This window comes from Ictidomys tridecemlineatus, chromosome 2 (genome assembly GCF_052094955.1).
Source record: "Ictidomys tridecemlineatus isolate mIctTri1 chromosome 2, mIctTri1.hap1, whole genome shotgun sequence".
In the NCBI taxonomy this organism is placed as follows: Eukaryota; Metazoa; Chordata; class Mammalia; order Rodentia; family Sciuridae; genus Ictidomys; species Ictidomys tridecemlineatus.
Window position 1 is genome coordinate 205,083,359 of NC_135478.1, and position 136,881 is coordinate 205,220,239.

Sequence of the window (136,881 nt, forward strand, 5' to 3'; positions counted from 1 at the left end):
CAAGCATAAAGACCCAAAGAAAATGGTCTATTTTTATGTTAATTTCAATGAAGAATGAGTAGCCATGTAGAAAAGTGATGGTAATGGAGGAGGAGACCCAGCAAGACCTGCCTGCTCAGAGTCTTTTGGTTTCTGTGTAGCATTTCTTCTTCCCCAGCATGGCAAAAAACACTTTGTACAAGGAAGGTCCTCCCACCCACTATCAGACAAGCAGAAAATTTATGGCCAGCTCCCACAGAAAGTCAGGGGAAAAATAGTTTAATTTCTGTGACCCATCTTAAAGAGAGAGATTCTGGTTTCTAAGCATCACTTCAGAAAGATAAAAGGGAGTGGGAGACAGGAAGGTAGGAGAAGGTCCTAGAAGATCTTCTGGGGCCTTTCAATGTCCTTCAGTTGAAATGGCTCAGCATATCTAGACACCATACTTTGGGGTATCTTTTTCCAACTCCTCACACTAAGATAATGGTTTTGATTTAATAAAAAATCTTTGTCTAAAATATATGTCCCTTCATTCTACACTTATAAACATGTATTAATAATTACTTAAGAGCTATGTTTTCATTTGTAGACGAATACAGAGAAAAAGAATATAGTATCTTTATTAAAAATAAATGAAAACAGCTAGGTACAGAGGTACACGCCTATAATCCCAGCAATTTAGGAGGATGAAACAGGAGGATCCCAAGTTCAAAGCCAGCCTCAGCAACTTAGCAAAGCCCTAAGCAACTTAGGGAGACCCTGTCTCTAAATAAAGAAATAAAATAAAATAGAAAGGGCTGGGGATGCAAGATGTGGTTTAGTGATTAAGTGTCCCTAAATTCAATACTCAGTACCAAAAAAACAAAACCAAACAAACAAACAACAACAAAAAAAAACAATGAATGAAAACACACATACATAAAGAGGAAGCATAATTACTGATTAAATTTATTGTTTAAAAATATAATTCATAGTTCTGGTTAAGGAGCAAATTGAACATATTTCTACCTACTCTTAAAACTCCACCAAATGGATTTTTTAAATATGTAAAACCATAACTATAAAAAAAGGAAGCAGGATGCTACCATAGTCAAATATGGAAGCTCAAAAACTGATAGAGAAGTAACTACAGATATAGCAAAACAGAAAATTCAATCCTAAACTTACAGTGGAACAAATCCATTTACACAGCAAAATACTAAAATACCCTTGATGTTAGAGGTAAAGATGACCAAAAATGATTGCAGATAGCAAATATAGAATCACTTTATAGGTAACTCCATAATTGCCACACCCCATCTACATGAACAGATACAAATATATTTATTGTCTCATTATTAAATATGAAATGGTAGCCAAATATTATCTGTTATTAATGAAAGGTTCTAAAATGAAATTAAAGGATCAAAACAATCTGTAGAAATAAGCAATATGAAGATAACAAAGAGACAAACAAGATCAATGGATCAAAAGAGACCAAAGCATTTGAGAGCACTGTAAACAAAGGGGAAATACTACAAGCTTGCTAAGAAAGGAGTAAAGGGAATATAAAAAGTCTCAAAACTTATGTCGTAAGACTTTTCAACTGCAATGCTAGATACTTGAATTTAAAGGATAAGAACTTTCAAAAATATGAGGAAAAATCTTGTCCAACCTAGAAATCTATATCCAGTCAATTTATCAATCAAAGATGAGAATACATTAATGTCATTTTCAGGCATGAAACATTGCGAAAATTCAGCTGTGCCTGTAGAGGAAAACCAGTGTAGGTAGCAACAGGGTCATAAGGCTCCGTTAAAAACTTCTTTAGCAGGTGATGCTCATACGGTATCTGAAGGGAATGAACCTCTTGAAAAGAGATTGACATTTCTAGCAAGTGATTTCAGATTGAATTATTGACAACCATATTTTTAAAGTCAAGTAAATACAATGTAATCATTAACACTATTGAATAAGTGACCTTTTATTAGCAATAAAAATATTTTAAACTGAGCAAAACCAATATGGGTAACTTAAATTGAGAAAAAAAAATACCCGTACTTTACTACATGGCTTCTCTCTAAATGTGCATAGTCTTAGGAAGATAAATATGAATATTACTGTAATCAAAATGATAGAAATATATTAGAATGCTGATGGAAGAGGAGGGGTATATATCATAGTGGTTGAAGTGGAAAAATAGAGCTAAATCCTATTAGAAAGTAAATAGATAATACCTAAAATTTTGAAAACAATAAAATAGCACTAAATGCATGTTATTTAGAAATATAGATGTTCAGATGAAAATAATAAAGTAAATAAATTATTACAATTTTAAAGCTGACTCATTATCTACAGTTTGAAGTTCTGAAATGGTTCTGTTTTTTCATGTCTTTAGCCTTCTCAAACACCTTTTCAACCTTCTGAGCAAGCAGTGGTGAGTTTTCCAACCCAATTCTAATGAACATAAAACCTTAATGAGATCTATTCAATAAAAATTGAATTTGCTCACTCATTAATGTATTTTAATTATGAAAATATATTTATTCAACCTAATTTACTCTGAATTGTAGGCAAATGTGAAGAATCTGGCTGCTATTTCCTGTGCTTTCCCAAGCAATCTTCCATCTGCCTTTTCAGCTAGCATAATATTATTTGGGAGTTGTCCTTGTCAATATAGTTTTTTAAAGCTCTCTAAGTCATGAGACACATTTAAATCAGCCTTTCCTTCAAATGCAAAAGACTGGGTTTTCTTGTGAAAACTTTTTTGATGTTTGATACTGAAGATTCTATCACCTTTCATCATATCAGTTTTCATGTCAGAACAAGAAAAGGATTGTTCCTAATTCCCATACTAAGTGGACTATTATGTCATCTATGAAGAGTTGTAACCAATAGTCAAAAGATGAAAGGTTTCTTAAGAGGACAAATGTTTCAGCCACATACAAGTTATTGGGCTCCTGTCATCCACTACAAGTGTTACATTGCCAGATTTCATGAGCACAAGATGAACAGCCTAGAATCAGCAATGCATAAGAACTTTCCCAGATGGATAGTCAACCCACTTTCTGCCAGCCCACAATTTTACACATCTTTCAGTAACTCTGAATCCTGGATGTAAAATGCAGTAGTCAGGGATATTGTGTCGATTTATGGTCTTTTCTGGAGTCCTGGGAGACTTGTGCCCCGGATAAGGATAATAATCATTCATATATGTAGAGTTCCTTTTTTCTTCTGTGGCAGAAGCAACATTGATGTCTTACTTCAGGAAGTTACTCAAACATAATTCAAGTCAAAGATACAGGTGAGAAAGCTTTTTAACTATTTCCTAGCCAAGTACAAAAAAAAATAATTTGAATGAAATGAGAGACATTAGATCACTTTTGTAGCTGTGGCTAAAATGAAGGTGTTTTCATGGAAGCTATGCTGTGGCTATCACTAGTGGATCCTTTATACCAGGTGATTGCTTCAACCAGATGACAACACAAAGTTGGTCTAGGCAGCAGGACATTGGTTACATTATTTGCATGGTAATATAGTAATCCTTTCCAGTTTCAGTTACCTGTACTTAAATACCTTCTGAAAACTTTAAATGGAAAGTGCCATAATTTTTCTAGTTTGTTATTATTCATCTCTCACAGTGCCTTATTTACAAGGTAAACATTATCGTAAGTATGTATGCATAAAATAATACATAGTATAGATAAATTTCAGTACTATCTGCAGTTCCAGATATCTATGGAGGTCTTGGAATGTATCTCCCATTGATAAGTTGAGGGACTAAAATATCCCTAGAATCCCTGGGCCATGATTATTCAAGGTTCTCTAGAGGAACAGAATGAACAGGATATATATGTATGATCATAAAAAGGGGGATTTGTAAGATTGGCTGACACAAGTCCAAACTGAATAGTTCCAAAATGGCCATATGCAGACTGGAGAAATGGAGGAACCAGTAGCTTTTCAGTTCAAGAAGCTAGAGTCTCAGAACGAGAGGGATCAATACTTCCACCCCATTCTGGGACACAAGGCCTGGAAACTCCTTGGAAAGTTGCTGGGCAGAGTCTACTTTGGAAGAGTAAAGGAGCTGGAGTCTAATAGCCTCAGCAATCACAGCAGCAATCAAGAACCTGCTCAAGAAGAATTGGGCCTGTGTCTGTTGCAGCTTTCTCGTTCCTTCTACTTTTGTTCTGTCCAGGCCTCCAACCTGTAAGACTGTGCTGCCCACACTTGGGGTAGGTCTATGCCTCAGTTTTTTGCCCCACATGCCAATCATTCCTAGAAAACCCTCACTGACACACCCAGAAAGCTCTTAATCTTAGGGATCTCTTAATCTAGTCAAGTTGGCAATCCAGACTAACTATGACAGCCATATTTATAGCACTTATACTTCATAATGCAGTGTTCCTATAATAAAGGAACAATACTGTATCATATAGTCAATTACGATCTATGCCACTTCCTCAACTGACATGTTAAGAACATTAAGGGGTATAATACATTCATTGACTATCAACTAGAGTACAGGCTCTAACCTGGTCATGTACATTAATTCTAGTCATCTTTACAAAAAAAAATTTTGAGGTAGGTACTGATTATTTATTATATTTTATTTATTATATATATATACACATATGTGTGTGTCTATATGTTTGCACACACACACACACACACACACACATATTTATTTATTTATAAAGGAAGAAATCAAAGCTCAAAAATAAGAAAGAAATTTGGTCAAGTTCTCATAGCAAGTGCCAGACCTGGGATTCAAGTCCTCATCTGAATGACTCCAAAGCAGATACACTTTCCTAGGAGTTCTGTAATGATCCATCTTGGGAGCAATTTACATGCTTCTGATAGGTTCTGTCTTTTAAAAGGACATGGAATAGTTCAAGCATGCTGGACTCCTTAAAGCATGGTTGGGAGTTCTTTATTATTACTGTAGAAAACTTTTTCTTTGGATTTAAATTGAGCCCATTTACGACTTCATCAACTTCTATGTTTGAGATGGGGGATGCAAAGAATTTATGCATTTGGACTCAGATCTTTGTTTTTCTAACACAGTAACCAGGTCAACACATTTGCTTCAAATCAGTTTTGCTTCCATACCGAAGTAGTGTGTATTAAGGAAATAAATAAGCAGCAAACTTGGAACGCCCTGCCTCAGTTCCAGCTCTGGAACTATCAGCTGCATATAAATAATAAGTGAGAAAGTGAAAACTAAGATCTCTGAATCAGGAGGAATAATAGTGATGAAATCTTGTGTAGTCTTAACTTTAACAGGTGCCTGCTGAGGTTACCATCCACTTTCGCACACCCTGACACTCTCCACGATTCTTAGCACAAAGGGAGTAGGTGAGAAATATGCTTGAGAATTAGAAATATAGTTGATAAACCCTATCTCTCACAAATAGAACCCATAAATTTCTGGGTTTAAGCCAAAAATTTCCACTTACATTTCAAGTCCTGGTCCATTCCAGGGGTTTTTTATTATGGCAGCTTATAATCAGTGCAGGAAGTTTCTCTAGAATTAGAGACCAAGGAAGATGAACAAAACCAAAACAAAATCAATGTCATTGTAACTACTCTATCAATGGGCAAGACACATTAAGGGATAAGGTTTCTAAAGGGTCAAAAGAGAGCCAAGTGAGTTAAATTCCAAATCTGTGTTTGATACATGCCATTGCTCCAGATGGGTCATATCAACCAAGTCCAAAATCTTGAGATTTGCACTTGCAACAGTCAGTAACAATTTTTAAATCCAAAATGTAAAAGTATCCACAAAAGGTATCCTTTAAAAATCCAAAACTCTTTGAAAGTTGTTCCTTGACATTGCACTGTCATACATATCTTGGCCTATAATCACGTATATTGTTTAAGGAGCTATGACCCTTAATCAACCTGGTTCAGACTAAATTTTACATAAAGAAGCAGTATACATCCTGTACCTTAGTCATTCACCTTGCAGATAGAAATTTTTAGGAAACTTATGTATGGGTGAGTTGCTACAAATATGTATTTGTTTACTGTCATTCTGGGTGAGAATCATCAGGTAGAAGCACACAAAATATTAAAAGAGCATAGAATTGGTCTGGCACAAGGTTATAAGATCTGAACATTTCCAGCACAATGTTAGTAAAGTGCACAAATCACTGCAGAAAAAATAAAGAACTATGCAAATGCTAAGCCATTCTTTTCTCTCATCTGGTGTAGAAATGATAAACAGACTGAAAACCAACCTCGGGTTGATTCCTGGCTTTAATGCACTGACTTGTTAATCTAATAGCTTAGTTTTATGGGCCAGCTATTTCAAATCAAGGGTCTCACTCCACAAACCCATATTTTACAATACCAACTGTGCACTGGATATAAACAAGGACAGTAAGCACATGAATCAATGAGAACCATGAATAAACATGTCCATGTGTCAGTAATGTTAAAAGAAAAGGAAACCATAGTTGAAGAAAAAAATAACTCTGCTTAGAGGAATTTATATTCAATCTTTCCCCTTTTAATGGCTTTGAAAGTTGAAAGCAGAAAAAGATGATATATTATTAAAATAGTAAATATTCCTGCACGATATTTTTGCATAAAGTGTGCATGTTCATTTTGGTTGTTTTGGTTTCTCTCAATCTGTTATTCTTATGAAAACTACTGAAATAAAAAGAAATACTCATGCTATTAAGGTGCTCTGTGAAGTTTATTTTAATCATTTAGCTTTGAATTAATAAGTAATTTTTATAGCCTGTTTCAAACCAGTTCACTGTACTGTTGTGCATACACATCCATGAATATATGTTTCAAAGGCTGAAAATAAAAAAGATTTGATGTGCTAGTGCCTTAGAATTTGAATGCAGGTTAAAATTCAGTAACTTAACACTCATACTTCTCAGACATAGTTCATATACATAATCAAAGGATACTTTACAGAATGTTCACTCCATATTAATTTCCCATATTTGGCCCATTTAAAGAAGCCTAGTGGTACTGCCAAGAGGGTCTGGGAAACCATTAATACAGTTCAGAAATATGGATGGCCTTGCCTGTTGCCTGTCTGGTTTAATCTCAAACTACCCAATTCAAGAGTAAAAGGAAAATCAGACTCATTGATTTTATTATCATATTTCATCATTCTAAGACATTTTTGCATATTTAACCCCCTGAAATTGTAATGTGTCTTTAATCTATAGCATCTTAGAATTAATTAGAAGCATTTTTCTTTCTTAATGGCACATAAAATAAATGTGTATATTACTATTGATGGCATTTTAGATTAGATGAAATATGGTATAGTTAAACCTCACTATTTCTTAGTATAATAAATATCACTCCAAATTAGTCAAAGCAAAAGATCTGAAATGTAGAGTTTAAAAATGCAGTTTCATTACTTTTAACTACTCTAATAGCAATTTGCAATTTAAATACCTTAGAGGAATTTTAAAGTATAAGTTTGCTAGAGGAATTATATTGAAATAATAACTGTAAATATAAGTGTGTAATATTTACCAAGTCTATATTGTAACCTTTTTATATGCATGTTTCTTACTTAGCCCTCTTAGCAACTCTATTTGTCAGGAATTTGAAGGAGGAAAAAACTTTTGCATGCATAAATTATGAACCAGTTGAGAAACAATAAGATAGATGAAATATTTTTAATATTTTTATGGCCAGTTGGACTGATAAGTGAAAATATGGCTTATCTTTGGATAAAGGCTGATAAAGAAAGACATATTAAGGTTGTACACTAGTTCCTCACCACTAACACATAATGTAGGAATACTACAATTCCCATTATAGAGAAGAAAATGAGAAGTATAACTGTTAGGTCTGAAGAATAACTGTTCTGTAAGCTACATTGGCATGAGGATTATTCTGAGTTGAAGGTAATTTAGAAGCAGATACAAGAGAAGTTCTCTACCCTCTCCCTATTTGTCCAAAGGCACAATGGAAGTTTACAGAGGTGTCCCTCTTCTGTACAGTTGAAGGACAACTTGATCACCAAAGATAGCATTAGTCGATTCTCAGCCTGGATTCCACTCACTAGCCTTTATCTGTCACTGGTTTCCCACAGATAAATCTGTCACAATTTTCCACCTCTAGAGACTCAAGTTTCTTTTCCTTTGTTATGTCTGTTCTCTAAAACTGTTATTTTTTTTTCTTTTTTGAAGATGCTGTATAAAGTTCTAAGTCACATCTTTAAGACTTACTCATTCCCTGGGTTTTTCATATATATTTTCATATATATATATTATACACATACACACACATACACACACATACAAATTATATATATATGTATATATATATATATATATAATTTAAATGTTAACAAACTTCTATTGGTTTTTATTTTGTTAATATATCTTTTTCACACAGACATTCCAGTTAAAAACTCAAAGGAGTGAAAGGAAAAATACTTTTTTTATTCCCTACAGGTACTGGGATATAAAATAAAACTGAATTTTCTAAAATCATATTATACTCTCAAGAAATTAATCTTTCAAAAGATACAAATTATTCTATGCCTTCCCTTCTAAATGCAATGATTATTGGGAAAATTGCTTACATTCTCTGTGCCTCAGTTTTCTCGTCTGTAAAATGGAGATTAGTAATAGTACCCATCTTAAAGGAATGTTAAGAAGATTACTGATACGTATAGAATACTTAGAAAATAACCTAGTATTAGTTAATACTCAATAATGTTGCCTACTAATATTGTTGAATCATTGTTCTTACCATTGTTAAGCCAAAATTAGTCAAACATGAGCAATTTCTTTGGGCTCAATTCACTATGATTTGAAAAAATCATGTCTGGATATCATTTCAAAGTTCAACGCTGATTCACTTCAGTTGTCCTAACAAAAGAATGTGGTGGTCATGAAAACGCTTCAGTTAAACAAAAAAAGACAGGGTTCAAATGTAACAAAAGTGCCATTTCTCTGATGTAATACAATCCCATTCAAAAACCTCACTAGACAATGGCACAGCTCTGATTAGTTGGTTTTTACTTCATTATTTCTTCAGATAAAATGGGCAGGCATGAAAATTAAGTAAAGATAATAAATCATCCTTTTAAAACCTTTAAGCATTCTGAACAACCTCTTGGGCTCCTTTTTACTTTAATGTACTTGTCAGCAAGATTGGTGAACTTGTGTTGAAGTCACTGGCCATATTGTAGTGTGAACCCTAATAATGTAATTAAACCCTAGAGATTAAGCACACCCTTTCTATTGGAAATTGTTTATGCTTTGCGTTTAGGAAATAATTAAATTGTTATTTATTTTCCCTATATCAAATCTGTTGAAATAAAGTAGAAGAAATAAACAACATTTTTAAAAATTGTAGGAATATAAGATCAATTCACCCCAATAACCCTTTTTTTAAAAAAGAGTGCTTTTCTTTAATTTACTGATAAATTCCTATTCCAGTTGTTCAAATTTCATGGCTTTTTTGAGTTTTTGAAGTTGGAAGCAACCACCTCATGACTTTGGTGATCATGTGCATTGAAAGTTCAAGAACAGTTTGTTTCCCATTTTTTAGTCAATATTTCTATATTTGGTTTTGTTATTTTCATTAATTCCTTCTTGCATTTTATTCATTTGTTGGTATGAGGTAATGTGCATTATAAATTTAAATTCTGAGATACAAAACCAAAATTTTAAGAATTCCCCCATTCCTTTGTGAACACTAAGTTTGGCATCATTTACACAATGGAAAGGGACTTCATTTTATGCCCTATTCCTGGTAATTCTAAGTATATCACTAGACATACTTGGGCTTTTGAGAGTAAGCTCCTCTTACGGTTTGGATATGAAGTGTTCCCCCAAACTTTCTGTTATTGCAGGAATATTCACAGGTGAAATGAATAGATTACGAGAGCTCTAACTTAATCAGCTTAATCAGTACATTCTAGCTTGAGTGGACTGTACAAATGGAAAGTGTAGGCAAGTAGATCATGGGTGGAGGAGTTGGGTCACTGGGGGTATGCCCAGGGAAGGGTCCATCTTCCCAGTGGCCCACTTTCTGTTTCTTGACCCCGCCATGAGCTAAACACCTCTCCTACACCTTCCTCCATGGTATGCTGCCTCATCTTGGACCTAGTTCATGGACTGAGGCATCTGAAACTATGAGCCCAAAGTAAACTTTTCCTCCTGTAAGTTGCTCTTGTCATGCATTTGGTCACAGCAGGGCAAAAGCTGATTAAAACTGCTCCTAATGAAACTATTACAGTAATATTCCTCCTTTTCATTCTTCTAGATAAATACACATTCCTTGCATTTTTTTCCAAATATTTGTCACAACTCATTAAGCAATGTTTAAAAAGTAGAGATCTTTTAATATTTATTTTCCTATAGACATGAGCATAGCTGCAGTGTATTTTACAGGTTTAATGCATAGCTAGAAAGTGAATTGCTATCTGAAGAGGCTTCACACAGCTGAATCTCTTGAAGAATTTCATGCTGAGTTCTCACTTTGCAAGATGACTTGGGATTTGGTTTCCTGCAGGAAGTGATCTTTCAATGGTACTTTGAATATATGGAAAGGAAACAGAAAACCAGACATATGAGAAAAAAGATAATAAACCCTTTAAATAAAATGACAAGAATGACTGTATTGCCATGAAAAAGTCCAAAATCCTTGAAATGAGGTAACTGGTTAAAAGTGTTAAAAATCTGAGGAAGTGACATCATTTAATAGAGTGAATAAGAAACTGTAAAAGATAACATGATGTGGTCAAATTTGCCAAGCAGCCAGAGTATTAATACTTAGCATGTCCTATACTCTTTCAGCAGCAGCATCGCTACACTGAATGGACATTAGGACATTGGAATAAACACTCATTCCATTTTACATGGCACTGATGACATTGTATAATTTATGAGTGTGGCCATTTGGATTTTACCACTATTCTCTTGCCATATATTTCTTTTTTTTATTAGCTACACATGATATTACAATGATCTTGGCAGTTCATACATTTGAATCAATTGGGGTATAATTTCTCATTTTTATGATTGTACAGATTGCAGAATCACATTGATCATACAGTCACCTATATACATATATTTCCATTAATAGAAATAGTTCTCTGCTGAGCTCATTCACAAATTTACTAATATGGAACCAGTGTTCGGTGAAAAATTCAAGTGACCCTTGTCAGTTTAGATATTTAAGTAATAAATTAGTTTTGTACCTGAGACTTTTTCTTAATGCAAAAGCGTAAACCAAGTTCTTTGGAACAATTTAAAAATCTCAAAATTTAGTTGAAGATTATGATTGCAGCATGAAACTTAAAGCTCTAGCTTGGAGTCCAGCTAGAGTACAGACACAGCCACACAGCCAAAGATCAACTACCCAGAGGAACATATTCTCAAAGAAGTTACACATAAAGACACATTTAATAAGTATATATAAATTATATATTTTTACAAGTTTGAGAGATGTTTGATATTTGACAAAGATATTTTTACACTAAGAATAAAACTTGAAGTATTCTAGGGAAAAAATGATTTTTTTTTTTTTTTTGCTGGTTGTACAAGTCAAAGTAACACATGCAAAGTTGTGAGAATCACTGCTTACATAATGAATTGAACCAAAAATCTTCAGAAGCTGTCTGAGCTTTGAACTTCCTCACATGTTAATGCTTTTGGCTTTGAGAATTGCTCATGTTTATACACCAACTGTGTTATCTGAATTTCATTAGAAAATTCACATCTCAAAATACAAACACTAACTAAACATGACAAAAGAGTCCTTTTGTTATTTTTAAAATGATTTAAATGCAGCAATCCAATATGTTATAAAAACAAACTAGAATTTTTGAATATCACTGAGATGACAGCATCATAGGCCAAAACCTTAGAACTACTTTTTTTTTTGTCAAATACAATAGCAAAGGCAAAGTTACTCAGGGCCTAAAGGATGCTTGAGAGTGGAAAAGAAAATGCAAATTTGTTGAAGCAGCATCTATTGTTCAACATCGATTCCTATCTTTATTCTTAGATTACTATACAAGCCCAGCCAAATTAAGTTCATTTTACTATGGTACTTTCTCTACCAAGTACAGAACTGGCAATTACCCTGTCAAGCAGTTCTATGTGGTCAGAAAATCAGAGAATTTGGGTTAATAAGTGGAATTTTAAATCCTAGATAATCCAATGACTATCTCTGTGTATGGATAATTTTGCTTTAGAATAGCAAAGAGCAATTAACTCTCACAGGACAGATGGCATTAGATTCCAAATAACACCAGATTCCTCTAAGTAATTCATGGAAAGTAAATCAAAGTACAGCACTTTTTAACCTTAACATCTTCAAAAGTCCCTGAAAATTCAGTGACCAGAAAGAAAAGAAGAAAAAAAAATTCCTGCCACTTGCTTAAAAGTTATATATTTTATGAAATGTCTAAATAATCAAAGGAGAATTTAGAGTTACTCCGTATGGTATTATTTTTTTTCAGAGAGACCATACAGATTGTCCTTCTGACTGACCCTGATTCTACTGCCTCCAAGTGCCATGCAGTGGTAGGAATGAGTTCAGCCATGGGATGCAAGCTGCAAATGAGCCAGTCATGAGCCTCACGAGAAGACACAGATCTCATGGCTCCTCCACAACCACATATGGATAATTTATCCATAGTCATTTGTCAGGCTCTAAGGATACCGGTGTGAATAAAGAACTCACATTTCAATGTTTTCACATATATATTATTTAAGACAAAGCACTTGTCCTCATTGAAGTGAGAAGACTTTAGATCAAAAGAGCTGAGTGCAAGAAGAAAGAGAGTTATCTGATATAGCTAAATCAAAGAGGCTTACAGATCACTTCACTGGTTAAAGGGTCTCTCTGTATGGCCTGGGACTTTCTATAGTCCCAGAGGTTCTCTGTGGTTACCTTACTGTGAGTATTCCTTTTACATTTTAGGATTCTTATACTCCAGTGCAATGTTCCCAGCATTTTAGAAAAGTGTCTTCTGAGCCACGTAAAGTACTATGGACACTAGATGGGATGCCCCACATATTACAATATCTATGGAACAGAGGCTATGTGCAAAATATAGTGCATATGCTAGATTGGAGAACAGGAGTAAAAATGGGTCCCTGACACAAGGAAATTACATTTAAAGGAGGAGAGATAAAACACTTATGTAATGCAAACTATTCATTACCGGATTACAGAGAAGAAAGTAATCGTATTTATTTGTGAGGATTTATTTGTGGGCAGATTTACAAAAACACTGGCATTAAACTGAACATGGGGAAAAGGACATGTTTTTGTTAAGTAAATGAAGAGGAAAAACATTTCAGGCAGAGAGAATGGAATAATTATATTCATGGAGGTGGGATAACACCAGATATTTTCAGATAGTATCAAATGCTGTGTTTCATTCTGGCTGCTTGCCAGCAAAGAGAGGAGGAATGGGAACGAAGGAAAGTGATGTGGGGAGAGGGAAAGGGTAGGAAGAGAAGGAGAAGAAGAACACTGGGAATGCAGATTGGAAGGAAAATCTTTCAGTGGCATACTTAGATATGTTTGGCATTGAACAAGCATTAAGAAATCAAAGGTACAGAATCAATCATTTGGGGCAAGGGAGCATTCAGCCCTGCCTCCCACTATAGAAATGAGGAAAACAAAGCCGAAGAGGTTTAGTGATTTGATTGGCATCACACAAATAAGTAATACTGGGATCACTGAATATTTTTCCAGAAGGGGATATAATGATTCAGGTTTAGCTTTCAAATATTAAGTCAGAATCACACTCTAGAGTGAATAGAATACGGTAAAATTGAGAATGAGATAAGCCAATTACAGAGACCTATGAGAGACCAAAGAAGACATATGAGAATCTAAAACAGCATAATCATGAAAATGCAAAGGAGAATACAGGCGATGATGATGATGAGCAAATGCAGTGTGATTACTGTACTCGGCATTGTTTGAAACACTACACACATAGCAATGTATTTTGTCACATTACAACCCTAGGGTCAGTGCTTTATTATCATTTTTTAAGAAATACAATCTTAGAAAGTGCCAACTAGGACCCACAGAATTCATTAGAGAAGCCAGAATTCAAACTTTGGTCTGCTGATTCTTAGGTCTAATTTATAATGGATGTGGGAAAAAATAATGGAGTAGAGTCTACAGGTAGAACTAGTTATCTGATGGGAAGAGAAAGATTCACAGGGAAACTAGAAAAGTGATAACTAAAAAAAAAAATGGAAAATAGGAATGTCCTCAAAAGAGCATCGGAGACATGTTTCATTTTAGATGGTATTGTAATATCAGGACAGAAAGTGGTGAATTAAGAGACAAAAAGTAAAGTTTGAGAGATTTTAAACTTAACAAGAGTAGAGGACAGAGATAACTGTTAGACAACCTTAGGGAAGTGAGAGTCCATCTTATGTTATGGTTTACATATGAAGTGTCCCCCAACAGCTCATCTGTGAGAGAATCAAGAAAGTTTAGAGATAAAATGATTGTGTTAAGAAAAGATTGCAATAAATCACCAACTCAATCTTAAAGCAGGAGACAGAACTTTTATCCACCAGTCAGCGGTCCGGGTCCACCAGCTGGTGGGCCAAGGGGTAGGCTGCAAGTCTACACCCTTCATTCCCCTCCCAGGGTTTAAGTACACCTTCCATAGTCCCAAACCATATTAATCGTAAGAGACTGTTTCTATGATTCAAAACCATTTACAAATGTCATGAGATCTAAAATCATAAGCAGAAAAGGGAGTGGGCCAAAACATCCCTAGTTGAGTACAGGTTAAAGAATGGTCACTAACATATAGACAATCAATCTCTGACAGAGTGCATTGTCCAAGAAAAATGGAAAGCAAAGAGAGAACCATTTTACATTGTGTAAGACTTGCCATTTTGTTGCCAAACATGCTACGCTAAGCAAATATTGATGGGTACAGTGGCATGGATTTCCCATGGGAGAAGCTTTTCTTACATGATGTGGAGTCTCAGGGCAAAATGGAGTCTGTTTGGTCATTGCCCATATAGCCTGGACCATAACAAGTGGGTTATGAAAGTGTTAACCTAATCCATGCATTAATCCACTTGAATGGATTAAGTGGTGGGTAACCATAGGCAAGCAGGTTGTTACTGGAGAGGTAGGTCACTGGGGTTTTACCTTTGGAGTATATATTTTGTCCCTGGTGAGTAGAGCTCTCTCTGCTTTCTAATTGCCATATCATAAGTTGCCTTCCTCCTCCACACCTTTCTCCATGATTGTCTGCCTCACCTCAGGTCCTGAGCAAAGGAGTCAGCCATCTATGAACTCAGACCTCTGAAACCATGAGCACCAAATAAACTTTTCCTCCTATAAAATTATTATTTTTCATGTATTTTGGTCACAGTGGCAAAAAATAAAATAAAATAAAACTGACTATAACATCTTCTAAGGATGAGTGACGTCCTTAAGGAAAAAGAATTGAAAAGAACTTGTTATAAAGAATCTATGGATGTGGAATTCCTTAAAGAGTCAGAGCCTTGCAGAGAAACAACAAAGCTCAAAATTGTTGAAACTAGGAGCAAAGCCTTTAGAAAAAGTAAGTGTGTTGTGCACAGACCAACCAAAAATAAGAGGAGAATGAACAAAGGTGATGTCATCAGTAGCTGAGTCACTGGTGACCTCTAATGAAGTTGGTGCAGGGCAGCTGTAGGGGTAGAAGTCAGATTAGATACTATTAAGAAATAAGGAAGAGGCTGGGAATGCAACTCAGTGATGGAGTGCTCAACTAGCATGCATGAGGCACCAGGTTTGATTCCCAGCACCACATTTAAAAAAAAAATGAATGAATGAATAAGAAAGCATAGTGTTGGATACATTTGTGATAAAAAGGAGGAGAGTAGGCTGATAACTCAAGAATAACAGGATTTTTAAACTGCTATAATCCAATCATACACAAAAGATGTTTTATCAATCGGTTAATTATTTTACATCAACATTATTATCATCTCTTAAAAAGGACTACAAATTACTGAATACATTCAGAGAGGAAATAACATATCTAGGAAACAAAATAATTGTTCAACAAAATAACTAATAACTATGATATTAATGCGTTACTTAAATATACATTCTCTAAAGCAATATTAATTCTGAATTTATTAGTATTGTTTCTGCATATAAAGATGATATCAAGGATAAAGTATGGTTTTAAGAAATGTAACGGAGCATGAAAATATTTAAGAAGCAAAACTAAAATGGTGAATCATTCTATCATTAACACAATCACCACCAACCAGAGAAGTTTTGACATTCTTTCCTATCTTTAACATTCTTGTATTGCTACACCTACCATCAAGATTTTATTATCAAATTCTCCTTCGAGAAGAAAAGTGTTTTCTTCAGTAACCAGATACTTAAGTATTTATGGGATTGGCTTCTCACAAATATGGTAGACTTAAAAACACCAGCTTGATGCTTGAGATGGGAAATGTGATAACAATTCCACTTTGCTGAGGGTTTTGATACCATGGTGAGAGAATATAGTGAAGAGAGTTTAGGAGAATGAGCCATTGACTCCAGAAGTCCTGGGTTCGAATTCCACTTCTCTTTGGCTCTTAAATGTCACCTTAGAAAAATATTTTAATAAGCCCCCATTTATTCATCTATAAAATAAAATTAATAAGGCTGTTTACATGTTTTCATGTGGTTTCCGTAAGGATTACATGAGTTTATATATGGTGGTTAGCGTAAGTCCTGATGTGTATTTAAACACTTTACTGCTGTTATCATTCCCCTTTTGGTCCTGAGAGTAGTGCTGTGTCACATCTCTAGCCACCATCACACTGTTTTCTTCCTCTGAACTCCTCTTTTTGCTCCCTCTCTCCCTCCTTGTTCCTCCTCCTCCTCTTCTTCCTTATCCTCTTGCCCTATCCCCTGAGAATATAATCAGATTTCATTAAGGGAATTAAAAAAATGACTTCTTTCCCTAGCACTGCCCTGATGAAATACCACAGATTAGGTGGCTTGCACAGCAAAAGTTTGCTCAGGGAAATGTGGCCTTTTCATTCCTGGTGTCTCCTCCTCTTCTTATGGAACATCAGTCATAGTCAGTTAGGTCCCACCCATGACTTGACTTTATCCAAATTACTCCTTGAACGACTATTTCTGAATACAGACACATTCCGAGGTACTAAGTATTAGGGTTTCAACACAAGAATTAAAGGGAATACAATTTATTCCATAACAAGGAGAAAAAAAATATTTTTCATTCTTCATGCCTATATGTTACTTTAACTTAAAGAAAATTGCCACTTCTTAAAAAAATTATTTTGAATAGTTAAACAGATCATATATTTCCCTTAGACCAAAGTCACTGTTGATAAGAAAATATGTAGAGATCAAAGGTAACCTCTATGTCATGAAGAAGAGTCCATTTTATATAATGTGCTTTAATTTAATATGGAATACACTTGGGAAAAGCATAATGGCATTAGCAAATTTGGAACCACTTGTTTCAAAAATATTGAGATGAATTTTAAGTTTATAGATAGTAGTATTTCAGTTACACTTTGTGGATAACTGAAAAGTAAAAGCCAAAATGAGCACTACTTAACTAGAGAACATAAAAAGGGGATTTTTTTTCCAATGTGCAACAATCAGCAAAATGCAAACACAGAATGTTGATGTTTTTCATGTTTCTCTTAAAATGCTGAATCAACTTCAGTGCCAGAGGCAGAGAGCCAGGCTACCAGCTTTGACAACTCAGTCAAGTGAAGCAGCTTACAAAATGGGCATAGCAGCATCCAGGAATATAATTCATCCCTGAACACAGGAACACATTTAAGCACTTCACTTTCTCATAATATACAAAAGCTTAGCTGCAAACCTGGAGATGTTATTTTAAAATATTAATTTGTTTCAGTCATTCCTTTAGGTTCTTTCATAATTTAAGGGAAATTAAGATTTTAATGCATTGTACATTTTAAAATTATTCTTCTATTTAGTACCTGTACTGAAGAATATCTGGAAATGAATACCAATATTCCCTAATGGATAAAGAGAAATCACAGAATATGTAACTCTTGATGGCTGCATAATAGAGTCAGAAGAGAATTTGGCACAAAAGCAATGTAAGAAAGCAAATGTACAGATCAATTTTGATGGTAGGTGTTTTAAATATTGTATGTCCACTAAGAATATGTTTTAAAAGTAAGAAGGTTTCAATTTGTTCGGTTTCCTGTGTACTTGAAATCACTTCATTTTAAATTTTAAAAATTTAAGAATAATATAAAACACTTCATACAATAAAACCTACTTCTGTTAAATTAACTGTATAGAGCTAGCAAACTCAATCAAGTTACTCGAATTCCAAATAATAATTGAATATTGTGAGCTTAATTAGCAAATAGATAAGTTGTTTAGAAGAGTCCTCCCCTCATAACTACATTATCTCATTTCTCCACTTTCTTTCACTAAGGCACTGAAGCTTTTCAAAGTAATTGGACACTTCAGATGAGTAGCAGGAGAAACCACCCCTACTGACAGGTAGTAATCAGTAGAAATGGAATTTTCAGGGTAAACGGTTTATTTGCCTTAATCACATACTTGATTTAGGCATGAAGATTTGCAGTTTGTCTTGACACTGAGGCTATTGTATTAATTTTTTTTAATGGAGGAGAGGTGAAGAGAGAAAAAATAGAAGGAAGAGGAATTGATGAATGAGAAGAAGAAAAATAAGTCTAATAAGTCCAAGTACTTACTGAGATGAAATGCTGAAGGGGACTGAAAGACACCCATGTGTCATGCCTTACACATTCTCTAGCCTTGCTTGAGGACTAATATTTTTAAATTGGCATAAGGTGAACATGTTGAACAAGGCAAACATCCATTCTTTAACCAGATATTATGCTCAGGAATGTAAAGAAGATGGCCTGTTAAAGCAACTTAGCTAATAATATGCCGACAATAATTTGTAATAGACCAGTACCAAACAAGACCAATTCAATTTTTCACTTTCTTGTACCTCCTTGAGGAAGGAATTTGCAAACTTTGGTAGGCTGATAAATGATCTTCACCTACTTGGAAGACTGTGCAAAATTGTGAATGTGGTTATTTCCCCATCTATTCCAATAGGAGCAATCTCAGCAATTGAACTTCTTGGACTGTTCTTCCTACCTTCTACAACTGAATTCAGGCTAATCAGTACTTTACCAAGGATGGTAAATAAGACTATACTATATGGAAATTACCCTAACAGTGACTCTAATATACTAAATTTAAATTATAAGTAACTCTTGGTTTTAAATAATTTTTCCTGAAATCTGGATATGCACATGCACACATAATTTATATTAAATATTTAAATGAATACTTTACTCATTTAACAAGCATCTATTAAACCTCTCCTAGGTGCTGGGGAATATGCTAGATGCCACAAATATGTAAAACATGGTTCCTGTCTTCAGAAAAGATGAAAGAGAAATACAGTTTATTGAGTAACTATTATGTACCTGTTGTGGTTTGAATATAAGATGTCCCCACAGAGCTTTTGTGTTAATGAAATAATGTTTGGAGGTCAAACTGAATGGATTATGAGAGTTGTAACTGAATCAGTATATACAAGTTGTAATGGACTAACTGAACACAGGTAGGGCATGGCTGGAGGAGATAGGTCACTTGGGACATACCCTGGAAGGATATACCTTCCCTCAAGCCCCTTTCCTTCACTTTTCTGCTTCCTGGAGGCCTTGAGGTGAGTAGCTTTTCTCCACTACATACTTCCACTAGGAGGTTCCACCTCACCTTACACCCAGAGCAATGGAGTTGGTTGACCATAGTCTGAAACAGTAAGCCAAGATAAACTTTAGTTGCTCTTGTCAGGTATTTTGATCAGTAACAAAACTAACACAGTGACTAATAAATATGATCAAAACACTGTGAGGTTGGTACTATTGTCACCATTTTACTCATAAAGAAACTAACATTCAAGGAAACGAAGTAGCTGTTTATTGCCAGTTGTCCATTCACAAATAGCAAAGTTGTCACTGAAACCAAGACCTACTATATTGCAAATTTCAATCTCTTTTCTGTATACTTAATGCCAATAGTTTAAGCAGGAAAGGTGGGAAAGTAAGCGCTTGTTGATTATTTCACTTTAAATTTTTAAATGTTTTAAATATTTAAAGTAATATAATCAAAATATATACAATGTGCAATAGTGACAAAAATGAAAAGTAAATAAAAGTTATATTTTAGGAAAAGGAAAGGAGAAGAGGTTTATGAAGTCTTCTTCAAAGAGATATTTGAGTAATATGTTCAAGAATAAAGAAGAGTTCTTTAGTAGATATGAGAACACATAGTGCGGTGCCCCTATTAAACCCCTTACAGTCCCTAAAATTTTCCATATTTTACCTTGGTTCTCTTAGTTCATGCTGTGTGCTTTGACATAAATATTTTTTTCCTCTTTGGTGAATTCCTAGAATTAAGTCTAATAAGCTTAGAGATGGGAGAATTCATAGACAGTTGCCCAATGATTTATTCATTGAGTAAATATTTATGATCCCCTACTTATATACCAGATACTGAATATTTAGAGATAAAGACCAATAAAGCTTGACCTGTTTAAAATCTATTTGGGGATATGGAAAATTAAAAGCATGATTGCAATACAATATGTGCTACAAAAGAGGAAGCACAAGAGATCTGAGAAAATAGCAGAGGGCATGACAGAAGCCTCCCAGAGACTGTGGCCTGTGTCTCAAAGACTGAGCAATTGGTGATATGTAGAGAAAAGAATTAAAATAAAAAATCTAACCTCTTAGTGTGTTTTGTAATATTAGGAAAATATCATTAAGATCTTGGCAGCTCTGCAGTGAATAGTTAATTGTGTAATAAACAAAAGAGCTAATTAAATGCATGAAACCAGCAGAGGGACACACAAATATCAGTTCCATAGTGTATTTCATGTCTTTGATGTGCACCACCAGGAGAAACTTGACAATTGTGTGCTCACTGGAAGAAAGATAATTCTCAACCTAAGACCCTATCAGACTCTCATTTGCTAAAACTATTGATCTCTTGATATGATCTGCAAATGAAAGGAAATGTAGTTGATTGGCATCAAATAACCATGACTACATTGACAACCAGAATGATAATTCTATTTCAGCCTGAAAGATATCTTTATGTGAAGAATGTTTCTAGAACAGCTTAGCTTATAATGATATTTACTCCAGGTCCTTTGATCTGTGATCCTCCCACTCCTTTCTTCTCCTCCCTCCTTCTCTCTCTCTCTCTCTCTCTCTCTCTCTCTCTCTCTCTCTCTCTCTCTCTCTCACACACACACACACACACACACACACACACACACCTTTCCTTCTTCATAGAATGAAGTGGCATGTTCTGTACTATTTCAAGCCTGGATCTGAGGTGACAGGAGCATCGATTTCTTCCCTTTTCAATTTACTAAATGACAGGTATCAGCATTCACCTTCCAGCTAAAGGTCCTCTTCTGTATGTAGTATATTTTTTTTAAGTACTAAAAGTACTTCAATAATAAAATTATAGTATGTAGCATTTAGGGATCACTCTTTGTTGCAGGACTTTTACTTGTACTCCTTTAATCCACATAACAACCCCTTTAGGTAGGTATTATCATTATTAGTATTCCCATTCTGCAAATAAGGACCTGAGATACAGAGCACTTAAGTAACTTAGCAAAGTCACACATTTCATAAAGGAAAGAAAATGGTCAGAAAAAAAAAATTGGCCATGATTCTCATTGCAGTTCAGAGCACTGAGTTTAATGAAGAGAAATAAAAGGACACTGTCTTTTTCAAGATGCTAAAAAATGATTTATATAAGACAATATATATAGTTAAATATTGAGAAAAGTGGCAAACAGTATTTTGGAAAGATAGACAATTCATATCCCAGTGATGATTTTCTTTGAATTTCTCCTATCATCACAATTTGACTTAAAGCATTTTTACTCTTTGATATTGTGGTCTCAAATATCTTTTTGGCTTTTATATCTAAATTATATGAACAAACCCATAATTCACCTACTTCAGAGCTAAGCATAACCTAGTTTTGAAACTTTTCCCCTTTGGACTTAGGTTTTCAAATACTATGATCTTAAATCCAATTTTTAGTTCTTGTTTTGGTTTTTCTGTTTTATATTCAACAAACACTATACTATTTTTCTGGTCAAGTGCTTTTCTATGTAAGCATGCAGATTTATTTTCCATGTTAATTGTGTCTTATGAGGGCTAATGGCAATGACATTTTAATGATGTTATATAATGATAATCCTATTTTATATAATATAATCCTATTATATAATGATATTATGTTATTTTCTTCATTTAATATTAAAACATCTAATATATTAGTGTCTATACTAACAAAGCAAGGTATAGATACAAATAAATTACTAAAATTCAAAGGGAAGGGGAGGAATAGCATAAAAAAGCAAAATAACCTTCAAGAAGTACTTGAATATAAACACACATTTTGTTTTCAATATCTGGATAAATCCTTCCAGCCTTTGTTTTCTTTGCTGGTATCTACATACCAATTTCTTTATAGGCATTTACCATGATTTTTACATCCCATTTATAATATCGTTAATATTTATGCTCATTTTTCAGATATTTACTACATAAAATGTAAAAATAAAAAGCCTCAATTTAGGGGCCGGGGTTGTGGCTCAGCAGTAGACTGCTTGCCTAGTACAAGTGAGGCCCTGGGTTCCCTGGGTTCGATCCTAAGCACCACATAAAAAAATAAATAAATGAAATAAAGATTTAAAAAAGCCTCAATTTAGGATTTTTAAGGAAAAAATTAGCTAAGTCTTCTAATTAAATACGATACTTATTTTACATTGCTGTATTTTAATAGCAAGACACCTGTTTGTGTATAAAAAAAATGTTCAATTATTAACCAGACATTGAGTAACCAGTACAGAATTTTAAATCAGAGAATTTCCATTAAAAAAAAATGAAGTTAAAAAATGCTGGTATAAAAAGAAAAAAATGCTGGTATGTCTTTACTTACAATTTTAGCACTAAAGTATGTTATATGCATCCCCTCTGCCAATATCTCCTACATAAATACAAAGGCCCACATTCTCACTGATGTTCTCTAGAAATGCAAACTAAGACATGCTGGTTGGCAGCTTCCTGGAAAGATGAAAGGGCTTTACAGCCCAAGCTGTGCACCTGGCTAGTTTCCAGGTGAGAGGCTTCTTCCCGAGATGAGCCGGAATCAGCCAGAAATAGCCTAAAGACAGCAAAAGTGAATGGCATTTAAGTAAAATGACAGAAGATTAAGGGACTACATATTATTTGATCTCTAATTTTATACCAAAGACTTGTTAATTATGAAAACCTGATCCTTTGTATTTGTTGTTTGTGTTCACAAGTTGTCCAAAGGAGTTAGACATGTGTGTTACACAGTAAAACTCAATGAGCAATACGTTTCAACATCCTCTCCTTTCAGAATGAAGTGATATTCATTCTGAGAAGCAAATACAAAGCTGCTTTACAAGAATAGGCTCACGGTGCCAGCAAAGAGTTTGTCTTCCTTTTCTAAAAAAGCACTTCAAAAATCATCAGCATTTATATTATTCAAGGTTCTCCAGAAAAATATAAGCAATGAATATTGTGTGTGTGTGTGTATGTGTGTGTGTGTGTGTGTGTGTGTGTGTGTGTGTGTGTGTGTGTGTGTACACTGAGACAGAGAGGAGGGAAAGGCAGATTTATTATAAAGAATTGGCTTACACCATTATGGAGGCTGACAAATGAGTCCCAAGATCCTCAATGGACAAGCTGGGACCCTGGGAAGTCTACAGCATACTTCCAGTCCTAGTCTGAACATGTGAGAATGGGGAGAGCTGAGGTGGAGTTCCAATATGCAGTCCTGAAAGCTTGATCCCCCATAAGAGCCAATGTTTCAGCTGGACTCTGAAGGCAAGAGTTTAAGGCAGGCAGGAGGAAATTCCCTCTCACTTGCAGAAGAGTCAGACTTTTTGTTGTATTCAGGGTTTCAGTGGTTACATGAGTTTCACACACATCAGGAAGGGCAATCTGCTTTACCCAGTCTACTGACTCAAATGTTAACCTTATCCAGGAACCACTTACAGACACAACCAGAATAAGGTCTTACCAAATATCAGGGCATAATGTATTCAGTCAAGTCGACACAAAACTAACCATCACAGAAGGGTAAGGCACAGAACAAAAAATTAGCATGTGTCTGTTCAAATGTTTCTTTTTATTTTTTTTTTCTTTTCAGGAAACAGAGCCACCAGCATATCAAGGGACTTGTCCAAGGCATAAAGCTCATTAGAATTGTCACTGGACTAGATCACAGATGCCCTGACTCACATAATTGTCTATATTACACCTTACTACTTTGGGGAAAGATACTTGAAACTTGGAATCATTTTTCTTTGTCTTTCTCTTTTTTTAATCTGCTTATTAAGTGCACTTAAGAGAACAGTTTCTCTAGCAATTTTGAACAGTTCTAATATGTTCTTTAAATTTATATTGACCACCCTTTAAAAACTGAGGAAATGAAGTCTATTGACAAATAATCTCATTAGACTGCTCCCCAAAATCTCCACACAAAAAAAAAAAAGAAAGAAAAAAAGGAAAAAAAAAAACCTGAAAATGGCAAGTGGTTGAATTCAGAGTAAGGTAGATACCTTTCTGAAGAATGCAAGTACCTCACAGGAAATAGAAAAGCAATTTCAATATTTGCCTTTTACACACAAAACCAAATGATGGAAACTGACCTGAGCAGATGGTTCTATCAAGCCTCGATTCTTTCTTTTTCCTCCACGTATCTGCAAGCTAATGACATGCAACATAGGCCCTAATCCTGCTGACTTGAAGGAAAGGTCCACAACTCAGACCACCTATGAGCTTTGAAATTGCACCCTCGTGTTTCTGGTCTTCTCCCTTCTGCTATCCAGAGAGACTGCAACCAGACTGCAACACTGCCTGAAAGACGTCTGATAGTCCTGTAAGATCCTTGTGCAATCTGGACCAAGGATTTGTTGCCTCTTTCTATTTGCCATAACTAGCATGAAAATAAGATTGCTGCAGCAGATCTGAATAGACAATGAGGAACTATGTCCAACCTGATCACCTCCACCATGTTCCTCCAAGGCTGATCATTCTTGAGTACTTGTGTGCGCACTTAGTCTGTACTTCCTGCATGGAAGCAGGGAAAGTGTCAGGTTTGGGACCTAAATAAAATATAATGAATCCTCAGAAAAAGAAAGTAATTTTTGTTGTTTTGTTGTTTGTATGTTTTGAGGAGTGAGAAGTCACAACTCCTTCAACTCTCTCCTTACCTTCACATACAAACGTGTTCAACAAAACCTTCTTCACATGACTGGAAGGTCCTCCATTACTTTGTCAGTATTTCCCCCAGCTGCCTCTCCCTAGGATACCTGCTTTACCTTCCTCCAATTCCACCTCACTGGTCTTGTCCATTGTCACTTCAGGAATGCTCTATCTACTGCTGCTGCTTCTGCCTCAAATATCTGCCACTCTACTCTGTAGCACAATAGTGTATTTTAAAATATTCCCAGATGGAATTTTTCCTTGCCTGTAACATAAATTCTCTCTAAAGTTCAACTGCTTTTAAAACAGAGAGTTTAGTATTTGTTTCTATAAGTAAGTGGAGAGCAAATACCATATGGGAAAGCAAAATAAACTGATTAAGGAAAATTCCTCCCTGATGGGGAGTGGGGGGGAGGGGACAAAACAAAACACAAAAATGGAAGTCTAACAGGAAGAGAAAAATCTTCTCTATACACAGCCCTCTGAGGCCCCAAAATCACATAGGGAGGATGGGGGAGAAGAAGGGGTGTAACTGTAAAAATAAGCCAATGATTGATAGAATCCTGCTGGAATACCCAGACATAATCTCCAAAGACTGCAAGCTCATCTGAGAAACCCAAGGCGGTTGTGATACCCTGTTAAGCATGCTGCCTGAATAAGAAGAATAAAAATGAGTGAGGGAATGAATAAGATGGATGGGCCTTAAATAGCTCCCTGTTTTCTCTCAACCTATATATGGAATTTAGAGTGTTATGGTTAGAATATGAAGTGTTCCCCCAAAATCTCCTGTGTTAAAGCAGGGTTATTGAAGGTAAAATGATGGGACTGTAAGGCTATAACCTAATCAGTTCATCCTAGTTTGAATAGACTAACTGTAGGCAGGTGTGGCATGGCTAGAGTTGGTGTGTCACTGGGAGCGTGCCCTGGAAGGGTTCATCTTCCCTGTAGCCCCTTCCCTGTCTCTGATTCCTCACCACCATGAGGTGAGGACACTACTCAATCATGTCCTTTTGCCATGGTGTTCTGCCTGATCTTGGGCCCACTGTCATGGTGTCAGTACCCTTACACTAAAATTCGGAAACTGAACTAAAATAAATTTTTCCTCCTCTAAGTTGCTCTTGTTGAGTATTTTAGTCATAGTGATAAGAAGATGACTAATATGGAGGGTTCAGAAATTCTTTTGTGTTCCTACTGGTGTTTCAGAAGATAACCAAAGCTACAAGTTCATTAGGAAGGTCATGATCCACTAGCAAAAGAATACAAGGTCAACTGCCCAAAACAAGAATCATAGGGAAGATCTTTGGAATCTTCATTACTAGTTGAGAGGTAACGATGGGAAAGGGTAGGAAGGATTTCATCTTTTGACCACTCTGTCTGGGAGTAGTTACCATGGACTCCCTTGTGCTAGGAATAGAGAAGGTAAGTGACTCCAGCCACATACAGCATGGCAACACAAGCAGCAAGGACAGACATCAACATCCAAAGAGCAGGCAAGAGGAGCTACACCATAAACAGAGCAAGGAGGCAGTGAGCTCTGCTTGTCATCACCATGATGTTGTACAAGATTCCTCCTAGTCCTAAATGCTGGAGGTATAGATAGCAGAGAAAAACTGCTCACCTCATGACCAAGAAGTGAAAAAGACAGAGGAAGAGAGCCAGGTTCCACAATCCCCTTCAAAGACACACCCCCAATAACCAAAGGACTTCCCATAGTTCTCATCTCTTAAAGGTTCCACCACCTCCCAGTGGAGCCAAGCTCAGAAACAAGCTTTAACACATGGACCTGTCAGGGACATTCCAGATCCAGTCTACAAAGCATCTGGGTCTTCCCTGTTCCAAACAACTCCTTAAAATAATTTTCAAAATGTTAAAATTTTTAAATTTTAATGAACATCAATTAAATATCTAAATTTATCTCCTCATTACTAGTCATTGGTGAATATGCCTTTTATACTCATTGGACATGATTTTTTTTTATCTCATGTTTATTGGAATGCTGACAGCAAATATATACTTACATATACAAATGACTTAAAACTTTACTATCCTTGACCTCCTCTGATCCTTAGAACTTTCCAGGATTAAAGTAATACAGGACATCATAAAGGAAATAATCGGTATAAATGAAAGTATGAATGTGCCTCTATTCATTAGCAATATACCAAAGACAAAAATGAATTATTATTTCAATATTTACATGGAACTTTGATACCATCTATAATCAATTAAAAACTCATAAATCAATTTTTTTTATACAACAGACCCTAAAGGATAAGTGGGCAAAAGAATGAACAGATGCCTTAGAAAACAGGACATCAGCTTGTGAAAAAAATATTTACTCAACATAGAAGGAACTTCTGGTTACTGCCCATATGGCAACTGAACATGGGGCTTCTTGCTTCCTCTGAAAAATTAACCCTGGAATAATTATAGAAGTGGGAGGGGAAATGTACTACAGAAACAAACCTTTCCATGGAGATACTAAAGCTGATTTAAAGGATGTGTTAAGGGAAGGAGGTTGCCTGAAGCTTTGGACAGAGAGCAGCTGCAGCAGCAGAGGATACTTTAGAGTAAAACTTTGTGAATACAGCTCCTCTGTGTGTTTGGGACAATCATTTCCTTTGCCTTTACCATAAAAATCAGTGACAACTGTTCATATTGCCAGTGCATATGTTCCAGGGTATTACCAGGAGGAGACTGAATAAACCCAGCTGGGGTGTAGTCTATATAAACAGGTGCCCAGTAAGCAGCTGTCCCCAAACATTCACTTTTACTCATTCTGCAACCCAATAATCCCGGACACAGGAGTTATAACCTAGTGGGTCTATCTCCTAATGCGGTTTCTTTCTAAAGCTTTGCAGAGGCAGAATGGAGATGATATGCAGAGCTATGGAGAGGTAACCCAGACTGTCCGAGGCTTTCCACACTGGGGATCATCACCTCTACCTTCCTTAACTTCACTGAATTCACTGAACTAGCAACCCCTGGTTAGCCTTCTATTTTCCCTCAATTCAAATTACTAACTAGAAGAGCCCACTCCTAAGAGATTGTGGGAAGCCACCCATGAGTGACATGAGGGGTCTTTACTTGGTACAAAGTCATGGAGACTTAGGTTGTTCCTTGGGAACTATCCTGGCTTCCCAGTGTATATCAGACCATCCAAGCCTTGAGATCTTTGTCATTGCTCTATTAGTGAGACAACGCTCCTAGTTCCAGAGTTGGGCCTAACCCATTGAGAACGGATAGTCGACCTCCTACCTTATTTGGCAAAGAACATTCCATGGAAACCTTTAATGTCTCCCCATATAAATAAAGCAAGTGTGGGCTCCTCTTTCCAGTGTGGAAGCTCAATCCCTAAAATCAAAGGGCCATCCCACCCTTCCTTTTCAAAGTTTCTACCTGTGTACTGTGTTTTTTTTCACCGTTTTCTCTTTATTAGTTTTATTATACAGCCAGCCTACTCCATGAGGAGGAACCTCAATTTCGTTGCTATGCAGGACATGGGCGAGAAGATGTGGTTCACAATTCAAAATGAGAAGGATTTGCCAGGCACAGTGGCACATGCCTATAATCCCAGTGGCTAGGGAGGCTGAGGCAGGAGGATTATGTGTTCAAAACCAGCCTCAGCAACTTAACAAAGCCTTACCCAACTTGGCAAGACCTTGTCTCTAAATAAAATTCAAAAAAGGACTGGGGAGGGGCTGGGGATGTGGCTCAAGCGGTAGCGCGCTCGTCTGGCATGCGTGCGGCCTAGGTTCGATCCTCAGCACCACATACCAACAAAGATGTTGTGTCTGCCAATAACTAACTAACTAACTAACTAAATAAATAAATAAATAAATAAATAAATAAATAAATAAATAAAGGACTGGGGATCTGGTTCAGTGGTTCAGTGCCCCTGGGTTCAATCCCCAGTACCGAAAAAATAAAAAAGTAATAAGAAATATCACAGTGAAATTTTTTTAAATGCAGAATATATCTTAATCCATGTGGGCTGCTATGACAAAATGTTCTCTATTAGGTATTTATAAACAGAAATTTCTTTCTCACTGTTCTGGAGATTGGAAAGGCCAAGACCAAGGCCTCAGCAGATTCCGTGTCTAATAAAAGCCTTTTTATTCTATCTTTCCATAGTGGAAAGGGCAAAGAATCTCTCTTGGGCCTCTTTCATAAGGGCTCTAATCCAATTCATGAACTTTACAGCCATGACCTATCACCTTCCAAAGGCTCCTCATTCCAGTACCACCAACTTGGCAACATGGATGGGGAGAGGGCATAAACTTTAGACCACAGAACATACTGACCAAATTGATTTTTAAAAAATAATATTTAAATTTTAAAAAGATGACAAAAGAGTCACCTAATTTTAAAGAGAAGACTTTGGATCAAAAGACTAATACAGTGAGAGATAAGGTAGGTTCTACAATGAGACATAATAAAATTAAGACTGTCCAAGACCATAAGATAGATAACTCTAAGTGCTTCCAGGTAACAAGAACAGACTTTTTATAAAAGAACATGACTCAGCTTGTAATCAGTTTTCTCAACACCATCTCTGGATGCCAAAAAACTCAGTTGAGTAATATATACTTTAGGTATTGAAAGAACATTAGACCTACAGTTTTTAATCCAGAAAATTAACATTTAAATATAAGATTAAAGTAAAAATAAGTTCAAGTATATTAGACTAAGAAGATTTACCATCAAAATCCCAAACTGAAAATATTTATGTAGTTAGTATTCAAATACTACAAGAAACAAATTCAAGAGAAGTGGTAAGAGATGTAGAAATTAAGGTTTTAACACACCTTGGCAAATTGATTGCTAAGCTTTTTAAATTAACAAAAGGAAAAGAGAATATATAAGTAATAAGCACAAAATTGAATGTGATCGAGTTGAAGATAATTGGGAAAAGTAATAATGATCTTTTTAAAAAAACCTCAACAGATACAATGCCAAACAGCTAAGAACAAGCACTTAACTCGTGCCTACGCGCACGCACACACACACACACGCACACACACAAAGCTAACAAATGATTACAAGATGCTAAAAAACACTGATATTTTAGAAAAATAAAAACTAAAGCAATGAGACACTACAAATTTTAGCTTGGCAGCATAGAACACTGTTAATAAGGACATAGGTATATGAAAATCCCACTGCATTGTTTATAGAAATCCTATAGCACTATTTAATCAAATTGCAGCATTCACAGACTCAGAATTTCAGGAAATTCTTCAGTTTTATTTGGGAATATAAACAAGGGTATCCTTCATACCATTTATAATTTGTGGAAAATTTGAAAGTTATTGAAAATAACAGAATACACTATATTATTAACATGAGTTAAAATATACGTGCATGCTCAAAACTATACATTTACATTTTACCAGAAAACGTGTGTGAAAAAGTATCAATGAAATCTAATTAAATGACCACTATAATTCTGGGAGAATGGGAGTGAAGTAGGGGGATAAATGGGTGTAGATACACAGATAGGTACAGATGGACAATGGGTTGGTAGAGCGATATAAGAGAGATGAGTAGATAGATAGCAGAGTCTTGCATGTCTACCTAATAAGTATGTTTTGTGATCCAAGAAATATAATTAACTGAAAATTTTTCTCCTAAATTCTAAGAAAAAAATAAAAGCTCATTCTCACTAAAAATTAAAGAAAGGCAAAGAAAAATAAGACACCCTTTATTTTTAATTTGTTAAAGATAATATCAGGTTGACAGAAGTCTAGAAGAACTTCATTTACAAAAACAACTGGTAGAAGTGTAAATTGGTATAACCTTTTGAGAGAAAATGTGGAAAGATGAAGCACCATCATTAGAGATTATTATGCTCTATGAAATGCTCTTAAAACCTATTCTTACATAATTATCAAAAATTGAGAATGCTTTATGGCACAGAGTTGTTGATTCTGAAATATTTATCAGACTGAAAGCTTTAAAGTAATCTAAATGTCTAATAAAATTTTAAAGTTTCAATTTTCACCTAACTGCTATGAGGGCAATAAAGAGCAATAGCACTTCTACCTCTAGATAAGAAATGCACAAGAACAGGAACATTTTTCTTTGTGCCAGAAAGCAAGAAAGACATCTAACACAAATGGGATCATGTCAGAGGGACATAAGAGGCACCCTAGAGGGACTCTCACTGGCCAAAGATGGGCAATTGTAGTATCTAAAAAACTTCAGTATGCAAATGTATTCATAGTAAAATCAGGAAATCAGAACACCTCTTTGGTTTGAGTACTAATTCATTATCATGAAAACTGACAAATAAAAGGAAAGAATTGAGCCTCATCTGCACAAACTATTTTGGAGTAACCATATTTTAATGTGAGAAAGTTCTTTGTGTATAATAAATGCATAAGGGAAGATAGAATTAGAAAAGCCACGTATTTCACCCCTAATGAACTTGTGGCTCAAAGTCAATATTCACCAATGAAGGTTAAAATGACTAAAAGAAAGGATGGGGGCAGCTATTCAGAGTTAACAACCCCTTATCTGACAACCCCTTACCTAAAATTATCTAATATAATTTTCTAATAGGAACAGCCAGGTAATACAGGACTTTGATTACTACAAGAAGAAGTAAAATAGCACCAACTAGGAAATATTTTTGACAAGAAGAAATGAAACCTGACTCTTTAGGTATAACTATTAGTTTTCATGAAATATAGGGGTGAGAGGCAGAAGTAAAACAAATCATGAAGAATCAATAAGTCAAATCAAGAATGTAGAAATGTTATGGAACAAATAACCAGATTTCTTTCCAAATAAATAACATAACAAGAGAAGAGTTGGGAGATTGTTGAAAATTAAATGGGATTTAGGAAACATAACAACCAAAAGCATTTTTTGGCTTCTACTTAAACAAGCCAACTATAAAATTTTTAAAAGATATTTATTTAGATAATTGAGGATGCCTGAAAATAAACTAAGTATTAGATAAAATAAGGAATAAATTATTTTAGGTGGTGTGGTAATACTATTTAGTTATTTAAAATAACATTTATCATGTGTACATACAGAAGCATTTACAGTGAAATAATATCTGGAATTTAACAGTTTCTTTAAAATGTTTTACTGTATGTGTATAGGTGTGTGTTTTGTGTGGGTCTGTGTATGTGTGTAATAAATGAGAAAAGATTGGCTAAAGATGACAAATTGATAAAATTTGTTGACAAGTAAATGGGAATTAAATCATTGTCTCTGTTTCTATGTGTGTTTGAAAATGTTCATTTAAAATAAAAAATTTATAATGTTTTGAACGACCAACAATTAAAAAATAAATAAATAAATAAATAAATAATAAATAAAATAAAATAAAAAATTTAAATAAAAAATGATACACTAATAAATAGCCATATATGCTGCTCAAAAATGACATTTCATTCACTAATATATCATGAAATGTGTTTTCTGCCCTTTTATTGGGCAGATTACAGAAAATAAAAATTTAGTCATTCTCATGTATATAACAAGTCAATTCACATAGGAAGAAAAAGACCTGGAAAGAGATCTGGTAAACATCTGTCTTGAATGATCAGGATAATGAGAATATTTTTGCTTTGCTACATATGCATGACAGTTCTCTAGGGATACTTAGATTGACTCAGTTTAGTTCTGAAAAATAACTGTAGAATGTGCTGGGAATGTAGAGACAGAAAAAAAAATGGAATAGCCTAGGCATTGTTCCTTCCCTCCTAGAGAATGCAACATCTTGACTTTGGGAAGAACTTCCTGGACACCTAGGGTTCTATCCTTGGATGCAGGATGCCCCTCAGAGGTTTTCCCAGTGAGTCACATGGTTCCCAAGGTACATAGCACAGGGCAGGCTGCTTTTCAGGGTCTTTTAGCTGTGGTACACATTGGACATGCATGGACATGGTTTCCAGTCCCATGCAGCTCTCTTGAGCATTGGTGAACCAGTTCACAATGGTTCCCAGACTTCTTTCATATCTTGCTACCCATCTGTTAAGTAATACACCATTTCATGTAACTTACTGCATACAAGTATGCTGTATCCCTAGATCAGACCTTTTGGCCATGAGGCACAGTGAACCTGTTTCACAATATAATTTTCTGTAATTTACTGACTTCAAACTTTTATCATTGGAAAATACTTTCAAAACCATATCCTCTTCTCATTTTTTTTCTTCTTCATTTTAAAGGATGAAGATTACCCAATCTGGATTTTATTTTAAGAACTTTATATCACTCAAGAGCCATATACTTTAAAAAAATTTTTTTTAAATGACACTATAGCAAAATACCTGTTCCTATGATCTTTTTGAAACAGGATTTTCTAAAGTCTCAGCCAAAAGTCAAAATATCTTTAAAATCCCTTACTCAGTGTATTAAACTTTAAAATTGCCAGCTTATTCTTCCCCAGATTTCTCTAGTCTCACATAACTATTTTCCATAGTAATTCACTGATGGAGCCACAGAATCACAATGTCTATACACTAATACCTCATACAGCAAAATTTCAATAATTTATTTGGGACAAAAATCATTAAATGAGTTACAGCTATGTAATTAATATACACTAATAACTTCAATGTATGTGAAAATAAGCATGATGATCTGATAGAAATCTATTCCTAACCTACTCTCCTTCATCAAGAAATTATGTATGAAACGGACATCATTACCCTAAGCGCATGTATGAAGACACAAATAGTGTGACTCTACTTTGTGAACCAGAGACATGAAAAATTGCGTTCTATATATGTACTATTGAAATGCATTCTGCTGTCATAGATAACAAATTAGAGTAAATAAAAAAGATTTTTTAAAGAAATTAGGTAAACCAGAACTTAAAGCATATTTTAGGAAGGAGTATATTTGAAGATCTTCTAGCAATGCTGGGACAGCTATGAAACCTATCCCAGAAATAAGTCCTTCTCAACTTATCTTCCCTCAATTCTTTGAAGAGTAGCAATGAAATCCATCACTTCTTTGTGAACTAAATACCCTTCGTGATATTTCAAGTTTGGTGCCATCAGTTATTCTCCTGAATAGGTGAGGTTAGGAAATATTATGAGAAAGACTCTCTCTTAGACTTAATGGCCCTGCTGTAAGGCCATCATCACTCTCACTTGGACAACTAGAATAGTTTCCTAATTTATCACTGCATTCATTCTTGTCTAATCCATTCTCCAAAGTAAAGATTACATAAAAAAGCAAAACTGGTCATATCACTGTCCTTGAAACTGTTAGCATGTCATTATATTTAGTATAAAAACCAATGTTCCAAATATGACCTTTATGACCCAGTTGGATCTGCCCCCAAATGCTTCTTTCCCAGACTGATTTCCTGCCACTTTTTAGCACTGTATGCTGCCTGACAGTTTTAGTTCTTCCAATGTATCCCAGATGCAGGATCCTGGCCTCTTACTCCTCCATCTATAACCCTTCTTCATTGGCTTAACTCAAAATTCAGCTTTAAGATTAAATACCATCAGAGACTTCAGGGAAGGCTCCCTAATACTGTTTCCTGCTTTATATTCTTATAGTTCTATGTTTCTCTTTCATAAGTGGTTTTGAAAACTATGTTCAGGTAATTGTGTGAGTAGTCTTTCCAGATATGTCTCCTTCCCCTTGCTTTACAAATTTCTGAACTTGTTCAATTCCATGTTCCCAGTATCTAGCACAGATCCTGATGATAGTAAATAGTGGAGATTCTCCTTCTCCTCTTATTTTTTCTACAAAGTGAATTGCTTTGTAGATGAAATATGCAATCTTTATGGTAAGAACAACTAGGAAGGCATTGAAAGAGATAGGTTTGAGACATGGTGTTTAGAAGGTAAATATCACATGAGGGAAAATATGATGTCCTGTACAGTTAGTTGCTGCTGGATGTGATTTTGCAGGCTCGCTTCTGCAAGTCCACACATACTGTTGCCTGTTTGTGTCCCCCTTCCCTCCCTACTCCCCAAAGGAAACCCTCAGCTTCCTGGGGAATTCTTCTCACCCATAGTTCTTTTAAGGACTTCATATCCAGTCCAGACATGTTTTAGAAACATTGCTGGAGGGCAAATTATAGTGTTGGTGTGAAATGTTATAGTAGGAAACTATTTTTATTAGTAAAAACGTACATATTATATCTGTGGCATAAATTCCCCTTTCTAAACTGCCCAAGGCTAGCAAGAAAGACATTAGCTAAAATACTAAATGTAAGTTGAAGACTATGATAAAAGTTTTATTTAATAATAAGAAAAAAATGAACTTAGAACACAGGGAGGGAGAAAAGTATCCAGAATACAAAGAAAGTAATAAAATGGCCCCTAAAGTCAGAAAAGGGAAGAAAAAAAATAGAATAATCTGAATCTGCTTGGAGCAACTATGTCTAAAAATCTAGGCCCCTGGCTTTCATTACATATGTCAAGTGATGCCCTTTTGGAGTTATAAAAAACCTAAGCAAACCAACATAAAGTGAAATCACTTTTACCTTGAAAATTGCCCGCTTACCTCTCAGAATCGTTCTATAAATTTTGTGGTTTCTGCATCCTTTGAGCCACTGACAAAGAAAAACACACATACATCTTACCCTTTCTCTTCCTCTCTATTTTTATTATCTTTCTCTATTAAAAGAAGGATGAGAGTAGGGGATATTGCATGGCTTACAAATATTTAAAAGAAGCCTTAATCTTAACTCCTAAGTAGTAGAAGGTATCATTTACCAAAGGGAATTTTATGTTCAGATTGGGATGATGGATTTGACATTCAAATTCAACTCAGAAAGACAGGTATCTTTTAGACAAAAAAGATGGGCAACACACCAAATTTATATAGCTTGTGGTATTTGGGTTTGTTATTGTCTGTGGTTTAGTTTAATTTGGTATGGTATTGAACAATATTACTTCATTCTTGTGGATTTTTTGATTTGTGTGTGTGTGTGTGTGTGTGTGTGTGTGTGTGTGTGTGTGTGTGTGTGGTGCTGGGTATTGAACCCAAAGAGCATACTAGGCAAGTGCTCCACAACTTAGTTACATCCCCAGCCCTGATGGACTATTTTTTTTTTGGGGGGGGGGGTGGTTCTAGGGATTGAACTCAGGAGCACTCAACTATTAAGTCATATCCCCAGCCATATTTTGTATTTTATTTAGAGACGGGGTTTCACTGAGTTTCACTGAGTTGCTTAACACCTCGTTTTTGCTGAGGCTGGCTTTGAACTCTCAATCCTCCTGCCTCAGCCTCTAGAGCAGCTGGGATTACGGAGGTGGGCCACTATGTCTGGCCCTGATGGACTATTTTTAAAGAGAGAAGTTTTCTTCTCTATCCTTGGGAGTGGGCACCTAAGGAATTCATTGTATTTATGCAAATTAAGGTAGCCTAATAGTAGAAAAGTCTACTTTGTAAGCTATGTAAGCACATGCTATATTGCTACATTTATTTCCTCACATCATTATGTTTTTGAAAACTGCTCACAATGCTCAATTAAGCCTTTGATGTATTTTAAAATAGAAAGACATGAAAACCTATCAATTGTGTGCTGCTTTACATATGCTGGTGAATATTTTTACCATTGATAGAAATAGAATTGAGTGCAATACATATTGTTCTGAATTAGAGGGTGGTTGAGGGATGCTACTACCCGTACTCAGAAACTATCCATAATGCAAAAATAAGGTCAATTTGTGGGACCCAACTACCTCTCAAAATAGAAAGTATTTATATCCTAATTCCTACTCTCAGAAATTTGAAACCAGGGGAATTTTGGCAGAGTCCCTTAGAGAACCTTGACTACAGTCTATGGTAGAGCATGGTTAAGAGGGCCCCAAACTAACTTAATACTGACTTAATACTGAGTTCAGAGAAGAACTGCTGAACAGTGTTATGTTCAATGCGGAAAGGCCATCAGAGCCCAGCCAGCCAGGGACAGTGACTAGAAACAATAAGGAGCAACCACTAGGCATGGAGGATAAACAAGAGAGCTGGGGTCCTAGGAGACGTCCTGGATGGAAGTTTTGCAAGCACTTTGTACTTGGTGATGTGAGAGATTTGGTTGGGGGGGTAGAATGCAGGTTTTCTCCCTGGAAGAAGGACCACAACTGCCTGCAGAGTTGGGTCCAGGGTATACTACTAGCATTATTAATGACATCATGAGTGAGTTCTCAGGTTCTAGCTCCCAGTTTTCTTGAACAGTATGGTAAGGGATAATGTACTCATGTTGGGAAATGCAAAACATCCTGCCAATATGAAAGGGAGGGTTCAAGAGTTATTTTTGACAATAGATGTGCATTTAACCATAGGTTTGAGGGCTGAGGTTGTAGTTCAGTGGTAAAGCACTTGCCTAGCAAGCGTGAGGCACTGGTTCAATCCTCAACACACATAAAAATAAATAAAATAAAGGTATTATGTCCATCTGCAACTAAAAAAAAATATTTAAAACCCCATAGGTTTGAGAAGCAAAGCATATAGTCATACTATAATTTAAACAACTCATGACTCTTAGGTATTATTCTTTTGACAAGACTCCTGTGCATTTCTGGTTTGGTTTGGTTTGGTTTGGTACTGGCAATTGAAACTAGGAGTACTCTATCACCGAGTTACATTTCCAGTTCTTTTTGAGATAGGACCTTGCTAAGTTGCCAAGGCTGGCCTTAAACTTGTGATCCTCCCGCATTAATCTCCTGAATTACTGGGATTACAGGCATGTGCCACCATACCCAGCCCTTGAGCATCTCTTGACTAATTTTGGGCTCTAACAATTACTTAGACATGAGTCCTGTATATGATAACAATTTATAAGATGACACACTGGTAGATTCAAATGAGCTAATATAGGTAAAGACTTGAAATGTGTCAGACACAAGGTAAATCCTTTGTGAGTTTTTGCTATTATTTCCTACATCTATTTTCTCATGCAATTATGGGTTTGAAAACCTTCACAATATTTAATTAAGTCTCTGATGTGTCTTAAAACAGATGTACAAAATAGAAAGCCATAGAAAACCATCAATTTCACTCTGATTTGCATATGTTTGTGAGTATTTTTACTATTGATATAACTGGAATTGAGTACAACATATATTCTGGTACATTGGTTCCACTTAATAAATTTTCAGTCCATTAATTAAATTATAATGGGCACTGAAAGAAGTAGAAAATATTTAAATGATTACCTAGACTACTTATGTTTTTTAAATGCACTAAAATGTGCATAAGGGGTGAGAAACTAGTTTTTTCTAAATTAACTTACATTAGAAAGAAAAAGTCATCTTTGGAGTACTGTCCATTATGAACCACCAACCTAGACATAATGGCTCTGGTACTAGATGAAAGGTTTTATAATTTGCTGAAGTCCTAAAAGGTCATGCATGGATTTAGTTTTTAAATATATTTTTATTCATAGAAGACAATCATTTCTAAATGTTTTCTGAATATTATATAATCTATAATTCTAAATAAGGTCTGATCAAGTTATTTTTAAATACAACTTCAGTCAAAGAAAAGAACAATAGTCCTGGGATATTAGTGATTACTGTAGTCATACACAAAACAAAATTAGGTAACTTTAAAAACATTACAATTTTTATTAAAGCTTTTTGTCATTATCACAGCTTGTCTTCTACATAACTTTGTAACCTAGTTCTCAAAACTTGACTCCATACTATAGTAAATGGAGGACACTAAAATAACACCTGATAAAATACAAGTGAAAGTAATTTTCCCAATAACATAAAATTAAATTTCTCTTCTTCTCCAGAAAATATGAATTTCCACCAAGAACGTCACCAGAATGCAATACCATTGTTAGTTTTCTGTAAATGGAGCTTCAGTGGGTGCTCCCGGTCCTTCATGACCTCTGTAGAACCCCTTAAAGGTTCTCTGCTTTTATTTCTGCCTTTTCAACCTCATGACAACACAGGTGAAATTTCTAAAATGATAATCTAATCATGTTTCTTTCTTGCTTCTAAGACTTCACCGGATTCCAATCCCCTAGAGATCCAATTCCAAATTCTTCAGCACTATATGCAAAGTCTATCATGATACAGATGGATGGACCAATTTTCAATCTTATCCCCTGCTACGCTTTTCTTACACTTTATGCTCCATCAATTCTGAACAGCTGACAGTATCTCAAGCACATCCTAATGCCCACATGTCAATGCCACTGGGCATCTCCTGTTATTTGCACCATGTTGCCTGGATGGGAATGTCCACTTTCCCATGCTCCTTCCTCAAACTTCACACACTCTTTGTTAGCAAAGCTTCTGTCTGATTTTCATTTATCCCAGGACCTAGCACAGGGTACAGTGAATTCTTACACTTTTATTTTTCCTCAGCATCCATTCTGAGTACAAGTTTAATTTTCTCATGCTAGAAGCAGAACTTGACACAGTTTTCAGTTCTATACTACTCCCAAATGGCTCAAGCTGGTGGCCAGAGATTAAAATTTAGAAGCATCTCTTCTACCCAGCAAACTAGGTATTCAGCTTTGCCCTCCTCTCGCTGCTTTTTTTTTAAAGGGACCTTATAAGGCATTTATCCAAGATCTTAAAGTGACCCCCACCTGACCCCCTCGTAGATACTGTTGGTTGTCACAGGCTTGCTCTTCCTACCTGGCTTTTCAGTTTTGCATCATGTGACCTAGAGAAGAAGAGTGATCACCCCAACTCATTACTGTTCTTATCCAGAAACAGCAAATAAAAATCCTTGAACTTGTTTTAGTTGTGGTGGTAGTTAAATTTGCATCTTCTACCTGAAAACCCAGGGACTATCCCAGTCAAGTTTTCTCCAGGGTGCTGGGAATAACAGCAGGTTAGGCTCTCAATACTCAATCAATAGTCAAGAAGGCATAAACTGGACATGGGTCAGACAAGAGCAAAAAGGCCATCTCTCAGCATAACAACTTTCCTGTGTGAGGAACTCACTGATCCCAAGTTGTGTGATTAGGCCTTAAGCTGTCCACCAAGAAAGAGCAGCACCCTATGAAAGGCATACCACAAACACCATGTCCAGCTTCCTTTCACTTCCCCTTAAGGCAGGTTTGATAACCACTCTGGCACTAAGCTCCAGTTTAACACTGGGACACACCAAAGTGACCTCATCAATATCTGCTCTACTGACTAATAATTTTTTTTGGGGGGGTGGGTACCGGGGAATGATTCCAGGGGCATGTAACCACTGAGCCACCTCCCCAGCCCTTTTAATATTTTATTTTGGGACAAGGTCTCCCTAAGTTGCTTATGGCTTCGCTAAGTTGCTGAAGCTGGCTTTGAACTCGTGATCCTCCTGCCTCAGCCTCCTGAACCACTGAAATTACAGCCACCAGGACCAGCTCAAGGGGACTTTTAAATAATATTTTCTTGCTTTCATTTCCTTCAAAGTTAAGAAAGAGACCGAGATCTCAGCAGATCCTCTTATTCAGCATGAAGAAGCCTTTATCAACACTGAACCATTTATGAAGCTTTCTCTGAAAATATTAAACCATTTTCATTTATTTAAATTTCCAGAAACCTGTAGTAACAAGCCTAACAGCAGCATTTGTGCAAATTGCAAAGCCTATTTCCATTTCTGATCTTTCATCATTTCTAAGGGCAGATGCAAAAAGAGAAAAATGCCTCTTCAGATGAAGGTTGGGAGCCTGCTTTAAATCACTTTAGAAGCTTTGCTCCATGGAGCAAAAGAATCATATTGAAACAAAATATTTTTACCAAATTTGGAAGTTCTAAGATGTTATAGCCTTCAAAATGACAACATAATGGTAAATTATGAACCACTGATCTCGGAGGAACAACATTACGTCTGAAGAAATACAGATCAAATCGATAGTAAGTAGTAAGACTTCTTCATAGAATGTTAACAAAGCAATCACCCAGGCTCTGGGGAGCTAAACTACTTTTACCTGCTGGTACACCAGTCCTACCTAAGGGCAATCATGGGTCAGTATACCATGATTAAAGAAGCAATGATAGGGGCATCGATAAGCAATAAATACACCACAGAAGACTTTGTGAATAATACCCAAATGACATGAAACCTAATCCCTGACTTCAATGAGTTTATAGTCCAGAAAGGGCTTAAATGAAGTATAAAGAACATGCCAAAAGTGAAATTTTCAAACAAAATGCAAGGCAATAAGAGATTAAATGTCTCATTCATTCATTAATATTGATTGTGACTGAATATCTCAGAAGGATACAGATAACAGGAACAATGAGAATTCAAGGGAAGGGGATCTCTGTAGGTTAAGCTGTTGTCAGAAAGCTAAGAGGAAATATTTGAACTGTGTACTCAAGAAGTAGATAATATTTATATTGGCAGACACAAGGGAAAATGACCCTGAGGTAATACGACAAATATGAATCAAAATAGATTACCAGGTTGCATTTTTCATTTTTATCCAAATCCCAAAATGACTTATGGAACAAATCTAGGTCCTGGATTTGTTCACATATACATGACGACATTCTTTCCTTCATGCTTACCGATGTTAATCATGTTAATCAGTATTCTTTGAGATGACTGTGTTCTCTCTATAGTTCCACCCACTTTCCTGCTTCTTGAATAACAGGGAAAGGATGTAAGAAAGTGCTCCTGAAAACACGGTCTATAAAATGCTTTGTACTTGGAGTAGGCAAAAAAGAGGATATATAATCTGGTTTGAAAGTTTACGGGCTGTGAAAAGGTTTTAAAATCTCCCATAGCTAATAGGCTCATCTCATAAACATATTTAGCATTTCAATAAATAGCATGTATTTCTACTTGCTTCTTAGTGATTGCTTTCATCCGACTCACTCAGAGATCTTCAGAGACCCTGAGCTGGATTTTCCACAGTTCTAAGTCATTCCCTGGAGGTAATTGGGGTAGTTAAAGAGGCATATTAATTATTTCAGACCACAAGGGGCCCATTTACTGAATATATAGTGAAAAACCAAGAGAAAAATAGAATTCCCCTGAGCCCCAATGATGGGTAAGAACTGGTTTCTGGATTTGGTGAAAGCAATCTCTCTATAGTATGTTAGTTACCACTGAGGAAGTAGAATTTTACATTCTGGTTTTACTGAACCCAAACTTAATGTCCACTAATGATGTCCTTATTCTGAAATGAGTTATTTCTTCACTCCTTAAAAATAGTGTAAAACAAATTTCCATCCACCACTATAACTGTAGCAACTAATCAAAAACTAACAAAAAAGGTAGAGGTATCATTTGATTTTATTTTCCTTTGCTCAGACATGAGGCAATTTGCAAAGAGGATGCCCTAATCCAGAGATCTCCTACATGTATTTCTAGGGTTTGAATCTTATGCAGTTCTGATCATGAAAGCACCCTGGATTATTATTTAACCTTGAGAAAACAAATCCAGGCAGGTATCCACTGAGAGAATAAAAAATTAAGAGCCTCTGCTCTGGCTGGATTTGTGCATAACTCCTGCTAAAGCATATTTTCATCACCAGGAAGAGCAGTTGTCCTTCAACCAGCTTCAAGGAATAGACGCAGCATGAAGATTGATGCTTCATTTTAGATACTCTTTCAATATTTATTTTATAATCCCAAACATTTAGGAAATAATAATTAAGATTTTTTCCATTTATTGGATGTAAAGGAAATGGTTATATGTGTACTTTTTTTTTTTTTTTTTGGTACTGGGAATTGAACCCATTTTATTTTGAGACAAGGGACAAGGTCTAGCTAAATTTCCCAGGCTGGGACTTGAATTTGCAATTCTCTTGCCTCAGGCTTCCCAGTCACTGGATTATAAGCCTGTGCCGCCATGCCCAGCTTTGTGTCTACTTTTTAATACTGTATGATTTGGTTAGCAAATTCTGTGGAATTTAGAATTAAGCTGTCCCCTTTTGAAAAATGTAACTTTGACAAAATAATAAGATTCAGCATTTGTTTTCTATAAGGGTATTTAAAAGGCATCTACAAATAAGGCTTATCCAGTGTATCATTCCATGTAAGATGAGCAAAGCAATTTAATCCAGGTATTTCAATAGAATATGTAATCAGGGTAACTATTTAAAGACATGTTGGAAGAGCTGAAAACAAAACAAAACAAAAAAAGCAAGGCAAACAAAATAATAATATAGGGAAGTTGCTACAGCAGGTAAGCAAATGGAACTGATAGTGCTATTCAGAGGAAGGTTTTCCACGTGTGAGCTGGTACCAGGAAGAAGATAATATGAAGCGGAGGCTTTCTAACTGGATGTAGAACAATGAGAGGGATGTGGCCAATGTCATACCACAAGAGGCATCATGTGTTGGATTTCTGCCATTGTGACAAAATACCCGAGATAAACAACTTCTAAGGAGGAAAGTTTCATTTGGGCTCAGTTTCAGAAGCTTCAGTCTACAGTCACTTGGCCACGTTGCCTTGGGCCTGTGATATTACAGCATATCGTGGTGGGAGTGTGTGGCATAAGAAGCAGAAAGACAAAGGGGTCAGGGTCCAAATATGTCCTTTAAGGACATGCCCCCAGTGACCTCATTTCTCTCCACTAGGCTCCATTTTTTAAAGGTTCTACCATCTCTTAATAGTGCCACAGATTGAAGGCCAAGTTTTACCACATAGGCCTTTGAGGAACACTCCAGATCCAAACTGTAGCACACCACCAGCTTCTCCCCTTTGACTGACAGCCAATGTCTTGGCAGTGCCTTCCACTAGCCAATGCTTGTCAGAAGCCTGTGGGAAGGAAGCCTAGGAAATGTTGCCTGGGGACATCAGAACTCCCGTGAAATGGAACAGGGCAAGAAAGGGGATTCGATCCCCTAAGATTTGCAAACAGGCAAATCTTAACACAGTTTTTCCTGGTTGCTCCTCAGCACCAATCATTTTTTCTACCACTTTTAAGATTCACAACAGAAATTGCTGTATCTGCCTGTTAAGATGCAACCATCCTTCCTTCTTACCCTCTCCCTCAAAAAGGGAGAGAATACCCCACCCATATCACTTATCACTTAGCTCAGTCAAAATCTTACCAGGATATTCTGTAACCTAAAATCCAAACTGGGAAACTAAGCATAACATGCCTTTTGTAAAATAATAGGAAAAAAGGGAGAGAAAAGAAAGATGAATGATTAACATGATCAACATTCTTCAACCAAAGACTACCCATTGAATAACTTAGATTTGTTCCTTGTTTCAGGAAGAAAGAACGTACACCGCAGAAAACACATCATAGTGATTCAGTTAAAAGGATGTTAGAACCTGTTATAGATAGAATATGAACATCAGTTGGATGGTTTGGGGAGGGTATGGGGAAAAATGTTGACCATAGATGGAGTACTTTTAGAAAGAAAAGGAAATTCTGTGATCAGATATCTCAGTAAATCTTATCTATATTGAGGGAAGACTAGAATAAGAATAAATCTATAATTGAAGCAGCTATCACTTACATGAAAGGAGATAATTTACATTTTGTATCTTTCTTAGTGACATTGCCTTTGTCTCATTTCATTGTGGTCTTTAGTGTCCTTATCTATTTATATTACTATTGATATTTCATAAGATCATTTACATCCAAGAGAATGTTGGAGCCCAGGTATGAGAATCAGATGTGGGGACTGCTTTCTCATTATATATCTTACATTCATAATATATACATATATATATATATATATATATTACATACACACAATAGAATATACTTTCTGGTCTACCTCCTGGTAACCAATCATGAATGACAGCTAATTTTTATACACATCCTTCCACCATCTAGCGCAGGTTCCACTTGTCCTTAACCAGCACCTTGGTAGTAGAGATTCTTTACCTAGTAGAATGACCTACACGTTCTTCTCTGAAGATACTAAACCTTTAGCAGGTCATCCTTTACTGGAGTGTTGTAATCTGATTTTTACTCTGTTGTAATACATTGACTTTTTCTCTTCCACATGGAAGCACTAAGTGCCCCAGTGAATTTTCTGGATACCAGATGTTTCCACATGCAAGTACAATCTACTTTTCCTTGTCAACTGGAATCCGCTTCCCTAGTCAAGTTAGTAACCTCTTTATCTGTTGTTTCAGTGGCATGAGAAGCCTAAATAGCAAGGTGGTAATCTCAACTCCAATTCAATAAACTATTTAGATGGCACCCCTTTATGCCCCATAAAAGAAGCATTCTTCCCTGATAACAAAGACCCTTGAAACATCTACAACCAAGTTTGTGGGAATGAAAGCAAAAGTCATCAGAGACCAAAATTGTAGGGAAGGGAGAGGCCATCAGATATAATAGTAAGAGTAGCTATTCCTCACCCTGTCCCTTGGATTTGGTTATGGGAGAAAGAACAGTATATATCAGCTGCCCATTCAAAGCATATATAGCATCCTATAAGACAGCATCATCAACCACCAGGTGTTGTCCCCCAGTTGGAACCATATTGAGTTTTCAGTACACCATGTCATAGTTCTACAAATCCTGTTTCTCCTGGGTGACAAGATATTATATATATATATATATGATTCTATGAACCATTGACTCTTTTCTGCTGTGGAATTGTTTCCCTGGTCAGATTTACTATTATGTAAGACAGCTTTATGCCATATTAAGTCATTTCATGAATCCACTGATTGTATACTGTCAGAAGCATTTTGTACAGAAAAACTGGGCTAAGGATACACAGAACTTAGTAGTATTTTTGCAAGTTTTTTTGTTAAGTCTCAAATTATTTTAAAATTAAAAGTTTAAGAAAGAAGCTTAGACAAGAGAAGAAGAATTGCTCCTGCTTACAAAGAGACCCAGGAGGAAATGGAGGATTCAATGTTTAAGGAGTCAGGGAGAAACATGTCATATTAATCAGAACCATATGCCTCCATGTTCAAAGTAAGTCATTATTGCATACACTGATAAGGCATAGCATTTTAGTTTATCTGAAATTGTCTTAAATTACAGGGTTTTTTTCCTTTTTCCCAATCAATCTTGTTCAAAACATGTTTAAAATATTTTTGACTTTTTTTAATTTTGTGTCTATGGTAACAAAGTATTTTCATGTCTCCTTTAGATTTTTTTTTTCTATCTTTGGGTTTTCTTAAATTCTTGAGAAGGCTTTATTTGAGGGGAGGGTATATTTTCCAAAAAGATTTTAAATTTCAAATACCAAAGCAACAATTCTTTTTAGTAAATAATAATTTTTACATTCTTCAGTTTTGAATTTTTAACTAACTTCTGGTCCTTTGCTCTCTAGGTTTCCGACTACTCTACTACTTCATGTTGTAGCTTAAATCTGCCCTACCCATTAAAAAAGTGCATAGTTGATAAATCAGAACATGGTAACTATTAATTATGCTAAGTGTTGTTTTTATTTATACACAAAGGCACCATCTCTTTTGGCAGAAGGAGGAACAATTTTGTCCAACTGAAAGAAAGGGTTGGCACTGAGATATTTGAGTTAATAGGTACCATACATCTGATTTATTCTAATCATATTTTAACATCTTCAACTGATTGATACCCAGAAGAGCCACCCAACTGATCTATATCTTAAAATGGCATTAACAGGTGTAATATAATTATGAAACTGAGACCATCTAGTCCCTGGTGTCATTTTTCACATTTAAAAAAAAAAAAATTCAGAGCTCAACTTGTGTCCACTCACTTGAGGTTTCTTCATTTTAAAATTTCCAAGAAATAAAAGGAAAAATGGAAAGAGATGAGAAGGCAGGAAAGCAGAGATGACCAAGTGATGAAGGATCTGGCAAGCATTGTTAAACTCATCAAGGAGGTTAGACTTAACTTGAGGCAATGATAAGCCAGAAAGTGGCATCAGGCAGACCGCTTTCTACAGATTAGCATTTTCAAAGTGTATTTGGATTAAGTTACTTCTTCAATATGCAAATATACCTGAGTAAGGACTTTATCATTTACATTTACAACTTACTGAGTTATTCTGATCAGTTAATCAGAGGGTAGCTGGAGAAGACTAGATTTTGAGGAGTCACAGGTAGACAGTGCCTGAAATAGATCTGAGCTAGAGCCATGCTCTCTGCCATGTGTCACACCTAAAAATTGTCCCCCATCACTTACAGCAAATACCATAAGTTGCATATATCTAAGTCCATAAGTCCACTGTGCACAATTTTACTCCAGATATGTTTGATTTAAAAAAATAAGTTGATTGGGATTAGAATAATTGGAATATAATTTGTGAATCATCATTATGATTCACATATATAATATGGCTAAGCAGTACATAATCTAACCTGCTCACACACTTAGAATTAAACCATTCTCTGATCAAAAGCTACTAAATATGCTGCTTTTCAAGAGAAAAAGTATACTTTAAAGCAGCATTTCAAGGCACAAACCCGAGACTTCTCTGGGACTTGAGTTGTATTTTCCATCCGTTTCTTTGCTAAATTTAAGAATGTGTAACTTACATTTAGAAAATAATGTTTCTTCTTTACTTCCTATACATCATTTCCTGAAAAAAAAAAAGGCAAAATGTCTCTGTGATAGCTTTATAAGCAGCTCCAGTTTTGAATTAGTAATTTATGCATCCAGATTATGCTTAGCAAAGCATGAATCATATAGATCCCATTATGTAATTATGCAAATGCACATTAAATATACAATTACAAGCATATATGGGCAGTGAAATTTAATTAATTATTATGACTTAACTCACTTGCTGAATGTAGTTTTATTAACTAACAGTCCACAGATGTGTTGTCTCTCTTGATTCATTTACATTTTAATACCATGTAGAAATGATAAATTATTGTAACAGCAGATGATAAAAACAGATGGAATAAACATAATTGAACCCAAGATGATTTACATAGGTTTGAATTGAACAATTTGTGTATTTAAGCCAATTTTTAATGCTTTATTTTCGTAGCTATTTAGGAAGAATTTCACAAACACACACACACACACACAAATAGAGCATTAAAAATGCACATTTAAAGGTTATTAAATAGCTCTTCAAATTTGTGAACAATCACTAATTATATTATAAAATATAAATATCAAAAGTAAACTAAAAGAAGATCAGACATAGTAACCTAGAGATTTTAAAAGTAATCCATAAACATTAATGCTCAGTGAACATTTGACAAATTTCTAGGTATAATTGAATATCTCAACCACTTATAGATTACATTGTCCCCTGAGGGCTCATTCCAAACTTAAATAATGATCTTTCCAAAGAAGAAGTCTAAAACCATTTAAATCACTTCATTTCAAATCATATAGTATTTGTATGTGTGTAAGAATTGCCAATTTTTTTAATGGGCATACATTTGAATCGACATATGGGACTATTACTTCTGTTTGTTTGAAATTCCGTCAAATAAAATTGCAATTACAGTTTTTTTGAAAAAATCAATAGTTGGGCAACAAATTTCTGTGGTGTCTGAAAGAAGAAGAAAACTTGTTCTCGTTTGTCAAAAAAGGATTACAAGAATAGGACAGGACACGAACAGCTTACTAGAGAATAACCGCTCAGTGGTCCGTGGCAGGCCTTCCATCTTCTCTTATATCACATGGCATTCAGGGCAGAATCCTCGTTTAGCAGAAAGTAGAGGATTATGAATGTGTAAACTTCAAACTACCTTTGCTCTTTTGGAAGAGCTATTTTAACCACAATTCATCTCTCAGGTGGTATCCTCCATCTTAACACCTTATGTCAAGTTATCTGTCTATGATGCTAAAAGAGCAAGCCTAAAATTACAAATAGAAGGAATGCATTTTCTAAAATCAAGGTATTCTTTAGTAAAATAAGCCCCGCTTCTAAAAACATTACAACAGAATTTCTATTTAGGACTTCATCCTTTGCTTCACTATTGAAAAGGGTTTCTCATCTCTCACTTGCATTTGGGACTCAGACCCATGAGACCTGGCCTTACTACCCCTTCAGGTTTATCTGATTGCAAGTCAGCAAAGCTGACCAATATTGCAAGGTCAGAAAAAGTGAGCCCCTTAAGCTCTACCATCAAGAGAAGACTAACTAGACGCCAGGCAGCTGGGAAGAATCAAAATATAACTTAATTAGAAGAAGCAGCGCTAAACTGAGGGAGATTCCACAGACCAGGGGCATGGGGTAGGGGTGACATTTTGAAATTTACAAGAAATGTAAAAGAAAAGTGAGTATAATGAAAAACGTAGTTCCTACAGAGAGTGATAATTAATTTTTATGCAATTAAATATATTATACCCATGACCTCAGTCATCATTTGTGCTTGAGATAAGCATAGTAGCTTATTTTTAAATTACTAGTTATATCTATGAACTAAAAGGACATAATGAAGTGTGGAAAACTAAGTGTCATGTGTCTCCCTATATCAGCACCCAAGTCTGCATTCACTGCCCTGGAAACCTTTGCCTTCATTGCTCTTATATTCTCCCAGTATCATGAAGAAGCTGCTACTATGATCAAAAATTGAAATAATGATTGAGATGAAGCAAACTAAAAAACTAGCTCTGCACAAACTTAAAACCTGTGTTTTGGGGCTGGGGATGTGGCTCAAGCGGTAGCGCGCTCGCCTGGCATGCGTGCGGCCCGGGTTCGATCCTCAGCACCACATACCAACAAAGATGTTGTGTCTGCCGAGAACTAGAAAATAAATATTAAAAAAAAAATTCTCTCTCTCTCTCTCTCTCCTCTCTCACTCTCTCTTTAAAAAAAAAAAAAACCTGTGTTTTTTTTAATTATTTAGACATAACCAAAATTCTTGGCCAACATGCATTTGTTTTCTTACCTTTTCTGGAATAACCATGAGAAATTCATAAAGCTTTATAAAATCATCTGTGTATTTAAATGATTGCTGTATTATTTAGAGTTGAACCAATGTTATTGGTAGCAATTCAAATTTTTCATCTTCATAAGTATCATTTAGAACATTAAGTCTATACTTCCTAGAGTTTGGTTTCTAATAATTTTGGCAATCATAATAAACTAAACTATTTGCCCCAAACTGTTTCTACTTGCTGTGTTTGTACAAAATATTCATAAATTTCATAACCTCCTATTAATATTCTTTTCCACTCTATCATGTAAATTATATCAGTTGTTGATATCACATTAACTTTATGCAAGTGTTTAAAAGCTGATACAGACCTGTGTCAGATTGATGCTTTGTACAGGTTCATCAGGGTCACATTCTCTCTAATCTAGTAAACTGTGCCTATATTTGCACCAAGAATTATAATTTCCACTTAGCAATCAGTAAATGTGTTCGCAATTATTTCCATGTTTTCCATGGAAAATACTACTTTGTTAATTGTTCACGGATATATTTCCACATATTACTAAGGAAGCGTAGGAATCCTCTCTCTGTATCATAGCATTATGGTTTTGCCCTCATTCATACAAATGTAAAACACTGCTGCTGTAGAACCTCTAAAAATTCTACTTCAAACTGTGGCGGCTGTGTAGAACTTCAGCACTTAAGTAATCAGACTGCAGATTATACTGCAGATGAGGCTTCTGTGGGAATCCCCAGATTTAACAGCTTGGTTAATTTGTTTTGATTTGTGCTTTGTTGCCTTCTTAAGTTTTCTAGAATTTTTGTTTATTTCTGTTCAGAGAAAATTATTTTTATGTCAGCTATCTTAGCTTCTATGATTTGATAGGCTAGTTTCTTTTCATAACTGGGCTTTTTAATTTACCAGAACTTTTATTTACAAAAAAAAAAAAAGTCCCTACAAGACACAAGAAAAAGATCCAACTCACCTACCGTGGGTTGGTTATGAACAGCTTCGAGCTCCTACCAAATTTCCATAAGAGGTGTTTCTTCTTAAATTACTTAGTCTGTGATACCTTGAGGGAAACTGAGGATGTCATTCTATAAAACTACTTTTTATTTCAATTGGATTCATATCCTTTGGCTGATCATTCTCTTCCAACTCAGCAACAAAGAAACGGTCCTGTTTCTTCTACCTCAGGGATGTAACTTACGTTTATTGTGGTGCTAATATCACTTGCTTTCTTGGGTCTGGGATGGGTGTTTAACCGGCCGTGTTTCATTTTCTAGCCATTGGTTATCTGCAGAATTCACCTCTCAGTGTCCTCCTACTACATTATGCACCAAAACCCTCTGGCCACGTTTTCTTTTGACAAAGGAACTAAACCATTTTTGAGTCTTCACAGTGCCTCTACTTGAAAATCCCTGTTCCACAATCTTCCCGATTTGTGTGCCTACCGTTTATACCTCAAATCATATATTAGCTTTCCAGTAGAGTCCTGCTTGATTTCTCCTTCTGAATCAGTACCCCTGCTTCCACATGCACAAAGAGTACAATGCTCCCAATATACCTAATAATATCTATCACCTTAACCTGGAAAATGTTTCATTAACTTCTTAGGCAAAGTCTCTGAGTGTTAATAAAATTTTTATGCAGTTTCTGAAACTGATATAAGGGTTAGGATTTTTTGTTTTCTCAAAATATGGTCTCAAAGAACCTGTGTAAGAGAATTATAATAACTATAATGTTGATGAGGTGTTTTAATTTCATTGCAATTCTTTCATGAAGTAAAGAAATCTGAAATAATTTTTGATGGCATAAAGTATCAATCCTAGGACACAGTAGATGCTCAACGATGCCTATTGATTCACTATGCATATAATTTATTTTAAATAGACAATTATATTTTCTGATAGGTCCAGAATTATGGAAGTCAACATTGAGGTATGAACTGAAGAGTACTGAAATAAAGTACAGCCACAAAATCTCTCTCCCACTCTGATGCTACCAACAGTGTGTCATTTTTAAGCATTTCCTTCCTTTCCATTAGGGACCTCTTTTAAAAATGCTAGGACTACAGGAAATTGTAGCAAACCCTGTTGGGTTGTATATTCAGGCTCTCTTTTTCAGGAAATCCCCACTTAACCCCAATCAATAGAACTCCTGGAAGCCAAGTGTTTATTATGTGCTTTTGCCCTAAATAGGCCAGCCAGACTTTTTCTTTCAGGAATTTAAAATTTTGATCTAAAAACACAACTGGGAGCTTTGAATCCTGCTCAGATGAACAACAGAGCTCTGGGTCTATCCAATACAGCAGCCACTAGTCACAGGTGGCTATTTAAAATTAAATTAAAATTCAGTTAATTAAAATGTAAAATGCAGTTCTTAAGTTGCGTTAGCCACATTTCAAGTGTTCCCCATTATAGAACATCCCCATGATCATAGAAGAGTCAATTAGACAGAGGTGATTTAGAGCATAAGTCAATTTAGCTTGCTGCCTGTTTTTGTATGCTACATAAAATTTTTTTTTCCCATTTTAAAATAGCTATGGTGTTTTAAAAAAGTATTTGTGACATGTGAAAATTATGTGAAATTCAAATTTCAGAGTCTATTAAAAAAAAAAGGTTTATTTGACAATAGCCATGCTCACTCATTTACATGTGATTGAATGTTGTTTCTGTGCTACAAGGACAGAGTTGAGTATCTGAAAAAGAAAGCACAGGATCAACAAAGTATGAAATATTTACTATCTGACCCCTGCTCTTGAGGGAAGCACTATAGTTAGCAAAGTGGCCTTGACACTTTCTCTGATTCTCAGAATTTATGAGGACACCAGATCACACTTACATTGTAGTGCTAAGGACTTGTTTATATGTAGAATGAATTTTCATTTCTGTAAAAAGATTGCAAAAAGGGAACACCTTTAAGAGTGTGTTGTGCCTGACACGGTGGTTCATGCCTGTAATCCCAGCAGCTTGGGAGGCTGATATAGGATTGCAAGTTCAAAGCCAGTTTCAGCAAAAGTGAGGTGCTAAAAAACTCATGAGACCCTGTCTCTCAATAAAATACAAAATAGGGCTATGAATGCGGCTCATGCTCAAGTGCCCCTGAGTTCAATCCCCAGTACCCCTTGCAAAATAAAAATTAAAAATAAAAGAGTTTGTGTTGCTAGAGGTTGGGTGGGAATTAAAGGAAAGAGTGACTTCTTCCCCAACACAAATCATCAGGTACTAGACCATCACATTTGTCCATGCCTGCCAGTGTATATATATATCCCAGCCCATCCACTGCTGCCAAGAACACAGTGATAAGAAACAGGAGCCCTAGCATTTATCCAGTACAAGCCAGGGGCTCCTCAGTGTCCTCTGTGAGAGTCCTACTAAAGTCCCTTTAAGTGAGCACAGTACCAATTGTTCCTCCAATAGCACAGCAAGATATATGGACCAGAGTTGATGGCATAATTAGTCTGCAAACTAGGTATAAGTACAATCAGAGTGGAAAATAGGCCACAGCATCCTCTATGAACTGTGAACTACTCCCAATACCAAAAAGAGGCACAACGATTTGATGTGAGAATCTCTTGAAAGAATTTCATTGTATAAAGGTAATGGTCACAAGTCAAGAAATGACCAGGGTCATCCACGCTGTAAGAATTACATTTTACTGGGACTTTTCATAAATTGACAGAAATAAGGATCCCAGGAAGAGGCACACAGAGATCAAGACAGCATTCCTAGAATTGGTACAGAGAGGACGCACCTATGAGCTGAGAAGAAAGGCTATGCTTCACAAGAATTCTAAGTCACTTGCTATGGCAAGTAATTATCAGTTCTAGACTCTATGACTCCTGAGCTTCTTGTTTCCAGTAATAAGCCTGACAAGTCACATTTCATTCTCTCAAGGAAGTACCAGGTAATCACTTTGCCTCTAGCTCTAATACAATCACCAAGGGACCATGGATGGAGCATTAGTGTTACATCAGATGGTGTGAGTTTGAATCCCCTCTCGACCACCTATCAGCTGCCTCATTTTTCTCAATTATGAAAAAGGGTACCTACTTCTAAATTTGTTTTGATTGACAATAAAGATAATTCAAGTAACAATGCTGACCAGGTAGCAAGGCAAGATCAGTAAATAAGAATGCTGATATAGAAGAGACAGCTAATGGCTGACCAAGGCTCACCCCACACATACATTCTTTGTAGATTCCTGAGACTGCTCAGCATCTGTGAACAGTTCCAAGCAAAGAATCATGACCTATTTAGACAATTTATATAAACCTGTTCCCCACTTTCTCAGCCTTCCTTGCAGCTGGAATTTGAAAGTGTCAGTTTTAGCAAATAAGACTTTAGCAGAAAGTCCTGGATGTCAGAGATGGGAAGGAGGAAATTTCTGGAGAAGCTTTTGCTTTCTCAAACAGAAGGAGACAGATGATGAAGTAACAGACATGAGGAAAAGTCCACAGAAATCACATCCTCCACACCCTTGAGCTATTGAACCATTATTTTAGATTTCCTAGGATAAGAGAAAAATAAAACACCTATCTGCTGTGCATTATCTTACTTCCAGCCATTTCTTACAATGAAGTAGACAGAATAAAAGTACCCAAGGTGTTCTGATGAAAAATTAATTTGAAATACCTTCAAAGTTTGCTACTTACCACTATGCAAATTGGAAAAGAAGTATGAAGTGCCACATGAAGCTTCCTTGCTATGTCATCATTCCCCCTCCCCTATAGTTCCCCACTCTGGGGAGTGTCCTTGGGTCTAGAAACTTACAACACCATGGAAAGGGAGTCATGGCAGCCATAGGGAACCACAGTTGTCCTCTAGGAATCATTTATAAGACTAAGGGAGATACAAGGACAACAAGTGGCCAATACTTTTGGAGTGCTTACTATATACCAGGGACTCTTCTGAGACCATTATACATATTGACCCATTTAATGCAATCACTCACTAATATTAACACTATTAAGAACTCCATTTTACAAATAGAGAAACTGAGGCACAAAAAAACTTAAGTGATTTGCCTGAAGTCACACAGCTAAGTGGTGGAGCCAGGATTCAAACTCAAGCAACAAATCTTATGAAATAAAGCACTCTGTTTTTCTAGGGATGATGGCAACAAACCCAAGTCCAGCAAGGTAAGGAGTTAGAATTGATCTAGTAAATTTGTCTTGAAGATTTTGAAAGCCCTAAATCTCGAGTTTTGCCACCTCACCTATTTCTCTAGGTATCCAACACATAAAGAAATAGGTCAGTCAATTTAGAAATCTGGACAATCTAAATGCCTACAAACAACTTGAAGGTGTTTAGCTTTGAAAAAGAATGATGAAGAGACCCATCTAAGGGGAGAGACATTTACCAGGAGATAGAGCTATAAAGGTAGAATTCCAGAATTTAGAAGCATTGAGTAACATTTATCTCTACCAGTACCTGTTCTTTTGACTGTCAGGATGTGTGTATTACTCTCACATTTTCCCTCCCAAATACTGAATTGAAATTTTCACATCACCAACTAAGCCAGCCCTTTTACTTGCTTATGCAACAGTCTGGAAGCACAGCAATATTAAATTCATATAATTTTATCTAAGTTTATTTTGGGGGAACAGACACAACATGAAATTGGGCTAATTTGTCTTATTTGGGATGAACAACAAGGCTAAATAAGACAACTGTAAAATTCCCTTTTCACATTGTATCTGAAATAAATTATGCTTAATTATATTTTAAGAGGAAGGAATGACCAGGGAAAGCACCATTTGTTTGTAATGGTTCTTGGTAGTCACAGTAGTTCTAATACAGACTAAATTCATGTTTGCTTACATGACTTCTCTATCCAAGATCCAAACCAATGAGTTCTTGCAATGTAACAGGCACAGTATAAAATCATATTAACAAAGCACAATATGTGGCCCATATGGTTTTTATTTCCTTCTTAAAGTGTCAGGAATAAACACTTTTTTACATTGGTACACTAATGTGTCCTCTATTTGCCTGTAGCCATGAAACAGAACCATGACTCCTCTGATAAGCATAATGGTGGCAGAGTATAGACAGGTAGCTTTTCCACACAGAAACACTTCCAGACAGGGCCTGTTTGAAAGTAATTAGCATTTGAATTGAGAAATGATTAATTACTGAGGATAATAAAATGTTTAAGACAGGGGCACCAAAAAGGGAAGCCTGACTTTTTTGTAAGAATTTGATAAATGCATAAAGAATTTGCCCCACTGATCTACTCTTTCCTGATCTAAGACACCTATTCCTTTCTTATTCCTCAGCATCCCTCAGGCATGGAGATGTGTGTGGATTCAGGCACACACATCTTCAACAAGGGCTCTCATCAGCCACCTTCCTTGCCCCCAAAAAACACAGATTTAAGGAATTAAAAAGATACTTTCTCCCCACATCAAAAAAACAAGTCTACCTGATTAATGTTGCCACTAAATTTCCTGTTTAAGAGGTGATAACTGTTTGGAAGGAAACTGTATATATTTTATCCATCACTTTTAAGGAAGCCAGTTATCTACCAAACTTCAACCACTTTTTAAAGCACAAACAGATTCTGCTGTTCCGAAACATAAAGAGCCCACGTTACAGCGATAAGCCAGACAGGAACAGACAAATGAAACCCAGGTCCCTGTTGCTTTTTGACTCTAAACAAAGCAAAGGATGATAAGGCCAGGAAAAGTATGATCGCCTCTCAATGCAGGATGAGACCTCCTGGCAAGTCAGAGCACAGATCTCTCTTCATTTGGGGGGGGGGGGGTTGCGTTAGTTTCCTTCATCACAACTCTGTCTAAAACCTTGTGGGCAGGCATAATTTCCTGACAACGCAATGTAGAATTTCATACTGACTCAATAGAAGTCTCCAGCTCTCATGGAAATGAAGAGGCATTCCCAGAAGAGAACTACAGGTGGTTACACGGTTGAGCTCTCCTCTGAATTTGAAACAATTACTTCATGTTCAGGTTTTCAGCCCCTTTGGCAGTGCCACTTGCCAGAAACCCTTAATAGAGCAGAAAGAAGAGAAGAAACCTGTCAGCTGCAACAGTGGGCCACAACAGATGAATAATATATTTCCAAATTAATTGAGTAAGAACATTTGGCTATGTCTGCCAGATTTATTTTATTGTATGATTTGCAGGCAAATAATGAAGACTGAGTTTTTAATTGTGAGATTTGCATTCCTTCATTCTATCATAAAAACTCATACAAAAGCTGTCTTTTCATGCACTGAAATAAGGGTTTGAATACATGATAGAAAAAGGATGGACCAGCAAACCACAAGCCTTTGTAACTAGTATTTCTTAAGTACTCAGTTTCTCTTCCACTTACAAAAAACTATCAATGTCAACGTTCAGCTCCTAGTCTCACCCTTAGAGATGTTTCATTTCCTGCACTATAAGCAGGAAATAAAACATGATGTACTTTTTCATATATGATCCCACCAAGTCCCCATCTCTTGAGATATGCACTATGAGTCATTTTACAGTGTAGGTTTTAGTTTGAGATAAATCCCTTATGTAACTGATTTGGCAGGTATGAAGTGACAGATTGAAAACAGACTACAAACTGCAGCTCCAAACTACAGAACAAAGTGATACTAACAGGTTCACAGCTAGAAAGAACTCAGGATGATAGGTAGCTTCAAAAGCCCGTGAAGTAACACGTGGAGAAACTGCAGAAACCTCCTCTTACCAGCGCGGACACCTCAGGGGATGAGCTGCAGCTTTCTACAAACACATGGGGTGGAACCCTGCGGTCAACCAAAGCACAGGTTGCCTAACGTCATTATTTTAGAACACCACAAAAGGTGAGAAGACCCATTGTTCCTGACAAGAGAACTTCTTTGGACCAGAGGAAAGGGGCCACTACACAAGAAAACTCTTGAAGATGGAAGAAGATAGACTTTGTGAAAGGGCTTGATTTCACACTTTGCCCATTGGTCAAACAAAAAATTGAGAGCAAGAATTCAGATTTTTAAAAGTGAAAAGAAGATTGAAATATTTATGTCAGTAGTCACTGTCAAGCGAATACATGCATCAGAATCCCCTAGGGCACTTGTTAAACTCAGACTCCAGACCCAAGCAGAAGCCTAGGACTGCACCCATGTAACGAGTTCCCCAGTGATTCTGATGCTGCTGGTCTGGGGACCACACTCTAAGAACCAGTGGTCTAAAACAGGGTATCTCAATGTCAGCAACATGTGAAATTTTGAGGCAGATAATTCTTCGTCATGAGGACTTGTCCTGTGCAGTGTAGGGTGTTAAGGAGCATCTCTGGCCTCAACCCACTGGATCTAGTATCAGCTCCCCCAAGAAATGACAACCAAAACCATGTCCAGACATTGTCAAATGTCCCACAGGGGGAAAATTTCCTTAAAAAAAATCACTGACCTAGACAGTTAGCAAAGACAAATATCTTTTCATCTCCACATTCAACTTTTACTATTTGTTTTACCCTGGTCATGTTTTAATTTTTCTGAAAACCTAATCATAACTATAAATATTCCTCTTTTATTTAAAATCAGAAAGAGGGGAGCAAAATTTTCAGACTAAGAAAATAAGATTCATATCTCCTTTCTGGTTTATTAGGCTACAGGGGACATGAAGCAAACTTTGGCTAGCCATTCTGTGCCATATGGTCCTCCCTAAATCATCTCAGATATTTAGGTATGATTGAGGTGTATTCACTAAAGTGCTTTCAAATTCAAAGATTTTTAGCTGCCTCCCTAATGTAATCAATACAGAATAGATTCTAGAGTCACTTTCAACCAGGAATCTAACGCAGAACACAAGCATGATGAAAAGTAATTACCATTCCAGTAACACCACCATCAAAAAAAAAAATCTGAGTGAAAGAATAATTAACAAAGACAAGTGAAATGCCTCAGGAGGAAGGGAACCCACTGATGCTTAAAGCAAATAATAAGCAATAATTCATACACACACTTTCTAGCTAAAAATAAATAAATCCAGTATGAATGTAAGGCTTTGGGAGAGAGACAATACCAAATGGGACAAAATTCCAAAGAGACCACCTTCAAAGAAATGCAATGGATAAATATTTCTTATTCTGAGTTAATAAAAATGCTACTCATTTAATATTAATTTTGGCTTTAACTATTGGAAAGAAAGTCATTCTAGTAGCTCATAAGGCCAATAGGAGACATGATGTTCCATCAATGCTTTCATCCTTTCTGGAACAAACTTATGCTATAATTTGTCAGGTTCTTCTATCAAACAAGCTAATGAATGAACTAACTAAAGAACAAACTAATTAAATAAGAGTTTTAATTATTTTGAATATGAGCATTCATGTTATGGTAAAGACATCATTTAAAGTTGGAACTGAGTTTCTAGTTCAGTATTTTTCCTATCACTTTTTTTTCTTTAGAGAACTCCTATATTTTATATTATTTATTCAGTCTATTGAAAATGAACTTATGCGAGCTACACACAGGAAGCCCTATACATCTAGACAACAAACATAGCAAGCACAGTTTCAGCAGATACCCTACAGCCCTAAGGTGTGCTGCTATAGTTTGGTGACCTTTTATGGAGGAGAATGTGAGAGATTTCATTTTGTTTCCCACATACACAGATTAGCCACAATGCCTAGGAAAAAAGCATAGTAGTACAGTGAGGTCTATGCAGGAGTAATCTGTGAGATCCCTGAGAAAGAACAAGACTACAGTGGATCAATAAACCAAAAAGGGGCTTTACTTAGACCTACTTGCCTCAAATCCCATGCCATCCCCATTATAATCCAGCAATGTGGGAATGAAAATAGAACATATTCATAATTATAGTTCAAAGTAATGCTTTCCCATGTGGCAGATGGAAATCAGTGAGAAGGTAATAGGATCAGGTCTTTGCTATGTAAAATATCACATTTCATTTCAAAAGTGAAGAATCCTGAACAAGTCTTTGACATACATGCTAAACCCAAGGCCAACATCGTTTTTTCTTTTTTGCATCTCTTGAATTTGCATTTTTTATTTGTCCCTTTTAGTTATACATGACAGTAGTTATACATGTATTCTGATATTATGTATATACATGGAGCATAACTTCACATTTTTGTGGTTGTATATGATATGGAGTTACATTGGTTGTATATTCATATATGAACACAGGAAAGTTATGTCTGATTCATTCTACTGTCTTTCCCACTCCCCTTCCCCATTCCTTCACCCAACTCCTCCTGCCCAACCCACTGAACCTCCCCTTCTCCCTCCCCTCTGCCTATTGTGAGTCAGCATCCACATTCAGAGAGAATATTCAGCCTTTGGTTTGGGGGGATTGGCTTATTTCACTTATCATGATAGTCTACAGTTCTACTCATTTACATTCAAAGGCCATAATTCCATTCTTCTTTATAAAAGGCAATGTTTTAGTCAGCTTTTTCATTGCTGTGACTAAAAGATCTTACCAGAACAACTTTAGGGAAGAAAAGTTTATTTGAGGGCTCACAGTTTCAGAGGTCTCACTCCATAGAAGTCCGACACTGTGCCAAGTGAGGATGAACATCGTGGCAGAAGAGTGTGGTAGAGGGAAGCAGCTCACATGATGATCAGAAGGAGAGAGACTCCACTCTCCAGATGCAAAATATATATCCCATAGCCACGCCTCCAGTGAATCACTTCCTCAAGCCACACAACACCTACCTCCAGGTGCCACTCAGTTAATCCTATCAGGGATTAATTCATTGATTAGGATAAGGTTGTGACCCAGTCATTTCTCCTCCAAACTGTAAGGATTCTGGCTGTGGAAATGTACAAGGCAGTGTTCCTCTGGTGAGCAAACTCCCGGAGTGTAAGAGGTGTTATCCACACTTGGAATATTCTACAGTTTCTCCCTGTAACTAGTAAGATGACTAATACATGCTCAATGCCTAGCTGCTATGATCATGTCCTTTGTGAGGAGGCTGTGGGCTAGAGTCTTATCAGCCTCAACCTTAACCTCAGAAACTCAACTTCTGAGAATAAAGAAACTGTCTTAAACAAAACGAGTGTATCACTGGTCTAAACCTTGCCACATAACAGTAACTTTATACACTGATCAATATGTACTAATGATGTCAATGACCTAAAGTAACCTATGGATATAAATAAAACTGGCAGCTCAAATGAGCAACCCTTTTTACTTTGCCCCTGCACCTTGCTTGCTTCTGTCTCTTTTTATTCTTTACAGCTGGCACCCAAACAGGGATCCTTCCAGATGGACATGTTAACGGGGAACAGAATAGCCTACCACCTGGAACAGGCTTTTAATGCATGCCTTTCATGATCCCTAATTAGTAAGCTATGGGAAATTTCCTATCTGATGCTCAATGTCATCATCATGGGGCTGAACTTTCTGATTTACTTCGCAAGGCTGGACATACTGTAATTAATGCTAACCTTGCTGTTTTGCTGGCAGAAATAGATTCTCTTTGCCCCTGATACCCAGAAAATAGTTTTTAGCATTCAAAAGATTAGGAAGATATGGGTAAAAAGCTTCATGAGGAGTCAGGAGCTCCTGTGCTTCTGCTGAAAACTTGGTTTCTTTGTGATGATGCCATTTCTAAACTTAAGCTTTATAATTCTCAGCCCATGTTCTCTTTCCCTCTCATACCCAACACACTGTCCACTGCCACATCCCAGGGCTTCCTGGATGTGTGGCCCCTTTAAGTTATCTGCCACTGCTCCTGCCACAGCAGGCAGCAGACATCACTCAATCACCACCTGGATCCCCATTTAACTAAATGTTTACACCAAATACAAGAGGAAGGAAAAAAATCTCATAATCTTGCTGTTTGTCCTATTAGGCAGAATCCTGCTTGCCAATTAGATGGTAGGCCAGAGGGAGGCAGCATTCTGTGTTGCTTCGTGACCGGGGACACAGTAGTGAGAATACTGCTTCTCTGTGAGAGAGATTCCTGCCCTCACACAGGAATCATGGCCTGTGCCATCCAGGACTCCGGGCCTCAGAGTCAGAGTAGGTCTCCCAACTACTCTCCCATGCAGGAATACCAGGTACCCAAGCAGACCATCTGCAGCAGCAACACCCACAAAGAACTTTCAGCCACCCACCTGTGCAGAAATCATGGATGCCACTCCCGCACAGGGTACCCAGCAGCTTTCCACACTCAGGAACTCTGGCCGTCACTCCTGTGGGGATCCCATCTACCAATGTGGGGCTCCTCTGATCACCACCATCTTGGGACTCTACAGCAGCAGAATAGGCCCCTCTTCTCAGTAGCCTGCCTGCATCTGAGAACTTTACACAGGCTCTGAAGACAGCCAAAACCACACACTGCATGCCACAGGCTCATCTCTGAACTCATCGTCCAATGCCATCGCTCAGCTCCCCCCACTCGACCCAACAACCCACCACTGAAAGCAGGCGCCCTCACTTGGGCCACCTTCATCACCATCTTCAGTGGGGGCAACTCCCAGTTTGGAACTCCGGCTGGCCAGGTACCCAGTTTCTAACTCCCCTCTCTCCCCAACAGCCACTACCCTGACATGGTGATACCCTGGTTACCTTTACCATCCTGAGGGCAGAGACAACAGCTAACAACAGATGACACCACCTATTGAATGAGAAAGGAAGCATGAAAGATACCGATCTCCAACTAAAACAATCCCTGTTTCTTCCCTCAAGATTTTTCCCCCCTCTCTCTATTCTCCCACCCTCACATCCTCAACATAAGCAAAACCAAGTACTTTGCTGGAATTAGAATTTTGAGGACTGGGAAGTCTGAATAGTATATTACAGTTGTGTTATATTCTCTTTTTTTTCCCTTTTTTACAGCAATTCCTACTATTTTAACATTTTCTATTTTTCTTAATATATATGTGTGTGCTTCTTTTATGGACTCTACAGTCCTCCCACTTATTTGTCTACCCCAAATTACTTTCTCTCCCTTCATTGCTACTAATCTTCCTCTTTAGATTTCCTCTTTCACACTTTCTAAGATATAAAAATTCTATATCCTCATCTCCTACCTCCTCAGAATATCATCCTATACCTCATCCCCAATTCTTTGTCCACCAGTAGAAATTATAAACCCATTTACAATCCTAATGAGTATATTGTAGATAATAATTGAATTCATCATTTCTGTAAATTGTGACCAAACTGTAAATATCTTAATAGCAAACATTTGTTTTTAGGGTGTATATTGTTTATATTGGGATCTGTTAACATTGTTCTTCACCACAAAGGAAAGGTATTGGATCCCCACAGGAGCACCATGAGCCTATAGTGTACAAAAGGTAACACCTCAGATCCACAGTGCTCTAAGAGAAGACACACAAGCAATATGAAAAGACAAGAGAAGGAAGTGCCCCAAACAAGTCAAGATACTACAGAAGTAGAATCCATGGCTAACACAGCAGAAGAAATTATAGAGAAGGAGTTCAGGGTGTACATAAGTAAAATGTTCTGTGAATTAAAGGATGATATAAGAAAACAAATACAGGGAGCAAAAGATCAATTTGACAAAAAGATACATAAACAAATACAGAAAGAAAAAGTTACTTTAATAGGGAGATAATGGTTCTTTAAAAAAAAACAAACAGAAATTTTTGGAATGATAGAAATAATAGACCAAATTAAAAGTTCAATTGAAAACATCACCAACAGATTAGACCACTTGGAAGAGAGGACCTCAGACAATAAAGACAAACAATATAATCTGGAAAAGAACGTAGACCACACAGTGAAAATAGTAAGAAACCATGAACAGAACATTTAAGAAATATGGGAAAGCATAAAAAGACCAAATTTAAGAGTTATTGGGATAGAAGAAGGCATAGAATTCCATATCAAAGGAATGAGCAATCTACTCAATGAAATAATATCAGAAAATTTTCTGAACATGAAGAATGAATTGGAAATCCAAATTCAGGAGGATGAATCAATGTACAAATTCAAAATGGATCCATACCAAGGCACATTATAATGAATATTCCTAACATACAGAATAAAGAGAGCATAGTAAAAGCCACAAGAGAAAGGGATCAGATTACATATAAGGAGAAACAATTAGATTATGTGTAGATTTTTTCAAACCAGACCCTGAAAGCTAGAAGATCCTGGAACAACATAAATCAAGCTCTGAAAGAAAATGGATGCCAACCAAGAATCTTATAATCCAACAAAACCAAGCTTTAGATTTTATGACAAAATAAAAACCTTCCATGACAAACAATTTAAAAGGATTTACAACTTGAAAGCCTGCACTACAGAACACACTCCACAAAATATTCCTTGAAGAGAAATTGAAAAACAACAATGAAAATCAGCAAAGGGAAGTATTTCACTAAAGGAAAAATTCATCAAAGGAGAAACCAAGTCAAGTTAAATACCAAAAATAAACAAAAATGCTAGGAATACAACCCATGTCTCAATAATAACCCTGAATGTTAATACAGAGGCCTAAACTCACCAATCAAAAGACATAGACTGGCAGATTGGATTTAAAATAAAATGCACCAATATGCTGCTTTCAAGAGACACCTCTAATAAAGAAAAGACATCCACAGACTGAAGATGAATAATCCTAGGAGAATTTAACACACCTCTTTCATCACTGGATAGATTATCCAAACAAAATAATGAACAAAGAAACTACAGAACTCAATAATACAATCAATAATTTAGACTGAACTGACATATATAGAATATTTCATCCTTCAATGAATGAATACACTTCTCAGCAGCACATGAATCCTTCTATAAAATAGACCATACATTATGCCACAAAGCAACTCTTAGCAAATATAGAAAAGTAGAGATACTAACCCGCATTTAATCAGATTATAATGGAATGAAATTAGAAATAAATGATAAAATAAAAAATAAAATCCGCTCCAACACTTGGAGACTAAATAATATGCTACTGAATGAACAATGAGTTGCAAAAGACATCAAGGGGGAGATTAAAAAATTCTTAGAAGGGCTGGGGATGTGGATCAAGCGGTAGCGAGCTCGCCTGGCATGCGTGCGACCCGGGTTCGATCCTCAGCACCACATACCAACAAAGATGTTATGTCCGCCGAGAACTAAAAAAATAAATATTAAAAATTCTCTCTCTCTCTCTCTCTCTCTCTCTCTCTCTCTCTCTCTCTCTCTCTCTCTCTCCCCTCTCTCACTCTCTCTAAAAAAAAAAAAAAACTTTAAAAAAAAAAATTCTTAGAAGTGAATGAGAACACAGATACAATGTATTGAAATCTCTGGGACACTATGAAGGCAGTACTAGAGGAAAGTTCATTGCATGGAGTACATTCCTTAAAAGAAGAAAAAAACCAGCAAACAAATTACTTTACATTACATCTCAAAGTCCTAGAAAAAGAAGAACAATTAATTCAACACCAAAAGCAGTAGAAGACAGGAAATAATTAAACTCAGAGCTGAAATCAATGAAATTGAAACAAAAGAAACAATTGAAAAAAATTGACAAAACAAAAAGTTGATTCTTGGAAAAAAATAAATAAAATTGACAAACCCTTACCATTGCTAACAAAGAGAAAGAGAGTGAAAACTCAAATTACTAACATACGTGATGAAAAAGAAAATATCACAACAGATACTACAAAAATACAGAAGATAATTAGAAATTATTTTGAAAACTTGTACTCCAACAAAATAGAAAGCTTAAAGAAAATAACAAATTTCTAGGGTTATATGATTTTCCCAAATTGAATCAGGATGATATACACAATTAAACAGATCAATTTCAAGTGATGAAATAGAAGATGCCATCAGAAGCCTACCAACCAAGAAAAGCCCAAGACCAGATGGATATACAGCCAAGTTCTACAAGACCTTTAAAGAAGAACTAATATCAATAATTTTCAATTTATTTTAGGAAATAGAAAAAGAGGGAGCACTTTGAAACTCATTCTATGAGGCTAATATCACTCTGATTCCAAAACCAGGCAAAGACACATTAAAGAAAGACAACTACAGACCAATATCTCTAATGAACATAAATGCAAAAATTCTCTATAAAATTCTGACAAATTGAATACAAAACCATATCAGAAAGATAGTATTCCATGATCAAGTGGGGTTCATCCCAGGGATGGAGGGTTGGTTCAACATAGGAAAATCAATAATTAAAATTCATCACATCAATAGACTTAGAGATAAGAATCATATAATCATCTCAATAGATGCAAATAAAGCATTCAACAAAATACAGCACCCCTTCATGGTAAAAACACTAGAAAAACTAGAGATAACAGGAAAATATCTCAACATTGTAAAGGCTATCTATGCTAAGCCCCAGGCCAACATTATTATAAATGGAGAAAAATTGAAGGCATTTTCTCTAAAAACTGGGAAAAGACATGGATGCCCTCTTTCACCACTTCTATTTAATATAGTTCTTGAAACACTGGCCAGAGCAATTAGACAGATGAAAGAAATTAAAGGGATATAGATAGAAAAAGAAGAACTCAAATTAGCACTATTTGCCAATGATATGATTCTATTCGTAGAAGATCCAAAAAATTCCACCAGAAAACTTCTAGTAGGATATAAAATCAACACCCATTAATTAAAGGCATTTCTGTATATCAGTGACAAATCCTCTGAAAGGAAAATGAGGAAAATTACCCCATTTACAATAGCTTCAAAAAAATAATAAAATACTTGGGAATCAACCTAACAAAAGAGGTGAAAGACCTCACAATGAAAACTATAGAATGCTAAAGAAAGAAATTAAAGAAGGCCTTAGAATATGAAAAGATCTCCCTTGTTCTTAGACAGAATTAATGACCATACTACCAAAAGCACTATGCAGATTTAATGCAATTCCAATTAAAATCTCAATGACATTCCTCATAGAAATAGAAAATTCAGTCATGAAATTCATCTGGAAAAATAAGAGACCCAGAATAGCTAAACCAATACTTGGCAAGAAGAATGAAGCAGGTGACATCACTATACCAGACATTAAACTATACTACAGAGCAATAGTAACAAAATCAGGATGGTATTGGCACCAAAACAGACTGGTAGACCAATGGTACAGAATAGAGGCCACAGACACTAACCCACATAATTACAGTTACCATTTATTATACAAAGGCACCAAAAACATATATTGCAGAAAAGATAGCCTCTTCAACAAATGGTGCTGGGAAAACTGGAAATCCATATGTAACAAAATGAAATTAAAACCCTATCTCTCACCATGCACAAAACTCAACTCAAAATGGATCAAGGAAGTAGGAATTAAACCAGAGACCCTGTGTATAATAAAGAAAAAGTAGGCCCAAATCTCCATCATATTGGATTACCGCCCCCCCTTCCTTAATAAGACTCCTACAGCACAAGAATTAAAATCAAGAATTAATAAATGGGATGGATTCAAACAAAAAAAACCTTCTTCTCAGCAAAAGAAATAATCAGTGATGTAAATAGAGAGCCTACAGAATGGGAGCAACTTTTTACGACATGCACATCAGATAGAACACTAATTTCTAGGGTATATAAAGAACTCAAAAAGCTAAACACCAAAAAAAAAAAAAAAAAAAACCACATAACCCAATGAATAAATGGGCCAAGGAACTGAACAGACACTTCTCAGAGCTGGATATATAATCAATCAACAAATATAAGAAAAAATGCTCAACATCTCTAGCAATTACAGAAATGCAAATCAAAAGTACTCTAAGATTTCATCTCACTCCAGTCAGAATGGCAGCTCTCAAGAATACAAACAACAATAAGTGTTGGTGAGGCTGTGGTGAAAAAGGCACACTACACATTGCTGGTAGGACTACAAAATGGTGCAGCCAATATGGAAAGTAGTATGGAGTATCCTTGAAAACTGAGAATGGAACCACCATTTGACCCAGGTATCCCACTCCTTGGTCTATACCCAAAGGACTTAAAAACAACATACTACAGGGACACAGCCACATCAATGTTTATTGCAACACAATTCACAATAGCTAAACTGTGGAGCCAACCTAGATGCCCTTCAGTAGATGAATAGATTTTAAGAATGTAATTATATACACACACACACACACACACACACACAAACACACACACACACACACACACACAATGGAGATTACTCAGCAACAAAATAGAAAAAAAATCATGGCATCTGCCGATAAATGGATAAAGTTGGAGAACATAATGCTAAATGAAGTTAGCCAATCCCCCCAAAAATCTAAATGCCGAATGTTTTTTCTGATATAAGAAGGCTGATTCATAGTGGGTTGGGAGGGGGAGCAAGGGAGGATTAGACAAATTCTAGATAGGTGGGAGGGGAAAGGAGGGGCATGAGGGTAGGAAAGACAGTGGAATGAGATGGACATCATTACCTTAAGTACATGTTTGAAGACACGAATGGTATGAACATATTTTGTATACAACCAGAGATATAAAAAATTGTGCTCTATATGTGTAATATGAACTGTAATGCATTTTGCTGTCATATATAACAAATCAGAATTTAAAAAAAGAAAAAAAACTCTCCCAAAAGAATATAAACTACAACACCATGTTTTAAGAGAATAGAAAGAAAAAAATGGTTACAACAATTTTCCTTAATTCTTAGCTTCTCCTGGATCTCTAGCTTTCCTAGCCTGATATTTAAAATGTAAATTATAGGGCCTACAAGATTTACTAGGCGTATAAAAAAAAACCAGTTAAGACAAAAGAAGAAAAGGGTCCCTTTTAAATCCAAACTGCTTAGCTGACTACCTTATCTGTTTTCAGCCAGCTTTCTTAACCAGTTCCTCCTTAATGTTACAGCACAGAAAGACAACAGTAGAACGATTCCAAATGTACAAGTTTTCTTTTTCAATTTTTTTTTCTGAGAATTTCACAGACTTCCAACTGACTATTATCTGAGCTAAAGGTACACTCTAACCTGTTGAAGAAGTTACTATTGTGGCCATGTAAGTTTTTTGGTATTCTACATAAGTTAATGGATTTTTGTGATGTCTTATTTTATCTAACTGTAAAGGGTTTTACATTCTGTCCTTGTCCAGAGGCCAATTTCTCCAAGGTTAGCTCTCAAATACATTCAAAAATTTATTTTAGTAAATCCTTAGGAGGATGTAGACACAGGGATACATTCTTCTAAGGATGTTGGGGATAAATCTGATAACCATCAAAGACAAAGATCCGTCTAGCTGAAACATTTGATTTTAGTGCCCACGATGGCTGTTGGATTTTATACCTGACATTTCCAATTGTACAATTGTACAAATATACAAAAAAAATGCTCATCATCTCTAGCAATCATAGAAATGCAAATTAAAACTACTCTAAGATACCATCTCACTCCAGTAAGAATGGCAGCCATGATGAAGACAAACAACAACAAGTGCTGGCGAGGATTCGAGGAAAAAGGTGCACTCATACACTGCTGGTGGGACTGCAAATTGGTGCAGCCAATTTGGAAAGGAGTATGGAGATTCCTGGGAAAGCTTGGAATGGAACTACCATTTGACCCAGCTATTCCTCTTCTCGGACTATACCAAAGGAACTAAAAACAGCATACTACAGGGACACAGCCACATCAATGTTTATAGCAGCACAATTCACAACAGCTATTCTATGGAGCTAACCTAGATGTCCTACAATGGATGAATGGATAAAAAAAATGTGGCATATATACACAATGGAATATTACTCAGCACTAAAAAATAATGAGATCATGGCATTTGCAGGGAAACGGATGTCATTAGAGCAGATTATGCTAAGTGAAGTTAACCAATCCCAAAAAAACAAATGCCGAATGTCTTCCCTGATATAAGTGGGGTGACTCAAAATGGGGTAGGGAGGAAGAGCCTTACCTCTACATAGGGAAGAGTGGTGGGAAAGAAAGGGAGGGATAAGGGGAATTGCATGGATGGTGGAAGGATAAAATGCCTCATCATTATACAAAACACATGTATGAAGATGTGAGAAAAAGAGAAAAAAAAGAATAGCGTTACCTTAGATTAGGTAAAGAGAAGTGATGGGAGGGGAAGGGAGGGGTTGGGGGGATAGGAAGGATAGTAGAATGAAACAGACATTATTACTACTGTGTGTATATATGTGACTGCACGATCATTATGATTCTGCAACCTGTACACTCAGAAAAATGAGAAATGATATTCCATCTGATTCTAATGTATGTCAAGGTCATTGCACTGTCATGTGTAACTAATTAAAACAAAAAATAAAAATAAAAAAAATTCTCTTAGACAACACCAGTGTGTCACTGGGCATAAACCTGCCCACATAACAGTAACTTTATACACTGAGAAATATGTACTAATAATGTCAATGACCTAATGTAACCTATGGATATAAATAAAGCTGGCAAGTCAGATGAGAAGCACCCTTTTAATTTTCCCCTGCACCTTGCTTGCTTCTGTCTCTCTTTGTTTTTCTTTACACCAAACCTTGTTTCAATGTCTTACACATGAGTTTTTGGGGGACACCTCACATCCAAACCATGACAGGCAACATCATTCCAAATGGAGAAAAATTTAAAGCACTCCCTCTAGAAACTGGAACAAGACAAGGATGCCCTGTTTCATCACATGTATTCAATATGGTCCTTGAAACTCTGCCAGAGCAATTAGGCAAAAGAAAGAAATTAAAAGGATACAAATAGGAAAAGAAGAAGTCAACCTATTCCTATTTGCAGGTGACATGATTCTACATTTAGAAGACCCAAAAAACTTCACCAGAAAAAGTCTAGAACTCAGAAATGAATTCAGTAACGGAGGACGTAAAATTAACACAGGCAAAATTCAATTGCATTCCTATACAACAATGATGAATCAGATGAAGAGAAATTAGCAAAACTCTCCCATTCACAATAGTCTCACCTAAAATAAAATATATGCAAATCAAAGTAACAATAGGCGTTAAATACCTCTATAATGCAAAGTACAAAACAAAAAAAAAAGAGAAATTGAAGGAGACTTAGAAGATGGAAAGATCTCCCATGTTCTTGGATAGGCAGAATTAATATTGTCAAAATGGCCAGATTTCCAAAATTGCTGTACAGATTTAATATAATTCCTATTAAAATTCCAGTGACATTCTTCATAGAAATAGAAAAAGCAGCCATGAAATTAATTGAAAAAAAAAATAAGATACTCAGAACAGCCAAAGCAATCCTTAGAGAGTAAGCAAAGCAGGAGGCATCACATTACCAGATCTTAAATTATAGTACAGAGCCATGGTAACAAAAACAGCATAATATGACTAATGGAACAGAGTAGAACACAGAAACAAACCCACATAAATACAGTAATCTCATACTAGACAAAGGCCCCATAAAAATACACTGGAGAAAAGATAGTCTCATCAACAAATGGTGCTGGGAAAACTAGAAATCTATATGTAGCATAATGAGATTGAGCCACTGTATCTCCCCCTACACAAAATTTCAACTCAGAGTAGATCAAGGACCTAGTCATTAGACCAGAAACCCTGCACCTACTAGAAGAGACTGTAAGCCCAACTCTCCTTCATATCAGCTTTGGAATCAACTTCCTCAACAAGACAATGTGCAAGCAGTAAAATAAAAAAAAATCAATAAATGGGATGATATCAAACAAAAAAATCTTAACGGCAAAACAAACAATCAAGAACATGAAGAGAGAGCCTACAGAATGGGAGAAAATCTCTTCCTTGTGCACCTCAGTTAGAGCATTAATCTCTGGGATATATAAAGAACTCAAAAATCTTAACATCAAAAATAATGCCAAATAACCCCATAAACAAATGAGCAAAGGAACTGAACAGGCACTGCACAGATAAAGAAATATAAATGGTCAGAAATACATGAAAAAAAAAGTTCAACATCTCTAGCAATTAGAGAAATGTATATCAAAACTACACTGATAATCCATCACACTCCAGTCAGAATGGCAATTATCAAGAATTCAAGTAGTAATAAATGTTCACAAGGATTACATTGCTTTTGGAACTGCAAATTGGTGCAACGACTCTGGAAAGCAGTAAGAAGATTCCTCAGAAAACTTAGAATGGAACCACTATTTGACCCAATTATTCCTCTCCTTGGTATATACCCAAAGGAATTAAAATCCACATACTACAGTGATGCAGCCACATCATTGTTTATAGCAGCTCAATTCACAATAGCTAAGTTATGGAACCAACCTAGGTACCCTTCAACAGATTAATGGGTTAAAAAAAAATTGGTAGATATACATAGAGTGGAATATTACTAAAAATGGCTTTATGACCTTTGCTGGTAAATGGATGGATCTGGAGAATATCATGGTAAGTGAAATAAACCAATCCCATAAAAACAAAGGTTGAATGTTCCATCTGATATGTAGATGTTGACAAACAACAAGGATCGGGCAGGAAGAACAGAAGTTCAGTAGATTGTACAAAGGGGAATAAAGGGAAGGGAAGGGAGATGGGAATAGGAAAGACTCTAGAATAAACTGGACATAACTTTTCTATGTTCATATACTAATACATGATCAGTATAACTCCACATCATGTACAACCACAAGAAAGGTATCCCAATTAAAATGAGTTACACTCCATGTGTGTATACTATTTCAAAATATACTCTACTGTCATTTGTATCTAAAAAGAATAAGAAATAATAAACAATAAAATGAAAAATAAAAAATAAACCAAATCATTCACTACTGAAGATTAAACATAATATGGGGTGGCTCCCCACTCCTTGGAGGTCAGGAAGTGATGTCCAATGTTCCAACCCATCAGATCATATGATTTTGTCTTTCTGGTGACCAGCTCCTATCCTGAAGATATATTTGGTTCCCCAGCTACTAGTCATCTCCCAGCATAGAAAGGACCCTCTAACTTTGTATCAAGAACAAAGACCAAATACATATTTGTATTAATAGTGATATGAGAGCCATAGAATTTAATTCCATATTACATATGCACCATATCCAATCCATCCAATGTAAAAATATTGAATACATTTTTGTCTTTTAATCTGTTTCATGGAATCAGTCTACAAATGAGAGTAATTCAAATAAAAAAAAATAAAAGTTATATTTTCAAATTAGATTAATCTCTGAATTAAACAAATTTAAAAATATTTCTTTACTGCACAAGGTTTTGGAGTTTTGGACCTTGCATATCTTAATGTTCTGTATGACCCTTGAACAGAAGTACATGATGTAAAATTTCATAACAATCATTTTATCATGAACACCATTTGTAAACAAGGATTTTGAGATAGTCAATGTCAAGGGAACAGAGTTTAGAAAACACCGGAGAACACATTTTTGATGGCATTTTATATTTAAACACCATTTTTACTTTGGGAATTAAGAATTATGATACTACATGCAGTATTCAGTAAATATTAGTTCACAACCCTCTTCTTTTGCCCACATAGAATCTCATCTTTAGGTTTATTCTGATCCTCTTGGGTGTGCAAGATTAGTGCTGAAGAAGATGGGAATTTTGTCTGTGTAAGGTTTTCTGGATTGTACCCAGAGGTTTTCAAATGCTTTAGTCAATTACTTGTTTCTTAAAGCCTAGGGTATTACACCAAAATTGTTTAATTGAGTTGAAAAAGGTTATTTACAGTATTTTCCACATAAATGACTTTTTCAGCCAGCTGATTTGCATATAGTACAACATTGCTAATTTATACTAATGACTAAGAGAACACTAGAGATTACAAATTCAAGAATTAGTGAGTACTGTAAGTGAAAGCATGAAATTAAAAGCAATTAGAGCTGTCTCATCACAAAAAGAACTTGATTAGTCCATGCTTATTATTTATGGTGGTGATTTATAATATCTAGCATTTATTTTGTAATGAAACCTTCATGATGTGACAGTTTATCATCATCCTACAAGAAAAATGACAAAGCTGCCAGAGAGTCAGTAAAGCTTGTCAGCTTTCCTGATGGATCCATTCGTTCACTCGGCATTTACTGTACTATGCTCCTACTCCATACAAAGTACCTTCATTAAGCACAATTTTAATGTTGTTTTTTCCTACTACTAACATCAACAGATTTCACTAGAACCTGAACAACACTGAAAATATAAAAGAAAAAAAAAGACCCAATTATTCTATCAGCTAGAGATGAGCACTACTTACATTTGTTTGCTTCCAATATTTTCTTATGTATGTATATGAAGAAAATCTGAAACATGTAAATATGTTTGCTTAATTGAGATTTTATTTTCAACTTTATATCCTGAGTTTTTCCCTTAGATGTTGATTGGGGTGAACCAAATTATATTCATAACTTAATTACTGCTGCATGTTTGAAGTACATTGTAAAGTCATCATTTATCTTAGTCCAAATAATACTATAAAACCAGCATTGTTTACTTTCCATCATTTGAAACTAAATTAAAATAATTCCAATAATCTATACTGGTTTTGCATTATTTCAGGTAGCTATTTGTGTGTGTGTGTGTGTGTGTGTGTGTGTGTGTGTGTGTGTGTATGTATGTATGTACGATTTTCTTTTTAAACAGCAGAAAATAATTCAATTTGGGATATAAATTCAGTTTGAACCCAGTATTAGTCACATTTGCTACCACAATGAAACCTTCCTGGTGTAGGCAGCAACAACAACAGGAAAACATGAACAAGTACCAGCTAGGTCTTTATTTAGCCTTATAATAGAATTAAGCCTTCTCAGTCACTGACTTACTTTTTAATATCTATAGTCAATTTCAGCCCATTTCAATTTTGGGAATCTTCAATTAGAAGTTCTGAACAATAATGATTTTGATTTTAATTGTTACTCTTTCTGTTTCACAGGTACATTACCACAACACTGAATGAGTGGGTAACTTTTACGTGGCTCTATAGGAATTGAGTCTCTTAGCATTCCTAGGGAGTTTTAATACCATGTTGCCTACACTCTTCCTCAAATGAGGATTAAAGTCGTGCCTGAAGGAAGCAGATGGGGTACAGTCATTCTCAAGTGAAGTATTAGGTACCACATGAGAATAATTGGCATTAATTAATGCATCTAACAGCTTTAAGCTGACTATGCATTTACACGACTCCCCAAAAGCTACCCAACAGCATCCTCTGAAGTGTACCTAACAATCTTTTAAAAGTCCCTCAGAAGCCCTTCAGCAGTCTTGATAGAAATACTTGGCCCAGCACTATGAAAGCACATTAATGTCTGCACTAGCACTTTACTGGTTCTTTCCAGCACAAGTCCCATCTCTTCTAAGGTCAATTCTATAAAACACCTAAGATCTGCACACAACAGGTTCTCAATAAATATTCACTATCACATTTCCTAGTGGAAATTCAAATGGTTACTCGGTACTTTTCATCACCAAAATTGATGATTTATGTTCCTTTCATTGATATTCCCTAGAAAGCTGCTCAACTCTTATAATACCCATTGTAAATCTGAAGTATTCAGAGTGAGTAAAAGAGAAGCAAAGCAGCCCTTTGTTCCATTCCTTCCAGTTCATAAATTAATCTCCTTAGTGAATGTTCAAGTGTTGAGGCAACTTAAATTCCTTCAGGTACCTGGGGAATAATATGAGAAGTTAATACAGAAAGTTTTTTTTTTCCCTGGAAAAGAAAACATAGCCTACTTTGTGCCTGCCTCAGACTGGCAACTTTGCACATACTATCTCACTTGAACCTCACAGTGAAAACCTTGGAAAAGTTAAGTCCAGGATCTGACCTGAATCTACATCTGACTGACTTCACCCTATGTGGTTTCTACGTCAACAGTGGATTTCCAATGAACCATTATATGCCATATGGCCACAAGGTCCAACCTGGCCACAGGAGACCTTGCTGGTTCCCTGCATTTCCGTAAGTATAGGACTCTCTAGAACAAGAATGTCAGGTCTGGATAGTATCTGGACTTTTTCTTCTTCACATATTAATGTGCCAGATAAAGTGCCAGGTATTTGGGATATTTTTGTAAAATCTCAGGAAATGAATGAAGCCCTCCAAAGGAAATCCATACCAGACCTAGATCTCTTCAAATGTCTCCTGACAAATGTTTTGATTGTCTTCAACAAAGAATTACCATGATCCATGAATAGACAACCACAAATCTCAAAATACCTTAATATCATCCCTGTCTAAAACTGCATTCCTAGGCAGCAGGATCTATAATGTCATTTACTCATTCAACAAATATGTTTGGGGCATTTACTTTTTGTCCAGCGCAATTACAGGGATTTAGAATACAACAGTGAACAAAGCAAAAGAGGAATCCAGTCCTTAGGAGATTGCATTATGGCAGGGTAGAGACAATATATATAACAGATATACTAAATAAACAAATTATGCTTCAAAAATCAAGACACACTAAGATATATGCACATGCATACGTGTGTGTGTGTGTGTGTGTGTGTGTGTGTGTGTGTTATTGCAGTGGGATCCAAGAAAGTTAGGATGGCAAAGATTGTAATTTTAAATGGCACCATCAGAGTATACCCCATTGAAAAGCTGATAAAATATTTAAAAAGAGTAAAGTGGTTATCCATGTGCACATGTGGGGAAAGAAAGTTTCTGAGAAATGTACAAAAACCCTAGAACAAAGCATGTTTGATATGTTTGAAGAAGAAAAATTCTCTGTGAGGCTGAAGTGGAGCAGACATGAGGAGAGTAGTAGGAGAGAGAGAAAGGACCCTGGGTTCTATTTCAAGTGGGATCTATCTAGATTTTAACCAGAGAATGACACAGTATGACTTACACAGTAAGAAGACTCACTCTGAGGGTTAAGAGTAGACAGTAAAGCAGTGGGAGGTGGTTGGAAGGCTAAGGAAGGGAGCAGGAAGCCCATGTTATTACATTACTATTACAGTAAGTATGGTGAAGGCGATGGTGCCCTGGACCCGTGACAGTCTAAAGGTGGTGAGAAGTGATCAAATTCTGGAGATACATTGAAGAAGGAAATACAGCCGGGTGCAGTGGTGCATGCCTGTAATCTCAGAAGCTTGGGAGGCTGAGGCAGGAGGACCAGGAGTTCAAAGCCAGCCCCAGCAACTTAAGACCTTGTCTCTAGATAAAATATAAAAAAAGGGCTGGGGATGTGGCTCAGTGGTTAAGGTCTCTGGGTTCAATCCCTGGTACCAAAAAAAAAAAAAAGAGAGAAATAACAGAATTTTTTGATAAACCACATGTGGAGTATGAGAGAGATAAGAGTGAAAGATAACTTCCCCTCTGGGTCTGAGCAGTTGGAAGGATGAATTTGCAATCATATAAAATGGGGGAGAGCAGAGTTTTTTAAAAAAGAATCAGGAATTTCATTTTACTTGCACAAAATTTGAAAGGTCTATTCAATATCCAAGTACAATAGAAATAAGACATCAAAAATATTACTTTGGAGTTTAATGAAAGGTGTGTGAGTGATACAAATTTGGGAGTCGTTTTTTGTGTGTGTTTGCTTATTCATTTGTGCCACAAGATTTCAGGACCTCACAGATGGAATAAATGCAAACAGAGAAGCATCCAAGGTCTGATCCCTGGTATTCCAACATCTAATCTGAGAGATCAGAAGGAACCAGCCAAAGCACATGGAAGGAGCAGCCAATGATACAAGGAAAAGGAAAAAAAAAAGCCAAGGGTAGAAAGTTTATGAGGAAAAATGGAAAGGAATCTATACGTCCATTGCTACAGAATTAAGTAAGATGAGAACTGAAAACTGACCATTAAATTAAGAAATAAGGAAGACACTGTGATCCAGACAACAGCAGTTTGAGGACAATAATGGGGATTAAAAACTAAACTGAAGAGAGATGAGAGAAATTGGAGACTGATTTTAGACAACTCTGTTCTAAAAACTTTTGCCATTAAGAAATAGGTAATAAATGGAAGTAGAATGAAAGAAAAATTGGATTTTGTTATTCATCTGCCTTTTACTTTTTATTTATAATATGTGTAAAGAGCCACATGATTGGGCACTGATGGAAATGACCCATTTGACCTGTAAAATCCAAACAAAAAAAAATGATAATGATGTCAAGAGAGGAGAGAAATGTGAAAGAAATCACCTTGAGAACATAAAATTAAAAAAAAAAAAAGAGGCCTGTTGGCTCAGGTGGAGGTATAGTTACTCACCTGTCATCACTCATAGGATGGCAATGGAAAGTTTAGAAACTGAAGGCTTTAAAAGTAGATGTTATGAATAAGAGGTGATGAAAATAGAGGTAGGGAGGCAAATGATGAAGATTACAAAGGAGGAAAGAGTAAAGTAGATATCAAGTAGAGCAGAAAGTGACTGAATTAGCAAAATCTATGTCATGGAGCACAGAGCCCAACTCATGAATTTGAAGAGAGACTAGTCAGTGTGATTTTGTATTTTTCTCAAGACACACGAGTACTGGCCTGGGGAAGTTAGAGAGTTAGATCTAACCAGAGCTGTGGTCTGGGAAAGAGTATGACAAAGGGATATTATAGCCACTGAGCATGGAGGTTAAGTTGGACACAGGGCCAGTAAAAGTGGAAGGTCTCTGGTTGATTCTCCTTGTCTGATGCTGAGAAAGACACCAAGATGGTGTGTACCACATTCCTGAAGGGTTCCTGGAGACCCTACATGTTCAAATCCCTAGACCAAAACTGTAAAGGCCTGAACAGAAACAGCATGAGCAATGAGGGAGACTTTGAGTCTCTTCTCAATCATTATGTGATTTTTGCTCAAATTGCCTTATCTTTATGCACCTTTTTTTACCCTCTTGTTCACAATTCAATGTTAATACCTTCATCGTGTGATTCTGAAATGTTAATGTAAATATGCATAAAGACTTGAAAATCCTTGAGAAAAATGCATAAACATTATAATAGATTTAATTTTTTAAAATATTTTTTAGTTGTCAATGGACCTTTGTTTTATTTATTTATATGTGGTGCTGAGAATCGAACCCAGTGCCTCACACATACTAGGCAAGCACTCCATCACTGACTTATCACCCAGCCCCAAATTTAATTTTAAAATGACTAGGGTTGCATTCATTACAGAAGTGTGTTCCCCACATGGTTATACCAAAATGCATTAATTCTAAATGAATATTGCTGTTGATATCAGTTGTTTCAATTGCTTTTCTTCTAAATTTCTTTTATTTTTGCCAATTTAACATGTTGCTGATGTTGAGATGCCAAGAATTGAAGATAGAATTTCAAACAGTTATGCTAGTTTCCTGGAAGACTTATTGTTTGAAAAAACAAAAGAAAGGGAGTGTTTGTGAGGGTCTACTATATAACAGTACACATTCAGCATTCAATTTAATCTTCAAACAATTCTATGAGTTTGTTATTATCAGCTTCATTTTACAATGACAAAATTGAGCTCAGAGAGATTTGCTCAAAGGTACAGATTTTAGCTGGTAAAACCAGATTTGAACATAATTGTACATGATTCCAAATTACATGTTGTTCTGGCAAGTTATCCTATTCCAATAAAACTCTAAGTGTATGAAATGGTTAAAGCTAATATGGTGTCATTTTAAAAGGAATGTACCCAAAATCTAAAATTTTGAGAATTCTTAAGAAATTGTACTATCCTACTCAGGGAAGTTTAAATTCTTTAAGTCTCTACACAGAATGAGTGCTGATACTCTCTTTCCGCATTTCACATGTGCCACCCATATCCTACCCCAGGAGGAGAGGTTATCTACTGATGTAAATTTAAAAAAAAAAATGTTCACAAAAATAAATTCAAAAATATCTCACTATCACTGCTATGGAGAACTGCAGGATGATTTGTTGGTGGGGCTGCACTCAGGAAAGAAAATCCAAATTCTGGTAAAAGTCTTCTTGTCAGTGCTTGGCACTGAGTCTCAGAGATCTGATCAGTGGCTGAAGCTGCCCGTCACACCAGCAAAGAGATGAGCGGAGACGTGAACTCAACCTGTGTGAGTGATATGGAATGTTTTCATAAACTAAAATCCACTTGGCTTTTGTTTTCATTGTTATTCCTAAAGACTATTTTATGTCCTTTCATTTAAGGGCTCTGCATCATGACAAAGTAGTAAATAAGGGGGCAGAGAGGGGGAATGTCACACTCAGGATCAGCCAGTTCCCAAAGTGGCTGCAGTCAAATTGTGAAGCATTTGTAGCTGACAGAAACCTAGCTGAATGTATCTAGGTTGTTGATGGGGTAGCTAGCCATGCACAGTATAATTCATAGTAATTTACAAGTATTCTAATAGTGTGTGTAATTCTTCAAAACCAGAACTCCACTCCTAAAGCAATGAGCCTCCACGAGCCAAGGCATTTGTATATCTGTCAATTTCTAAACATTTTACCCTAGAACTAATATCAGTACATTTTCACTGCAAAGTACATTAAAAATGGATTCTAATTGAATGAAACAGAAATACTGACATAGAAGGGAACTAGAGTTGTCTAAATGCCTTTTGCTGGGCACGAAGGGTTCAGAAAAATTTAAAAGATTTGGATTGCTACGTTGCCTTGGCTATTTCTATTTCATAAATTAGAATTTTCTTAGTAAAGTTAATACGTAAAATCATGATTTTACTAAGCTCCCATTTATATACCAAGAGTATGTTTTATTTCTTAAATTGCTTTTGGAGAAAATTATTTGATAGTTCTCCACAAGAGGGAGGCAAGGAGCAGTGGGTATTTAAAACACCTTGGGGTTTAACTGAACCCATGATCTTCCGTGCATGATCATCTGCATCTCACAAGACAGACACAGTGCTCCCTTCTCCTGAAATAACCTGGGGACTGACTGTGTCAGCAGCTCACCCTGTAATGTTCACATCAACCAAATAGACAATTTTACCCCGTCAGCCTGAGAAGAGGGAACCCTGCTTTAAGTTCAACCACATCCTTATAATTATCAGACTTGGAAAGAAACTTTTGGTGCAAAGTAAATGCGCTTGGTTCAAAATTATGCTCCCATTCTTACCAACTGCAAGGATATTTCTCTCAGGAAGTTGTACTCTTGAGCAGAGAAGTATCTTCTCCACATATCCTTAAATTAAATCAGCACATCAGAGCAGGTGGCCCAAAGCCACGAGGCCCTGCTTTGCCATCCTCATCACATTCTCCCTCAAATATATCTCTAGTGAGGCTCAGAGGCCCACAAAACTGCTTTTTTTTGATTTATTTGTTCTAATGAGTTATACATGACAGCAGAATGCTCTTCAATTCACTGTCCACAAATGGAGCATGATTTTTCACTTCTCTGGTTGTACACAAGATAGGATCACACTATTCATGCAATCATACATGTCCCTAGGGTAATAAGGTCCGTCTTATTCCACCATCTTTCCTATCCCCATACCCCTTCCCCTCTTCTCCCTCCCCTTTGCTCAAACCAAAGTTCCTCCACTTATTCTGTAGTTCATATGCAATGCATAAAATCCCTGTCAATAAAAAGGAGGGCATTCTCATTTCTAACAAGTTCCCCAGCAGGTGAGCTGTCTCCCGTGTTGAGGGAAAACAGGGCCAACTTCAGAACACCAAAGGCAGCTTTCTGAACCCTTAATTCACAGCAGGTCTAGCCACAGAATTGGCTCACATGTTCTAGGCAAAGCAATCTGTAAGGAAGGAGTGGCCTAACGTATTCCTTCTCATATATCATGCAAGGGTGCAGAGTGTCCTTAAGATCTGTAGCTAAATGTGCAGGAGTGATGAGTTCTAGTGTTGGATCAAACCCAGCCTGCGCTGGTTAATTCCAGTCACTCAAGAATTGGAGGTTTCCTGTGGTGCTTTGTTGATTGGTGTGTGATACTGTCTGTTTTCTAAGATGGCAGAGCTCAACTGTTTATAACCTAGTGAAAAGATGGTACAAACTTACTTTGGATCACTGTCAAGAGACTTTAAATTATTTAAAAGTTTTTTAATAACCAAACTGTATGTCACATAAAAGACAGAAACGTTCTACCAAAGACTATAAAAAGAAAAAAATGGTATTTCCAAAGGCTTCGATGACTCTGAGCTTGAATACCTACTGGAGGAAAAAATAGGAAAGTGCAATAGAGTAGAGAAAGAACACTCAAAATCAACCACTGGAAAAAAATCGAGACCCTTAATCCCTGGACTCAAAGAGAAGAAGAAAAAAAAAAATATTTATATCCCTCAGCAATACTTCCCCAGCCAATAAGGATGTGGCACGCCTGGACTTGGAATAAAATCAAATCATCTCCTGGGATGACTGGATTATGGGGAGGAAATACTCTGAAGAGAATGGGCAGCTGGAATAGGATTCTCTAGAACAAAAGAAAAGCTCAGCTAGCTTCTCAAAAGAAAAAGCCAATAAACACACAATGGATGGGCAGCTAGAGAAGGGAGATATACAAAATGCCCAGAAGTGCACATCCCATTATTTCACCAGTACTTTGTGGCCTTCTTGTAACCCACTGTTCTGAGGGCAGAAAACACAGGCAAGGCATTTTACAGATAGATGATAATGGCTTTCAGAGTTTCTCAAATTGGCTTAAAGCCCATACTGTGTAAATTGCTAAAAGCCCATGTGTAATTCTGAACCTCTTACAGGCCCTGAGACTCTCTGTGCTGGTAATAATTACACAGACTGGATAATTAACTTCTGACATAAAAAGGAATGAAGGTGAGAGAAGAAAATGCAGACCTTATCAACTTTTACTTAAAGCAAGAGCACACATTGACAAAAACCCTGGGGCATTCATTTGGATAAAAAAAATCACTGTAGCTTATCTCTCATAATGCTTTCCTGTAAGAATGGGGAGAAATTTCTTCATGTTCACCAATTATTCTTTTCTGGTATTTCTGGGGTTTACAGTCTTATTCATTTTAACTTTAGTTAGGACATCCTTGCCTTATCAATTTTAAGATTCCTGAGAGAAACCGTAGGCCCAAGGTACACAAGGGCAGAGTGCTAACATTCCCACAGGAAGGGAAGGATTGACTTCCACCTGCAGTAAGCAGAATAACTGAAATCGAGCCCCTTGCATAATGCAGAGGTTGAAGAGCTGTCTGTTCCATGAAGAATTAGAAAAGCCTGGAGAAACAGCAGGAAAGTTTGCCATCTGTTCAAGGCTCCAGGGGAAGATTAAAAGAAACTCATGAGACATCAAACCTCAGGCATTCAGGATCTCAATCTACACTAATTATATGGTAAGGGGGTCCCAAAGACAAGAAGTTAAGATACAGACCTCTCCACAACCACTGAAATATTAAGGTTCTGGCAGAAGTATTTCATAAAACTACTGTAGGATATTACATAATCAAGGATTCGAGGAATTCCTATGGGAGAAAAGTAGCCCACTGAAGGGGAACTCAGAATAAAAAATTTAAATCATCTGAAAAAAAGGAAGAATAACAGAATCTAAAAACAGGTGAAACTGATCCCTGTCAACTGAAAAAACATTATAAGACAAATCTGTAAGCATTTTTAAGGAGATGAAAGAACAAACAGAAACTATAATAAGTGCCAGAATATTATGAAGAAAACTTTGGCTGAGTTTTTAATAACTAAATAAAACTTCTGCAAATGTAAAATTGTAATTATTATAATTAAAAATTCAATAGATGGTAATTCTCATTGCAGAATAGTGAAATATATTTTTGATAAGTAAAAATAGTAACCATTTTTAAAAAATGAAATAAGAGGTCCCATATATAATAATATTGAAAAAAAATTCCTAAGATTAAGTGTAGGAAAGTTACAAGAGTATCACTAAGAAAACTTTAGACATACTAAAAGACAAGAAGATAGGAACCCATGGAAAGATACCCATGTTCTTGAAGAGGAAGATTTAATGTCATATCTGAGTTCTCCTTGAAATTATTTACAAATTAATGCAAACAAAAAATAATCAACCTTTCAAATAAATGAGTTGATTGTGAAATTCACATAAACAATAATCAAATAGGATAGTAAGGAAAACACTGAACAAAAAAAAAAAGAGGATTACTATTACAAGATATTAAAACATTATATTATTTAATAACAATAAAAAGATCAGTGTTGTAGTGGCCCATGAAAAGACCAAAAATTGACACAAATACCTACATTATATACTGTGTAATAAAGACAGAGTAAATAGACTAGACAAGAAATTAAATTATGTTGGGACGATTCGGGAGCTATTCAGAAATATAAAGTTAAATCTGTAACACCTAACAATTAGAAACGAAGATTTAAATTTTTTTTTAAATAAATTAATAAAATATATGGGATATTTCTGTTATAAGGTTATTTATGACTCAAAATCCAGAAATCTCAATGAGATGACTGGTAACTTTAAATTTTACAATATTTTTTTTAAAAATTGGCAATAAAAAATTATAAGCAAATAAAAATACAAACAAAAAAACAGTTAAGTAAATAGTGACATGTGTGCAACAGAATACTATGCAGCAGAAAAAAATAAATAAGGGACCTTTCTATGCACCTTTATAGAAATATCTCCAAGCTGTATTGCTATGTCAAAAAAAAAAAACTCTAATACATAACAGTAAATAAATATGCCAACTTTGGAGGCTCAAGGGGAAAGAATAAATAAAAATCTAGTGAAATATTCCTATTTGTTTGAACTCTCAAAAAGAAACTCTGGAAGTACACAAAACAAAAAGCAAACAGGGGGTTGTGGCTGTAGTTCAGCAGCAGAACTCTTGCCTAGCATGCATGAGGCACTGAGTTCGATCCTCAGCACCATATAAAAGAAATAAAATAAAGGAATTCTATCCATCTACAACTAAAAAAAAAAGAAAAGAAAGAAATAAAAGCAAACAGTGATTAATTTGGGCAGGGGGTGGCTGTCAAAGACAAAGAGGGTCTCCACATTATATAACTTTTAAAACTTTCTGATTTTTGAGCAATACAATTGTTTTTCTATATTCAAACAATTAAATTTTAAAATGTTTCAAAACTGTCTAAGCTCAATGATAATAAAATTAAAATGATATTCTTCTATACCTATTAAGTAAGGAGTTATTGTTAGTAGCAAAGCCACCATGTGGCATTAATCTAACAGGGAAGACCAAACCTATACATAGAAGGCAACAACACAAACTGAAGCGTGGTTTTTTGTTTGTTTGTTTGTTTTTCTTTTTATTTTGTTTTTTAGCCAATTTTGAAAAGATTTTATTTTTAAAATAAAGCCTAAGGAAAAAACTATTTTTTTAAGTTAAGAATTACAACATAGGTGAGGAAGTAATAGACATTGAAGAAGCTAGAGCCCAAAAGACAATTCAAATTTCATCTGTAACATTAAAGCTAAAGTAAATATAAAACAAATACAGCAATATAGTGACATTTATTAAATACAGGTGATGGGTATATATGCTATTCTTCCTACTTTGCTGTATATTTTCATTTCATTTTTAACCTGTTGCACAGAATTACCTATGTAAGTGAAAAACATATACTAAAACTTATACAGAATTTTAAAAATGCTCCAAAACTGGTAAGAAGTAGGATATATACATGTTTTATACATTTTTAAATATTTGTGTATATCTTTTAAATATGAAGTAAAAAAATATGAAAAAGATTAGGAATGATATAATGCCATAGATCCCAAACATTGTTGATGATTATTACCAGGAATATTTCTATTAATTCCAAGGACCTACTTTAGATCTATAAAATCTGATTATACAAGAGGAAGACAAATATATTTAAATTAGCAAATCCTATTCCAAAGTCTTTGACTCACTGATTTAAGACATGGAGCAGTTTCTTCAAGTATGAAAAAACCATCCATCTCCAGTGCTTAAGACCTTCACAGGATCTGAGACCTATCCAAGATCCTTCCAATTTGTGGAAGGGCACAATAAAAATATTTAAATATATCAAATATTTAAAAATATTTAAATCGGGGCACCTCACAAGCTGGTGCCCTGGAACTCTGCACCTGAACCCAAAACCTCTGATTATTCTCACACAAGGTTTTTAAAACACTGGTATAGATGACTGATTTTTTTTTTCTTTCTCAGAAAGAACTATATGTTCAAGACATGGTTGGAAGGATGTAGGCTAAGTATAAGTTAAGAACCAATTAAATGCCAAAAGGTATTTCCAAAGGAGGTTATAAAATCTACTGCTGTAGAAATGCTAAAAATATACTTTTGCCTGATAGCAGAAGACTAAACTAACGACCTCTGGAAAGCTTTCATAGCCCTGTGGTTTTAAATATAATTAAATGCCCAAAGGTAAGAGAGAATAAGAAATTGAATGGTTTGGGGATGATAAGTTAATAATACAATAATGGGCTAGGCAGAGACAATTTTGGTACACCTTTTAAGCTGTGCAATGAATTTTCAGAAACTTTAGGACTAAAGTACGTGACAGCAAGTGTAGCATCTTAAACTTCTTTAGTGAGCCCACAGCCTAGTAAGTGAGCAGAGCGTGTGCTCTCTGGTACCACAGCTACACAGCTCACCTTGCCTGGTAACATTGACTTAGCCACTGTTGTCCTAAGCAGCACCTCTGGTTCTAGGCACCCAGAACACACAACTGAATTATAAACATGTTGACACATGTGCAGCACTTTCCCATGAACACAATTTCTATCCAAACAAATGAAAAAGGGCCTGAAATTTAGATAAGGAAGTTGTTTTCTTCAAACTCAGAGATTGAATTCACAGCCCTAATGTGACTGAATTAACAAGGCTATCAACTTCAAGCAATCCCTGGATACCTTTTTAAGCCCACACACACATACACATGGAAGCATATTTTTTTTAAGAAAAATAAAAGAAGTGATTGTGCTGTACTAAAATAACAAACTCCATGTACCTTCCAATCAACTAGTCATCGTTTCAGAGAATACAGACTGGAGTAAATTGTGTCATAAAAGAGAGAAGACTTAGAATTGAAGTTATGGATTTAAATTTTAATTCTAACCTTTACTAGATGTATTATTTATACCCTGGTATGCATGTACACACATGCTTTAAAATTCATTCAATACAACATTATTTTCAAGAATGAGTAAAGATAACATACGAGGCAGAAAATGAAATAAAAATCACTATGAGGTAAATACTCAAATAATGTGTCACCACTAATACTTTACTATCAGCTATAAATTTAACTCTGAACTTTCTAGAAGGCAAGACAAGTGAAAAAGCATGATCTCTTACAAGTTGTATAGTGTTGGTTAGACTAAAGCAAAATTTTTCATGACAAGTGCAAATATTACTGGTTCTGAGCCCAGGGAAAATTGTTTCCTTTTGGGTTTTCATAATGACTAATACAGTACATAACGTCTTCCAAATAGCCCTAGAATAAATGCAAGAATGAGCACTTCATGTACCTCAGTGTAAGCCACAAGCACAATGTTACAAAAGCACAATCCTATAAAACAAGTTTTACCAAAGAGAATAAATGATGTGTTAGGTACAGAGTTCCCCAGTGAAGCTTAAAGTTGCTACATGCAAAACCTCCAGAAAAGGGGCCAAAAATATATTTTCACTGGTCCATGAGGTTTAGCGGGGTACTTTTTTTCCCATATGAAAATTTCAAATAAGAATCAGTTCATGTTTCCCTGTGGTAGATCTTGCCCTACTAGGATGGCATCCCCACATGAAGAGAGCATTTGGAACAAAGGACAGCCATTCCCTTAGCCTTTCTTTGTCCCCTCTCTGCCCACTTTAATCCTCAACACTGCCTGTGTGGCCTCTGTACTCAGAGGAGTGTAGAAACTGCTGACTTGAAGAACCAGGTAGAGTGCACTTGCTTCAGACGGTACAGTGCTGGTATTTCTCTCACCAACCTTTGACTAAGTATTGAGTGTCATCAGAACTCACCGTTTCCTGGAGCCACACAGCATCCTCTCTGAGCCTCCATTTCTTCCTCTGAAGAAAAAGAAGGAACAATTTATGACTTCACAGAGTGACGGTGAGAAATAAGTGTTTTCAAAATCATTTAACTTCTAATTACTATTCCAATGAGCCATGTTATTGCTAGAAATCATCAACAATTACTAGTTTCTTTCATCTTAATCATTATGGATTTTAGGAATACTTTCTTCACAGGGTTACTTCTGGCTTCTTTATAAACTTTTACCCATTAGAATGGACATTTCTTGCATAAAATTTCACATTCTCTTGATCCTATCTTTGTCCCATGGATAGAGATTTCTGAAACATATTTTATAAATCTACTCAGAATGTCTCAGGCATCAGGTATTAGTACCAGTGGCTGTCCCCCAAAATTACACATCATCCTTTTGGCCTTCCCTCCTTCCCTGGCTCAATCCCCCCGTCCCTTACTCCTGCTCCCTGAGATCACTTCCAAAAAATCCACCTGTTTGAGTTTTGTCTCTGTCTTCACTTTCACAGAAATCCAGACTGATATATCCTCCAAAATTATGCTCTTACCTAGAAATTATTCTTCAGAGGACACATCAAGAAAGTGAAAAGAAAACCTATATGATGGATGAAAAATTTTGCAAATCATATATTTAATAAAGGTTTTGAGAACATAGAAAAACTCTCATAAATCAATTATAAAAAAGGACAATAGTGCTAGATATTTTTCCAAAATAGATATAAATTGACAATCAGCACATGAAAAGATGCTCAGCACCATTTTTCATCAGAGGAACACATGCACACCACCGATGAGAATGTGAAACAAAGAAGTCACTTTGGAAAACAGTCTGGCAGTTCCTCAAAGTTTAAAAGCATATTACTATGCTCCAAAATGCATAGCAGAATACGTTCTGGTGCTCTGCAGCACAGAGGGATGACTGTAGTTCACAATAACCTGTTATTTTATGAAGACCTAGAAGAAAGAAGCTCAAAGGCTCCAAACATAAAGGAATGATAAGGAGAGGGAAATGCTAATCACCCTGATTTGATCTGCGAATGTTGTACGTACAAGTGTGGAAATACTGCACTGAGTTCCATTATAATGTATAATTCATACATATTAATCAAAAATAAACTTAAAGATTAAAATAAAATGCAGTTACCATATTATGCAGCATTTTTACTGCTAGATACACATATTCAAGAGACATGAAAACATGTCCACACAAAAACTTGGACATAGCAGTTACAGTAGCACTATTCATAATAGCCAAAAAGTGGAAACAAGCCAAAATATCCAACAATTGATCAATTAATGACATGTGGTATACAACACAAGGGAATATTATTCAGCAATAAGAAGAAATGCAGTACAGTCACATGCAACAACATAAATGATCCTTGAAACATTGTGCTAAGTGGGAGAAGCCAACCACAAAAGAACACATATTACATTATTCATTGCTGTATTATTCATCTATGTGAAGTATTCAGAGTCAGTCAATCTATATAGACAGAAAGATAAGTGGTTGCCTGAGACTGTTGAGTATGGAAGAACTGGTGGGTACAGTTAAGGGCTACCTTTTTCTTTTGTGGGTAATAAAAAATATTCTAAACTTGACTTGTGGTGATGAAAGTACAACTCTATGAAAACAGCAAAGGCCATTGAAGTGTATACCTTAAATGGGTGAAGTGTATGATATATAAATTATCTCAATAAAGATATTCACAACGAAAATTGTCTAATTTTTAACCTACAACAGCTTATAAATTGTGGCTGCTACTTACCACTACAAAACACCACTGGATTCTCCATTTGCCTATTTCTTCACTTGCAGGGCATCAAAACAGAGAAAGTTTCTCCAACACTGCTCATCTCTACCTTTCTGGCCTTTTCATAATTGCTTCCTACTTCTATTTCCTCTTATATAGAATGTCTGAAGCTCAAACACAAGCTCACCTCAATCCTAGTTGTCCTTAATAATAGCTAGAGCAAAGTCACACCCTGCTCACCCAGCCCTCTTGCCATGCCTACCCTTACTATGACCACCCACTCCTCCCACACCCAAATAATTAAATTCATCCTTACACCCTAAATCCTACCAACCCTGTGATTAAATCCAGATTTAGAATCCTTTGAGTCTAAGGTTACTGCAGACCAAATTTAGGGAGTGAGTGATACGGTAACCTCACATGCAAACTCTGAATCAAGAAATAAGGAACATGATGGCCATGTCCATTTTAGGCAACATCATACATAACACAGGAAGGATGAAAAGTTCTAAATATCTTATACCTTGGAGTCCACTTAACGCCTCATTGCAGGAGAAAGAAACAAGTCCTCATATCTTTCTAAACAATAATTTACTACGTTCTGGCACAATAACAGAAATATCTTAACATTTGCTCTACTCAAGTACAAATCATCTTAAGTTCAACTGATGGGTATTCTTAACCTTGGTCTGGAAGAAATTTACACCGAGAAATTATCATAGTAACAAAAGTATGTATTGCCCTCAATCTGAGTTCTTTATTAAATAAGTAGTGTATTTTTCAGAGAGTTTGAGAATGGTATTTCCTTTTAATATAAGGAAATATTCAGAGCAAGAGTGAATTGCTTATAGCCCATGAGCTAAAATAATCTGACTTAACTGCCTGGTGACAGCATTGTGAGTAATGGAAACCTGATCTAAGAGAGAGTTCAAGAATTAAGGTAAGTTTCATTGGATAGCACTGCTTATTGCTACTTTTATCCCTAATTTCTATATTTCCTTTCATCCTGGGCCTTAGGCCAGACCTGCTGGGAAACTAGAAGAGTAGAGAAACAAAACTTGCTTATCATAATCTCTTTTCAAGCTGTGCATGGAGTTACTGCAGTTTTAGTTCAGAAATAGGTGGACTTTAACTGCAGGAAGCAGGTCTATTTTTTATTCGGTTCTTTCAAATCTCAGGCAGAGAGGGTTTAGGAATAGAGGTTGTTACCTTTTCAACTTCTCCAAATTAAAAAAAGAAGGAGAGAGAGAACTTTTTTAATCCATTCAATTCAGAAAACAAACCTTACTTCATTCATGTAAATAAATTTACTTATCAATAATACATATTTATTACATTGTATTATGAACACTATAAACAGATATAAAAACAAGTTATCAGTGAAAAGATTTGGATGGAATAAATAATTATAAGAAGTCTATTGTGTCTATTTGTAGTAACTGGAACTTTTTTCCTCATACTGAATAATAATGAAGTGTTACTGAAGTAAAATGGGTGGCATTGTCACCTTGCACATACACGGACTCGTACACATAATATGGAAAATGTCTCCTCTGCTGTTTATTTGCTGTTCATTGGTATTAAGATTTTCTTCAATTTACAGTTTCTTTCCCAAAATATTTTTAAGTCATGTAGCCATCTTAGGAAGGTTGAGTTAAAAGTAGGAATATGAGGGGTAGTGAATACTAGGAAGATGGTGGAATGGAGCAGTCACTGCCCTGGTGGATCTGTGGCATGAACCAAGAAAAACCAGACAGGCAGCTTTTCAACAAGGTGGGCAGATGATCAAGGATTAGAGGATACTTTACTGGAATTTAATACTAACACTCAAAACAGATTAGGGACTCAGGAGATCTTGTATAATAAAGTAAGGGGGAGAGATCCCAGGCCCAAAGCTGTGACAGCAGCTGGAGGAACAAGCCAGAACAGTAAAGCAATAAAGGAATTAAAGGAACCTCCATTCCTAGGAAAACTGAGGGATATCAGGATATGGAGGGCTTAGAGATCAGAGACACTGCAAAAAAAAAAAAAAAAAAACCCAAAACAAAATAGTAAACTGTGTTGCAGAGTATGGGAGGGAAGCTGCCATGGAGAACTGCAGAAGGAAACATTTTGCAACTGCAATGCAGTGGGCTGGTAGCTGGGGGAGCCAATGACTGGCAGAGTCTGGCCTGAAAAATGAGCTGCATGACAGAGAGTGTGATCAGGAGAAAATGAAGCATGGACAGAGGTTTACACAGGGGAATACTGGTCACAGAAACCCACCTGGCTTCCTCTTTCCCCTCTAATCTGGCTGCTTGCAGGACCAGTTCAGATAGAAGTGTCTGTCTGGGTTGGGGAGATTGAATTAAGAGACTGTGTCAGAGACCAGGAATCATGGGGTCCTCAGGCAAAGCAGTGGGCAAAGAACAGGCTACTAAACCACACAAGTGGAACCCAAAGGAGATTCCTGGGATGCACTTTTCCAACATGGACAAGCAATTGCTGGACCTTGGAGGTGCAATGACTTAAAATCTCCAGACCAATAGGCACCCAGTGAAAAGACTGTAGCATACTTCCAAGAATTATGGGATAACATGAAAAGACTAAATTTAAGATTTATTGGGACAGAGAAAGATACAAAGATACAAATCAAAGGAAAGCACAGTATTTTCAATGAAATAATATCAGAAAATTTCCCAAATCTGAAAAATGAAATGAAAAATCAAATACAAGAGGTTACAGGACCCCACATGTAAAAATTACAAAGAGCAAGGATACATACAGTACAAGGATAGAATTTTAAAGGTTGCAAGAGAAAAATATGAGATTACCTACAGGGGAAAACCAACTCAGATCTCAGCTGATTTCTCAACCCAGTTTCTCAAAGATAAGAGGTCCTAGAACTGTACATACTAAGCTCTAAATGAAAATAGATGTCAACCAAGAATTCTATATTGAGCAAAAGTAAGCTTCATATTTGAAGATAAAATAAAAAGTTTCATGATAAACAAAAGTTCAAAGAGTTCACAACTAGAAAGCCTACACTACAGAACATTTTCAACAAGATATTCTATAAAGATGAAATAAAGGAAAAAAGTGAAAATCAGCAAAGTGAGGAACTACACAAAAGGAATAGTTAATCAAAGGAAAAACTGATTAAAATTAAAAACAAGAAATAAACCAAAATAACTAGGAATACACATCATATCTCAATAATAACCTTGAATGTTAATGGACTAAACTCATCAATCAAAATACATAGACAGGCAGACTGATTTAAAAAAACTAAGACCCAACAATATGCTGTCTCTAAGAGACTCACCTCATAGGAAAAGATTTCCGCAGTCTGAAGATAAAAGGATGGAAAAAAACATATCACTCACGTGGACTGTGTAAACAGTAAGGGTTTCTATCTGCATACCAGATACAGTGGACTTCAAGCCAAAGTTAATTGGAAGGGACAAAGAAAGACTTTACATACTGCTTAAGGGAATTATACATCAACAAGACATCACAATTGTAAATATTTATGCCCTAAAATATGGAGCCCCTATATACATCAAATAAACATTTATCAATTTCAAGATTCAAATACATCACAACAGTATATTACTGGGTGATTTAACATACCTCTTTCACTACTGGGTCAACCTCCCAAACAAAAACTAAACAAAGAAATTATAGAACAAAAAAATATAATTAATAATTTGGGCTTAACTACATACATAGAAAATTTTATTCATCAATCAGTGAATAGACTTTCTTCTCAGCAGCACACAGATCCTTCTCTAAACTAGACTATATCTTATATCACATGGCAACTTTAGCAAATACAAAAAAAAGATACTAAAAAAGATAATTCCCTGCATTCTATAGATCATAATGTAATGAAATTAGAAAACAATGATATTTAAGCAACTAATAAATTTCTGATGTTTAAAAAAGAAATAAATGATAAAATAAAAAATAGAATATTATTTAGCCTCCAGGTGTTAGAGTAGCTTCTATTGAATGACGAATGTATAGTAGAAGATATCATTGATGAAATAAAAAAATACTTGGAGGTAAATGAGAATATCAAGGCAACATATCAAGCTCATTCATTAAAAAAATAGGTCAATGAATAAATGACTTTACATTGCATCTCAAAGCCCTGAAAAAAGAACAAATCAACACCAAAATTATTAGAAGACAGGAAATAATTTAAATCAGAGCTGAAATCAATGAAATTGAAAGAAAATAAATAATTCAAAAAATCATCAAAACAAAAGGTTGGTACTTTGGAAAAAAATAAATAGAACTGATAAACCCTTAGCCATGCTAACAAAGAGAAAAAGATAAAAATCAAATTACTAAAATTCATGATGAAAAAGGAAACATCACAATGAACACTACTGAAACATAGAAGACAATTAGAAACTATTTTGAAAATTATACTCCAATACAAGAGAAAATCTCAAAGACATTGACAAATTTCTACAGACATATGACCTACCCAAACTGAATCGGGAGGACATACACAATTTAAACAAATTAATTTTAAGCAATGAAATAGAAGACAACATCAAAGCCTCTCAATTAAGAAAAGCTCAGGACCAGACAGATTCTCAACCAAATTCTACAAAACCTTCAAAGAAGAATTAACACCAATCTGCCTCAAATTATTCCATAAAATAGAAAAGGAGGGAACCCTTCTAAACTCATTCTGTGAAGCTACTAACATCACTCTGATACCAAAACCAGACAGGCACATCAAGGCAAGAAAACTTCAGACCAATATCCCTGATGAACACAGATGCAAACTTCTCAATAAAATTCTAGCAAATTGCATCAAAAACATATTTAAAAGACAGTGTACCACAATCGAGTGGGGTTCATCCCACGCATGTGAGGTTGGCTCATCCTATGGAAATCAATAAACATAATTCCTCACATCAACAGACCTAAAGACAAGAATCATATGATCATCTCAATAGATGCAAAGTACAGCACCCCTCATGTTCAAAACACTAGAAAAACTAGGGGTAACAGGAATATGCTTCAACATTATAAAAGCTATCTATGCTAAACCCCCAAGGCCTACATAATTCTAAATGGAGAAAAATTGAAAGCATTTCCTCTAAAACTGTAACAAAACAAGAATACTCTCTTTCAGCACTTTTATTCAGCATTATCCTTAAAACTCTAGCCAGAGCAATTAGATAGAAGAAAGAAGTTAAAGGGATATGAATAGGAAAAGAAGAACACAAACTATCACTATTTGCAGGTGACATGATTCTATATTTAGAAAATCCAAAAATTTCCACCAGAAAACTTGTAGAACAATTAATGAATTCAGCAAAGTAGCAGGTTACAAAATTAACACCCATAAATCAAATGTGTTCCTAAATAACAGTGATAAATCCTCTAAAAGAGAAATTAGGAAAATTACCCCATTCACAATAGCCTCAAAAAAAAAAAAAAAACTTGGGAATCAATCTAACAAAAGAGGTGAAAGACCTCTATAATTAAAATTACAGAACACTAAAGAAAGAAACTGAAGGACACCTTAGAAGATGGAAAGATCTCCCGTGTTCTTGGATAGGCAGAATTAATATTGTCAAAATGGCCATAGTACCAAAAGTGTTATACAGATTTAATGCAATTCCTATCAAAATACCAAGTCATTTTTCATAAACCTAGAAAAAACAATGATGAAATTCATTTGGAAACATAAGAGACCCAGAAATAGCCAAAGCAATTCTTAGCAGGAAAAGTAAAGCAGGAGACATCCCAACATCAGATCTTAAATTATACTACAGAGCCATAGTAACAAAAGCAGCATAGCATTGGCACCAAAACAGACACATAGACTAATGATACAGAACAGAAGACACAGAGACAAACCCACGTAAATACAGTTATCTCATACTGGACAAAGGCACAAAAACATACATTGAAGAAAAGATAGCCTCTTCAACAAATGATGCTGGGAAAAGTGGAAATCCATGTGTAGCAAAATTAAATTAAACCTCTCTCTCTCACCCTGCACAAAACTCAAAGTGGATCAAGGACTCAGACAGTAGATTAGAGACCATGTGCCTAGTAGAGGGAAAAGTAGGCCCAAATCTTCACTCTGTCAGCTTAGGAACTGATTTCCTTAACAAGACTCCTAAAGCACAAGAAGGAAAATCAAGAATCAATAAATGGGATGAAATCAAATTAAAAAGCTTCTTCACAGCCAAGGACACAATCAGTAAAGTGAAGAGAGAGCCTACGGAATAGGAGAAACTCTTTACCAGCTGCACCTCAAAGTATTAATCTCCAGGATATATAAAGAACTCAAAAAACTTAACACCAAAAAAACAAACAACCCAATCAATAAATGGGCTGAGGACCTGAACAGATGCTTCTCAGAAGAAATACAATCAATCAACATATATGAAAACATGTTCAAAATCTCTAGCAATTAGAGAAAAGTAAATCAAAACTACACTGAGATTTCATCTCCCTTCAGCCAGAGTAAATTATCAAGAATACAAGCAACAGTAAGTGTGGGGAATAAGGTACACTAATACATTGCTGGCGAGACTCCAAATTGATACAACCACTATGGAAAGCAATATGTAGAGTCCTCCAAAAACTTGGAATGGAACAACTATTTGACCCAATTATCACACTCCTCAGTTTATACCCATAGGACTTAAAAAATAGCATAATTCTGTGACACAGCCACATCAATGTTTATAGCAGCTCAATTCACAATAGCTAAACCATGGAACCAACCTAGAAGCCCCTCAACAGATGAATGGATAAGAAAATGTGTATATACACAATGGAATATTATTCAGCCTTAAAGAAGAATAAAATTATGGCATTTGCTGGTAAATGGATGGAATTGAAATATTATTATGGTAAGCAAAATAAGCCAATCCCAATGAACCAAAGGCTGAATGTTTTCTCCGATATGCAGATACTAATTCACCATGGGTGTGGGGCTACGGAAAAATAAAGATACTTTGGTTTAGACTGAGGAGAGTGAAGGGAGGGGAGGGAGTATAGGGTTACGAAAGATAGAAGAATGAATCAAACAGTCGTATCCTGTGTGCATAGATGTAGAATTACATAGTTTGTATAATCAATGTACAACACAAAGAATGAGAAGTTATACTCCATTTATATATGATGTGTCAAAATGCATGCTACTGTCATGTATAACGAATTAGAACAAGTTTTTTTTAATTCTAAATTAGGAATATGATCTGTAACTCTTCTTAACCAGCATAGGTATCACATTAACTCTTGCAGTTGCTAAAAACAAATAAGAGTTAAGGGTACAAACATCCACTCTCCATGTTTAGAACTTCCTTTTGGTACATGATTGTCTAAGACACCGAACCAAGGTGCCACGGCAATCTGACAACTGGATGTAAATAAACCTCCATTACTCTTGTTAGATTACTATTTGATTTTTTAAAACTCATGTTCTAACATTTCCTCTTGCACCACAGTGGGTCATGCTATGTACATCATGGCATGCTTACTTCACTTTGGAAACCTCCATTTTACAGGTTAGTCTAGCTATCAAGGAACAGCGCTTTGATTATATGAAATCCATGAAACAAAAGTACATGTGTCATTAGAAATGTTTTGTCACATGCTACAAAAATCCCAAAGTAGAAGGACATAAGCAAAACGGAAGCTTATTTTCTTCTCACAAAAACAAGGTTTAGATATAAGCAATAGAGAGCTACCTCGGCATTCCCCATCTTGTTCCATCTCCCTTCCTCCTCCAAAAGGTGCACACAAGCTTTCCCCTTGTGGTCCCAGGTGAATACTTGAGCTCCAGTCAGCACATCTGAATTCCAGTCAATAATAAAGTGCAATAGATAAAGAGGACTCTTCTCATACATTTCATACAGCACTTTGATAACATTCCCATCCCATTGGTAAGAAATTACTCAAAAGTCCACACCTAGCTAAAAGGAAGTATAAGAATTCTGTTATAAAATAGCACAGCCAAATATCTCAACCACATATACAAAGATATGAATACAGATATACAGAGAAATGAGGGAATTCTAACTTTTCAGCATCATCTCCTTATCCTACCTCTAAAGTAGTACCATGCTGGAAAAAAAAATTATGGCCTGCAAAGACTATTGAGCCAAAATGGTCTACAGAGCAGCATGCCTCCACAAAAGTATACATAAGTATAGTCTTACATTTCACAAATATAAGAATCCATTTGTGAAACGATCAAATTCCACAAAATGTATTTATAGTTATCCTGATTGTAGTATAGTTTGAAAACTATGGGATTATATTGCAAAACTTTAATAAAAATACCACTAAGAGAGTAGAGCTTTGCCTTGATAAGACCATTCCAAGTTTGTAAGTACAACTTAACAGCTGAGAGTCAGGTCAGAATGGTCTCCCTGTAGAACAGATTCATGGACCCAGAAATTAGAGGACAAGGAAGACTCAACATCAAAACGATAATAGCAATGTGAAAATTGAGACCATCGCATACTCGTTAAAGTCAAATTTAAATAGGATTACATAAAACTGATGAAGGATTTCTTTAGCCTCCATGTTCCCTCTAATAGAAGCTGAAATTAAATATAGGTCTACTTACATGGCTTGGTGGATTTTTAAATGTATTTCAAATTTATATTTTATATTGAGAATTTAGCTTATGGTCAGAGATATTCACCACACTGTAAAATTATTTGGAGTTAAAAATTAATGAAATATTGTTTAAAGCACTAAACAGGAAACTTCCTATAAATAGGATCTGTCTCAACAAAATAGGCAGGAGAAAGTGGTAGGACATGACCCTGATTCAGGGCAGAGGGGAGCTGCAGGGTTCTTGCTACAAGGGTAGATCCAGGCTGTTCTGCACAACTGATGAAATGATTGAAGAGTCCACTAATCTATACAGAATCAAGACAAATCTTGATCAGAAGAGAGATCACCTCTAAGAGGAGTGAAATAAAGAACAGCACACACAGAGGACAAACAGCCCAACAACTTGGGCACAGGGGCTGACACAGCTTCTGCCCACATGGCCTTACCATGTCCAGGGACTGGGCTGGTACCGATCACATGACCTTTGGCAACCAATCAGATGTAAGCATGAGTTGGGTCAAGAAAGCTTTCTTAAAGAGATTAGCAGATGGCATGCACTTTGCCTTTCTCCTTCTCAGTCAATGGTGAAAGGTACAGTAGCTAGCTTATAACCACAAGAATGCAAAGCACACATTAAGGATGGTGAATGAAGCACAGAGGAGAAGCCCAGGTTACTGAGGCTATCTTTGAGCAGCTGCATCAGCCTTGGATTATGAATTTATAGATATGTTAAAATGGGGGAAGAAAATGAACACCTTAACCTGTGTAAACCATTGTTGATCTGCTACTAATGATGAAGTGAATCACTCACTGATTCAGATAGAATTTGGTGCCCTAAAGTAAGCTCTTGAGGATAAACTAAAATATGGAGTTGTCTGAGTGAGGATACACAACCATCCATGGAAGACCCAGACATCCCTGCTGCCATATAGAGGGTTTTGCTAAGTGGAAGCAGAACATGTCATCAAATTGTGTCTTCACTCACTCTGAAACAGAGACCAGGAGCTCTAGACAGGCTATGTTTTAAAATGGTTGAGACATTTCAAAATGCCAGAATTTTATAGTTGGCTCTTGTGATTTTCAGACTAATCTCACCCCACCCCCAAATAATAAAAAAAAAAAAGATAAACTCAGACTAGAGCAATCCAGGCTGCTTGCTGAGAGAGAAACTAATACAGTCTTACTGAAGCACACTCTGCCTTGAGCAAGAAATCTAGATATACTGAGAGTCCCCAATTAGGATTCTTTGCAGGGTTAAAAAAAAAAAATCAATTGCCTCTGTACCCCATATTGAAACTCTTACAAGTTGTAGAGTGGCAGCCTTGGCAGAAATGAGGTTGGTGATCCTGGACTTGTTTAAGCACATGCCATTAAAAGTTCTCGAGCAGGAAAAAATTTAAAAGAGGCTCATCACCTCATCAAAGAGGATATTCCAGATTGCTGCAAAGCAGCAGCTTTTCAGCTGATAAGGATGTTCACCACACAGAAGCCAAAACACAAAAATTCTCAGGCTTCAGAATTAAAGAATTTTGTTTTAATTTTTCACACTTTAATCTATTTGATGCAACCAAACCAAAAACCTACTAAGTTTCTGAGAGAACCAAAGTGCCAAAGTAAACCCAAACCTTACTGGAAATAGCCAGTGACTGGATCAGTCCTAAGACAATCAATTATCAGTACCATAAAGGAGCACAAGAAAAATAAACAGGACCATAAACACAGAAAAACTCGGGGTTGGGGGGGGGGGAGCAAGATCTCTAAACTAAAAACAGAGTCGCAGTTTTTTTAATTAATAAAATTGAAATATACATTTGAAGAAGTTGACAAAAAAAGAGGTTTAAGAAAAAGACATTGAAAAACAAAGAAAAAAAAGATAAGAAAATTAGAAGATTCAGGGAATCCAACATGCACATCATAGACCCAAAAAGAAAAACTGAAGATAGAAAAAAAGCATTAAAGAAATTGGTTTATAAAAGTTGCTCACAAATGAAGCATGTGTGCCCAAATAAAAGTGCTCATCAAGTTCTTTTGATATAGACTTCTATCAAGACATGTCACTGCAAAATTTCAAAATATTAGAAATGATGAGGATATCCCACAGTGCCCAGAAAAAAATAAGCAGATCACAGTCAAAAGGGCGGGAAAGAGATAGCTACAGATTAGAAACCGGAAGCAATACTTCAAATTCTGAAGCAATTATTCCTAGCCTAGAATTTTCTTTCTAACCAAGGATCTAGCCAAATGTGCAAATGGAAATGAAGACATTATCAGACTTGTAAAATCTAAAATTTTAACCTCATGTACCTTTTCTCTAGATATGCCAAGGCTGTGCTCCAACAGAATTGAGGAAATAAACAAAAATAAATAAAAAAGAGTATTTGAGGTACAGGAAACAGGAAACGTAATACCAAAGAAAAGTAAAAACCTTTTCAGAAATACCAATTTGATAGAATATCTAATATGTATGAATAGAAAATAATTTGGGACTGAATTATTGGTAAATACATAGAAAACTAAGCAAATAAAAACATTTTAAAAGATATTAAATCCAGAGGAAACAAAAAAGTTAAGGTAATCAGAGTTTATTATGGGACATATGCACATTCATAGTAATACAAACAGTGAATAGTGACTTAGTCAAAATAATGATCAACTATACTATGAAAATGGAAAGCTAAGAATGCCCTTGCTAGAAGGACTAATGGAGAGGAAAAAGTTGAATCTTCATATTTCATAGGGGAAAATCAATTGACTCGTGGGTTTTAGTGATGTAGATAAATTACAGGAATAATTAAGTCAAAGTATTAAAAGCAGTTACCTCTGGGCAAGAGGAAGTGGAGGGCAGAAGAAATGGGCCCTATCATCATCTTTAGCCAGCTGCACATTAGCAAAGTTACCTGTTAACAAACAATGTTAACATGTAACTTGTAACTTGTTTGTTAACATGTAACTTTGATTAAAAACAAATTAATTAAAATTTAATAAGCCAGACATCCTAATGGAAAAAAATGGACAAAGTTCATCAAGTCATTTCACAAAATAATAAATATTTTAAAACTCAATTTCACTAGCAATTGAAAAATGTTTAATGAGATACTTTTTTCTGACTACTGTTATTAGTGGGAAAGTTAATGTTACCAATTATAACCTGTTTGGGGGTACTGTTATACATAGAATCACCATTATGCCACTGATGGAGTAGAAATTGATACAATCCTCAATAGGTTCTTTAGAGTAACTGCAAAAGTCTTAAAATATTTATATGCTTTGACCTTGTAGTCCTAGGCATTAGAATTTATCCTAAAGAAGTAAATCCTAAAGAATTACATATGAGGGCAACTAATTTTTACCACTTTATTCACAAAAGGAAAAACCTGGAAACAACTAATACATCCCATAATAGTAGAATGTATAAATTCAATATAAAATATAGTATCTTGTTTTTATTAAAAATTATGATATAGCCCTGAAGAAATCATCACATGTATTTTAGATTTTAAAAAATAGTAGATTATGGGCTGGGGTTATGGCTCAGTGTAGAGTGCTCGCCTAGCATATATGAGGCCCTGGGTTCAATGCTCCACACCACATAAACATAAATAAGGATATTGTGTCCAGCTACAACTAAAAAATAATTCAAAAAAATAGTAGATTACAGTTGGGCATGGTGGCACACACATGTAACTCATTGACTCAGGAGATTGAGAAAGGAGAATCACAATTTTGAGGCTGGTCTCAGCAACTTAGTGAGACCATCAACAACTTAGCATGACCTGGTCTCAAAATAAAAAATAAAAGGACTGGAGATGTAGCACAGTAGTATAGCTCTCCTGGGTTCAATTTCTAGGACCCCACCCCCAGAAAAAAATAAATTCCATAATAATATCCCTATCAGGATTGCATTTTTGTTAAAAAATAACTGAATACTGAATAAGAAAAATATATGTATAAAAACTTCTTTTAGTGAATCTGTGTAAAACACCTAGAATAATACCCAGTTTGGTGATGACTAGCTATCATCATGTGTAATTTCTAATTTTTCTACAATGACTGCTTTTTTAACACAGGCATTTAAAACAACAAATAGAAGGGATAAATTGGAAAAAATTATGATATTCAAACAGAATACAGGAAATCTTTATGTGCATGAAGCCCATTAGAGTCCCTCCAATAAAAGATGATCTTGAGAACCACAATGAAGACAAAGACTACCGAAATAACTGCTCTGGAAAAGATAGACAAAGAGGGAGAAGTAGAAGAGAATTAGAAAGCAGTCACCCCTGGCCATCAGAGCCCTGGGAGGAAATAGATGGAATCATTGAACTCACAGGTGGAATCATTACATGCAATCATCAGACACCATTTACAAAAGTGTGGGCAAGGCTTGGGGAATCTGCAAGGACAGGGGCAGCGTCCCCAGCCAGAAACAGCAGGATGCAGCTATTGCACTTCAGCTGGAAGGACTGAAAAGAGAACAGTTGCCAACACCTTGAGAGAATAGCTGTCTGGAGAGGATCCATGTCAGGAGCTGGAGCTTTGGGTAAAGGAGGCAACCAGCAAAAAAACAAGCAACACATAAAGGTCAGACTACCTGTGCAGAGACGAGCACAGAGAAGGGTAGAGAGTGCTTCTGGAAGAGCAGAGGTGAAAATATTCCACCAGGAGTCCTCCATCAGGCATGGGTTACGTTAGAAAAGAATATGCTTGTGCCTCCTCCCTCAGTGCTTCTAGCTGTCACCCTAATCCTGGCAGGATGTATCAGATATCATATGAAGGAAATATTCTGACACATGCCTAGTGGTCCCTAAATACCTGATCTAACTGGCCTTCTAATTATCATTTCATTCATTTCCTCATCTTATGGTAAAAACCATTGGTATCATTTCAGTCTCTTCTACTTGATGTAAAATAGCTTCTCTCAGCCTTCTCCTTCAGTTTTTTCCTAGCTACACTATCATCTCTCATCTTTTCATGGATGATATTGCTCCTGCTGAGTGGAAACTTTTCACACATGAATGATGTTTTACTGGCTACACCTAGCCTTGTGCATGGGACCAGAACATTCCCTAGGTCAAATTAAACTGCACCAATCAAAACAACAAAATCTTAGTGCCTTTAAAAATAAAATTTATTTCTCTCTCACTCCACTGTAGCTAAGCCAGGGACCTCAACTCAGAAACCCAGCTAACAGAAGACCCTGCTCCGCACATTGTCCATGATCTCAGAGGCAGGGAAAAACATGGGGAATTATGCCACAGCTGTTAAAGCTTCTTCCTGGAAATGACTCACATCAATTACTTCAGGGCACATTTTATAGTTCAAAAGAAATCACATAGCCAAGGCAGGGTTTGAATGAGCAGAAAAAAAAAAAAAAAACAATCTGACTGATATTCCCAGAGGGAGAGAAATTTCATTTTTGATCAGCCCTAATGACTAACATGTTTGTTTCAAGATTATTTTTTTCCACGTTCTTCTTATGGGACCATAAAATTGAAAAAAAATAAATAAAACTCCTCTATGAGGTCAATAAATTGTCCTCAAAGTAGCAAAGGTTATAATCATTTATTATAGGTGTCAGCAAACATTTGAAACTACTATACCAAGCTGAAAGATCTTTTAGAGGCTGGACAGGGTCAAAAGACCTTCACAAAATAGTTCCTCCCTTCAGATTTCTCTTGAATGGAATAAATATTAACACTGTCAGTCACCCCAGAAAGCAGCAAATCATGAGCAGAAAATGTGTCCATAGAGATTAAGCCATAGAATAGAAAAAGGGGTCACATTATTCTTTCTGATTTAGGAAGGTGTGGGAATGCAGACTCTCCTCTAACAATGGAACTTTCCTACTCACTCTGTGGGTCTCAGTTGAAATGCCATTTGGATGACACCTAACCTGCACACTTTCTGTAGAATAGTACTCTGCACCTCTCTCTTCTGCTTAATATGCCTCATCTTCATAGCACTTGTCACCATCTGTGTCTCACTTTTTTCTTCTGACCACTAGAATATAAACTAAGGGCAAGAATTTTTTATATGTCCCCAGGTATCAGAAGAGTGCTTAGCAAATAATAGGCATTTATTAAATATTTATAAATGAATGAATGACTGTATGAGAGCTCTCCTAGGTGTTTGGTAGAAAGGCTAGCTTTGACCTCAGAGGGATCCAGCAATAAGACCTCTATCCCTAGGAAGAAGCACATGTGTAGGCCTTAGTCTCATGGACTCTGACTACACCCATATTGAGCATCCCATTTTAAGAATTTCTGCAGTAAAAGTCCTTATTAAACATTTCTTGATTTAAAATATTCTACTTTATTCAGTGAAGGATAAGGACACCATTATTTGTGTGTATGTGTGTACGTAGATATAGATACATACAGATATGGATATGTATACAATGAATATATGATATGGATAAATAAATGTGGACGAATGCTTCACCGCATGATCCATACAAATGGCTCTGGACTGGAGCCGAGTCAGCTCCCTTAGTCCTGTACCATTCTTCTATACTCTTCCTAAGATCTGCTCAATTCTCTGGCGAGCCAATAACTCAAGGAGCACTCCCTGACCCAGCATGGTGGTGCATGCCTGTGATCCCAGCAATCCTGGTAGCTGAGGCAGGAGGACCTGAACCTAGGCTAAGGGCACGCCTGGTATTTTGCAAACTTTCTCTATTGTATATGTTATACTCTGAGCTCCAAGAAGTCAAGAACCAGCTTGACACCTGCTGTGTATCCACTGTCTAATGCAGTGTCTCCCTTTAGAATGTGCTCTATTAACATATGTTAAAATTAAAATTAATGTGGTGAATGAATGAAGAGGAACTATGGTATCCTAAAGGAAATGAATGATCATATCAGATATTGTCGACATAATGAATAAATAGTTCCGTTACAACATGTACTGTCTCTTTTCAGATATATGGAGATGCTTCTGACATCTCTGAAATAGAAATTTATTTTAAAGAGTTATTGAACTGAGTAGCTGTCTTAAAATTTCATATTTTCTCAGCAAATGCTAAAACTATTGCCACTATTATCTGGAAATTCCAGCAAATGTTTTGATTGTGTTTTTAAAAAGAATCTTACATTTGAAAAAGTTGGAAAATTAGTGAATTAAAATAAGATGCAGGGCTGGGGATGTGGCTCAAGCGGTAGCGTGCTCGCCTGGCATGCGTGTGGCCCGGGTTCGATCCTCAGCACCACATACCAACAAAGATGTTGTGTCCGCCGAGAACTAAAAAATAAATATATATATAAAAAAATTCTCTTTCTCTCTCTCTTTAAAAAAAATAAAAATAAAAAATAAAATAAGATGCAATTAAAATCATATGCATAAAGGTATGAAGTAGGTTGTGCAAGTACTGATATTAAGTAAGCATATGAAGTTTTCAGAAAACTAATTCAATCATGATCTTGATTGACTCAATATAAATGGAGAAGGAGATTCTTGTTAATTCTTCTCATTGACTATATAGATTCCATTTCCTCTTGATGAGAGTCTCTCAGATGCCTCACAATTCAATATTGTCTCCCAATGCAGGTAACAATCTCCTTCTCCCCTCCAACATAAACATGCAAACACACAGCAGCAGATTCATGGGTGCTCTCACATACGTCATAATCAAGCACAAACTCCTAAAGGTTTTGCTCTATAAAGTGAGAGATCCAGCCAGATGATCTTTAAGGTTTCCTTTTAAGTTTAAATTTTATAATTTTCTCATAAATCTGGGTGTAATTTTATTGTTACTCAAAAAAGTATATTAAATAAATCAACTATTATATGGTCAATCTAAAATTATTGTGAAGTCTGTGAAAATAACTCTGTAGATAATGCATGCCCACACATTCTTGCCTACATCAGAACAGAACCCAGACTTTTTTTTGCCTTTTTGGAGAGATGGGAATATTTGGGCTTGAGCAAGCTACTAACAAATTTTGTAAATGTAATGGAATGTTGGAGTAAAACAATCATGAGCACAAGTTTGGAATCATACAGCCCAAGATTGAAACCTTATTCTCTGTCACTTATGATACAATTATTCAGCCAGACAGAATGACAAGAAGAAATAGAATACCAGCACCTGAAAAAAAATGATTATCTGTAGAGGATCTATGTCATATCACTTATTGGACAAGTGATTTAAGCTTTCTAGGGCTATTTCCTTCACTATAAACTGGAAGTCCCAATACCTACTTTATAGGATATACATAGTGCCAAGCACTTAGGAAAATAAATGGCACCTTCCATATACCATCACAGATATTTTGGAATATATGTAAAATTGGAACACCTTTCCTGGTCAGTTCCTCCATTTTTGAGCATATTTGAATATAGAACATATTTGCTAGTTTTGGATCTTGAAATGAGTAATGGTCGTTTTTAAGTTCCTTATCAATTATTGATAAATGCTTAGTTCTTGATTCAAATATTATTCATTTATTTTATATATTGTTTTAAAGAACACTTCTCTGAAAACTGGGATGAAAGTATACTTTGTGCTCTATGGCAGTAGTCCCCTAGACAAGCACCTGGTGGACTTTAAGAGGAAGAGTCCTTTCCTGGTTGTCTGACATCCTGCAACTAAGAAAGAAAAAAAAAAGTCCTTTGAAAGTTTTTTTTACAAAGAAGCCCAATATTTGAACGAATGATCTTATCCAGAAGACAAGTTCCATATTTATATCTTGTTAATTACAAGATACAGCACGCACAGGGAGGCAAGATGCGGGTTGCTAGTACACTGTGTCTCTAGTGGAGAATATGTGAAGTCTATAGCAAGTTAATTTAATTTTTATTTGGATAATTGACTTCATGTAACTGGAGACACAGAAATATATGGAATTAATTTAAATGCTGAATACTTATATTTTCATGTCTCAAAGTAGAGGATTGTTTGCCATTGTCTGTTTCTTTTCTCTTTCTCTTTCACACGTGCACACATTTTCATTGAGAATTCTACATAATAGCCCATAAATCCATATGTACAGGAGGTTGAAAGCTAAAATTTTCTAAGAGACAATTGTACATCCCAGGGATGTTTCTGCAATTGTGCTATTGAGGTTCTAAAATTTGAAGCCACCACTGGAAGCTCCAAATCACATAAAAGGATTTCATTTACTTCATTCTTTTTGCAGTAGGCTCTGGCCAGACTATGCTCATAGGAGAATCAATCTGAATTCTAACCCCAAGGATAGAAATGGAAAATAATAGAGCAATTTTTCCCTGGAGGAGAAAGCTTTTGATCCCACCACCTGTAAAATGCTATTTCTTCTGTTCTTTGCAGATTCTGATTTATCCAGCTACAAAAGACCTGACTCTCAAAAGTAGATGAGGAAGAAAGGTTTATCAAATACCTGATGCTTCCCTTTCCTGGACTATCTGCAGTCCAATGGGCCTCCTTTAATAGGTGAAAGTACTTATGTCAGTTAAGAATAGATCCTGGGTTTATTTTCAGCCCAGGGCTTCTAGTTTGCCCTTTTTCTGATACTTACACATTTGCACTAATGCATTCTGTTGAAGTTTTCTAACATTTGTACTCATTTAAACAACTTCCAGTTATTCCTCTACTACAGGGAATAGATTGCTAAAGGCAATTGCATATAAAGAAGGTGAGGAATCCTAGAGAACTTACAGATGGAAGTAAGCAAGTCTAACTTGCTACACTCTGCATTACAAAGAATGTGGTCATTTTACCAGAGCAAAAGTGTGTCACTTTAGCAGAGTAGAGGGATTTCATAAGACCTATTGGAAGAGGCAGCAAAACTGTATTAAAGGAATATTTTAGAAGGAAATAAAACATTTTCCCAGTTGTCTAAATTTAATAGTTTTGTGGTTTATCATCAATTCTATGTCATTGATTATTATACAGCTGGGTTTTTAATGAAATGTTAAAATTTTCAAATATAAGATATTTATAAACATATTAGATAAAAAGTGAAAAAGCCTTCATTTCAGTATTGATTTTAGTGAGTGATAGCATATTAGAAAGGTTGTCTCATTCTAAACATTAATGAGAGCAAACCATGTTTTACAAGGCTCCTACTCCATTATTGTCTTTTTTAAATGCAGTTTTTGTGTCTCATATGATGTGCTGGTTGACTGTATTGTCAATTGATAGGTACATAATGTACCATATAATTATGCATATGACATACTCAATTACAGTGAGTTATTTCTCATACACTGTCTGCAATTTATGTCACCTAATTGCTCCATTTAGAAACATAGCTGTATTTCCATAAAACTGTGGTTCTCATCACACAATTTTAAAATTAGGTATTGGGTAACTACTGGGCACAATAATAGTAGAAATATACTAATATCTGTTTCTATATTAAAATAAAAATGTATGCTTATTAACATGGGCATATCAAATCTATAGATCTGAAACTCCAAAATGGTTGGTCTACTTAAATCGAATGAGTAACTGATTGAGCATGAAACAAATGGGCCATATGTGCTTACTCAGTGTGTATACATGTAGAACTAAAGTTCTCCACCAAGGTAACTGACCAGAGTCTGCTACATGGATGTTTGATCAAATCAGGATTCACAGAGTAAACACAATAGAATACACCAATTTTCTACCCAAATATTGTAAATGCAATAGTAATTTTATCATTAAATACATGGCTATACTTCAATGTTGTCTAAAGAGTAGTAATTACTATTGCTTTCCTAACCTTAGGTTGTCAATATAGTTAAGATCATGTAAATGTAGCCTTGTACTTACTAACAAAATTTAGTGGTAAATGAAGAAGTATGTATTTCCATTTATGTAATCCATGGCAGTGGAACACTCTTTAAAATCTCTAACATTTACCTTCCTTTAAAAATCAAGTAAAACTCTGCTATATGTGGGGTATGAATATGGTAGGAGAACAGACTCATCTGGCTGTCATTTATTCTTTCAGGCAAATTGTCCTTTCAGAAAAGAAGTGGAAAAAAGCTACTTTCAAGAGAGTACACCACTGTGACAGAAATTTGGGGATCTAAAATATAATCTTAGTCTCTTGATTGCTGCTTTCTATTCTTTTCTAGTCTGGTATTATATTTAGCTTAGGATCCCTCAACTTCACCACCTTGCCCTAACCTCTGCCACTGCCCACCTCCTATGTGTCCTGTTCCTATGATGGGATCACTTTGGAACCATTATTGTTTCATTGGTCTTTATTCAGAAACGTCTGCTCACTGTTCACTCATTCAACATATATGTATTTCATGATTGCTATGTATAATTTTTCTCATCATCAAGGACACACAGGATGTGGAGAAAAAGGAACACTTGCACACCATTGGTAGGATTGTAGATTGAGACAACCACTATGGAAAATAGTATGAACTTTTAAATTTTTTTTAAAAAATTAAGTTACCATAGGATCCAGCAATGCCACTTCTAGATACATATCCATAGGAAATGTAATCAGTATCTCAAAGAGATGCCTGTACCATCCTGATTTTTTTTTTTGTAGCAGTATTCACAATAGCCAGGATATGGAATTACCAAGGTGTCCATATACTGATGAATGGATGAAGAAAATGTGATCTACATACACAACTGAATATTATTCAGCCAATAAAAAAAATGAAATTTGCCATTTGTGCCAACATAGATGTACCTAGAGGATAGCCCACTATGGAATAAGGCAGACACAGAAAGACAAATAATGTATGTTCTTGCTTATATATGGAATCTAAAACGTTTAACTCACAGAAGCAGATAGTAGAGCAGGGATTTCCAGGGGCAGGGAGGAAATGGAAATGTGTTGGTCATAGGGTACAAACTTCCAGTAATGCAATCAATAAGTTCAGTGGAATTTAATGAACATCTTGGGAACTGTGGGTTTTACTTTAAATTGGCTAGAAGTAAATCTTCAGTGTCCTTAGCACACATAAAAAAAAGTGAGTGGGGTATCTGATGTGTTGCTTAATTTGATCACAGTAATCATTACATGATTTATATGCACATCAAATCATGCACAATGTGTGTCCATGAAACCATGTATATTCATAAAAAATGGATACTTTGACTATGTACAAGTTTCATTTGTCAGTTATACCTCCATAAAGCTGGAAGAAGGAAGCAGAAACTTATAATGTCACATTTCTCTTAGAAATGCCATCTCTACCAGATACCACATCACTGAAGCTGGGGAAAGAAGGGACGGGGGAAGAAGATAGAAGTAGTTATGAGTAGAGACAGAACCCCAGACCCCAATCTAGAACACTGAAGAAATTGGAGAGTAGTGGAAGGCATGAAATAATTATTTCTGCTGCTGCTGGCTGACTCTATCCTTTTTATCCACTGACTTTCTGGGACAGATCTCTAGCACCCGCTGGAAAAGATCCGAGTGTCACACTTACCCACACCCTGGATTTCCAACACTAGCCATAACGCTAAATGTCAGATGGTAAGCATCTTCTATTTTCAATTTTATCTTTAAACCAAAACCTGAAAAAGAACTGAATCTTCAACTTGTTTTATAACTTTATAAATTTCCAATTGTCTAGGCACAATGTAATATAACACATTTAACATTAAAAGGCTTGCTTGCATTACATTGACTTCAAGATCCTGGAGTTCTGCCTGAAAAAAAAAAAGTATCTACTAAATATAAAGAAACAAAATATATAAAGAAAAAAAAAGTCTGGACTAAATATAAAGAAACAAAAATATCAGGACTTTGACCTTTTTTGTGGTAGGTCACATATTATGCCTAGTAATTATATGAATTAAGCTGATAGTTTATATATAACAGGAGATACATCTTGTACCTGATTTGTGGACTTCATTTTTTTGAAATAAGCTGTACCCATTTACCCTGCTAAAGCACACTGGTATTCTAAAGAATTGATATTTTGAGAGCTATCCTCACAACAAACATAGAAGTTGAAGCATATGAGAGTAAAATTTGAAAATATTTCCTGCAGTCAAAATGATTCCAAGTACCTTTAAATGTCTTGAATGGACAGCCTCAGGACTGTAGCTGCTGGTCCACAGTCTGGCTTTACCAAGTCTGTCCTTCAGGAGCTGGGGAAGGTACATAGCCATCATCACCCCAATTCCTGGCACTACCTGTACTCACTCCATGAGAACTAAGAAAGTTCTTCCTCCCAAATCATGGCCTTGGGATTATGGCCACTGGTGCAAAGATCTCTGGCTTCACCCAAGCCTATCCCACAAGCCTAGGGAATTCCCTTCCTTGTTCTACATCTCCAGAAAACTTGCTGCTAGTGCCCTAAGCCCAGAACCACCAGCACTTAATCCATGGAAACTTGGCCCTTGGGACTGCAGCTGTTGACTCAGAAAGTCCTAACAGCACCCAAGTTTGTCCCTCAGAACCAGATGACCTCAAAAACCAAAATGTTGGAAGGACCTTCTGGAGAGTCTAAGAGTAGAACCATTTCTTTCATCTTCCAATTTCTGGGATTTATTGGCATTCCTTAGTTGTGATCACAGCTCTCTGAGCTCAACTTCATATTACCCTCTCCTCTTTGTATGTATATCATCTCCCTTCATCTCTATCTTATAAGGACACATATGACAGCATTTTGAGCCCAGATTTATAATTGAGTTTTTTCCTCATCTCAAAATCTTCAATTTAATGACATCTGCAAAGACCCCTTTTCCAAGTAAGGTAACAGCTGAAGTTCTTGGGTTTGTGGCTTGATATCTTTGGATAAGCATTATTCAACCTGCCACAATATCATTTTCTCATATCTCACACAAGTTCTTGGTCTACCTGTGACTCAGTAAAAAAGATAAACAATATGCAATTTGTCACTCACCAACAAGTCAGGTCCCAAGTTCACCTATTTGTAAGTCCAAAATAACAGAAAAGAAAAGTGTAATTTTGCAGGCCCCATTGCAACTTAAGAATGTCAGTTCTTTCAAAGTTTTATATCCAGTTACATCTTTGACCTCTTTGTTGCCAGTTATGTATTCATCTATTAACTCATTCAACAAAGATATTTGCCTACTCTTTGCTTGGAACTCTTTGAGAAGCTAAACAAAAGCCCCTGCTCTCATGGATCTCATATTCTAAAGATGACAACCTCCAGAAAATATGCTATCCGGCAGTTGAGTTAGAGAACAAAAGCCAATAAAAAGGTGTAGAGACTATTGAACTGGATGCCATAGTATCAGAGGCTCAATTCTGCCAGCAACTTTAGGAATGCATTTGAGAACTATCTACCAAAAGGATAAGACCTTGGATAGTTTATTCATGGGACCCCATCCACCATCAATGAAGGGTTGCCTCCTGACATTAACTCCCCCACACCCAGAAGACTTCATTTGGGTGTAGTCTGAGTTGGCTCCTGCCAGTCCAGAGATGACTCTGGAGCACTCTAAAAATATAACACTGGGATTTGAAAGGAGACTGCCTGCCTGCGGAACTGTCCACCAAGACTGCATATGCACTAAAGCAGGTTGAAGGGACATAACAGGCTCTCTAAAAGCCTCTGCCACACTTACCTTAGCAGCATTTACCACATCCTCCCTGCCTTTTCACCTATTCCATATGATGCAGTTAGGAATACTCAAGAAATACTCAAAAACCACACAAACACCTACACAATTTCAATGAGTAAAACAGACCCAGAGAAGCTACATAGTATGTAGACACCATCGCCACCTGTTGGTGAAAAATAGAATTGACACGTTTTCACTCTGAATTAGAAAATACTGATAATTTGAACATTTGTAAACAGAGGAATTTCTATAATTCTTATCTCCCAGGAATTCTAAGAGTGGTAAATGAGATAATTTGTGAAAAAACACTTTTTCTATTATAAAACATTATATTAATTTCTTTTTTAACAAATGTATGTAAGGGATTTAAGCCTCATATCTGTTTCTACCCCAGATTAAATCTTAGTGCATTACAGCCAGAAAAACAGCAGATAACCTAAAGTTTATAAAAATGCTATTCTTTCATTTTTGCCTTCTGCCTAAAACATCCTTTCTGTGATCTTCACCTAAGATTCAAGTCCAGTTCAGATGTCAAAGAAAATAGATCATTTCCTTCCTTACACTCCCTTTGAATTGTCACTAGTTCCACACTTAATATATCACATCATGGTTAATTGTAAGCAAGCCTCTGGCCTTACTCAGTATTGAACTTCTTCAAAGCAAGAGCTAACACCTGATTCTTCTTTGTATACCTCACATGTAGCATTATATTTGGCATATAGTAGGCATTCGATAAACGTTTGTTGAAATTGTTGAATTAATTTGCCATCAAATAACAACAGCCTCCTTCCTACTTAGCTATGTCTCACAGCAAGCAGCAAAGCCCAGCAGGGTGGAAGAGATGAAGGGAATTCATCTAAAATCAATTTATTTGGGGAGAAATTGTACTGTATTCAATGAAACGATTCAGTTTCATCTTTTTATACATAGCTTCAGAGCTATACATGACTATAATTTTATGTCAAATATCAAGTCCCTTAAGTCATGTGGAGATATATTACTTTCTTGAACATGGTGTAACACTATAAAAACAATACTAACAATCCCCCAGGAACTAAATTCTGGAGTTATAAAAACAGAAAACGCTAATGGTTCACTTCATAATGGCTGGATCTTGTACAGTTTGGGAAAAAAAAATCATACAAACTTAAGATAATGCATATGCACATGAATTATCAGTTTTAAGAAAGACATTCCTTCAAAAGTGGGTGAAGGACATATGATTCATTTTGAAATCAGTAGATTCCATTCCATTTAATCAGTACAAATAAGAAGACAACTCAAGATTGCTTCGAGAGGACTTCATGAGGCCTCTTCCTACCTTTTCTAAAACTAATGAAAATGCTTATCATATGTCAAGCCATGGTTCAAAAAAAAAAATACGTAATTCTGGCTGGCTGATAATTCTGAACTGGGGAAGGGTCTTGTGGAAATGAAACATCCTCATAGACCAGAACAATGCCCAAGTATGTTTGGTTTAATGTAGCTATGCTATAGATCATGTTTCCTTAAAAAATGATGAACACAACTGGCAAATAGAGTTTACAAAACTAAAAAAGAAAAAATTCCCTATGAGCTTCAGCAATAATCTGCTGTACACAAATAGCCAGAATTTGTCTCATTCACTTGCAGGAACATTTTAATGCAGGCAAAGTCAATGCCTGTAGAGAGTTACCCCACCTGAGAGAAAGCCATGAAGGAGCTGGCCTCCTAGTTGCTAATCTCCTGTTCCAGTGCCTTTATCTGCTGCTCGGAGTCCAGAGGCCTCCGCTCCTCAGCAAAGCCCCTCTGATTCCTGACCACACACCTTAAGCCTTTCTACAAATCATGCCAGCCTGGTCACACCCTCAGTCTCCAACTCATATTTCTCCTCCCTGCAGTTGCTAGTCTCAACCTGGCCTCTCAGCTAATGTGCTACTGTCTCCAAGATAATAACATTTATTAATAGGTTTCTCTACTGACTATCAATCAAGCCATTCTAATGGTACAAACCGCCAGCTCCACAGCAAGCCAGAGAGGAAGACACCATCCAAGGTCCTTTAGCACCTCCCACGTCACATAAGTAGTCTGTTGCTCCCCATTTCCTCAAGGGAAGCATACTTGGTCAGCCAGCAGAAAGATGGAGATTTTCAGGTCTCAATGACTTTCTGGGAACTTTCTGGGGGAACCCTAAAAGGTGATCTCCAATACCTGGCCCCTAAGTCTCCTTATTACTTTAATCCTGTGGAGCTTATAAACCAATCTTGTGGAAACAGCAAATTAGATCCTGAAAACTTGGAAAAGGATTACCATCAAGAATAAATTGCTAGTAAAATTCACACAATATTTTTTTTTAATCAAGTAGTATCAGGAGTGCTTTGGGAATAAGGGATATATACTTCCTTCTTTTCCCAGAATAATTAAAAAAAAATTACTTCTTTGTAAATGCAATGATTTAGGAAAAGTTATCCTCCCACTACAAAAAATAAACAAATAAATAAATAAGGAAGAAAAGAATATCCCCTTTTTTCTCCCTACAATCCTTTCAAGAGCTATAGCTTAGTCCTGGAGCGGATTGTATTCTCTGAAGCCACATATTTATCATCTTTCCTCCTTTTTCCTTAACTGCTTTCTTCACATCATCTTTTAGAACTTCCAGAAATAGCTGTACAGGAAACAGAGTTCCAGGACTAGTGGGAACTACCACATCCTGTGTAGAATATTCGCTCAGGTCCAGGACCTTAGCACCCACATCCTTTCCACAGGACACAGTAGCCCTCTTTGCCTATGGCTAGAATAATTCTAAAGAGAATCCCTAATTATACAACTGAAGAGTCCAGAAACAGCCCAAGCTCAAACACAGGGAAATAATTATCCACTCACAAACAAGAACTCTAATTGTAGTTTATAGAAATGAAATCAACCAATTGCATTATGACTTTCCAGGAGAAGACTGCAAACAGAAAGAAACCAAAGAAATCCTCATACCCAAAACTGGTCCTGATTACCCAGCATTGTCAGGTGAGCAGTACTCTGCAGCCAAGGGACACACAGTTACCTGGGAAGTGAAGACCCACTCATCAAGCCTCACTTTAGGGTGACCTGGAATAAATACTACCTTCTCTGAATCCATGCTTCCAAACATTCTTTCAATAATATAATTGAAGTTTGTAGTTCCCTCAGTACCAAAAAAAAATAGAAGCACAAGGGCACATGCATTCTATCATTATGGAAAGATATTTCCCTTGGGTGTGAATGAGTGAACCATAAATTTTATTCATCCTCTCTGCAAGTTGGGTTAATTTACGTCTATAACCATGATATTCTGATTGTTTCTACCTAGTTCAAAGCCGAGGGCCATACCTCAAACTTCCCCAACAAATGTAATCCATTCTTATCACATGCCAAATAATTTCTAAGCAATTTGTGTGCATTAACATATTTTACCCTCATAATGTCATAGAGGTAGGAATGCCACCTCCTTGTAACAGATGAGGAAAGTGATGAGGATAGTGCAGCTGGTAGGTGGCAGTCTGTCCCCTAAATCTACATGATGCTACCTTTTAAAGCAACATTCTCCCTGGCAGTTTTTGGGCCTCTAACCAGCCTATCCAAGTACTTTTCCTTTAAGCAATACAATATAATTTTTAAACAAAATGAAATTCATTCATTTTTGAGTGAATATTATAATTTATATTCAGCAAATACAATTTTTCCATTCATGTTTCATTAGGTAATACTTGCTACATACAAAAGAATATACGGAATATTAAGGCATAATCATATAATGAACACCTATGGATTCTCAACCTAATTTAACTACAATAGAATCTCCACCACTGCATTTCTCCATGTGCTCCATCTAGCTTCCATATCCGTTTCTACCCTCTAGAAAAGAAAAAAAAAAGTATGCTAAATTCTGTGCTTACAATTCCTATTTTCCTTATTATGGCTTTACCATATATGTACATATGTAAATGTACACGTTTCTGAGCTTAATGAGAATGGTATCAAATTGCATCTACCTTTGCCCTTGTTTTTCCCACTGCAACTTTTTTCCAAATTCCATCTATATTTGATGAATGTATTTTTGATAGATTCAGTTCACTGATTTCCCATAACTATTCCCCATTCTAAAAAATATAAAAGACTTAAATACAAGTGATTTCTTTATAGAGATTATAAAATGGGGGAGTAACTTGAGCCAATTTTTAAAAGTAGTTACTTTGCTTGAATGGAAAAGAGAAAGGTGTATACTACAAGAGAGAGGCATGAGAAAATTAAGAAGATTCAAGTCATGTTTGGGTCAACATACTTGTTTTGATTAGAACAATATGTTGAACCAGCCAAGGAGAAAAAAGGAGCAGTTCAGAGAGGTAGGAGGAAAACAGGGGGAGTTTAGAGTCCAAGGAGCAAAAGAGGCAGGGTTCAAGAAATAAAGGAGTTCATCAACTGAGTGGGAAATTGCTGATGAGAGAGGAATTCTCCCTTGGGTTTTCAACATGGTCATCAGACCCTCCATTCACATTCAATGCCTCTAATGCCACTTGTTCTAATTTCATGGTTACCCAATCACTTTCTGATTATGAACTGATTTCCCATATAATTCTGCTTGTAGAGGTATAATTCATCAAGAACAGGGACTTCAAGTGTTTTTAGTTTCTGTACTAAGAACAAAGCCATTCTTGATTATTTGTTTGCCTCCTATACACATCTGTGGGAGTATAAGGGCTGTTAAAGCAAAATGCCATAGACAGACGGGGTGGTGGAAACAGACATTTATTTCTTACAGCTCTGGAGGCTGGGAAATCCAAAACTGAGATGCCTCTGATTAGGTTCCTGGTGGGGGCCTTCTTGGCCACTTATCACTGTGTCCTTCCTCACAGGGTAGAAAGCTCTCTCTCTCTCCCTTTTATATAAAACCACGTGAAACTCATCCAACCCTAATCACCTTTCAAAGGCCCTATCTCCGCATACCATCATATTGAGGGTCAGGAATTCAACATATGAATGGGGTGAATTGAGCGGCAGGACACAGTTATGTCTACAGAGCAGAAGAAAATATGATCATTATCATGTGACCATAAAAATCATTCAGCATGTAGCATTAAACAGGTCTCTGTGCCCTAGTCAACATTACACACATAATGTTGGTCCATCTCAGAGATGATCATTCTTGTCATGCAAAGAGCATGCATCTAAGTTTTTACAGTGTTAAGAAAACTCAGGAACAAGTACCTGGGCAAAGCTAATACCTGTTCCAGACGGCTTCTCACAGGGGACAGTTATAGCTTACAGGACAAAGTCCATGAACCACTCTGCATGTACCTTCAACCACTCTTTCGCATGAGAAATTAAACACATTACTTATCTATAAATGTAAACTGAACATGTAAAATTCTGAGTCAATTCCAGCTTCTGTTCACTAAGGAATTAGTGAGGCTCCTAGTCAGAGTCAGAGAGCCTGACATTCTCTCCCTGGTCTATAGTCCTTTTTTTTTTTTTTTTTTTAAGTCTGGCAATCATTTTTGTGTGCCCTGTACAAGTCCTATTCTGAGATTTCCAGCAAATTACACAAAATCTTTCCCTGTTGCTCGTGCACTGCTTACAGGAAAATCATTAAGCACCAGGTATTATCCATTGATTTATACTTTGTTTCCTCCAATATGTTCTGCAAAATGCTAGATTCCTCCTTTCTACCTGCTAAGGGAAAAAGCCAAATGAATCAATGACTTTCTTTTCTCCAACTAACCTCAGTATGTTGAGTCTTTGTTCTCTCTCTGATAAGCCTCAGTCTTCTTCATATTTTGACAGTATCAAAGCATTTTTACCTTTTGTGCCAGAAATTTTACTTCCTGTTTAACATCAAAATTAAAAATGCCTTCTTCGTTGTGGTGCAGACTGAGTCCTTGAAAGGAACATGGTTAAGCAATCCACTGCCCACAAAAACCATCCATCCTATATCCTGCCCACAGGAGCAATGTGGCTTACTTTTGATTAATGTATACTTCTGTTAGTAAGTTTTATAAATAAGTTTTTGCTATTTTAAAGAAAAGAATAATTGTTGGAGACTGATTATTAATTTTATTCCTAGCATTGTAGGCTACTTCTTTACATGTTTTTATAATATAGTGCTTATGGACTTAGTTGAGCAATTTGTTGTTTGGGGGGCTTTACACATTTCCATTGATTATTCCTTAATTTTTCTAGACAGTGCTATTTATTTTCACATTGCACTGTCCAGTGGCCAGCACTCCTAGTCTCTTCCCACTTGAGGGGATAATATTTTTCTCCTTCCTCAGGATTCAGCTTCAGCAAAAATCTGACCTGCCTATCTTTCATGTCCTCCATTCTGAAACAGCTGCTATTTCTTAAACTCACCAACTGCCTCAATATTATATTTCTCAAATGTTTATCTGGAATACAGTTATATGTCAAAGTCTATTTTGTCTCCACAAGATTTGGTCATTTTGCAACCGATTTAGAGTTAAACTGTGTCATTCATTTTGCAGAAGCATGGAGCTATGACAATTTCTTGTGACAAAAATAACACTGGTTACTGGTAAGAAAATCATAGGTTACAAAATGCAGTTTCCTTTTCTTGACACTAATGACATCTTCTTAAACTAAAAGTCAACTGTAAGATTTAACTACTTATTTTCCTAATTTAATGTATTCATCTTTCTTAGTTTCAGCCGTTGATAAGCAAACTTTATTCCAAAGCATACAGTTTAGTTGTCCAAATACCTGCTCCTTTAATCATTTATCACTGTGCTCATTCTAATGATTGACTTGGCTAACAGGAGATAATATTACACAGACCTTTGCTTCCAGATACCTTTTCCTACTAAAAAAGAAAGAAAGAAAGAGAGAGAGAGAGAGAGAAAAAAAGAAAGAAAGAAACAAACAAACAAACAAACTAGAAATCCTTGGAAAAATTATTGACTCCAAAGGCTAGGACATGGAAGGTAGAAAATTAATCTGAGACATCTTGCTCCATATCAGGGGAAAAAAAAGAAAGTGCTCAAAAAATTGTAAGGGAATTAGCAGAAGATACAGCAGCCATCTTGACAGGACTTTACCAGATCAAACCTAGAATAATTTTATCAAACAAATATAGAGATGATACACTATAATCCAATGAATTAAATAAGAATTCCTCAGTCCTTATTAATAACAAATAGGTAAATAAATAAATGGAATAGAGTTTTTACGTATAACCATCCTAGTAAAAATTGATTAAGACAAGAATCCTTTAATAGTAGAAAGAATGGTAGCACCCTAAAAAAGTGATCAAAATTCATTCCATCAAGGAGGTAGGCTATCAAAGGTGGAAGGACAAAGCAACTGGTATATAGTATTCCACCAAAAAATATAGAATTTGAATGTAATCATAAGGAAATATCAAAAGCACTAAATAGAAAAATGTTCTATAGAACTATCCTAGATTTTATACACACACACACACACACACACACACACACACACACACACAAACACACAATTTAATTAGAACCTGTTCCAATTAAAAGGAGACTAAAGACATGAAAACTAAATTCAATACATTATGCTGGGCTGGATCCTGAACTAGAAAAATAAAATCTACAGAGGGCAATGTATGGTCAGGTTTCTCCAAAGCAAGAGAACCAACACCCAAGTCCTTATATGAAGAAGTCTCTTCCTAAATAGAATGAACAGAGCCTAGCAAGCCCAAGTTCTACAGGGCAAGTCATCAGCCGGGACACCCAGGGGAGCCGATGATGTAGTTCCAGTCTGAAGGCCAACAGGATTTGTACCCAGAAGAGCCAGTGTTTTATTTCTAGTCCAAAGTAAAGAAAAATTCAATGTCCCAGTTCAAAACCATCAGATAGGAAGATTTCTTTCTTGAGTTTTTTGTTTTATTTATGTCTCCAACTGATTGGATGGAGTCCACCCACATTATGGAGGACAATCTTCTTTCTACTAATTTAAATATTAATCTCATCTCCAAACACCCTTATGGAAACATCCAGAAAATACTGTTTGACCAAATAAACAAACACTCTGGGCCCATCAAGTAGACACAAATAAAGCACTATTGAGGCCATTGACAAAATAAGAATATGATTTATAAATCAAACTAGTCAATTGATCAATGTGAATTTTTCTTGTTACGAGGGCATAAAACAGTTCATATTTTTTACAATAAAAAATAATGGTCTATTAATTTAAAAAATATTTTCAATGTTTAGTTTCCTGAATTTAGTCATTATAATTTGACTACATAGAAAGTCTACTTGGGATATATACAGTGAATAATTATTAAGTAAAGAGGCATATTGTATACAGCCTCCTTTCAGATAGTTATATGAAGACACACAGAGAGCCAGGTACAATGGCACATGCCTGTAATCTCAGTGGTTCAGAGGCTGAGGCAGGAGGATTGTGAGTTCAAAGCCAGCCTCAGAAACTTAGCAAGGCTCTAAGCAACTCAGGGAGACTCTGTCTCTAAATAAAATATAAAAAAGGGATGGGTTTGTGGCTCTGTGGTTAAGTGCTTCTGGGGTCAATTCCTAGCACCAAAAAAACAAAACAAAACAAAACAAAAAACTAAGGTTGCAAAATGTTAAACATTGATGAATGTAACATAGTAGATTCTGAGGTTTTTTTCTGTGATATTTATAGAATCAAAAAATTATATCCCAGAAGCTCAAGAGACTGAGACAGGAGGACCTTGAGTTCAAAGCCAGCCTCAGCAATAGCAAGGCACTAAGCAACTCGGTGAGACCTGTCTCTAAATGAAATACACAATAGGGCTGGGGATAAGGCTCAGTGGTTGAGTGCCCTCCCCCCCCAAAAAAATTATTTATGTATTTACATATATAAATATATATGTATAAATAGCACATAAAGGAGATGAAGAGCCCAATCCCAGACCTGCTAGATTGGAAACACTAGAAATTCAAATTTTACTGGTTACAGATGATGCCCAAATTGGGAATTTCTCAAAGTTCTCCAGGTGATTCAAAAGTACAGTCTTAAGAGCCATACGACTAAAGGGACTTACTCTCACCTCTAAGATAACCTCACTATATGATACATCGAGTTTAAACCTTAACACTCCCCACACACTTTCAAATAAAATCAAATTTAATCATAATTATCAATAAGTCCATGTGGACATATTATACTAAAATGTCAAACATAAGCAGAGCCATTTCTGGGGTTCACTTTGTATAGGAATCTAGGATCTGTGCTCTTTGCTGTCCGTGAGTCTTCTCTCATAGCACCTGTGGTGGGGCCACTACACAGAAGCTGAGTGCTGTGGAGATTAAATTTTATTCCTAGAAGAAAATCGCCCTTGCTTGTGGCTGTGTGAGTGACAAGAGCTCTTCCAAGCATGACAGTTAATCCTGAAACAACCAGCTGCAGACAACCTAGTGAGTAATGAACTTGAGCAGGTCAGTAGAGGACCACATGATTTACATTCATTAAAACTAATTAAAACCACAGGAAGGAACTAAAAGCTGGAGACTTTTATAATCAACAATTATTGGACTAAACTACAAACTACTTCTAACAACTCTTTTTTAAAAAAAACTTCTCTCTCTAAGCAGTTAACTCTTTCTACCCCATACTCTAGATCAGAACATAATGTAAGAATTTACACTTTTCCAGGAAGGAATTATTATTCTGGATAGGGTCTGGAAAAATCATTTTTCTCTCCAATGTAAAACATAGTCTAAACAGAGATTTATGGCTTCACCTGATCCAAGGGAGACCAATGTCTGGTCCTCCCACATCCCTTCACGTTCCCCACAGAGTTCTGTTGAACACCTAGTCTCTGGTAAATGCAATATAGTGTATATGTGATCTGAGAATCACAATATTTGGACAGTACACTGGGTAAAACTCAACCTCTGTGCTGAAGTCATCTGCCAGAACTACTAGCACCACCTTTCGGCCATTGCTTCAAAGCAAAGCTATGATTTAATGCTAGCCCAACCTTCTGGTCAATCCTAAAATGAAGTTGTTTGGATACAAATTAACAACATCTCCAACTCCAAGCTCTTTATTACATGTTGTAACATTTACAAACCCAAATCATTCATTCCCGCAAAAACTTAAAGTGAAACCTTGGATCAATTTTTAATTCAGCATTCAATGATAATTTGACATGGTTTAAGTAGATATTCATCAGGAGATATAAGTGGTATACTGTGGAACTCCTAAATGAGAAAGTACAGAGAGCAATTAAAGATGATCAAGCTCTAGAATATCAAAAGTGATGAAGAAGCTATCTTAGAGTTTGTCACATGTTGGGCAACATCCTGTTTCCTAATCCTTGACACATGGAGTTCCTCAATTGGGAATCCCCTTTCCTTACTCTGCCTAGAAAACAGTGTGTGCCAACTGAAGTACATTACCCTTTTTTAAGGTTCACTTGAATCTAGTAAATTACTCCAGACTTCTTAGAAATAATAACAGATAATAATAAGAAGAAGAATCACTGTGTCATGTATATCTTATTTTTCTGAGATGGGACTGCATCATATTCATTTTTATAGCCATAAATACATAGCAAAGCATTTGGCACAGTAGAGAGCCCCAAGACACGTTGGCTAAATTTGAACCAAACTCAAAGGAAAACTATCATTTAATAATGACTCTAAATTACTGTGCAAAAGGTTGAACAGATGCCATAAAGAAAAACATTTAAAAAAATTATCTGCCCCAAACTTCTGGCAGAGAAAGAGAGAAAAAAAAAAAAAAAACAGGATGTGGTAGCAAACATTGCTACTGTCCAACCCAATATTCAGGGTCCATGTTTTCAGAGACTGCTTAAGGAACTATACAAATCCCTTTCCCAATGACATATAGCCTATAGTTAGCATTAAATGATAGTCATATTGTGGTCTGAGGCAAAATCTAGCATTTAATAACACATATACCATAGTCACATTTCTCCAGCTTGAAGATAGAGATTCAAATTTAAAAAAAAAAAAAGGAATTAAAAAAATTTTTAAAAAATCTGTTTCTCTAGGAACTCAAACCAAGTCAACATTATTAATAATTCTTTTGTCCTAGAATGGTTACTGATGTTCTCCTTCCCTTCTGCCAACAGTGAGTATCTAGCAAATTCCAAAAAAACTGACAATCAAAAGTGGATCATGAGAGTTCTCATGAAGCCATCCTTTGCTTCTTTGGCTTTGTTTTTAACCGTTTCGGGTTCTAGTTTGCCTACACCATGACTTTAGTCACTGTGGCCAAAGCTAAAGGTGGTGGTCAAATCCACCTCTTTGAGAATTAACTGTCCCAAAGCAGATTACACCTAAACTCCAATCATCATCTCAGCCTATTTAAGACCATTTCCATGGCCAATTCAAGGCCATCTCCGTGGCCAGTTCAACAGCCTGCATTATTTGGAAATTAACACACTTTCATTTTAAAAAAAAAAAAATCCATATATTTCTAAGGAAACATCTTTCAACACTAGGTGAAGGTCTTGTGCCCACGTCAAAACCAATGTCCAGTTTCTAGAGTTTTATGTACTCACTACTTATATTTCAAAATCAGATGAAAATAGTTCAGACAGACTTTTAAAAACCTAACATCATCCAATAAGATTTTTAAAATACTTCGTTATTCATAAAAAACTTACTTAGTGTTGTTATACTGCTATTTTGCAATTCAAATTTATTGGGGGAGTGGGGTTTACTGGGAATCAAACCCAGGGCCTTGTGCTGCTAGGCAAGTGCTAAACAATGTATGTCACAAGTGAGAATTCATTACTGCATTGCAACTGAAGCCAACATTGAATTTTCTTCTGCTGCTCAATGATTTTTTTTTCAATGATTTTAATTATCTAAATTGATTGTCATTCTTTTTCCATTCATCCTACTTTTGCAAATCAATATCAGATCACGGTGAAAGAAAGGCCTAGACAGAATGAGATATTGAAATTTATATTCCTCTGATGTATTTTTGTAGTCTTCTAGATACCCTGACTTCAGCAAGTAATTCAGACCATACAATAAAATTCAGTAAGGAGAATATTGCAATTGGCCCAAATAATTCCTTTACATATTTCCATTTCAAGTGTGAAATTGGAAAATGGCCACTGCAGAATTTGTTTCAATTAGTAATTGGTTGAAAGAAAGGAAAAAAAAATCACCTAGAAATTTTTGTGATTTTTAACTAAGGATCACTGTCAATTCATCTGGAGTTAAGTTCTAGGAGAAAATGTTGAGCAGCCATCTAGCTCAAGATGTGCTTAAACTTGATTAGACAGTATTATATCCCTGGGAAAATAGTAACAATTCTAAATGCTTCGTAACAACCCAAAAAGGAAGGTACTATCATTACTCTCACTTTACATATCAAGGAAACAAATTCAGCAGTGCTAGATAACCTATTCCATTATTGTTAAATAACTTGTAAGAAAACTAGAACTCAAGACCAAGGCACCCGACTCCAAAGCTTCCATTCTTTATTGATCCTCTAATCCTTTCCAAATAGCACACATCCCCACAGAGGCAACACTTTATCTCATTGCCAAGGTCCCCAGAAAGTAACTAACAAAGTACAAACCAAGTAGAGAATACTTAACAGAAGAAGAGAAAGTCACCTATTTCTTTTGGCTTCAACAATTCTAACCTTAGGTGATAAATAAATAAACAATAAATGATTTGTATAATTTGCTTTCCACCCAACTGTAAAACTTGGTATCTCTGGGTCTTACTGAAACACAGTATTTTATGTAGTTCCGTGGTTTGTTGAAAAGTAGCCCTTTCTATTTCTAAGAAAGATTTTATTCCAAAAAGCTTTGATTTATTGATCCAAATCTGCATGTGGGCAATATGACAAGAACTCACTATTCATAAGGGATTTCAAACTATCAAATTGCTGCCAAACAGAAGAGATTCTTTTGAAAGTGATATACGAGAATAGCAGAAAGGAGGAGGGGATTTCCAGAGTTTGCAGGGCAAGAAAGAGGTACAGGGAACAGATTTATGCTGATTGAGGTTTCCTGAAGGGATGTATTGGAATCCAGAGGTACTTTTGTTATTCTGCTGCTGTAACGGTATGAGACCTGTGAAAAAGTGCAGGAGAACAGAGGAAATAAATGGACCTGATGCTCATAAAGCTGTGTCAAGCATTTAATTCAATCCATTGCTGCAATTGACTATATCTCTTTGAATAGACAAAAAGGGAGAATAGATGGTATTTTTAAAACAGGAAAGAGAAAAACTGTCAGATCATTTCCTGACTTCAGTACTGTTGCTTGTTGCTAAATTAACAGAACATTTCATACGTGAACAAATTATCAAATCTTTAAATATAATTATGGTACATTTTAAAATATCAGTTCTAATTATATTTTTCTTTGACAAAGTAATTATGCTTCAAGAAACTGTGATCAGAACCTTTTTTTTTTTTTGCTGCCAGATCTGAGAACAGAAGGTAGAAAAGGTGCTTTTAGATTATCTTTCAAAAAGCGAGCTAAACTTTATATAACCTTCCTGCCTTGCCTTATAAAAGAAAGGCTTAAAAATAGACGAACAAACACAAATTTTAATCTTCTTTCAAGTCACTCATTGATTTGCAATTCAGTGCTCCTTAGGACAATGGTGGTCACATACTGTAGGCTGCTTTTCCCTCCATGGATTTGTTTTCCACGTATTTAAAATCACAGGGATGTGCTGAGAGCTTTTTTGTTATTAGTCCAAAACAAATGAATTGAACCTTAGGCCTCTTTTTCCCCAGAGGAAGCAATACAATGCCCTTGGCTGCTACTTTGGACTTCAGATTTTCCAACAATTTATCTTCCCAGGAGTCTGTAACTATTTCTTTCCTCCGGAGGTCTCTAGCCCCTTCTACTCCCACCCCTCCCCAACTTATGTCTTAATGAATAAATGTTTCTCTGTTCACCTGAACGGGATTCATTCTGCCTCTTGCTGCCCTGAAATTGCTCCCTCAGGATCCGATCCAAGTTGCCTGCAAAATCCTTTCCACAAAGGTTGAGGGGCAGCCGACAGCTACCAAGTCCTAATATTCCTCAGCTTTATCCTTTTGTGAGTTGTTTTTCTTCCCCTGTGGGGGTGGAAGGGGGCTTATAAAATGCAGATGTACCATGAATAAACCAAAGAGTGCAGATGTACTACTGAATTTGTTGGTACTTAGAGATTTTTCTCTCCCTGGGTTAGGGAAATTTTGAATTCAATTTCCCAGGAGTTTAAGAGTGGTGTCTATCTTCTAAATAAAGAAGACAATGTGGAGGAGCAAGGGCCACAGTGATGGTAAGAAGGCAATCGGGTAAACAAAGAAAGGCAAGACAGTCCTCATCCCCAGAAGGCTTGCCCTCTGGATGAGTGTATTCATATGCTTGAAATGCTTAGAGAGGGCAGAAAGGCACATAAAGTGCCAACTTGTACAATACTCTGGCTTTTTGAGGTGGATTTAGGTGTCTGAATAAGTCTCACTAAACTATCAGTTGCTTCAAGGTTTTAAGTCTTCTCTGTTAAAAAATAGGAAGGATTGAGGCTGACACAAACCTGAAAGTGGAAATGAAAGAGGAGCTCTGTACACAATGCAGTTCCCAGAACTTGGATCCTCAACAGAGAGGAAGCCATTGACCAGCATATCAAGGATTTACAAGTAATACAGCGATCCCTGATTAACTCATTTCCATTCCTACCCTATTGGTGACCATAAATGAAAATGAATAAGAATAAAATGATATGAGCTGGAATGATATGAAAAACTTAAGCAAGCAATAATCTTTGCCCTATTGGATTGTTCCTAATCATCTTGGTAAATGAGTCTATGTCAGTTTTAAAGACCTCTAGATGTTAGCTTTTTCTTCTTTCTATAAATATCTAGTGATGTTTTCAGCATCAATAAACAATTATAGGATGCCCATTTTATGGAACTGGCAACTAAGTTTGGTCTGTCTGGTCAAGTCATATATTTTAAAAGATAATGTTAAAATTCAAAATATATATTTATTTTTCTCCTCTTCTGACATTTGTGTATAATTTGCATTCATGAAAAAGCACGAAGTCCTATTATTCATTTTTAAAAGTCAACTGGAGAAGGACCTTGCTTAAACTTATTCATATTCACTCTTCAATGCAAAACATAACTGTAAAAATCTCCTTGATTTATTACATTGCTTTATTATGTTCTGAGAGTTAGACCTTTATCCAATAGTTAAATGACTAGGCCATATAATTTCTCTCTTAGATAGCTAAGACTTAAAAAGTTTTCCTTTGGTGGGAATCATGAATATTTGTGCATCCAAAATGATAGTGGTTTTTGGCTAGGTTTCAACATTATTTTCTACATATTCTGAAAATATTAGCATAAGTCCTGGTAAAGTAATTAACTTGTTTTGGCTTTTTCTTTGCCCTTTAAGGTTTAAAAAAAGTCATTGGCAAGCTTAAGCAAATCAATCATATAATTAAGATGATGTCAACGAGGCAGGTTCTAGAGATACCTAAGCTCTCCTAAAGTTATAAATACAGAAGTATCAAGGAATCGGCAAATGTCTCTAGGGAACTGTGTAACATGGACACATAAATGTTTTAATCAAAGAACAGAATAGCCCTTTGGATAAGCCTACACATTCACTCTCTTCTAACCCAGTTCCTAGTTTAGAATCAAGTACAGTGCCTGACAGTCTTCCTGCTTAAAACTCTCCTTAGCAATCTTCCTTGCCAAGAAGTCTTGCCAGGCTCTGTCACCTCTGCTCCTGGGGACTTTTCTCTTATTTTGAATTCCTACCACACCTGGGAACTCACCCTGTTCTTGACTCCAGGTGCTTTCATTGAAATCATTCTCAAATTACACCATGGATTTCTGTCTTGTGCCTCTCTCAGTTTGACTGTCATGACAGAGAGAGATCATGATACAGTTTTGTAGCCCTCAGAGATGCTAGCAGAATTGGGATCCAGCAGATATCACTCAAAGACTTCTGAAATAATGAGTAAATAGGACAAAAGTCTACTAGTTAAAAGTTTCTAGTAATCTGAAGGACAAATGTTTCTTCCACTCATCCCTAATGCATTGAAAATGTCAGTTTTACCATGTTTTTGTTTGACTTTCTTGTGTGTGTTTTGTACTATCAGCCTGGGTGATAGTGTTTTGTGTGGCTTTTCAGGATTTGGTGCTCCCATTAGCATTTATATGCATATGAAGTTTGATGTACATATGAAGTTTCGTATTGAAAAAAGATATATATAAAAGTGGGCTTTGTATTTGGTCAAATAATGTTTGAATGTCAGTAATCTGATTGATAATCAGTCATCGGTAATCTGATTGGTTCAACATAAAAACTTCAAGTTTCAGCCACATCATATCAACTTGGGGGTGGTGGAGCTATTTTGTGTTTAGTCCCTGAGAGGGGAGAATTGAACAAGGAAACATGAACGTTGGCAGAGACAGAAATTTCTGAACAGTAATCTGCTCAGATACTACTTTACCCTTTTCTAAAATTATACACAAACACACACACACACACACACACCCCACACACAAGCACAGTTGTAAACAGAAGAACTGTTTATCAGCAGCAGTTTTGTTGCTGTTGTCCTGCTTATTTTTGTGTGATGTTTTGCTCCCCCCAAATGATTTCTGTGTTCAGTCTTTTCCCTTAGACAACAATGCAAAACTCACTGGGGGAGTTTATGAAGAGGAAGCCTAGGGAGCCATCTCTGTGGAGCAGGAAGCCTTGAGAAGCTTTGGGGCTTTAGGAAAAGTCACTGGCTCAGGCAAAGTCAGCAGGGGCAGAACTGCTTCATAGGCAGTCCCTGCTGAATGGACAATTTAAAGTTACAGTTACACAGTGGTGGTGTGAGCACTGTGGCCATGACATTGCTATTAATGGTTTAGAAATATGCTTAAGTTACTATCAGACTAAGAGGTATTTTCATTCAAAGTATCTTCATAAGCACAAGGAGAAGAGGCCACTTCAATGATGACGTGACAAAGATTATCTTTGCTATGAGAGTTTTCTCAAGTAAATAAAAATGTATTTAATTTAGCTTTCTCTTCTGAAGGACTAATTAATTATCCTATTATGTTCCTTTTCTTCTAGCTATGTTTGTTGTAAAATTAGTGTTATATTCTTATAGATAAGCAAACATGCTATTTGATCTCATGACTTTTTAAAATTATTTAAGTCAGCTGAAGTGTGATTATTTTTATCATCTTTAAATCCATTGTTCTAATTCAAGAAACTTCATTCTTCTACTGTGTCTGTGTTAGCTAACTTTCTAACACTATGATACCTGAGAGAATCAACGTATCCAGAGAGGTTTCTTTGGGCTCACATTTTAAAGGTTTAGTCCATGATCCGTTGGCCCCAGTGCTTTTGGCCTGTGGAAAGGCAGCACATCATGGTGGTGAGCATGTGGCAGAGCAAAACCACTCATCTTATGCCTAACAAGTGAAAAAGAAGAAGAGACTAGAATTCCACCACCCACTTTCAGGTGGATTTAGGTATAACCCAACAACCTCCTACTAGGTCCCACCTCTGAAAGTTTCCACCACCTCCTGAAGGCATCAAGCCGAGAACCAAGCCTTCAACACACGGGCCATTTAGGGATGTCTGGGATCACACCAACAGTCTTATACTGTCTATTAAAAAACTCAAAATAGGCCAGGCGCGGTAGTGCACACCTGTAATCCCAGCAGCTCAGGAGGCAGAGGCAGGAGGATTGTGAGTTCAAAGCCAGCCTCAGCAACTTAGCTAGGCACTAAGCAATTCAGTGAGACTCTGTCTCTATAAATAAGATACAAAATGGGGCGGGGGATGTGGCTAAGTGGTTAAGTGCCACAGAATTCAATCCCCAGTACCAAAAAAAAAAAAAAACTTCAAAGTATTATTGTAGAACAGAAATTCCTGTTTAATAAAAAAGAAAATAATTTATCAATTATTCCATTAAAATTAAACAAGATGAATATATTGATTCTTGAAGAAATGCACACTGTAACTTGCTACTAATCATATGCAAATCGATATTCATTTGTCATTGTACAGTTATTAAACTAGCAAAAAACAAATTTTAAAACCAAAATTAGTAAGGTTGGAGGAAATGAAAAAGGTTAGTGATTCTGCAAATTGTTCACTTTCTCTGGAGAGTAATCTGGCATGTATGAGATGAGACCTAAAAAATTAAGAGCAGAAACCACATCATATTTTTTAATTTTTTAATAATCACTATCATGTGCCCAGGAGCTGATATAATCTCTTATATATGCTAGAAAATGAATAAATATTTGATAAAAGAATGGGTAGACAAAAATGGTTGGAGTCATTGACTTGTTAATTTCATTCTGAGAAATATGAACCAAAAAAAAAAAAATGAGACTTTTCACAACTTGAAAACTAGCAAAGGTCTGGGGCATTTCATATGCCCAATATCAGGGAACTACATAAGCTTGATTAAATGTTACATAGTATGTAAATCATGCTTAAGTAACAAAATGTGTGTGTGAACTAGTGGTAAATCTCTTTGTGGAAAATGAGAGAAAGAAGCAGGAAAAGCAAAGAGTTCAGGTCCTTCCTGCCTGTGGACTGTACATCTGTGTGAATGTCCTGAAAAGCAACCTCAATTGCTTAAGGTTAAGAAAAAAGAAAGAAACTAACCAAAATCATCCCGGAGAGCCTCAAATACATGGTATAGAAACATATCAAATAGAAATCTCCTGATTACTGAGGACATAATGAAAGGAAGAAGAGGAGTATTCCCAGGACCAAGTTACCCTGAAGATGATGACAACTTCCTTGCCTTCAATTGCCTATCTCTATACTTAATGCAATCTTAGAAATTGGAAAAGAAAATCTACAACTAGATTTTCTACAACTAGAACTGAACTTCTCAGAGGCATGGTCCCTAAGCAACCCATTAAGACTATTTCTTTTAAAACCACAATTCAACTTTGAGTGTATATAAAACAATATGATGTACTTCAAGGAAGGCATGACCCAATAAGTCTGCAAATACTGGTTGTTAAAGATTAGTGCCACATCTAAGAGGGATGCTAATTTTTTTTTTAACCATCAATTGATGTGTTGAAACACAACAATGGAGCCAAAGGCCAATTTTCAGTTGATTTAATATAATAATTCTAATATTTAAGTAAACTCAGAATTTTTGTTATTATTGGCAATTATATAATCATAACGTTTGAGCCTAACAATAATGGAACACTAAATTTCATCAATAGTTAGGACTCTCATGATTACTCTGCATTTGAGTTCAGTCATTCAAACATTAAAATAGAATAGAATAGTTTTATATATGACATTAATAGCATAAACATTTTTATAATGTTTGATAGGCATTAATCCATCAAAATTCCACTATAATACTATATTAAATAGCATTTAAGTTATTTCAAGTGCCCAGATAACAATTCCAAAGCCCATGAAGGTAGTTAAGGTATTTTACATTACCTCTTCAGTAAATTCATATAGACAATAAACAATAGACTTTCATTCTTTTTCAATCTATAGCAATTCTTTTTTTTTTTTTTTTTTTTTTTTTTTTTTTTTTAATATTTATTTTTTAGTTCTCGGCGGACACAACATCTTTGTTGGTATGTGGTGCTGAGGATCGAACCCGGGCCGCACTGCACGCCAGGCGAGCACGCTACCGCTTGAGCCACATCCCCAGCCCAAGCAATTCTTATAAAATTAGTTTATCCCTAGTCACAGCATTAATTCTTTACATAATAGATTTTTTTTTTCTTCTTACAAATACAAGGTTTAGATAAAGGCATAGGGAAAAAAGTCATTTGTAAACTCCAGGGCCCATGACAGTTTGAATTTTTGCTCATGTTAAAGATTACTTCCTCAGGAAGACAGTTTGTGCCTATCATGAGTAGATCTTGAAGAAAGGGAAATTACTATTAATTTAGTACATGACTCCAATTTGAGGAAAATAATCCCAAATCTTATGATTTATAAGGATGGAGGAAACCTTGTAAAAGTCATAGGTGGGAGGAGTCATATCAGGAACCAACTGCAGATAATAGAAACCATCCCAGCACCATTCTGTCTAGGTATGCTGGGAAGTAGCTCCTTATGAAATTGTTGGAAGAGACTCAAGGAAAAATAAGGGCTCCCAAAACAGCCACAGAATGTCCCTGTCCTGGAATATTTTACCACTGTGTAACCAAGAACTTGTGTCACAAGGACCACATTGTGTAATCAAAATCCAGGGAACAGAAGCTGCCACCAAGACTGTGGCCTCCTGAGCCCACCCTACCTAATCCGGTTTGCTCCCGCAAATCATGTTCATTTGAAAATTCATGTCCTCTGCAGGTGCTCCTGAGTGACAGGACTTAAATAAACCACGTGGGGATCTCCAGCTGTTAGGATGCTAGGAACTCCAGTGTTGAGTCTTCCAGTTCCCGCAGTACAAGAAGACACCATACAGGAGATTGGAGTGCATGTCCAACCACCACATCTGTCACAGTGAGCAATACTATTACATGCAGAAGCCCTTGAACATTACATGATCTTCTGTGTTTAAAACCTTTATGGTAAAATAAAGATCATAGCAGGGCATGTGAAGAAAATATTCTCAAAGTCACTTGGATGTGTGTGTGTGTGTGTGTGTTCAAGTAAACTAGAGAATGAAACTAAGGTTTTCTTATTTTTCAATAAGGCTAAGAAGAACAGAACACAAAAGAGCATTACAGAGTAGTTAAAAATGTTATATAGGAACAATAACAAAAATGTGTAGAAAATAACAAAACAAAGAATTTTTGAGCAGAGAAAGATCACCAAGTCTGCCTGCTTAGGTTGTTGCTAAGAGAGGTTGCAGGGTTGGGCATGAGGCCATTAGAAACTCAGTCCTATTGCATGTGATCTTTTTTGACCTTGAAAAAGTGATTTCATCTCTTTTCGTTTTTGATTCCTCCTAATTTAAAAGAGATGACTATATATTGATACTATACTACAGATCTGTTTTGAAGGTTAAGTAAGATAATGATATATTTTATGCTTGCTATATATTGGGTTTTGTGTTAGTCCTCACATTACTATAAAAAAATTCCTGAGATAATTAACCAGTAAAATATTTTTTTGGTTCATGGTTCTTAAGTTTCCATTCCATGATTCAGTGGTCTTCTGGCTTTTAACCTATGGTAAGGCAGCACATCATGCAGGAATGTATTGTAGAATAAAACTGTTCATCTCATCTTAGAAGCAAAACAGAGAACTAGATGGGTTAGGGTCCCCAAATCCCCTCTTGGGCATCACACAAATAGCTTGAGGACCTCCCACTACATTCTTTTTTTTTTTTTTTTTTTTTTGAGAGAGAGAGAGAGAGAAAGAGAATTTTTAATATTTATTTTTTTAGTTTTTGGAGGACACAACATCTTGTTTGTATGTGGTGCTGAGGATCGAACCCGGGCTGCACACATGCCAGGCAAATGTGCTACCACTTGAGCCACATCCCCAGCCCTCTCCCACTACATTCTACCTCCCTAAAGATTCCACTACTTCAGTAGTGCCACCCTGAGGACAAAGGCTTTAACATGTGGAATTTGGGGGGACATTTATCCAAACCATAGTGATTTCTAAAATCTGTAATTTATTGTACTATCAAAAAAGAATAACTTGAATGTATCCATACAGAAGAATAACTGTCACTTCTAGAGAACCATGGCATCTGTTTTCCAGCTGTCACTTCAATTGGGATTTTGGTTTGTTTGGGTTATATGATTGAATTTTTTTCATAGGACTTCATCTCTTGTTGCTCCTAAAAGTGATTTTAAAGATATTATACTAGTATAAAGCTTCAGAGGAAAAATGTAATTGTGTAAAAGTTATTTTAAAGCTGGAACTTGGTATGTCTACTTTATTTGTGATGAAGACCTGTCACAAAGCATTGTTTGTCTATTTAGCAAAAGCTTCCAGCTGGCTTTCAAGGGATGTTAAATATCCAAGATGCCATAGTTCCACTGAGGAATAAAATGAACCCATAAGTTATCTAAATACCAATACCAATAAAATCCAAATACTTTTTAAATATGCCTGCTTAGATATGCTGAATATGCTTTAAAAGGACATCATTTCTGTGAGGGACTACAAAAATACCACTAGTATTAATTTGAGGGTTACAATTTTTTATCAAATTGGAAAGTTAGTAAAAATGAAATCCACCAATAATTGAGGATCAACTATACAACTGTACCTGTCCTGGATAAAGGAAAGTGGAACCTCACCCTGATTTTCAGTTAGTCCTTATAAAGCCAATATATAGTTAATAAGTATTTAAGAATTCTTCAATATCACTTACTAATGGGGCATTAAAGGGATAGAGTAGCTATCATAAATATTTACTGAATGAATGAAGCTGGAAACACTGTTCCTTTGGTCTATAGAATGTGAAGCTAATTATGAGATTGAAGGACTTAAGAGTATACAAGAAAAATCTCGCTATTTGGGATGGTCCCCCAAAATTTATCACTCATATTATTAGGAAAAACCAAGTGAGCAAGTTTTACAGCTAGATTCCCCATTAGAAAAAGTTTTTGCACAATATGTTTAGTTTTAAAGAAAAATCTTCAATAACCAAGTAGTAAATAGGAGACAATGTTATCAAAAGTACTTTAGATATAACTATGTCTTTAAATTGTTTATTCAATTAATTCTGAAGGGACAAATTTTTTAAAAAATCTTTGTAGTCTAGATCTATTTTCTATGTGAACTTTGAAAAAATAAGATACCATTTTTAAAAATATATAGAACTTACTTCTAATTCAGATTCATTCAGTAACCCCTTAGAAAATAAAGGTCTTCTCTATAATCTCTATGCTATTACATTTGATTATTCCTTGGTTTTGCCACATTAGTGAGGTCATTTTCACATTGACTATATATAACCAATGATAAGCCTTCATAGAGATTGCTTTCTCTTTTGCACCACTGATATTGAATTTAGAGGTATTTTCTCCCACTCTGTATTCTTCAGCATTCTCTAGAAAGACAGAACTAATAGCAAATAGATGAGATGGAGTTTATTAGGGATATTGGTTTAAGATATCCTTCAGTAGACCATCTGCAAGGTAGACACACTGGAATACCCAAAGCATAGTTCAATGTAAATCCAAAGTGTGGGAGAGCAGGGACTAGTCAGAAGACCTGTGAGCCTGTAGATCTGAGGTCCAAGGGCAGGAGAATAAGAGTGTACCCCAGCTCCAGGAGAAGGAAAGAGAGAAGCAGACAGACAGACACAGACCAATTCACCTTTCTACTCTTTCTGTTCTATCAGGAGCCACAGGTAATTGGATGGTTCCCAGACACTTAAGGGGAGATCTTCCCCACTCAGCTCTGAGACACACACCCCAATCTCCTCTGGAAACAGTGTCACACATACACACACCTGAAAATAGTGCTTTACCAGGTTTCTAGGTATTTCTTGTTTCCCCTCAGACTGACAACTATAATTAACCATCACTCACTCCTTTCCCCCAATTCCTCTTCTTTCTTTCCAAGTTTGGATTAGCTCCAAAAGTAGATATTTTCAAAATCATAGACACATTTCTAGTTGAAAGAGAAAAACTTTCAAGTTAAGTCAGTCAGTAACATTTGTAGTCTATGGGATTCATTCACATTATTAAAAGTCACTTTTTATTGGAAACATATAGGCTATTCCAACAAATCCAAAAATTTAGGTGGCATTCTTTTCCCCACTACATAGGTAAGTAAAATGAGATGAGCTGTGATAGGTTAAGAAATTTGCTATAGGTCTCGAAACTAGGAAACAGAAAATTGCCATAGGTTACCAATGCCATTAACTTAACCATTATATTGTGCTACCTCCCAATAGATACAGGACATGGGCATTAAAGAGATACCTGATCCCAGTGCTTCATTAACATTCTTCCTACTAAAGGGATCATCATGATTTTATCTCCTCTTAACATATTACTTACAAGGTTGTTTAAGTCCTTTAAAATATTAAATATTTAATTAGTCCTATTATAGCAACTCCCTGAGGCAAATAGTTAGCCTGTATAATTGTTATGTTGGTTAAAAAGAAGAGCAAAAGGAAGTTTGAGCATAAATTAACAATAAAAAAGATCATTACATTTCATGCCTGAACATTAACATGGATAACTCCCTTCAAGTAAAATTGTAAGGTGATTATTAAAATCGGACTTTACAGATGACCTTAGTAATTACACTTTAACTAGGTCTCCACACAGCCAAAATGACCAGTCAATCCATTAAATATAAGGTTACCATCTCATCTATTATTTCTCCAAGTGTCCACCAAAGACTCCTGCAGTTGAATCACCTGGAGGTTTTGTTTAAAATATCGATTTTAGTACTCACATGAATTCTTGTTCTTCATTTTTAGAAAGCATTCCCAAATGATTAGGAGGTTAAAAAAAAGAAGAAAGAAAGACCATCC

At 36.0% G+C, this 136,881-nt stretch overlaps 2 long non-coding RNA genes across 2 annotated transcripts; one reads left to right on the forward strand and one right to left on the reverse strand.

The window, feature by feature from the left end:
- Positions 1 to 62,470: 62,470 nt before the first annotated feature.
- LOC144370323 (uncharacterized) lies at positions 62,471 to 100,888 on the reverse strand. Its single transcript, XR_013430301.1, has 3 exons — positions 100,829 to 100,888; positions 87,640 to 87,687; positions 62,471 to 62,520 (listed from the first exon to the last, which is right to left on the reverse strand). It is a non-coding gene; the product is annotated as an uncharacterized LOC144370323 (long non-coding RNA).
- On the forward strand, positions 90,102 to 115,541 carry LOC144370322 (uncharacterized). Its single transcript, XR_013430300.1, has 3 exons — positions 90,102 to 90,358; positions 110,335 to 110,423; positions 115,412 to 115,541. It is a non-coding gene; the product is annotated as an uncharacterized LOC144370322 (long non-coding RNA).
- Positions 115,542 to 136,881: the final 21,340 nt, after the last annotated feature.